We start from the raw sequence: 134,586 nt of genomic DNA on the forward strand, positions 1-134,586 counted from the left end.
CAGGCTGGGGCTTTGGAAGGGCTGGCTGGGTTCTTCCAGCTTTGGAATCCAATAAAGGAGGGGTGGAGATGGATTCATTGTGTGCCAGTGTCCCCTCTCAGTTCAGCTCAGTGTCCCAGCACTCAGCTCTGAGCCTCCCCCAAAGGCAGAGTGAGGGATTCCACGTTTAATCCATTTAATTTGCTGCCTGGTTTTTAACATAGATTATTCTTTTTCTTTCTAAAATTTCATTTAAATGCTCAGCCCAGACAATAAAATATAAAAAAAAAAAAAAACACCTGGGCTGTGTGTCTGCTGCTTCCAACCATCACAGATTTGGGGCTCAGTGCTACAGAAGAATCTTTGAAGTCCATGTGACACAGAATTCGGAACTTCCAAACAAATAACTCTGCAAAAACCCTCTCTTCTCTCAGTTTGATGTGATCATCAAGGCCAAAAAAAAAAAAAAAAAAGCCTCTTTCTGGTGATGATAAATTGCACATTTAGTTGGAGGATCCACCAGCAACAAACAGACGTGGCATAGGAAACAATGGTGGTAATTTTTATTTTACAGCTTTATACAGAAAACTTCCAACTCTCTGCACCCCACCGAGTGTTAATAGCACACCTAAAAATGAATGTCAGGTAGTCAACATTCCCAAAAGGTCGAGAACTGAGTAAAATGTACAGATTACTGAAAGCTACGACGTCACTACGAGGCAGGCATGGATTTTTTGTTGACTTGAATAGCACCGTCAAGAACAGGTTCTTTATTTGAGAACTACAGTGAAGAATAAAAAAGTAGTCAATGGTAAAATATCATCCAACCCAAAAAAATCTCTAAACAACCAAAAAATAAAGTTAAACTACCCTCTCTTCTCGCCCATGATTTATAATGTTATAAGTACTGTACAATTCTCTTTGTTTCTGTAATAATAATATTATTATTATTATTATTAAAATGCCTGATATTTAGTGGCACGAGTAAAAAAATTAAAATAAATTAAGAAGCAGAGGCCAATCACCGGACAGAAAGCTTCGGACATGGTCAATGAGCAACACTGGAATTCTGGAATTCCCTGGACACGGACAGAGGCAGGAGGAGGGCGCTCCGGGGCTCACTTGGCTGGCATCTTCTCTGCCATGTGCTTCTGCTGGCTCTCGGCGTGTCTGGGGACAGGGAGGGGCTGTTATTCCCTGTGCCAAGGAAAAGATGGAAAACCCAACCCATCTGCTCCGGCACTGAGCTGGGAATTGTGTTTTCCCAAGGGAAACATGAAGTTTTCTGGATCTCTGCCGGGGCTCCTTCCTGGCAGGAGGGTGGGTGAAGGGCCAGGGAAGCCCCTTTGGGTTTCTCCAAACTCCAAAATGGTTTGGGGCAGCTGGGATTTTTCCCTCCCTTCCCACAGGGATGGCAAACACCTCTACCCCAAATAACAGAGGGATGGGGACAGCCAGTGCCCCACCATTCCCAAAAAAATGCCATTTATGAATTGCAGGGAGGAAGCAAAGCACTTCCCAAAACACAGGAGGAGATCCCAGGATATGAGGTGGCCCTGACACAGCTCCAGCTCCCATCCCAGACTTCCCCCTCACCACTTGCTCTTCATTTTTTTTCCAAGCTTTAATGCTTCAGTCTGGAATCACAGTCCTGGTGTGCTGATGCTACCCAGGGCCTCTTCTTTTCCAGCTCCTTTCATCCCACATCTTTACACTTCTGAATAAAATACTCAGAATGTTTTGGAACACTTTCTATTTCAGAAGCCCATCCCCAATCATCCCAAAGGAAAATGCTTCCTGAGCCTTGCTGCCAGCAGATGGAGTCCTTTAGGGAACCTGCCCATATCCTGCAAGGCTTTTTGTTTTAGCAGTTATTAAATATTAATATTTAAGTGATTCCAAAGTTCTCCCCCTTGTCCAGCCCTCCTGATGGCAAAGACAGATCTCTGTCCAGCCTGGCCTTGGACACTGCCAGGGATCCAGGGGCAGCCACAGCTTCTCTGGGAAATCCCTTCCAGGGCCTCCCCACCCTCTCAGGGAACAATTCCTTCCCAATATCCTGGATGGCAAAAGCTTTAGTCCCAGAATTCTGCTGGAAGAAAAGCCCCACACGCTGCTGATGGTAAATGGGGAGCTGTGAGGGGAGAGAAATTCCTGCTTCACCTGGTGAGATCCTCGATGTCCACCAGCATGGCATCCTGCTCCGTGTGCAGCTCATCCCGGATCAGCAGCAGCTGCACCAGCTCCTCGTTCAAGCCTGCTCCAGGGAGAAATGGGGTGAGTTTGGGATGTCCTGGGGGACCCCAGGTTGGGATTTTCCCCACCAAGTGCCACATCCACAGGGCTTTTAAACCTCTGCAGGGTTGGGGACTCCATCACTGCCCAGGGCTGCACAGCCCTTTCCACTGAGAATATTTACATTTATCCCAGAGAACTGCTCTTAATTAAAGGAGACTGACCCCAGAATAATTAAGCAATTACCACTTACTTTCTATCTGTGAGTGAAGGTCATTGACTATCACCTGTAGCTGCCCGATGGTCATGTCCCTTAGGTCAGTGGGTTTTAAACTTCTCTTCATCAGGCATTCACTGATATGAGGCATATGTGGCAGCTGGAAAGAAATGTTCACTATTTTACTGCTTCCTTCCAATATTTTACTGTTTCCTTCCAATATTTTACTGTTTCCTTCCAATTATTTCTATTTCTGAGCAGTTTGTCCCCTCAGTTTTGCATCCCCCCCTCACAAACAGGCAGCAACGACTCCACCAAATGGAGGCCAAGCATCAACACAACACTGGGCCCAAGGCTCCCAGTCGACCAGGATCAGGAATGTTTGATGGAATAGGGGGTGAGGGTGATGGTGACAGCCCTGGACAAAGGCAGGAGTGCTCTGGGATGGCATGGGATGGGATGGGATGGGATGGGATGGGATGGGATGGGATGGGATGGGATGGGATGGGATGGGATGGGATGGGATGGGATGGGATGGGATGGGATGGGATGGGATGAACAGACTCCAGCTCAGAGGATGAGCAGCCTCAAGGCAGCACCAACCTCCAGCATCCCATTCCCTGCACCCATCCTGCTCCCCTAACTCCTTCCAGCTCCTGAGGCCAATCCCTTCTCCACCTCTCCTCCCCATGTCTCTCATCCCTGTGAGCCAGAGCCACCAGTGGTGTGGATGTCCCAGGGCTGGAGTCCCCCCTGGGGTCACCCCCGGCCCCACTCACAAGATCCGCTACGGGCGACTTCTTCCTGTTCTGCTTTTCCACCTCCACCTGCATCTTGGCCATGGGCTTTGCCATAGCCAAGGCCATCTTGGCCTCAGCCTGGAGCTTCTTTTGCCTGGTGAGGAAGTCCATGTCATCCAGGGACTCCGACTCCTCCTCCGTCGTGTCTCTGTCGGAGTAGGATGAGCTCTGCTTGCTCTGGGGAAGCAAAGAAGCCACAGCAAAGTTTGACCTATTTTTGTGCTCTTTTCTACGGAACTGTGAAGAGCATGGGTTTATTTTTTTATCTTAATCTGCAAGATTATCTTTGAAAATCAGAGTGACTCCCAGATAGGGCTTCTGGGCTTTGAAGGGAAAGAGGAGCCAGCAGATCAGTAGGTGCTGAAAGGCCACACGGGTTGAGCTGGAGGGAAACACCTGGGGCTGTGGTGGTGTATCCACTAAGGAATGTCATATCCAAGCAGGAAAAGAGAGGGAAGCTGCCGGGAGCTGATACCACTTCCTATCCATTCCCTGATTGTTCTCAGGGCCAAAAAGAAAGGCAGGAAGGCAGGAAGGCAGGAAGGCAGGAAGGCAGGAAGGCAGGAAGGCAGGAAGGAAGGAAGGAAGGAAGGAAGGAAGGAAGGAAGGAAGGAAGGAAGGAAGGAAGAAGGAACCTTCATGTGAAGGTCCACAGCAGCCAGGGGCGTTTCTTATCTGTCCCTCGGCATCTCACACTTTACTGAGGGCTGAAAATGCTGCTCTGGGGTTTAGAGTTGCTATTTTAACAGGATCAGCTTCCTCATGGACTCCCTGTGGCTTTCCTGCTCCAGGCTGAGTTCCCAGACCCACCATGGGTGACAACGGCGTGTCCAGGCTGGTCTCTGTCTTGCTGTCATCTCCATCGCTGTCCTTGTCACTGCCACTGTCGTTCACAAAGCAGATCTGCAGGTTCATCCCACTCTGTAACCTGGGGGAGGACAGGGGGAGGTGGCACCGCCGTCCCCTGGGGCTGGGACTGCCACCAACCCCGTGCTGGGTCACCAGTTCATCAGGTGACCAGTTCAGCGTGGCACTGGGAACTCACTGCCAGGGCTGCTACCACCATCTGCTGATAAACTGCAGAATTACCCCCACGCTGCAGAGGGTTTTGATTCCTTTTTATGATCATTATTTTGGAATATCATTACTCTTTTTGATTATTCAGCTCTGATTACATTAAATAAACTGCATAAAACACAACAGAAGATATGGAACGTGTTGCTATAAAAATGCATAAATTACTGGCAAATAAAGAGTAAAAAAATTAAAGAGAAATGTATAAAGATAGAATTAACATACATAGTAATATATGTCATAAAGTATTTTGTCAGTGGTGGAAATTATTTATTCACTGTTTGTATCCCAGACACTCCTGTAACACAAGAGTTTATTCCGGTGTTTTCCAGACCCCCCTGCTCCATTGCTGGATTGGGACTGATTAACCCCACCCAGATCCCCCTCCCCAGGAATGATTTTCTCTTGATGCAGTGGATCAGGGAAGGGCATCCCAGTGCAGGCTGAGAGAAGGGAAAAGCACTTCTCCAGGTGAGAGATCCCAATCCATCACCACCTGCTGGAGATGGGGAATCCTCCACATCCTGCTGCCTGTTATTCCTCATTCCCAGTGTGGTGGGAGCTTGTACTGGTCCTTAGGAACAGCAAACTCCCATTTTCCATCTATTTCTGTGGAGTTTATTAGCTACTACTACCCTAAAATAAATAAGATAAATAATTGTTTGTGGTGAAGGAGATGAGGCCCTGGCAGAGCAGCTGTGGCTGCCCCTGGATCCCTGGAATTGTTCCAGGCTGGGCTGGATGGGGCTGGGAGCAGCCTGGGATAGTGGGAAGTGTCCCTGCCCATGGATAGGGAATTGGATGAGCTTTAAGGTCCCTTCCAACCCAAGCATTCCACGATCCTGCTCTATAATTCCATACGAAAACATGGGAGCCACGTCCTGCAAAGGTTCCTGCAGGTCCTGGAACAGGGAATACTTCTCCTGGATTATAAATATTAACAAACACCAAAGCCTTCAGGCACAGCTGGCAGTTTCTGGGAGCACAGCTGCCAGACCATGATGAGCTGCGTTAATTAGAGCCGTGCTCTAATTATCAGACAGCAGCTCCTGGTTCAGCTGTAACTACACACAGCAAAGCTGTTTTCCCTTTCACACGATCTGCAGCTCAAATTAATTCCACGACTGTACCTGTCCCCTGGAACAGCAGGATTCCTCCTGGATTCCTGCCTCCCTAAGACTCCTTTCTTCTCCCACTCCATGGCAACAGGCAGAGCTTCGCTCCCAGCATGGGAGGTGTTGGATGCTTCACCCAGCTGAACACAAACAGGACTTTCTGGAGTGTATTTGATGCAAAAATCTTAAAAATCCAAGTGAGGAACCCGTGAGCAGCTCCAGGGATGGAGCCATGTCTGAAGCAGAGCTTGGGGATGTGGCGGGGAGGCAGGAGGCCATGTTAGAGCTTATTTTGTCCATTCTCTGGTGCTTTCTGAGCATGAATCACAGAATTCCAGAATCATGGAGGCTGGAATTCCCAAATGGTTTGGGTTGGAAGGGACCCTAAAGTCCATTTTATTCCACTCCCTGCCATGGGCAGGGACACCTTCCATTATCCCAGGCTGCTCCAAGCCCTGTCCAACCTGGTCTTGGATGCTTCCAGGGATCCAGGGGCAGCCACAGCTCCCCTGGGACACCTGTTCCAAATCCTGAATGAAAACCTGAAGGAAACCTCATCCAAAAAACTTCACTTCATTTCCTTTATCCCCTAAACATCCAAATACCTTTCTACCCACTTTTAAAGGAGGATTTTCCCACATCATTTACGAGTATTCACATAGCACACAAGTGCTGCAAAGAAAACAAGGAAAACTCAGGAATATGGCTGAAAGCAAAGAGTGAGAGATGATCCTGGGATGTCCCACCGGAGAGATCTCCCACTTCCCAGGCTGCCCTGAGGTTTTGGGCTCTGGCTTACCGGGAGGACAGGCTGGGCTTGCCGCTCTTGCTGCAGCTCGTGTAGAGCCCGGGGCCATCGTCGAAAAAACTGCCCAGAGCCAACTTCTGCCGGATGGACTCGCGCTCATTCTTCTGGGCCTGCAGGGGAGGGACAGCGAGGGATGAGCTCGGGGAGGGACAGGGAGGGATGAGCTCGGGAAGGGACAGCGAGGGATGAGCTCGGGGAGGGACAGCGAGGGATGAGCTCTGGGAAGGGACAGCGAGGGATGAGTTTGGGAAGGGACAGCGAGGGATGAGCTCGGGGAGGGACAGCGAGGGATGAGCTCGGGGAGGGACAGCGAGGGATGAGCTCTGGGAAGGGATAGGGAGAGATGAGCTCAGGGAAGGGACGGCGAAGGATGAGCTCAGGAAGGGAGAGTGAGGGATGAGCTCGGGAAGGGAGAGTGAGGGATGAGCTCGGGAAGGGACAGCAAGGGACGAGCTCTGGGAGGGACAACGAGGGATGAGCTCGGGAAGGGACAGCGAGGGATGAGCTCGGGAAGGGACAGCGAGGGATGAGCTCGGGAAGGGACAGGGAGGGATGAGCTCGGGAAGGGACAGGGAGGGATGAGTTTGGGAAGGGACAGGGAGGGATGAGTTTAGGAAGGGACAGGGAGGGATGAGCTCGGGAAGGGACAGCGAGGGATGAGCTCGGGGAGGGACAGGGAGGGATGAGTTTGGGAAGGGACAGGGAGGGATGAGTTTGGGAAGGGACAGGGAGGGATGAGTTTGGGAAGGGACAGGGAGGGATGAGTTTGGGAAGGGACAGGGAGGGATGAGCTCTGGGAAGGGATGGGGAGAGATGAGCTCAGGGAAGGGACAGCGAGGGATGAGCTCTGGGAAGGGACAGGGAGGGATGAGCTCTGGGAAGGGACAGGGAGGGATGAGCTCGGGAAGGGACAGCGAGGGATGAGCTCGGGAAGGGACAGCGAGGGATGAGCTCGGGAAGGGACAGGGAGGGATGAGCTCGGGAAGGGACAGGGAGGGATGAGTTTGGGAAGGGACAGGGAGGGATGAGCTCGGGAAGGGACAGGGAGGGATGAGCTCTGGCCAGGCCAGGGCACGGGAAGGGGACGTGTCCCACCAGCCCCACCACCACGCTCAGATGTTCAGAGTCTCCCAAGCATTCCACGCTTGGGTGAACCACAGAGCCCATCCCAGCCAGAATCTCCAATTGCATCTCTCTCCACATGGAATCAAAGAATGGTTTGGGTTCGGAAGGACCTTAAAGATCATCTGATTCCAACCCAAACTTGCTGACAGATACATCCCTATATATTCGCCAATATCTGTACCTATATCCACACACAGCCACCCCCATCAGCATCTTCCACCTCCCTGAGCAGCTTCCCAACCCACACAAATCCCTCTCCTGCCAGCATGCCCAGGGATGGATTTTGATGGTGGTCATCAAATTACCCCTGGGTTTAAAGATGGATTTTAATATAGAAATAGAAAGAAGAAATAGAAATAGAAATAGAAATAGAAATAGAAATAGAAATAGAAATAGAAATAGAAATAGAAATAGAAATAGAAATAGAAATAGAATGTGTGGGGGGTTTAAAATAGCAATCAACAAAATGATTTGAAATTTAATCCCTGACCAGTAATTCTGTAATCAATGTGCAGTCAATGCAAATCTCAGATCTAGATTCAAAATCCTCCCCGGAGTCTGTCACTAATGGATCACGTGCCACCCCTGACAACAAATTCAGGAAGTTATTGATAGAAGGAACACTTGGAAGGCCTCAAACATTTAATTACAAAATAACACTTAATCCCCAATCCAGAAAACACAGCAAAAAGAAACATTGCAGGCAGGGCTGGGCTGCTTCCATGGGGTTAATTCATGGAGTTGTGCTTCCCATATCCCACCTCAGGAAAAATAAAGCACCTTTTTGTACAAAGAAGTGTGACAAAATGCAAATTATTAACCTAAAATAATTAATGATTTAATTCCAGCTCCAGTGCTGATTGCACACATTACTACCCTGCCCATTAAATTGTCAATCCCTTCCCTAAATACTTCATTTACAACCTAACTCCTTTTATTTCAAATCCTTAAAATAATAAAAGAAACCCCACAACACCAAGTGGTACCGAGTTTTTGGGTTGAGCTCCAGGTCTCCGAAATTCTACCAGACCATTGTGTTTTTAGGTTTCAATAATCAATACCTCAAATACCTACATGGAGATGGATTTAGGATTAAAAATAACCAGCCCTGCTGGGCACAGCAGAACAGAGGAAAAAAAAATAAGGAAAAATGAGGGAAAATAATTTTTAATGGATTGGAAGCAGAACGAGGGAGGTTGGTGCCAGCTCCTCATGCTGCCCATCTCAGGATGCCCACGGCTGTGCCACTGCACCAATATTCCACCAAGCCCTGGAAATTTCCCCTTTCCCAGCTCAGATGATCCTCTCCCACATCCTCCCGTCTAAATTTGATTTTCCTTGTGCTCCAAGCGAAATCCAGCGCCCACAGCCCATCCCCACCTCCTCCTGCCCAGCCTCCACTCCAGCTGGGACCTCTCCCTCCTCTGGCATCCCCACCTCCTCCGTGGGCACCAAAAGCTGCTCTTTTCCCATTAAAATACAGGCAGAACTGGACATTTTCCCTCCTTCCCGACGGATCTGCCTCTCCAGATCTGTTTTAATTCTGCTGTTTCCCACCAGGCCCCGCTGCTCCCAGGCTGACATCTGTACATTTAATCAATGTGCAATTTGTTTTCTCCACCAGGTCATTACTGAGGATTCTAAATAACTCCGCTCCCAGGACTGAGCTGGGAAGATCCCATTTTCCAAGGCAGGCCCAGGGTAACGACCATAAAGAAATCAAGAGTCCTATTTGTTATTATAAAATGGGGAGCAGTTACTGAGGAATAAAATACACCTGAGGGAACTGGGCTTTAGGCTTTGGATAAATTACCTAACAGCTGAAATCCAGAGCTGGGGATGGAAAAATATAAATGGAGAAGGGAAACAGCAAGGGGGGGGGTTGACTATCAAATATTCTGGCTTGGTATAGAAGGAATAATGGACAAATCCTCAAAATGCAAAGGTAATTCCAAGGAAAGCATAACCCCATGGTACTTAAATGTGTATTTTGGCACTGACTCAAAAAATAAAAGCATTTCTGCTCTGTGCAGAGTGAGGACAATTCCGTTCTCACAGGGATTTTGAACAAAAAAGCTGCTTTTGATTTTTAAGGGAAAACAGAACAATCCAGGGCGGATGTTTTCCTTCTTCCCCCTGACCTTCCCACTCGGAAGGGCAGCAGCCACCTGTGCCGGAGCCAGGAATGAGAACACAATGTCAGGTCTGGCTGTGGCTGCTCCAGGGAAAAGGCCAACATATCCCAGAATCCTGGAATGGGTTGGGCTGGAAGGGATCCCAAAGCTCATCCCATTTCCTGTTCACGGGCAGGGACACCTTCCACTGTCCCAGGCTGCTCCAAGCCCCAATGTCCATCCTGGCCTTGGGCACTGCCAGGGATCCAGGGGCAGCCCCAGCTGCTCTGGGAATTCCATCCCAGCCCCTCACAGGGAACAATTCCTTCCCAATCTCCCATCCAGCCCTGCCCTCTGGCACTGGGAAGCCATTCCCTGAGTCCTGTCCCTCCATCCCTTGTCCCCAGTCCCTCTGCAGCTCTCCTGGAGCCCCTTTAGGCCCTGCAAGGGGCTCTGAGCTCTCCCTGGAGTTTTCCCTTCTCCAGGTGAACATTCCCAGCTCTCCCAGCCTGGCTCCAGAGGGGCTCCAGCCTTGGAACAGCTCCATGCTCCCTCTGGACTCCCTCTAGCACCTCCACATCCTCCTGCTGGGCCTCCAGCTCTGGTGCAGCTCTGCAGGAGGGGTCTCAGGAGAGGGGACCAGAGAGGGAGAATCCCTCCCCACACATCCTCCGGCACCAAACACTGCAGGAGCACTGGGACACCCAGCAGGAGCACTGGGACACCCAACCAGGAGCACTGGGACACCCGGCAGGAGCACTGGGACACCTGGCCAGAAGCACTGGGACACCCGACCAGGAGCACTGGGACACCCGGCAGGAGCACTGGGACACCTGGCCAGGAGCACTGGGACACCTGACCAGGAGCACTGGGACACCCAGCAGGAGCACTGGGACACCCGGCCAGGCCACCAGGGCTATTTTTGCCCGGCTCTGTCATTCCCAGCCCTGGACCAGGACTATATTTAAAGTCCCAGAGCCACAGGCAGTGCCTCGTTTTATCTCTGCCCAGCACAGGGACTATTCTGGGATTTACACACAAATGAGAACCACAGAAAATGTGGTTTTATCTCCTTTTTTTTTTTTTTTTCCCACGGGGTAAAAGCAACCCCAAGTCAAACTCGTGTGTTTTGAGCCACGTCACGAATTGCTTTAAAATCCCGGGGGTTTCCAGGTAGAACAATGCCTTTGGAAACTTCTCCCGGTATTTTGTTCATCACCAGGAGATAGGGAAACAAGGAGGGAGTTAGCTTTGCTGCCCTGTGCCAGCACTTCGAAAACCACGGAGTTTCCCTTGCTGCAGCCCCCGAATCCCACCGGCCTGGGCGGGATTTGGGCAGCATTCCCGCAGCATTCCCGCGGGTCCCGCCTGGTGGCACACAAAGGCCCCTTTCTGTCCCTTTTTGTCCCTTACCTTTTTATAGCTCCCCTCCCCGGGCGGCGGGGCTGCTTTCCTGATGACGTCACCCATTCCATCATCCCCCTCCCGGCTCATCTCCCTCGCTCCCGGCTCCTCAGGCGGCCGCTGGATCGCTCCCGATCCCGAAGGGACATCTCAGTCCTCGCCAGCCGCCACCATGGGATGAAGGGCTCGCTCCACAGGCGCTTCCCAGGCCAGGATGCTTTTCCAGCACCTCTCTGCTCCCGGCCGTCCAAGGAGCACCTTGGTTTTCCCAAATAAAGTCAGGGAGCCCCAGGCGGCGGAGGCTCGGCGGGGCTGGGAAGCCGCGTCCTTCTGCAGCCACTGCCAGCGCCGGATAAAAATAACCCCGAGCCTGCACAAGGGCAGGAAAAATCCCGGTGTCTGGTGTCAAAATCCCGGCCTGGCAGCGCTGCCCGCCCGGAGCAAGGGGCTTTCTCCTGGGGCTTTTCCCCAGGGAAGGTATCCCGGTGAATTCCCAGCCACGGCTGGGGGTCCCGGTCCATCCATCACAGGAGGGGCAGCGATGGGAACCGCGGGATGGAATTTTCGCTCCACGCAAACCCCACCAGCAAGGACCCCACGGAGCTCTTTTCTGGCTAAATCGGCTTTTGCAGGTGCAAAAAAAATCCTCAATTTCTTGGAATTAAATAGCAGAGGCACCCAGTCCCACATCCTGTGGGTGTGCAGAGCCTGGGGATCCCCAAAAACTCCAGCTCTGGCTCCTGGGGGGACTGGCAGCCCCCAAACCTGGAGCTTCCAGCTCCTGCCTCCAGCATTCCTGCCTGGAGATCCGGCCTTCCCAACGCCGCCACCGACCTCCTCCCGCACAAATCCCGCTCTGTCCTTGCCGAGACCCCATCCCAGTGGGAAAGGTTTGTCGGGATCAGCTGCAGGGAGAGGCAGAGCACAGCTCAGGGCAGGCATTCCCAAAAGGAATCCTTAGGAAAATGGAATTATGCCACAGTTTCTCCTCACAACCTGGCACAGCAGCAAGAAAAATCCTGATTTTTGGTGGAACACTACAGATAAATAATTTTAATTGCCCTACAACGTTTAATGAGATATCCAAGCCATGCTGACATCATTCCACCCCAAATGCAAATCCCAGTTAAATTCCCAGCTCTAACAACACCCAAATGATGCATCCCAGCACAAATCTACTCCGAATTTTCAGGGAAAAAACAGCAATAATTAATGTTCAATTCCACTCTTGTCCCTGGATCGTGCTTTGCAACTGTAATTCCCAAATGAAACAAAGTCATTCTCTGGATATTTCCTTATTTTCAGTTCCCCTCCGCCGCTGACTCATTGTGTCTTTTCCTGCTGTTGCTAAATCCACTTCCTCTCCCGGATGGGGATGGATCCTGACACAATAAATCCCAAATAAATAAATCATGGCACAGCCCCAGGGGAGCATGTGGTGGCCAGGAGCCCCGGGCCGGGGCTGAGCCTGGGATTTGTCGCACGAGTCCCCTCCCGGTTTGTGACAATCCTGCATCACCCTGTCCTCATCCATTGGGGATGTCCCCACATCCCCTCCCTGGCTGGGCTGCGGTGCCCACCCCTGCAAAGTGACACCAGAGCCACCCCCAAGGGGAGGAAGTGACACAGCCCTGAAGCCAGAAATAGAAATAAATATATTCAACCCTTGTCACCCGCAGTTTTCAGGATGTTTTGTCGGCCATCCCAGCTCTCGGGCCAGCTCACCTCTGCCCTGCCCTCCTGGGAAGCGCCAGGACTCTGCAGAGGGGCATTCCCAGATCTGATCCCAGTCTCCAGGCAAAACCCTGCATCCAGGAGCTATTCCAGGCCAAGGGAGAAACCCCAGACCTGGCTGAGAAGCACCCCTGGAACCACGGCTGGGGGCACATTTGGGGCCCCCCTCAGTGCCAGGACCTGCTCCCTTGGGATGGGCACCTCCGTGCTGGAAAAGGCCGATTTAAATGTGGGATATCCAAAGGGAAAGGGATTTGGGGATTCTCTCAGCGCAGGGACCAAACCCTCTGGTGTTCAGCTGCTTCCCCAGGGGCTGCCTGACCCACAGCCACCATTGCCCTCTGCCTGGAACATCCCCAAAAAGGGCTCCATGCTGGCATCAGTGCCCAAGGAATGCAGATCCCACTCCCCTCTCCACGGGCACAGCTCCTGCAGCAGCCGCCGGCAATGCCGGAGAGGGAAGAGCCTGATTTCCTTTTTCCAGCACGAAGGGAAAGCTCAGAGCAGCAAAATCTGGAGCAGGTCAGCTGGGGGGTCCCTGGGATGGGAGCACATGGAACTAGGAGCACTGCCAGGAACGCCGGGATGGGCATGGAAGTGCTTAAATCATCCCTAAGTGAGGCGACGAAATAGGGCACAGCCAGTTTGGGGTGCTCGGAGCACGCCCCAATGGCTCAAGGACAAGAAAGCAGCAAAATTCTCCTTTCCTGAGTGTAAAAGCATTGCTGGGGTCAGTGAAATCCCCCCAGGGCTGGGGTGTGCTCCAGAGGGAAGGAATCCCCCCTTCCTGCTGGGATCAGCTCCCAAACACCACTGGATCCCAAGGGAGGAGAGGAAGCCCCTGAGTTCCCAGCAGAGATCAAGGAAAGCCCTCCAAGCTGCCCAAATCGTGTTCGTACCCAGGACAGAGGGTGGACGTAAATTCCAGGATTATGGAATCTCAGGTTGCCACAACTACCAGGAGAGACTCTTTACAAGAGCACGGGGTGACAGGACAGGGACAAATGGTTTTAAACTGAAAGAGAGCAGGAATAGATGGGATATTGGGAATAAATTCCTCCCTGGGAGGGCGGTGGGGCCCTGGAATGGAATTCCCAGAGCAGCTGTGGCTGCCCCTGGATCCGTGGAAGCATCCAAGGCCAGGCTGGATGGGGCTCGGAGCAGCCTGGGACAGTGGGAAGTGTCCCTGCCAGTGGGGATGGGCTTTAAGGCCCCTTTCAATCCAAACTATTCTGGGATTCTGCAATTCCATTCCACAAAACCTTGAACTTATTGCCAATCTTGGAATAAACCTCTCCCACCCATCCCTTCTCAACACAAAGCACCTGTAAGTCTATAAAATTTCGGGATGAGCTGGCCCAAGGCCTCCCTCTGGTGATGCTTCCCTGAGCTTTAGCACACTCCAAGTGCTTTTCCACCACTTGGCAGAGCCTTTTTTTGGGATCTGTGTCCAAACAAGGCCCCAGAGCTCCCTGACAAAGGCTCTGTTCTATTGTCACTGCCGTGGATGTGGGGCAGTGGCACGGAGCTGTACCAGGCTGCAGCCTCTCTCCATGGGCAAGGGGCCAGGCCAGCAGCTCTCCAGCTTTTGCACACTGGATTTTCATGGAATCTGGGGCTTTCCCCAAGGCCTGTCCCTTGGGGTTATATTTTGCCACCAGAAGTTGCACTCACTTTAAAGAAAAGGATGATGACAGCTGATTTCTGGACCCTCCAAACCCCTCCTGAGATCAAACCAAAGAAACCTCATAAAGTCTCCAATTCTTTTAAGTTGTTTTTTTTTTTTAAATGAGCACTCTGCATTTTAAGCCTGTGAATTTTATGGATTAATTCCGTGCTTCAGTGGGATCCTGGGAGGGGTGAGGGGCACCCAGCCTTGCCTGGTCCATCCCTGGGGCTTCCAGCCTGATCCAAAGTGTCACCAGCACCTTCCCACGCCACAGGAACACCAGCACCTCCCTGCCACAGGGTTATCCAACAGATCCCTCTCAAAAACAGACAGACAAAGTCAATCCCAATAGCTGGACACATCTCACATCCCAGGAAAACCCACAGATCCAAGCAGGATCAGCCCCACCCCCTGCCCCACCTCAGAGACAATTTCTGAGCCAATAAAATCTCTTTTCTCCTCAGATCTCTTTTCCTTCTTAATTTTCCTCGCACGTGTGGAGCCTGGAACCATCTCCAGAGCGACCCTGCTGCCAGCAGATAGCTCAGCTCGTGCCTGGTGCCAAAACACGGAGCCAAATCCCGTTCCCAGGGGCAACTGGGAGGCTCCTGCCTCAGGCACGGGCACTGGGTGCCCCTGCCTTCTCTGCTTTCAGTCGGGAATTTAAAAATCCATGATTTAGACACGTCACCCACTTTGCCACAGTGATGGCAAAAAACCATGGATAGAGCCAGGAGGAGGCTGAGGAGCCCAGCTCTGCTCCATGGACCTGCTGAAAATGCGGATTTACAAAGCAAACTGGAGGCCCGGCTGAGGCTGAGGGCCAGTAAAGCCCAGCTGAACCACGCAGCAGAGTAAAACCTTTATTTCTGGGCTAAAGCCTGGATTTGCACGCTGGGTTTTTATTCCATGTGGGCTCAGGAGCTCACGAAACATCGCTCAGTGGGCACCAGCCAAGGTTCTCTGGGTCAGACCGCAGGAGGAATTACAGAGCCCTGCATGAAATGTTCGATATAGGAAAATAAACTGGAATAAATAGGAAAAGAAACAAAACGAAGGGAAAAATCCATGGCATGGATCAGCATCCAGCCGGATTCCAGGATGCATCTGTGGAAAAGACGACAGATGCTGGGACCTCCAGACCATGGAGGGTCCGGCCTAAATTCAAGGAATTCACCTGACTCAGCCACATCTGAACCCCAGCAGAGCCCAGGGCCACCTGCATTTCCCAGCCCATTTCTGGGGGAATCAGGGATTTGAGGCAAGGAATGGCACACGACAGGAATTTCCTCCTCTTCCTCAGCACCTGCCCCATTCCCAGCTCCCTCCCTGCCACGGATTTGGTGACCCAGCCATGACCTGGGCACGTCAGAGTTTTCCTGCCAGAATCCTTCAAAACAAACCCCTTTTCAAGTTTTCCCAGGCGCTGGCTTGTTCCTCTCTTTGATTTATTTTTAGTTCCTTTAACAGCTCCAAAAAAGGGGTGTGAGGAGGGAGCAGAGCAGATTAAACACTGCCACCCCCTCCCGCGGGCAGCCACCAAAATCCCATCATTGCTGCCTTCCAGTGTGATCCCAAACCCCGGGACTGCCATCCACAAAAGGATTAAAGCTCGGCCTTCGGGTTAATGGGGTTGCGAGGGGGCTGGGGTTGCTCTTAATCTCTGCAGCACCCTAGGAAGGTTTGGGAACAGATTTAAATTGAAAAGATGTTTCCCTGCATGTTTTCTTCTTAAGATTTGCCTGCTTTCTGGCTGGTTTCCTTCTAATATTTATGGGTTTGGAGGGCACCGATCCATAAACAAGCAGGGGATGGAAGCAGGGAAAGGCGGCAGCACTGTCGCAGTAACACCCAGGGATTTTAGGCCAGGCCTGTGCCGCAGCTCGGCATCATCATCACCATCACCATCATCATCATCACCATCATCATCCCACCCCCCGGAGCCGCTTCCAGCCGGGAGACAATGCCCAACCTTTAACCCGTGCGTTCCTGAGTATGCTGGGAAAACATCCGCTGCTCCCAAACAATGGCACCATTTATCCCGGCTGTCCAGAGCAACAGGCTCGGAGCTGCCGGGAAATCAAAAGGCTGGGGAAAAAAAGGAAAAAATCCCCAGGATATTTTTTCCCGAAAATGGAAATTCCCTTCCAGAATTGCTGGACTGAAAACATTCTGTGAAAAATCCTTTCAACTCTTCTGTCTGATTCATATCTTTTCCCTTCATGAGGTATTTTGCATCTGAAATATTCTGTTGGAAAACACGGCCTGAAGTTGGAATTAAACACGGGAATGGAGGAAAAACAAGGATGGGGAGCTGGTCCGGGCAAGGCCCTGCTTGCTGAGGGTCCAGCTCTGGGAATGTTTGGGAATGGGGGTTTTCCAAAACACCCTCACTGCACGTAGGCAAAGGCATTTCTCAGCATCGCCGTGCCAGAGGGACAGATGTTGGTGCATTTAATAATCCGCCTGTGCCATCGAGCCCCCAAATGAGCCATCGAGCCCCCAAATGAGCCATCGAACCCCTAAAAGCGCCACTGAGCCCCTAAAAGCGCCACTGAGCCCCCAGTGAGATGCTTCCCGTGCAGGTGCACCCACAGCACCCATCCTCTCTTCAGAGGAAAATGAAGCCACAACCCCAGCCCAGCCCAGCTCTCATTTTGGCCACTAAAATAATCGCGATGTTCCCCAAACACGGGGACCCCCGGGGGACGGGGGCGGCCGTGACGGATGCTCACAAACACCCCCATCCCCAGCTCCTGCGGAGCCACGAGCAGACCGCAGCCTGTGAATCACCATCCTGCGGGGCAGCTCTCGCACTCGTGAAATGTGGGAAGCGCAGGAAATGCTCTAAACCAGACATCCCTGTGCTGCGGCAGCTCCGGGAGCGCGATCCCGCGGCTCTCTCGCTTCCAGGGAGCGGCTTTATCCCGGCAGGAGAGCAGCGGGATGCAGGCAGAGGGATGCGGGCAGCGCGGCCCGGGCAGGCAGCGGGATGTGGGCAGCGCATCCCCGGCCCCGCTGCGCCTCCGAGCATCACATGGCGAGCACAAAAGCCCCGGGGCTGCTCTGCCTGCCCAGCCCCGGGGTGCTCGGTGCGAGCCCGAAGCGGCGGCCCCGCGCTGCCGCATCCCCCGGGGGTGCCACACACCGGGGCTGGCTCCGGCCGGGGGTGGCCCGGGGCTGCCCGGGGCTGCCCGGGGCTGGGCGCCAGGCCGCTCTGGCCCCTTACCTGGTAGGAGCAGTTTTCCTGGTGAACCATCTCGGTGCATCATCCGCCGCCGCCGCCCCGCCGGCAGCGCCCGCAGCCGCCGCGGCCCCGGCGGGGTAGAAGGAGGAGGATGGGGAGGAGGAGGATGGGGAGAAGGCAGGAGGAGGAGGCAGCCCGGGAAGATGGATGCGGCCGCGCTGCTCCGCCTGCGCAGCGGCGGCCCCGGGAGCTCGGGGGGGCCGGGCCGGGGCCGCCTCCGCCCGCTCCGCGCGGGGCTCCGGGCGGGGCCGCTGCGGCCGCGCTCCGCTCCAGGAGGGGGGAAAAAATCCCTCAAACCCCCACTGGGCACGGGGAGGCTCCCCCGGCCCCGGCGATGCTGCGGCAGCCGCAGTTCCAGCCCCCCCGAGCCCCCCGGGACCGGCCCGGAGGAGGATGGAGCGCGGCCCCGAGGCACCCAAAACCAGCCAGCCCTGAGATAACAGCTCCGGACACCTTCCTTGTGCCTGCTGCCTCGGAAATCCCGCGCGGGAACTGCTGGGAGAGGCTCTGCCCTACATTCCCGGTTATTTTTACCTCGTGCAGCCGGCAGGGAGGGAGCGGAGCTCTGCCCCAGCGCCCACCTGGCCCCGGCCCCACCCGGCCCGGCTTGGGGCAGGGAGAGCCAGAGGACACGGGGGAAAGGCCGAAAGTTGCGCCAGGGGAGGGAGGCTCAGGTTGGATTTCAGGCGAAATTCCTGCACTGAAGGATGGGTTAGGCATTGGAAGAGGCTGTGGTGGAGTCACATCCCTGGAAGGGTTCAAAAAACGAGTGGACGGGGCACTTGGGAATGTGGTTTAGCAGGCATTGGGGTTGGACTGGGTGATCTCGGAGGTCTTTTCCAACCACAACATGAACCCAAACATCCCCTCATTTACAAGAGTCTGGCCCTAGCCATGGCTGGAGGGCGAGGACACACAAAATGTCATTTTCAATCCCTGTTTTGTCCGGAAAGAAGCTCATCCAAGGGGCACGGTGGGGTCACAGCTCGGGCTCACACCATGCCCTGGGCACCCCCAGCCAGGCAGGGAACAGTAGAAATTCCATGCCTCCCCTCCTTTCCTTCAGCAAACGGGGATTTATCCTGCTCCTAGGCCCAGCTGTTCAAGGATTCACATGACTGAAATCCAGGAACACTTGCTCAGGGCAGCTTGGATTTGATTCCCCACACCAGATGTGCCTCTAGAAAAAAAAAAGGCCTTTGTGGGATCATCTCCCTGCCCCAGCTTTCCCAGCTTCCCACCAGCACAGACAGGCTGGAGCAGCTGTGGGAGGATGGATGGAGAATCCCTGGAGTCGCTGTGCAGCTGGGGCATGGGTGGAGAGAGCCCCCAGACCCTCCTCCCCAGTGCTCTCTCTCCCCTGCAGCAGCACAGCTTGAAAAAAAATAAAGATACTTCATTTAAAAAGAAAAAATTAATATATTCTGCATAAATTTTTAAGAGAGGGTGAAGTCATCCTTGGTTTTTCCTGGCTCTGCAGAGAATCCCATTCAAGCAGACATCAAAATAAAAATTCATCAAAATAAACCAGCCCCGCTCCGCAATTTACTGCGTAACCTTGGCTTTGTTTGGAGGAGGATCTGTGGCAGGCTAAAAGCAGCTCCCTGCATTACACAAACTCAAATTCCATTTACTCTCAGGAAAACTCCCCAAATTCCCTCCCTCTTCCCACAGGCTGCGAAGCCACCATTCCAGTGGTGCCTCAGAGCTTGGTGCCAGCCTCCCCACTCCCAGGGCTGGGCTGGCACAGGGGGATCCCCCCTCAGGAATCAACAGCTTTTCCCTTTGGAAAAATGATCCCAGAGAGAGCCACAGTCACCTGCTGCAGGAGAGCCACCTGTTCCCAGCCAGGCTCTTTTCCCCCCAGGACATGGAGCCAGCCGTGGAGGTGGAAAAGGCTGGGAATTATCCTCGACCTCTGGATTTGCTCCTCTGCTCCGGCTCCATTTGCATTCCCCGGCAGGAGCGAGATGGGCAGGCAGGTAATGATTAAAGCAGAGAGGGATTAAACCGAGGGAAAGGCTCCTGGCAGTTTTCCAGGTGGGTCAACAGGAAACGATGCTCCAGGGTGAAGGATGAGCACAGGCTGCTGCTTTCCATGGAGCCACAACCCAGTGGGAAGCTCCAGGAAAACCTCTGGGACCCCTAACAGCCCCTTCTCAGCTGGGAAAAGAAACCCAGGGAATACCTGCCCTGCCTGCTTTGCATTTCTTAGCGAGGCACCCCCTAACTGAGGGTGTCTGGTACCACCTGGGAGATGATCCAGACAAGTTTTCCCTAAGTTTTCCCCAAGACCAGCTCTGGACTAGGAATGTGTAGCTCAGAAGTCCCTGGAGAACATCTCCAGAGGGTCTGACACAACACTGGAGTGAAACCCTTCCCTTCAAACCCCTCCAGGGCTCGTCCAGAGGGATTGGGAAGGTGCTGTTCCAGGCAGGGGCTGTCCTGGAGGTGGGGTGGGCACCAGGAATGAGCCAGACCTGATTCCTGGATGTCCCCAGGGCCTCAGGACACCGGGAATTCCATCCCACGGCACAGGCAGCACATCACTGCCCACGGACACGCAGAGACAGAAAGCTCAGCTTTACCAGGCACTCAAATTCTTCCAGTGAAACAATGGAATTTCCTTAATTATCCCTCTACAGAAGGAGGAAACACCTGGTGTCCCCAGTTCTGGGGGGAAACATAGAATTTCTGCTTCTGTGCTCACATTTTTAGGTACTTTTTTTCCCTTTCTTAAGCTCACAGGAGGCCCCTGGCACATCCCAAACCTTGTCCCTCTCCAACAGCCTGAGGTGGCAAAGGCAGGCAGGAAATTCCCAGGCTTTCTGCTCTCCCTGGCTGCCGCAGCTCCAAGGAAATCATTAACAGGGCGGAGGGAGGAGCACCGGGAGGTTATCGGCTCTCCCATCCTCATTCCCGCTGGGGAAAACGCTCCTTCAAAGGAATAACGCTGGGCAGGGAAGCCGATCCCTCCCATTGCCAGCGCCTGGAACCGAGGGCAGCCGTGGGAGGAAGGGAAGGGAAGGATACCGGGTTATTACTCACGTCCAGCCCTTTTCCCGACGCGTTTGGCATTTCCCTCTGTCCCACACATTTCTTTTTCCACACCCGTGTCGTGCTCTGCGCCTGATCCCCCCCAGCTGCAAGGGCATCATCCCAAAGCTTGGGAACGGGGAGGGGGAAAAGCAGGAGCAGCAGCAGCAGCAAGGCAGCCCAGACGTGGAATTCCTGCTGGAAACACCAGGAATGCTTTCCTGCCCACAGGCATTCCCAGAGGGGCCTTATCAGGTGGGAAGGTTTATTTTCCAGGCTGGTGTCGGCCAACCCACTCGGCTGATACAAAAGCCAGGCTCAATTAATGTTTGGGGTTTGTTTTTTTTAATCCCAAAATAAATACGCAGCTGGATCTTGGAGCAGGTGAAAATCAGGGAGGAGCTGAGGACCTGGGAATGTGTTTTGTCCCAATTTTCAGAGAATTGCAGGATCGTGGAATGGGTCGGGTTGGAAGGAATTTAAAGCTCACCCAGTTCCACCCCCTGCCATGGGCAGGGACACCTTCCACTGTCCCTGGCTGCTCCAAACCCTGTCCAAGATGGCCTTGGGCACTGCCAGGGATCCAAGGGCATCCTCGGGGAAATCCATTCCAGGGCCTCAGCACCCTCCCAGCCAGGAATTCCTTCCCAATCTCCCATCCAGCCCTGCCCTCTGGCACTGGGAAGCCATTCCCTGGGTCCTGTCCCTCCGTGTCTTGTCCCCAGTCCCTCTCCAGCTCTCCTGGAGCCCCTTTAGGCCCTGCAAGGGGCTCGGAGCTCTCCCTGGAGCCTTCTCCTCTCCAGGTGAGCACCTCCAGCTCTCCCAGCCTGGCTCCAGCTCTGGAGCAGCTCCATGGAATTCTCTGGGATGATGATCCTCAGGGAGAACACCCATCAGAGGCAGAGACAGGGAACAAGCCCCAGTCCAGCCCCCCCAGCACGCCAGGAGGGTCCTGCTGGGCTCCCAAAGGCTTCCCAAGCACAGCAAGCTTGTTTGGAAGCAGGAATTATATCCAGCATCCCGGGATTTCAGCTCGATTTGCTGATGATTTCCTGGGAGTGAGGGATTTAGCTCCTCTTTAAGCCCAGCTAAAGCTTTCCCTAGCTTTAAATCCAGCAAGAAAAATAAAGAAAAAAGCGATTATTTTTAATCAGTTAATACTCGACATCTGCTTGGAAAGGGGAGTATTTGTTTGGATTACATCCATGGATAATGCTCTGCACTATTCCTTCTTTATTTAAGGAAGAGGACGCCGAGGGGTTTTCCATCCTTTTGGATGTGTTACTGTGCTCCAGGAGGGGATAAACCTCCAATGGGTTAAGGATCCAACGTCCTTCCCTTTTCTATGCCCTTTTCCCTGGAATTTTCTGGAGTCCTTTCCAAGCAGCACCTTTACACCCCCCCCCCCCCCCCCCCAAAGCATCAGAGATTGATTTGGGATAAAAACACACAACCAAACCAGGATTTTCCCTTCCCTAAAAACCCAGAACAGAAGGATACAGCAATTTCCCATCCCAATTCCTCCCATGTCAAACGCTTCCCAGGGAATTGCAGGCACTCACTGAAGCCGCCCAAGTATTTATAACTCTCCAGTGATATAAAAGCCACCAAACATATGGAAAACAAGCAGATTTTTCCATGGAAGCCATCCAGGGAGGCTCAGTGGTACCACACAGGCTTCGTTTCAGTTGGACAATTTATGAGCTGGATCAGAAGTGCTTAAAAGGGAATTTCGAGGAGCTCTGATGGTGAGGGCTGAACCTACCAAGGATTCACTGCTGGGAATGGAGAAGGGAAGGATCCCAGGAAACCTCAGAGCCCCTTCCAGTGCCTAAAGGGGCTCCAGGAGAGCTGGAGAGGGACTGGGGACAAGGGATGGAGGGACAGGACACAGGGAATGGCTTCCCAGTGCCAGGGTTAGGTGGGATACTGGAAGGAATTCTTCCCTGTGAGGATGGTGAGGCCCTGGAATGGATTTCCCTGAGGATGCCCCATCCCTGGAAGTGTCCAAGGAGAGATTGGACAGGGCTGGGAGCACCCTGGGATAGTGGAAGGTGTCCCTATGGTGGAGGGTGGGACTGGATAACCTTTAAATTCCTTCCCACCCAAACCATTCCCTGTGTCCATCACTTTATCTCCAGCACTTCAGGAGTGTGGGGAGACAGCACCAGAGAGGCTCCAGCTGCCTCCTTGCAATTTGATTTATTTCTATTGTTAGGAATCAGCGGTTCTTTTGGAATTGCAGCATTCCCAGCCTGCAGAATCTATGGAGAACATGGGCTTTTTAGCAGAGAAATCAGGTTTTGTCTGAGCATCCACAAATCCAAATATTCCTCGCTCTGCAGCACAATCTGGGAGAGGATTTGTAGCAAATCTCATCAGCTACAAACAATTTTCCCCAGTTTTGGCTGGCACACACAGACAGTGCAGACCTGACGTTCCCGGAAAACAGAGGGATCGGGCTGGGTGGGATCTGCCTGAGCTGAACCCAAATCAAACCTCCCCCAGCCCAGAGCAGGGACAGCTGTTCCCTCAGAATTCCCAGTCCCCGAGGATCCCAGTGTGCCCCTGCCTGGAGCAGCTGTGCCCGAGCTCATCCCTGTGCCTTTGCCAGGAGCATCCTGGCACTGCCAGCCGGGACATCCACACCCAGCATGGCCCCGCTGCCATTAGGGGAAACAACTCTGCCTCCAAATCCCATTGTCTGCTCCAAGCTGGGCTGGGTGAGGGATGCTGGCACCAGAAGGATGCACCCATCCACCCCCAAACCCATCTGGAAAAGATTCCCAAAGTTTCAGCTGTATCCATATTGATCCAGAATAGCCCCAAAGCATTAAAAGCGACCCATAAGTGACCCCCTCATCTGATTTCTGATAACAAATTTAGGAGAAGTTTTTATCAGCCCTGCTCCAATCCATGGGCAGCACATCCAGGCTTGTCCTGCAGCTCCCAGGCAGATTTCCCTATCCCTTCTCTCCCATTTATTTGGTTTGTTTTCCTTTTTCCAATATAAATTTGCTATATTTGAAAAGATATTTGAAAAGTATGGAATTGTTCCCAGCCCCACTAAAACAGCAGCAGGGAGAGGAATTAATGGAGTTTTTCCAAGAGGGCAAAAATGGCCCAACAAGGGATTTTCCCTGAGAATGAAGGCCAGGGTGGGACAGCAGGAATTGTGTGGAAACCTTGCTGGATTGGAAGCACAAGCAGAAATTTCATGTTCCCTACTCAACCCTTCAGTTCTTGGTCTGGGGAATATTTCTGGATGGAATACAAAGCTCTTTGAATTGTGGCAAAATCCCTGGAATTGCAGGCTGGCCATGCAGTCAGAGGGAACTGAACTGATTTAAATCCAGGGGACTAATTAATTAATTAATCCTGAGTGTGAGGTGTCCAATGGGCTGCACCTGCATTTATCCAACCACAAAATTCCAGTTATTAATTACAACCAAGCACTGAGCCAGAGGGCAAAATCTGGGAATGGGGATGAGGATGGGATTATCCCACTGCTATCACCCCCAGCCCATCCATCCTTTCCTCTTCCCTTTGTGCTTCCTGGAGGCAGCAGCTGAGAGGCCTCATTTCTTTCTGGCTTTATTTTGTAATTTTAATTGCAAAAGGGGTGGGAAAAGCCCAGCACTGGGGCTTGCAGGCTGAAAAAACAAACACAGCACACTACAAATTCGGTGAGGAATGAAAACTTGTCTTTTTAAACACCAAAAATAGGAATGTCCTGAGCCCAACAGGTGATGGCAGCAGCCTGTAAATGCCTCCTCAAAAAAGGAGTGACTTTGCAGGGACAAATCTTCCTCTGAGTCATGGTCAGGACAGAAATAGAAGGGGATTTTTCCCTCATCTCCAAAGGCTGATGTCCATAACTCCAAGGTTTTGGCAGAAATCCACTCTTTTTGAGGGGCCTCCTTAAAATATGCACCCAAATCCGAGAGGTTCCAGCCCTGCCACTGCTGGGATCAGGGAATTTGGGAAGGATGGAGCAAGCACAGCTTGGTTTGTGTGGCTGGATAAATGAGGTGCAGCCCATTGGACACCCCACACTCGGGATTAATTAATTAATTAATTAATCCCCTGGATTTAAATCAGCTCAGCCTGCAGTTCCAGGGATTTTGCCACAATTCAAAGGGCTTCATGTTCCATCCAGAAATGGCTTTTGGCTCCAGACCAGGAACTGAAGGGTTGCTAAGTGGAGGATGTGGGATTTCTGTACCTGCTCCCACCCCAGTGACATTTCCATATAATCCCTGCTGTCCTGGGCTGAATAAAGCCCTGCTCTTGCTTCAGGTTTATTTTCAATTTCCAGCCTTTAAAAAGTGGATGCAAAGATGAGTTTTTGGAGTTTGCCTCCCAACCCCAGGGTCACTGAAAAAAGGGAAAAAAAAATGAATCCTCTTGTCTGGAGCTGCCGGGGTCACAAAGGTGACTCCTCTTCAATGGGTGTCGCTGCCGACTCCAAAAATAATTCCCTCAGGGATAAGAAATCCCATTTCTGGCCCCCGAGGGAGGCTGCCGGGTTGCAAACTCAGTATTTCAAATAAGACAGGGCAGGCACGGCGAGCAGGAGGCTGGAGAAAGCTAAAAATAACAGGATAAGCAAGGGTGGATCCCAGCTGAGCCTCATTAGTCATGGAGCGAGGGAGCTGCTGGTGGCACAGCAGCACCATATAAGAGCAAGAAAACAACTCTGCTCTCTTCAATCTCCTTTTTTTCCCCTCTCGTGTTCTACCTCAGGCATTCTTTCATTCCTGCTCCGACAGCCTGCAGCTTTTCCTGCTCCTTCAGCGCCTGGTTTTCCTGGAGTCTTTCCACAGGGTGGAGATCCCGGGTGGTTCATTCTAAGGTGTCTGCTGGAACCGGGCCAGTTTTTCCAGACAGACACGCGAGGGGGTTATTGGAGGTTGGATTTGGGATTTTTTTTTTTTTCCATTTACACCACCAGATCGAGCCTTTGAGTTGAGCCGTGGAGTTTCTGGTGGCAGGAATGCCCAGGAAAGGCAGAGCTCGCTCCTGGAGGATGCATTGGGATGAGCACTAAGGATAAGGTGTAAGTTTTATCCTGGGATGAAGTCACAGGACAACAGAGGGATTAGGAAGGAGGAAATTCCTCCCTGTGAGGCCTTGGCACAGGGTGCCCAGAGAAGCTGTGGTTGCCCCTGGACCCCTGGATCCAGGGATGGATGGGGCTTGGAGCAGGGATGGATAGGGGAGGGTGTCCCTGCCCATGGAATGGGATGGGATTTAAGGTCCCTTCCATCCCAAACCATTCCCTGCTTGTATCATATAAACACAAAGGAACACCACAGCCTGACCTGCAGCTTCAAACGTGAAAATTCCTGGGAGTGCTGAAAACACCTGGAAGCATGAGCACCCCAGGAGCATCCCATCACCCCAGGCTGCACTTGCACACGGTAACTCCTTGTTCCCGAGGGCAAAAGGCAGAGAATTCCCGATTGTTCCCATGCCAGAGGCTGTCTGCTGAGCTTCCCTGAGCATTACATTCCTGCAGGGCAGAGATCCTTGCTCCAAGCCCTTTTCCAGCAGAACCAACATTGTGTCCCAGCCCCGTGCACTACTCCAGGATCATTTTCAAGTTCAAATAATGGGAATTAAGCAGTGAAAAAAGGCTTGGAACACTCGTGAAGACAACTGAAAAGTCAAATATAGGGCAAAAAGAGGGACTGCTGCACATAAACCCCTCCCTGGCCCCACTGCAGCCCCTGCAGGTGCTCCATCCCTCTGCGTTTCATGTCATGTTGGACTTCTCCATTTCATTCCAGGGAATTAAATCCCCCATTCGACCCCTCCGTCAAAGAAAAAGCCCCATTCCTGCAAACAAGCCCAGGGATGTTTTTCCACAGCCTCAGGATCTCCTCAGCAATCAGGTGTTGGCACCAGCTCTGGCCATGCCATTAAGCAGAGGCTGTTTCTGGCCTCAGACGACTCCTCCAGAGGAATTAGGGCTCGGATTTCTGGACTCTCCCAAATTGTCAGCACAAAAGGAGCTGAGGAGAAGCTGCCCATGCAAAGAAAAGCCTCGGAGCAGGGGTTGTGTCTCTGCTCACAGCTTCTCTCTCCATCACTTCTACCGGGAGCTGCCAGCCCGGAGCAGAGGGATAATAAATGGAATTTTAACAGGAAACGGGAGCAGCAGCTAGGCAGGAGCCCTGGTTTGGAAACTTCAAAATTGTGGTTGTTTGCTCACAGCCATCGACCATGGAATTGTTTGGGTTAGAAAAGCCCTCTCAGACCATAGAGTCCAACCATTCCCAGCTCTGCCAAGGCCACCGCTGCCCCACGTCCCAAGTGCCACATCCACAGGGCTGTTAAATCTGCCCAAGGATGGGGACTCCTGGGCAGCTGTGCCAGGGCTGGACAATGCTTCCCAGGAAGGAATTTTCCCAATATCCAACTTCTCTGGTGCAACTTGAGGCCGTTCCCTCTCCTCCTGTCCCTGTTCCCTGGCAGCAGAGCCCGACCCCCCCGGCTGCCCCCTCCTGTCAGGGACTTGTGCAGAGCCACAAGGTCCCCCCTGAGCCTCCTTTGCTCCAGGCTCAGCCCCTTTCCAGCTCCCTCAGCCCCTCCTGGGGCTCCAGCCCCTTCCCAACCCCATCCCCTTCCCTGGACACACTCCAGCCCCACTGTTTCTCCATGTTCCCCTGGGATGTAGGACATTGTCTGGTGTGGCTCAGGCTGTGCTGGAGCTGAGGCTGGCTCTGCCTGAAACCACTGGCACAGCTGGATTTCCAGGAGAAAATGGAGAAAGGGAACAGGGGACACCCAATCCCTGAGGCATGGGAGGAAAGGGAGATGGCAGTGGGAAGACTGGGTGCTACAGCAGGGAATTCCAGCTCTAAGGGACAAAATAAACCTCCCTGCTGTGTTGGGGAGCACAGGAGCGCTCTGCTTCTCCAAGGAATTTTCATCTCCATGCCGGAAACAGCAGCAGCATGTCCAAGGCATTGGATACTGCTGGTGGCTTTCCCTGGGGAAAGTTTATTTTCCAGTGAACTGTTATTTCCCCACATGTTTACAGATTTCCCTCCATATCCTATTCCTGTAACCAGCAAAAATTCTCTTCCTAAAGCTGCAGCTGCTGCCTCACTGACACCTCATCCCTGGGATTCTCTTGGGAATCAAGGCATGAAAAGCTTCGAGGTTGGATCCAGGCCTCAACCTACTCCGGTTTGTTTTGGGTTTTGTTTGGTCCAACACAAACCCCAGAGTAATTAAAAGCCATTAACAGGGCCTTAAGTAGAGTGTGGGATCCTCCAGGCAGCGCTGGCTCTAAGCTCCAGCATTCCCAAAGGCCTCCAGCGTTCCCAAAGGCCTCCAGCATTCCCAAAGGCCTCCAGCGTTCCCAAAGGCCTCCAGAACTCCCAAAGGCCTCCAGCATTCCCAAAGGCCTCCAGCGTTCCCCTGCCCGGCTGTGGAAGCCCCTGGAATTGTTTTTGGATGCTGCAGGATCTCTCCTTAGTAGCAGCAATTCCAATTCTGCATCCCAGTCTTTCCAGGAGTATGAAATGTGTGGATAACAAGGAAGGAGGGATTGGAAATGGAGCACCAGAATTATCCTGAAACAGCAGCACAGTTTCCTGGGAATAACACACATTCCTGCTCCATGCCAGAGGGATGGGATGGGGAACAGCACTGCCAAAACTCACCTTGCATCTTATATCAAGCAAAACATATTTATTTATATGGAATATGGCACACAGGGGCAGGTGTAAAATGTGGGAAACCCTCATCCATGTCATTTATGGACAGTCTGGATTGGGATTTCCCGGGAATAGGCATAATTCCTGCAGCCTTTGAGCAGGGAGAAGGGCTGGCTGAGCTCTGAGCACCTATTTTGAGCTGTTTAAATATTATTAATATATCGGAAATATTGGCCAATTTGGTCACTGGAGGATGGATTTAAAGGAATCCCAGGAGAAGAGGGGGTCAAGGCTGTATCCAAGGTTTTCAGGAGCACATCCTGCTTTTCACCTACTCTACCCTTCCCAGCAACAGACACTTGGAAAAGGTCCTGGAGGTGTTTCCCAGCAGGATGTTTCCCTGCTGCTCCCAAGAGCTCCCAGGTCAGCCTAGGGAAGTCACAAGCTGGGATTCCTTTTCCCAGGAAAAGGCTTCTTGGATCTTTGCAAGGCACAGCTGAAAGTTGCCTTTGTGCTTTTAAACTAAGAAATAATAGATGAGAAAGCAGCAGAAGAAAGGAAAGGCCAGCTGCAATGTGCCAGGAAAAATGCAAAGAGCCTCGATATTATGCATTAATGCAAATGCAAAACAGAGGGAATTCCAGATGGAAAAATGATTCCCAGAATTATTTTTTTTCTTAACTACTAAGAACAGTTGATCATCAAACACCTCCCAGGCCAAGGAGCCAGAGAAGAACATGACCCTGGTTCAGAATGCTGCTATTTCCCCAAATCCCTCTTTAATAAATCCAATCTAGGAATTACACGGAATAAAAAGTTTGGATTCAATTTTTAATAACTCACTAAAAGCATTTGGATTCCCCACGGGCCACACGCGCCAGCAGCTTTTGTGTGCATAAAGAATTCAGCGCTTCAGCAGAGTTCTCTTTTCTTTTTGAACGTTGCCTCTACCAGGGAGAGGATTAAATCTCAGCCTGGCACTTCTCTTTCTCTTTCCTTGGAAATCCTATTTCCTCTCGGATTTCCAGAGGAAGCAGCAGGAATAAATGGCCCTGGGTGTGATTTTCTCGTTAAAGGAGATCTATAGATCACGGAGCTGCACTCCCAGATGGGGGCTATAAATAAGATCTCCCACTGCCGTGACGCAAACGACTCCACAGGGAAAGATGAGGTGCCCCAAAATGATCCGAGGGCTTGGAAAAGCTGGAAAACCTCCAGGGACAGAGGGATTATGGAGCACCTCATGTGAAAGGATAATTGGAAGAGGGAAAATCGTTTTCCACTGAATCCATGGGTGCTCTGCTGGAGCAGGATTGATTTCAGAGCGAGAGCTGGAAGAGAGATTTTTAAATCTTCTTAGTTCTGACTAAAGAAAAGCTCACACAAAAGCTGAATTATTTGGGATCGAAGAGCCTAAATACACCAAACTCTGCTTCTCCTCAGCCCCCTCAGCAGTGTCACTGTGCCCAGCATTCCACAGGAATTCCGGGATCACGGTGTCCAGCCTTGGAAAACACCGAACTGAGCAGAGGACGGGATTATTTTAAACAGCTTCACTTTTATAAAGTAAAATTAACACCTACAGTGAGGCACTGGGAAATCCCATTTCCTCCCAGTGGGGATTACAGCCAACTCTGGGGAATTAACACTGGGATTTTATGTATCCTTACAAAAGGTTTTCCCCTCAAAAAAGCCCATTTTTCCCACTAAAACTGAGCTCCCTTGAAGCTCCCTTGGGCTGAGCCACATCCTGAGGAGACGGGGACACAAACTGATGTCACCAGTATTCATCTTCCTGATTTTTTGCTGTTAGGAGTAGGAAAAATGATGCTTTGAGCAACTTCTTCCCAGTTTTTCCCCAAACTTTATAAAATAATCAAGTGCTGCACCTGATTTTCCAACCAGTTAAATCCAAACCACCTTAAATCCAGGCAGAGAGGAAGAAGGAAATAAATCACAATTCCTGCTGCTCTTATCACTGCTAAGGCAATCCTGTTGCTCACAGAAACACACTCTGAAGGGTTTGGGGGCATTTGGAGCATTATTTAGAATATTTAAACAAATCTTTGAATATTTAAGAAATATTTAAATCATTTAGAATATTTAGAACCTCTCAGAGGTCCCTGGAATTTTGGAGTCAGGACAATCCTGGCTTTCCAGTGCTCCTCAGCAGATCTTCAACATGGTTTGGGTTGAAAAACCCCTTTTCCTCTGGTTTTTAAATATCTTCTGCCTGCAATTTCTCCCTCCACGTGCATCTGAATTTTCCACAGCTCCAGGTGTTCCAGACACCCCATCCCACAGGCAGAGCATCCATAGGAAAAATCACAGGTTTTGCACAGCACAGGGCTGTTGTGAGAATTAGACCCCCCCTGCCTTGCATTTATCCCACTTAATAAGCGAGGAATATTTGCCTAAGTACATAATTATTATCCCAGGAAATCAAAATTCCTGCTGCCTGCTGCTATTCCAACCTGAGACACTTTGGTTCAAGTGGGAATTTGAAGGATTAGGGGAGGGGTGCAGGGCTCCAGAATCTCCCTCTTTTAAAAAACAATGTGATGAGATATTCCAAACTTTGCCTGGCATAAAGGCTCGCTCCTCTCCTTGGAAATCTTTTGGATTTCCTACTTGTGATTCCCAAACACCAAAAATACTCATTTATAACAAACTTACTGGTTTTACAGAGCCGGATCATGGATATGATCCCTCAGCGTCACATTAAAGGGAGATTTACTGCTGCCTGCTCCACCATTAGTGCTAGAAAAGTCCAACTTTTCCAGCTTTTCCACATCCCACAGGAAGCATTCACTCACCAGCCGACTGGGATCCATCACCTGGAGGAATTCACATTATAGCAGCACTGGGATAAAGGAGAATCATCCATCCCCACAGAACCCACAGGCTGTTCTCCCTTGTGTTTGGCACTTCCTTCATGGAAAGCAGTGGGAATCAAGTTTTCCCTCAGGATTATGAATCCTTGCAGTTTTGCCTGGCCCGGGTTTGGAAGCAGCAAGGCCACATCCCTCCAATCTATGGAATTACCACCAGTTTGGTAATTCCTACGGATGTTTTCCCAAGGGAATGGCACTGCTCACTGGGGCAGGACCAGGAATCTCCCAGCCAACCTTTGAGCTGGGTGGGAAGCGGCCAAAGTCCAGGGCTCTCCTGCTCCACCAGCAGCAGGGATGGATCATTCCATCCCTGGAACAAAGCCGTGTTTTGACTGGAATTAAAGCTTTTTCCACACTTTTCCATGTCAACACCTCACAACAAATTAGGTGCCCTGGAGAACCTCCCTGATCCTGACTTTCCCTTTTCCAGGTGAGGAGTTCAGTGCTCAGGTGCAGCAGGGACAGGAGGTGCCGGGTGGACAGGGAAGGTCTGCCTGAGCAATGACAGAAATGAAATTTCCTGCAAGCCCCAAGGCGGATTCTGGAAAGCAGAAATTCCCACACTGACAGCTCCTGGCTGGAAAAATTCCTTCCAGGTGTTAATCCCTGGCTGTTCCCTGCTCCCAACACTCCCATCCCAGACAACACCACATCCCTGGGGAGGAGGGATCCTGCACTTTGGGCCGGCTCGATCGAGCAATTATTGCTTAGCTGAAGTGAGAACCAACCCACAGACAACCTCCAAGCCAATATTTGCTCCTGAATGTTTGGGACAGAGCTCCAAGGTGGATCAAGGCTTTACACCAAAGGTCTGGGCTTGATCCCAGCCCACATTCCTGAAAATCCTGCTGCACCAACACTTCCATATGGCTCAAACAAGCACCTGCTGGCTCCACTCCTCTCCTCCCTCTTGCCAAGCTGCTCCATACATTTCTCCTTCCATTCTGGCTGCTCTGATCCATGAAAGTCAGATCCCTGCCCGTGGCCAATTATTAACTTATTTCAAGATTTTAGCCCCTGCTTTGAATAAAGTTTCAAATTTTCCGAGAGACACAGGCAGAAGAAAGAGGTATTCACATGGTCCATGCTAAATTCCATCCTACAGCTTCTGGAATATCCTGGGTTGAAGTCTTTTCATGGAATCATTAAGGTTGGGAAAGCCCTCTAAGACCATCAAATCCAAACATTAATCCACCACCATCGTGTTCACGGTTAAACCACATCCCCAAGTGCCACTTCCACGCTTTTTGAACACTCCCAGGAGGTTTCCAGCTGCTCTCAAACACAGAGCTGAAACTTTTCCAGCCTCCCCAAGGTGAATTCAGGCCTCTGGATGCTCTTTGTTGCCCTTCAGGGTCGTTCCCAAGGTGCTCTGTGGGCAGCCGGACACCGATGGAACAGCTCTGATGGAAGCAGGAGCACCGTGCCCACCTCCAGAGGCTCAGGGCAGCCTGGAGGACCAAAGCAGTCAGAAGGACACAAATTTAACTTCCTGACACACTGGGAATGCAGGAGTCCAAGCACCTGGGCAGATGTGTGATCCCTTGGATTCACCGCCACAGGGACGGGATAGGCGGCATCGATCTGTCTGACAGCACAGGCAGGAACATTCCAGGGATGAAAAGGTAAAACAGAGACTCCAGCACATCCTTCTCTACCTGAAAGGCTCCTGCAGAAGTCCTGGAAGCTGCAGGGATGAGCTTTTAGCAGCACTAAGCCTTGTGGGCAGCAAAATTCCTTCAGCAATTCCCTCCCTCCCTCCCTGCCCAGCCTGTCACAGCCAAGTCTCTGCCCAAGCCACTTCCCCTCCTGCGAGTGTTGCTTTAATTGACTCCAGGATTTGCAGATATTCCTCCCAGCCAATCCATCCCATTGATTGCAATTCCCATCCTCAGAGAGGCGATGGGAGGAATATTAAAGCCATTAAGTCTGATTTGGATTTGATTCGAGCCATTAGAGGCACGGCAAGCGGAGCCTCGCCGCTTCCCCGGCACCTCCATGGCTCCTAAGGGCCATAAATCATCCCATGGCACATTTGGTGCCACTCTGGATGCAACCAGGGGTTGAGGAAAGGAGGAAAAATTAAAAACTGGGAGGGGGTGGCTTCCTGCAGCTGGGGGAGGAGATTGAGCCAAGCATCTCCGTAGGAACCTTCCGAGCACCAGGTGCCTCCAGGAAAGATGTCTCTCCTCTTAGGTGGAGTCCAGAAAACTCAGGAGTCATCTGATACAGCCCACCAGGCTTGGTGGGACCTCGTCCACTGAAAGCAGCTCCAAACCCACCCTTATTTGGGGGAAAGAAGGGAATATTCTCCATTTCTAGACATCCTCTGCCCACCTGGCCCACGGGACCCTCCCAGAGGGCATCACAGAGCTGGGGGCATTCCAGCCACCCCACACAACCTGCCCACGGACATGGAATATCCAGGATGGACACATCCATGGCCATCCCACCCCACTGGGCCTGGGGTTCTCTCAGTGCCAAGCAGAAGCTGCCAAATCCTTCCCAAATTTCCTGGTAGGAGTTTCTCAGGCACCTTCACCCTGAGGGAGCAGCCCTGGCCCTCACTTCCCGTCTGTGCCATGTAATCCCACCTGGAAGCTGAACAACAGCCCTTCCCGTGGCATTAATATTCTCTTTTCCAGCCTTCCCAGGAACTCGGGGCACATCTCTGCACCTATGGATGGGACCAAAGGTCCCTCATCACTTACACTTTTTATTTAGTCCAGCTGCAGCATTCCCTCCTTGCATTCCAGCCCAGACCTTCCTGGCTGGGAAAACCTCCTAAAACCATGATAGAGCTTCCTTAGGAGTGGGAATTTCCTTCTCCTGTGACTCCAGCACGATCCATGTCCCTCAGCAAGGCCTCAGCACAGTCAGTGTGGGCTTGCAAGGGCATGGGATCAGCAGAAATTCCTGAATCCAGGTCGGGATGCTCAGCCAGGGCCAGGGAAGAGGGATGGAGCAGGGAGGGATCTGATGGAAAGGAGCACAGCCCCAGGGAGCCGCAAAGCTGAGCCCAGACCGACCCCTGATGGGTCACTCCTGTCCCCGTGGTGACCCCTGCCCCACCTTGCCTTGGGGCAAGGTAAACCCCAATAGAACACAGGTCCTGCCAGCAGAAAGTACTCGATTTTAATCATCCTCATCAATCATCTGCATAAAACCATCTCAATGGAACACCTCTCTGGATTCCCGGGAACAGCAACCAGCCTAGAAAACACCTCCACTCCAAGCTGCTTTCACATCCCACCCTGATTCCCTGCCCCAGCCAAGGCCTATCCTACTGGAAATTCCCTTTTCCTGAGATATCCTGCTAGCAGTTGGAGCAATCCAGTCCATCTTCCCTGTATTTGCTTCCTGGCTGCCTTCTCTCCATGATTCCCATGTTTACAAACACTTGGGCTCCCAGCAGGGCAAGGCAGGGCTTTGTTATAAACACTGAACCGCGGGGGAATGTCAAGGGCAGGGAAAACAAAAATCAAAAGAGGGATTTTCACTTCATTCTGGTTCAGCCTTGAAGGCTTTGGGTCCACGCAGCTCGTGGGACATGCTGGGTGCCGCAGACACCGTCAGGGAGGGACAGGAGGTGACATGGGGACATCAAACCCTGCTTCCCAGCCAGCCAGGAGGGGAAATGTCCCTGCCCAGCAGGGGCTGGGCTGCTGCCAGCAGCCCTTTTCCTTTGATCCAGGTGGGAAGTGGAAGGAGCAGAGCTGGAACACCTCCTCCTCCTCCCTGGGAGCCAAGGGAAGGGGAATCCTGGAGCAAAGGTGCCTCCAGGACAGCTGGGGAGTTGAGGAAAGTCTCTCCAGGGCCACAAACACTGGAAAAGTCACATCTGCAGAGGAGAAAACTCCAGCTGTGGGAAGCAAAGAGACCTGGAGCTCAGCCCCAGCCACGGGAGATGCTCTCCATGTCCTGGCTCATCCATGCCCACACTGGAGCATCCATACAGGCTCATTCCAGCCCGGGATCTGCACAGCACGAGACTCTCCACAGGACTAGTCAGGGCATGAGGCAGCCCGAATTCCTCTGTGCTTGTAGGAGGGAATGGGAGCATGGAGGAGGAAAATCCTGACAGGGGTAGAATTCCTTCGGTGACAGCTCACCTGGTTAAGCTCATGCCTGGAGGCAAAGAGTTTCCAGCAGTGCCAGCAGAGTTGAGCAGATAATGCTGGGGAAATCAGCTCCCAAACCACAAAAATGAGGTGTGTGGGGGGGTTTGGTGGTTTTTTTTTTTTCCCTTTTTCCAGGCTGAGTTCCTGCACAAATGACTGTAATTAAAGCTGTTACCTGTCAGTTCCTCAAGGCACTGAGGCTCCAGCGTTCAGGCTTTGGAAAAAAGCATCCCTGCATGGCAGCAGTCCCACTCATTCCTCAGCTTACTCATCCTGCCCAGCACCCACCCAGATTTGTCACCAATTAGTTGTAATTCAAGGATTCAGGGGGAAATCCCCACCTCCCTGAGCGAGGTGACTTCACAGGAAGTTAGGGCATGGAATGCCTTTTAAATACCAAAAAAAAATCATGGAAAAAAAATCCTGTGTGCCAGAGGCAAGGCCACGGGGTAGGGCTGGTGAGGCACACAGCATTTATCAGCCTTCCAAAGGCTCCTGCAGAGCTTCCAGGAGAGATTTGGTGGATTCCTTTGGAATTCATACATTATGGAAGAGCCTCAGCCCTGCCGTGTCACCGGCGTGTCTGCAGTGCTTGTTCCTCTCACATCACTGCGGCTCAGAAGTTCTGTGCAATTCCCAAACCACCCGAAATAATGGGATCACGCCACAGTTTCCAGGGGTTTCTGTAAAACAGCGCTGGGGGGTTCATTCTGGCTGACACCGGCTCCTTGGGAGAGATTCTTTCCCTCAGGAAAGGGCAGCACAGCGCCAGCCTGGCACCGCTCCCAGCCTGGGAAAAGCTGATATTCCTTGGCCTCGCTAAAGGGACCCGGCTCTGACACAGCCTGGTGGTGGCACCTCGCTCCTGCTGGGAACAGGCACCAGCCCCTGCCACATCCCTGGAGCAGCAGGGAACCAGACCCACTAGTGCCCGAGGATGCTCCGGGAAAGTTGAGAATCAAGGAATGGTTTGGGGTAGAAGGGACATTAAAGCTCATCTCATTCCCTGCCACGGGCAGGGACACCTTCCACTGTCCCAGGTTGCTCCCAGCCCCGTCCAACCTGGCCTTGGGCACTGCCAGGGATCCAGGGGCAGCCACAGCTGCTCTGGGCACCCTGTGCCAGGGCCTGCCCACCCTCACAGGGAAGGATTCATTCCCGATATCCAATCTACGTCTACCATCCTGCAGCTTAAAGCCATTCCCTGTGTCCTGTCCCTCCATGCCTTGTCCCCAGTCCCTTTGCAGCTCTCCTGGAGCCCCTTTAGGCCCTGGAGGGACTCTGAGCTTCTCCCCGGATCCTTCCCTTCTCCAGGTGAACACCCCCAGCTCTCCCAGAGCAGAGGGGCTCCAGCCCTCGGAGCATCTCCGTGGCCTCCTCTGGCCTCTCTCCAGCACCTCCACATCCCCCTGCTGGAGCCGCCAGCCCTGGCAGCATCCCTCCAGGTGGGATCCCAGCAGCCCAAACCCAATCCCCCGCTCCACCCTCCATCCGCGCCCCCCCCCCCCAGCCGCCCCCCGCCTTCCCCACTCACCGAGGCGGGGCTGGCCCGCGGGTTGCGCTCCTGCTCCCGGCACTGCAGCCCGGCCAGGTGCCGCTCCAGGGCTGCCCAGTCCATGGCCGGGGGCTGCGGGTCCCGGGGGGGCCGCGCCCCTGCGCTCCGCCGCCCGCCCGGGCCCGCGGCCGCTCCGCGCCGCCGCTGCGCGGGGTCCGTGCGGGGCGGGGGCCGCGGGCGGGGGCAGCGCCGGGCAACGGCCGCGGGGCCGCTCCGGCCATGGGCGGCGGGGCAGCGCGGCGGGGACGGCGGGGAGCCCCCGTCCTCCTCCTCCTCCTCCTCTTCCTCCTCCTCCTCCGAGTCCTCCAGCGCCGCCAGGTCCAGGCTGCTGGGGGACGGCGAGGACTTGCCCTCCGAGCACGGCGTGGCTTTGCTGGAGTTGGATTCCGAGCTGGAGCGGCTGCTGCCGGCGTCGCTGCCTAAATCCATGCCATCCTCCCGGGAATCCTGCCGGAGAGAAGCGGAGGGCAGCCGTGTCAGAGATGCCCGGAGCGCTGCTGCCCGCCGGGCACGGGAAACGCCGGCCCGGGGCCGCCCCCGCGCTCCGGAGCTGCCGCCGGCGCGGGGCGGCCCCGGGCGGAGCGGGCGGGGGCGGAGCGGGGCCGGGCTCCGGCTCCGCCGCTCGGGAGCTGCGGGAAACGCCGGCTGGCTGCGAGAAACCACCGCTCCGACGGGCACAAAATCCCATATTCTTGGTATTTTTTAAAAATTATTCTTGGTTTTTTTTTTTTTATTTAATTATAACTATGCTATTAGCTGATGTTGTTGCTGTAGCTATTGTAACTGGGGGTTTTTGTTATATAAAAAATGGTTATTCTTTATTTCCATAGTTGTTGGGTCGGGACAATCCCAAGTGATCCCAAGCATAAATGCAGGCTGCTTAGAGAATGGATCCAAAGCAGCCCCGAGGAAAAGGATTTGGGGGTGTTGGTGAAAGAGAAGCTCAGCCTGACCTGGTCACAAGCACTGACAGCCCCAAAATCCCCGTGTGCTGGGCTGATCCCACAGTGTGGGCAGCAGGAGAGGGGGGATTCTGCCCCTTTGACCCGCTCAGAGCTGGCTCCAGCCCTGGGATCCAACACCAAGAGGGCGGGGAGCTGCTGGAGAGAGGCCAGAGGAGGCCCCGGAGCTGCTCCGAGGGCCAGAGCCCCTCTGGAGCCAGGCTGGGGGAGCTGGGGGTGCTCAGCTGGAGAGAAGGCTCCAGGGAGAGCTCAGAGCCTCTTGCAGGGCCTAAAGGGGCTCCAGAAGAACTGGAGAGGGACTGGGGACAAGGGATGGAGGGACAGGACACAGGGAATGGCTTCCCAGTGCCAGAGGGCAGGGATGGATGGGATATTGGGAAGGAATTCCTGGCTGGGAGGGTGGTGAGGGGTTGGGGTGGAATTCCCAGAGCAGCTGTGGCTGCCCCTGGAATGTCCCAGGCGAGGTTGGATGGGGCTTGGAGCAGCCTGGGACAGTGGAAGGTGTCCCTGCCCATGGCAGGGGTAGCACTGGATGGGATTTAAAGTCCCTTCCAACCCAAACCATTCCATGATTTTATGACTGGGTTTGACAAGGGGGTGGCATCGTCTCTGCGTGGGGCTGTGGGTGTCTGCAGGGAGTCACAGCGAGTGACATCCTCCCTCCCACGCCCCCAGGGACCACAGGGCACCCGCCACAAATCCCCACTTCCACCCTCTCCCTTTCTTTCCTTCTTTAAAAGTAATTTAAAGTAACTCGTTAAGAGTCGCCTATAAATACCTCTGCTAAAAAAAACCAATCTAGTTTCGGTATTCTGGGTCACTGGAGCCAAGTTTAACACGCAAATGTTCCCATTCCCAAATCCACAGCAAGGAGACCTTTTAAGGTGGTGTGGCTGAAATGGGGAGCATCAATCACAGGGATCAGGAGCTTCCACATAGGCTTTGGGAGATGTGGCAGCTGCCCTCTGATCCTTGCAATCCCAACCCTCTGGATACGGAGGGGGAAAGTTCAGGGGGAGAACCAGCAACTCTTAATTAGAATGAAGTTGAAGCACTGAATTGGGTTAGGAGCTGATCTTGTGGCAGGATTTTGTGTGAGGAACATCCCTGGGGCTGCCCAGCGAGAATCAAAACATCTGTGTGTCATCAGCTCTGTTTCCAGCACAAATCCGAAACGTAATTCCAGCCTGTCCCAGCCACTGGGAGAGAATTAACCCTGCCCCAAAAGCAGCACGGGGGGGTTAAAAATGTCCTGTTGTTGTGTAGGGTGGGGAGGCAATGCCCAGGGCCAAGGTGGGCACGGCACAGACACCCAGGGAGTGGGCACAGCTCGGGGGGAATCGCCCCTTCGTGGCTGCCCACAGCCCAGCCTGGCTTTGCCTGCAATTCCAGAGGGATGAGGGGGAGAAGGGAAACACCTGCAGCCAGGTAACTTCTGGGGCTTCTGAACCCATCTGTGCAGCTCATCCCGAGGAGACCTGGCCGGGGAGAGGGGAGGAGGCGGCTCCGGTGCCCCGTCTGACCCCACATCCCCCTCCTGGGCAGGGAGGGGCATCCTGGCAGTCCTGGGAACCCAGTGCCAAAACCCACCACCATCAGATGGGAAAAACATCAGGAACGGGGCATGGACTGGGACTGAAAGGTTTTAGTATCCTGGAGAATCCCCTCTTCTCCCTGTGGGGTGGGAATCACAGAGTCATGGAAAGGTTTGGGCTGGAAGGGATCCCAAAGGTCACCCAGTGTCACCCCTGCCCTGGGCAGGGACACCTTCCACTGTCCCGGGGTGCTCTCAGCCCTGTCCAGCCTGGCCTTGGGCATTCCAGGGATCCAATTCCCAGCTGCTCTGGGAATTCCTTCCCAACATCCCTCTGGCAGTGGGAAGGCGTTCCCCCTTGCTCCAGCCCTACATGCCCTGGTTAAAAAACCCTCTCCAGCTTTTCTGTAGGAGACTGACCCCCAGGCACGGCTCCAGAGGGATAAAGGGGTTGGGATCCACAGGGAATATCACACAGCTTATTTGGGATTAACCTTTCCCCTGAGGTGTCTCCTCCAGGTGCTCAGCCCAGATTATCCCAATTTACCCTCCTGACCCCCAGGAGCAGCTGCATCCCTCCCTCTTCCCAGCTGATCCCTGCTTCTCTCCCAGGCTGCCTGGTGGTTGAAACTATAAAATCAGGAACTGCAAAGTGCAGTTTTAAAAATAATCCCAGCAAATGGCAGGAAGGAGCAAAATCCTGGAGATGAATTCCATCGGGAAAAGGTTTCACCGCGAGGTTAGGAGGGGGTGGCATCGGACGCACTGTGTGGGGTGTCATTCTTTATTTGGGGCTGGTTTGATGTCACCACCAGCCCCAGAAGGGATTTCCTGCTGAGCAAAAGAGGAGCTGCCTCGCTGCTCCCAGTCTGGGAGCCACAGGCTGTGGGAAGTTGGATTTACAGGATCTTTATCAGGGAATTTTCTTCCCTTCAACGCCATGAGTGCACTGATAACATTTTGTGGAATGCAAGAGCGCTTCCCTCTCCCTGAATTTCCCAGTGTGGGCACCTGGAATGGCATGGAATGAGTGGCAGGCACTTCCCGTTCCAGATTTTCCAGTTTTAGTGGGATAAAGCTGTTTCAGCCTTCATTCAATTAATGCTTTACGGTGCCAACCCCTGAGAATCCCTCCCTGCTGCCCTGTCCCCAAACAAAGTTGTTTTCCCGTGAGGTTTAACACATCATGCACGGGATTTTTCCAAGTTTCCCTATTTTTTTCCCCCACTGCAGACAGATCCAATCCTTTTTGACCTCGTAGTAAACCCTCCCCACTTCTAATTATACCTGGGGAACAGATTTCTGCTCGACCCTGCACAGGAAGGATTTGCTATTCCAAACACAAATTTCATTTATCTGTTTCACAAGCCCACATCAAACAGGTCCCTTCTCCAACGCCACAGAAAACTCGGGATTTGTAGGAATTTTCAAGGGCGAGAACACAAACCCTGGCAGATGAAAGAATCTGCTTCGACAGCTCTTTCATTCAGTGCAAAGGAGGTTCTGTACAGACCTTGTGGGGTGGATTCTGAGGCAGGAATCCACCACAAACATCAGGTTCTTACTCTTTTCCCGGTGCTGATTTAAAGGCAGTTTGCTGATCATCATGAGCCACTAAATTGATTTGATTTTTCTATTTTGGCACTGCTGTAACCCCATTCTAAAATGGGTTTTGCGCGCTGCCTCCTGCTAGATTGAAGGAGTTTTTGGGTCAGAGAAGGAAGGAAAGCAGGGAAGCCACAACCTCCCTTAGAACCCCATAAATCCCTAAACACGGGAACATTTCTGCCAGCTGGGTCTTTGTCCCACCACCCTCATGTCCAACCAGAGCTCTCAAATTGTGTTTTTACCTTAAAAACGGCACTTTGGGGTTTTTTTCTTGAACTGGTTCCCACCCAGAGCTGAGCATTGTCCCTACCCCAGTGGGATTTGCCAGGGAAATGATGCTGGGATAAAGATATCCCTGGGATAAAGCAGGAAAGGGAAGTTTCCTCTGAACACAACAAATTCCTATCTCCTGACAGGAAAAGGACTGCACTGAGATCAGGGCACATTTCCTTTTCCTGCTGCAACCCCTCTGAGAATATTCCTGGGTCTTTTCATCCCATGGGCAGGAAAAAAGCTGTAAGAGTTCACCTGGAATCTGCACCAGACCCCAACACCCAAAAATTACCTCAGACCTCCAAAAATCAGATTCCCTCTACACCAGATTCCCTCTCTACCAGACTCTCTCCACATCCCCTGGGCATTTTTATTCAGGAATTGGGGTTTTTTTTCCCCCCATTTCTCTTCTTCTGTAAAGGTTTTCTGCCACACATCCCATGGAGGGATGTGGATCCTTCATCCCAAATAATCCATCCCCAGCCTTGCAGGGGGCACAAGCCGAGTGCAAGAGCTGTGGTTTCTTCTTGCGCAGCCTCCAGAGCCAGAAGATTCCCTGGATTCTCTCAGATCTCTGAAATATTCCCCATCCCAGGACCCAGCATCCTGTGGATCAGCCCTGGGAATGAGGAAGAGGAGGAGGGGGAAGAGCCCACGGCTGTCTCCATCCCTTGGCAGCACCATCCCATTCCCACTCCCAGTTCTCCCCACAGCTCAGAGCGGGCACCCCACCTTTTCCAAGGGAAAAATAAATGGCTTCTTCTGGCTGTGGGGACAAGCCTGGGTCTGTCCTGCAGGTGCCATGGTGACAGACACATTCCAGGATCAGGAAAGCAAACAGGGACTCGGGAATTTGCATTTTAAGGGAAATTATATTTGGAACAACACAGGCTTGACATCTGTCACTGTTTGCCTCCCCTCATCCAGCCCAGTTCCTGCTGGGAATGCTGCTCCCACTTTCCAGGCTCTCCTGGAGGGATTTAACACATTCCTGCTGCCTTCCCAGGCCAGGCCAGCCTCCCACACCTTGCAGCCCGTGGGAGAAGCTGGACAAGCCCTGAGGTCCCACCAGCAGCTCCCAGGGATGAGTGCAGGAGGATGGATCCGTGACCTGTGGAGCAGAGCATTCCCTGCAGCTGCTGTTTTCCCTGTTTTCCCAGCTGATGCCAAGCCCCAGATTCACTGAGCTGGCAGATTGGTGCCTCTCAAATGATTTCTGCAGGGGAGGGAAAAAAGGTCCCATTTCAGCTGGAATGGTGCTGGGAATAGGAATGTGTCACGCACACAGGAGTGACAACTGTGATAAATATAAATATTGGGAATAAATCCCTCCCTGGGAATGTGGGGAGGCCCTGGCACAGGGTGCCCAGAGCAGCTGGGGCTGCCCCTGGATCCCTGGCAGTGTCCAAGGCCAGGCTGGACACTGGGGCTTGGAGCAGCCTGGGACAGTGGGAGGTGTCCCTGACATGGCAGGGGTGGAATGGGATGAGCTTTAAGGTCCTTCCAATCCAAACCATTCTGGGATTCTGGGATTTGATGATTCTGGGATAAGTATTCTGGCAGAGTGGAATATTCTACAGTTTATTCATTCAGAAAAGTTGTCTCCTCTTTAAAAATCCCAATAACATCCTGCAGTCCCTGCACACTCTGATTACCCCAATCCCTGCCTTTGGGATTAGGAGCACTGGGATGCTGCATTGCTTCAGGTTTCCCAGCCGTGCATCCCTGAGACTCCAGCAACAAACCAAACCACCCCCAAAATGCACAAAAAAAGGCCATTTCCCTTAAAAATAGACACGGTGGGGGCTCACCTGCAGCTCTGTGGGGTGCAGGGACAGGATCCATCCAGCTGCATCCCCCTCTGGAATGCTGCATCCTCCCTCGGGGAGCTGGAGGGCCCAGGGCTGCCATGGCACAGCATTCCTGGCCGAGGGCAAAACCCCTGTGGGCATTGTTCTTGTACCGTTTGGATTTGCAGCTTTAACTCTTTAAATTTAGCCAATTAAATTTAGCAAATTAATCCTTTGCTTAATTTAGAGGGGGGAGGAAGGGGAGGGAAATCCCAGCAGGACTCTGAGCGATGGCACTGCCACCAAAGCTCCTCTGGTGGCACAGGAGGGCACAGGTGCAGCAGGGGGACAAGGGCAGCATCCCAAAATTAATCCCTCTTAGGCCACGCACAGCATTTTGGGCTCTGGCAGCTCCCAGTTCTCCAGACTGGGATTTGATGTTTGCTGGGATGGTTCCACTTCTGCCAGGGCTTCCCTCACTCCCAGAAGTCGCCCCATGTCCTAAAGCACCCAGAAAAGTCCCCGTTGTCTCCCTTCCTTTGTAAAACCTGGCTGATGAAAGAGCTGCTCCTGCCCAGACTGGTTTTCCTCTAAATTATTTGCTCCGGGATGAATCACAGAACCATGGAATTATTTGGGTTGGAAGGGACATTAAAGTTCATCCAGTTCCAATCCCCAGGGCAGGGACACCTTCCCCCACCCCACGTTGCTCCCAGCCCCTTCCAACCCAGCCTGGAACCATTCCAGGGATGGAGCTGCTTTCCCTGTGCCTGTCCCAGTCTGGAAGCACAGGAAGGGTAGTAAAATCCTTGGAATAAACAAAAGGAGTCTCTTTTATCTGTCCAGCAGCCTCTGGAATTCCGTGTAATCATCAAGGCCAGGGGGGAAAAAAAATGTCCTTTAATAAAGTGCTTAGGAAGGCACGTGGGTAAGGAATGCGAGCAGGGAAATAGCTGGAATATTTCAAATGCAGGAATCCACAGAGCCCGGCCGAATCTTGCTATTTATGTTGCTTCCTCTCAGTGCATCAACTCCCGAATTCCAGCGTGTGCAGAGAAGCTTTCGCAGCGTTTCTCCCCCCAAATTCCTCCTGATCCTTCGGGCAGAGAGGAACCAGCCCCTCAAGGAAGCTTCAGGTTAATTAAGGAGTGTGTTAATCACCTCGGGGGCCTCTGGTTATCTCTGGGAGGGGCTGAAGTCCAACAGAAGCGGGGAGGAGTGTGCTCAACTCCAGCGGAATCCAGGAAGATTCATCCACCTGCCCGAGCTGCAGCCGGGAATGTTTGGAGCGAAAATCAACCCTCAGCGATTTCTCCCAAGTTTTTGTTGCCTCCTGGATGATCCAGCTCACTGCCTGATTTAGGGCTGAGCATTGTAAACTTCCTGCAGGTATCTTACAGCCCATCATTTCTTGTCCGAATCAGTTAAAGGAGAGGCACAGAAAACGGTTTGGAAAAATGAAGTTTGGATATTCCTCCCGCAATCCGCAATCTCACGTTCCCCAAGATTCCCCTCCCTGGCAGCACCGCCTGAGCTCGGCTCAGGGGTTGAGTCAGGTTACAGATGATTAATCCCAGCCTAAAGCAGCCAAAGCCGGGCACACGGAGCGAACCGGGAGAGGGGAAGGTACAATTCCGGCTGGAAAAGAAATTCCTGCAGGCGCCCTTCAAAGGGTGGGATCCAATCCCAGCAATCTGCTCCGTTACCGGTGCATTCTGAGCCGACAGCTGTTGCTGGTTCCCGGTTCCCGTCAAGGACAATTCTCATTGCTGTTTCTGGACCTTCGGGTCCCGTTCCCCCCGGGGTGCGGTTCAGCTCTGCACGAGGCTTTGCTTTTCCCGCACGATTTATGGGATCCTCAATCCAGCCCTTCCCAGGAGCCGCCTGACCGGCACGGCTCAATAATCAGGCTCAGAGCAAAGTGCTCTGCGTTTAACTTTTGTTTTTCACTCTAAACCTCAGGGCCAGGCCCAAACTCCCTGCGCTGCCTTCTCCTCCCCAGCTTTTCCTCTCATTCCTCTGCCAGAGGCGGAGCTGCGTGTGTGGGGTGGGCCCTGGGATGCCCACAGCGTTCCCTGGATGTGTGTGGGGCGGGATTCCTTGGCTCCTCTCAGGCTTTGGGCCGTGAAAAGGTTGGATTCCATGGGCTGGGAGGGCTTTTCCAACCCTGCTGATTCTGGGATTCCAGGAGCTGCTTTTGGGAAGGTGTCTCTGAGACCCCTGGCCCATTTCTGGTGGCCTCCTCAAGCATCTCCCCTCAGTTATCCCCCAAATCTGGCTTGCGGTGTTGCGCCCACGGAACAGCCCCAAAGTCATGGAATTCCAGGATCACTGAGGTTGGAAAAGATCTCCAAGATCATCGAGTCCAGCCTGTGACCCACCCCCACCTTGTCACCAGCCCAGGGCACTGAGTGCCACCTCCAGGGATGGGCGCTCCAAACCTCCCTGGGCAGCCCCTGCCAAGGCCTGAGCACCCTTTCCAGGAAGGAATTTTTCCAATATCCAACCTAAACTTTCTCTGCTGCAACTTGAGGCCGTTCCCTCTCTCCTGTCCCTGTTCCCTGGGAGCAGAGCCCGACCCCCCCGGCTGCCCCCTCCTGTCAGGGACTTGTGCAGAGCCACAAGGTCCCCCCTGAGCCTCCTTTGCTCCAGCCTGAGCCCCTTTCCCAGCTGCTCCTCCCAGGATTTGCTCCCTGAGAAGCCGGAGGAGCAGCACAGGAGCCCCAGGAGCAGCAGAGGGTGCAGCAGCTGCACGGGCACAGATCCCTCTCAGGCACCCCTAATCACTCTCCAAAATGAACGAGTGTGGAAGAGCCACAGGGAGGGGGGAATTGCTGTGGGAAAGCTTCCCTCCCCCATCCCTTGGGATGCAGACTGCACACAGGGAAAGGGCAGGAAAGCCATCCCTGTTATCCCCCAAACACCTCTGCATTATCCAAAGGCTCTTTCCCGGCTTTTCCCTGCTTGGTTTTGCCAAACACATCGAGGAGCTGATGGATGGAGGTTTAGAAGCGTGGTCACCCAGCCCAGGGAAGTATTTTTATACTCATTTATATTCCAAGACAGAAATGCAACTTCAAAAAAACCCCAAACTCCTTCATGACACGCAAATCCAGGGAAAATAAAATCTGTGGCTGCAGCAAATGGAGCAGTGAGGAAGGAGCTCTGCTCCCTGATGAGGAATTGTACTAAGCCTGCAACAGATGCAGCTCTTGATGTTTGTTTTCTGCATAAATCTACATTTTCGGCTGGAAGCAACTGCTCAGCCTTTGTCTCACTCTGTTCCCTCCCTCTCTGCTCTTTTCAGCTCCGTGCCTCACGCAGACAGCTCTGGTTTGGGCTTTTCCAGCCCCAAAATCCCAACCAGGGAGACTCTGGCCACGGAATAACTTTGCTGCAGGCCTGGTAGAGCGGGGGATGTTCCTTTTTCTGTGGTTAACAATTCCTGCCAGCAGGGATAAGGCCTGGGAGCAGCTTTCCAGGGAATAAAACCTAGTTTTATAAATGATCCCACCTCATATGGAAGGAAAGACCTAAGGCCAACTCCCCAGACCAACACAGATAAATTATATATATATAAATAATATCAGATCTAAAGTCACTTCCAACCCCAGCCATTCCATGAGTCCTCCCATGACTCCATGGTCTACAGCTCATGTTGCAGCCAGGGCTTTGGGAATGGCCTCATGCTGCCGGATTTCCCCCTGGAATGGGAAGCCAGGGAGACAGAAAGTGGATAATCCTCTTAGCGGGGCTGGCACGGCCGTGCCAGGCTCCAATTAACACCGAGGGTTTGGTATTAGTTATGGGAATGAGGGAAAATTGAGGCTGTTAGTGCTGGGAGAAAGGAGACGGCACAAAATAACTCCCAGGGAGGGAAAAGGGAGTGCCTGGAAAGCACCCCTGGATCAGGGATGGAGGACGGAGCCCTGCGGCCACCCCAGTGGTGACAACACATTCCCAGACACCTCCCAGACCTGGGGCACCCCTGAAATCCCAAAGCTGCCTGGGAATATCCAAGGTGTTGCCTTTTCCCCGAGGGGGTGCTGGAGTTTAACTTTCGCTCTGCCCCCAAACCAAATCCCAAATCCCAAATCCCTCCCCATCCACTATGTCCAACCCTCCGCAGAAGCTGGCCCAAGCAGAATTTTAAATCCAGCCAAGATGAGTCTGAAATCCAGGGAATTTCAGGGGAACGAGCCAAACACACGTTATCCAAACGTGTGGGAAACAGATCCCAAACAGATCCAGGGGACTGGGGGTTCCTGGCGTGGACACGCCTTTCCCAGGCCCTGTGCTCCCCAGCTCCCATCCCTGCGGATGGGTCGTGTCCGTGGGGGGCAGCACATCCATGGGGCAGCTCCTTCCCTGCCTCCCAGGGATGGGAAACAGCGGCTGGAGCAGCCCCTGGAACCAGGGACCATCCCAAGAGACCCAGGGAGGGATCCTGGGTCCGGGGGTGCTGCACATCCCAGCGGATCCCAGAATTCCTGGACACCACGTCCTGCCTGCCTCTCCCTGCTCCCAGCACATCCATCCCTGGCCTGAGGATGCTGAGTCACAATCCCAGCCCAGCATCCCGAATTCCCGTGTTATCCACAGCTCTGCCTGCAGGGTCTCACACCCCCAGCTTAAAATCCCTCCTGGAATAATTCCCTATAAAATCCCCAGCCCTACAAACTCCCGGCAGGTCACTCCAAGGAATTTGCTCCCTGCCCTCGACGGCCTCTGTGAGAAACCAACAGGGAAAATTCATCAAATGAATCCAATTCAGTTTAAAAATAATGACCTACGATCCACTAGGATCCCTCCCAAGGATCCAAGATTTGCTGGTGAAGCTGTTGCTGCTGCAGAGGAATAAAATCCATGGATATTTTGGGCTGCTGAGCTCAGACCGGAGCCTCGGATGCATTTGGGGGTGTGGAGACCGAGCCAAGATATTTATTATTATTATTAATATTAATATTATTCTGGAATGCTGTGTATCCCTTAGTAACAAAAAATGTCCTAATAAATGAATAAATGTCTTAGTAAATAAATAAATATCTTAATAAAGAAATAAGTAAAAGTCTTAAACAATAAATATCTTAATAAAAGAATAAATGTCTTAATAAATAAATGAATAAATCTCTTAATAAATAAATGTCCTAATGAATATATATATATCTTAACAAATAAATACGTATCTTAATAAATAAATGTCTTAAGCAATAAACATCTTAATAACTAAATAAATGTCTTAATAAATAAATACATCTCTTAATAAAGAAATAAATGTCTCAATAAATAAATAAATAAATAAATAAATCTCTCAATAAATAAATTAAAAATACATTAAATAAATGTCTTAATAAATGAATGAATGAATAAAGAAATAAATCTCTTAATAAAGAAATAAATGTCTTAATAATCCCTGTCTTTGTGAGCTGCTGAGGTGGCTCCAGGCTGAGCTGGGCTCCGGAATCAGAATCCCTGGAGTTCTTCCCTATCCTTCAGCTCCTTCCCCAGTGCCTATAAAGTCCTGCTCATTCCAACGAGGTGCAGCAGAGGTTTTTTGGGAATTATTGAAAGGATCTGTCCCCAGGCTGAGGTAACACCGAGCAGAGCTCAGCCTGAGCGGATCCGATTTTCGGGTACTCACATTCATCTTCCACTCCCGGCTCCTCTTTCAGGCCATTTTGGGAGAAATCCCAGGGATTGGCATGTCGGGATCCCGAGCCCCGCTCCGGCCGCTTAGGGCTCCGCTCCCTCCTCGCCCTTCCCGCTGCCCATTCCTCCGGGATTCGCCCGTGGAGCTGAAAAATCCACTCGGAATTCCTTTGGCATCCGAGATTCCAGCCGAGCCCTGCGTCCCGCCGGCGGAGCGGCTTCCAAAACAATCTCCCAAAATCCAGACGGTCCCTGAAGTCTCCTGACCCCTCGGGATGGATGGAGCTCTCTTCCCAAAGAAAGCAGGTTGCTGCTCTCTCCCAAAAATCCTCCCCTTCACACGCCTCGACCTTGCCAGGGAAATCCTGTCTGCCTTGAATTATTCATCCCTCTTCCCGTGCTGCTCCAGCGGACAATTCCAAGCATTAATGTGCCATGACTTTTTATCCTTTTGGGGTTTTTATCGCCTCTTTCCAAACTCACGCCATCCTGGAGGTGTTCCTCAGCATTCCTGGGATTTCCCGAATCAAATCCGCGTCTCCAGCCTCTCGCACGCCCTTCCTGGTGGGAAGCACCACAGGAACAGCTCCGGGAACAGGGAGAGCAGGGCTGGATCCGGCTGGAGCTCCTGCTTTTGGCAGCACTTCCCAGCCTGCCTGGGCATGGAATGCAGGGAAAGCTTTCAGCTCCGAAAGGAAAAGCCCGGAGCGAGGTAGCGGTGCTGGGAATTCCAGGAAAAACCTCGGGATTATCCTGTGTAAGGAACGCTGGTGGCAAATCCTGGCGGTGTTGAGGTGGAGGCCAGGCCAGGCTCTGCTCCCCGTGGTGCTGCCTGCTGGGTGCATCCCTGTGCCTCCCACCGGGATCTGCCCCTGGAATGCCGCTGTTTGGGGCAATCCCAGACCTGCTCCGGAGTCTGGAAATGGATTAAAGTATCCAGAGGATCCTCTCTCCTTCCCCAGGGAGATCGGTTGGAATGTGGGGTGCCTGAAGCTGCTCCACAGTGGCCAAACCCCAAATCCCCTCAGGTCCGCTCTTTCCCATGGAAAACCCTTTCTGTTGGAAGCGGGATGAGCAATCAGCTCAGCACTAACGCTTCCCTCGGCTCCCGCTGCTCAGATCGGGGCTGGAAAAGCTGGAATTCCTGCCCTGTTATCTGAGCCAAATGACATTCCAGCAGCAGGGAACTCCAGCCAATGAATTCCCGGCCTCGATTCCTGGCGTTTCTTATCCTTTGGATTCTTTTCCATGTTTAAGGTGGGCTTGTTGCTGCTCTGGGCTGTGTCTGAGGAGAAGGGTGAAGGGTATCCCGAGCCATCCAGGCATTCCAGCATGGAATTCCCAGGCTCCTGCAGCCCCAGTTTATCCTAAATAGGAATTTCAACAAAATCTCCTCATTCATGGATTTTGGGAAGATGGGAACTTTGGGAGTATTTTCCCTCCGGCTGAGAAGGTGAAGCTGCGCCTTGGGATGGGCTGTCCTTGGCTGCAGCAGGAGCCAGCTCTGGGACTGGGAACTCTGGGAACCTCAGAGTTTAGTGGGATTGGAAAATCCCTGATTTCACCTGGGAAAAGATCCCTAATCCAGCGTTGCTGGGAGCTGCATCCTGACTCACCCAGAGGGGACTGGAGGGGGTTGTGGGAGCAGGACCTTGTGCTTTGTCCCTAGAATCTGTTTCTCTTCCCTCAGACCTTCCCCCCTTTAGCCAGGACCAGTTTGTCCCTGGCTCCCTCGGCGCTAATTAATGAATGAGTTAATTAATGAAATGTCCATGATGTGCTGCAACCCCAGGCAGGGACAATTCCTTGGATCCCTTAATCCCCCTGTTCCAATACAGGATCAGGATTTTCTCTGATGGGTTCCTGCTAATTCCTCATGGGATTGGAGCACAAACAAACACATCCCTGATCCCACCATCCTCCTCCCATCCCCATCCTTTGAACACATCCCTTGGAGAAGGGAGTGGCAGGAAAAGGGGGAATGGCTTCACAAGGACAGAGGGACGGATGGGATTTTGGGAAGGAGTTGTTCCCTGGGAGGGGCTGGGATGGAATTCCCAGAGCAGCTGGGGCTGCCCCTGGATCCCTGGCAGTGCCCAAGGCCAGGCTGGACATTGGGGCTTGGAGCAGCCTGGGACAGTGGGAGGTGTCATAGAAATGTAGAGATCATCCAAGAAAAAACTGGGAATATTTCTAGCAGCCAGCAAATTGCAGGAAGCTCAAAAATGGGGATTCATTTCCAAGCACCGATCCTGGACATCTCTCCAACCTCTCCTCATTTCCACAGGCTCTGTGGCTGGTGGAAAAAGGCAGGAAATTTCCCCCCTTTTCCCAAGTCAAACCACAAATAAAGCAATCCCAGATGAATATTCCAACCCTAATTCCATCCTGCCTGGCGCCTTTGCAATTCTAACTTGTCATAATTCGCTTTTCCACAATAAAGCTTGGAAATCTCACCTCCACCGGGGGTGACTCCCTTCAATAACCTGTCCTGGCTTTTCAAATTCTCTTTCTTAATGGATTAAAAAGGAGCTGTGAAAGTTCCAGCAGCAGCTGTGGGGATGTTCTGCATCCTGACAGGAAATCCAGGCTGACTCTTGGAGCGGGAGAATCCCGGGAGAGGCGTCCTCAGCGCCCTCCTCGAGTCTTTCTTTAGGTAAATTTGAAATTTTTTCCTGGATCAGCAGATGAAAAATGGACACAAAGCACTCCCTGCAAGTCTCCTCTGGGAAAAAAATAATTATTAAAATAAAAATATATTTATTTTCCATCGTTTTTTCCCATTGCAGTTCCTCAGGGATGTGTTAATCCTCAGGGGATTCCTCCCAGGAAGAGCCAAAAGGCAAAAAAACTCCTTCAAGGTTTAAAGAAAAAAAGGTGGGGAATGTTCAAGAAGGAATTTTTCATTTTCAAGGATTAAATTATGCCCGACTCAAACAAAACCAAGGAAAATAAATCCCAGAATTTGGCATTCTAGGTCCATCTGCTGTTGGAAATATGGAAAGATCGTTGGGATATTTTGGCTGTGGAGTCCCTCCAGCAGGGGCAGAGAGTGGGGAACCCTCCTGAGCAGAGCTGGAGTGAAAATCACACGGAGAGAACGGAGAAAACTGAAAAAAATGGGGTGAGAAATATTCAAAAAGGAAAAAAAAAACCCGAAAACTCTGCGGGGGTGGTGGCACAGGAAGCAAAAATTGGAGGGAAAAGCCCCAGAAAAATGAGATTAAAGGGAAGAGATTGAGCAGAGAGAAAAAAAGGACTGGGAAAGGTCCACGGAGGAGCAGAGTGACAGGAAAAAACCCACCAGAAAGTGGAAAAAATACACCAAAAAGATGGAAAAATACATCCAAAAGGTGAAAAAATGCACCAAAAAGTTGAAAAAATGCAACATTCAGTTAAAAACCTGAAGCTATTTCCCCGCTGGGCAGTGGTGGAGCCTGAGCAGGAGCAGGATCAGCCTCGCTCCCTGTCCCTGAATCCCTGCTTGGAAAAAAACAGATTCCAGAGCCAGTGAGGCCATTAATTATTAATTAGCGGGGGGCATTAAAATGGAAGGAAACCTTGGCTAATTTAAATCAAACCTAAAGCAGAGCTGAGCGGCTCTGAGAGGGGGAGGGAGGGCTCTGGAAAAGCTGGGAAGAGCCGCTCCAGAGGGATAAATAATTCACAGGGCTTTTCATTTATTCAGCTTTCTTTACTTTCCTAATGTTCCAGCGAGGGAGGGAGGGTGGGAAGGATGGGGATGAGGGGCTCAGGCGGGAGGAGAGGGAATGTGGTGAGCCCAGCAATCCCTCTCCTGCAATTCCAACATTTCAGGACACGTCTCAATCCCAAATTTACATTAAAAGTGGGATTTGAGCTCTGTTTATATCCATTCATTAAGTTATTCCTGGAGCCACAGGGCTGTGCCTTTCCTGGTGGCCCTGGAATGAGCACTGGGTGTTCCCAACCCTCTGCTCCAGGCTGCTGGGTCAGGAATATCATGGAATGATGGAATAGGGAGAGCTCCAGGCTCTCCCTGTTCTGGAGGGAATGTGGAGAGCCCTGCAGAGCTGCTGCTTTCCCTCTCCTGCAATTCCAATGGCACAGAACACATTGCAATCCCTATTTTACACTGAAATTGGGATTTTTGGATCAATTTATATCCATGAGGTGGCTGAAATCAGCCCTCATTCATTAAGTTATTCCTGGAGCTGCAGGGCTGTGCCTTTCCTGGTGCCTCTGGAATAAATCTGGGATATTCCCAACCTCCTGCTCCTCATTTATTCCCCACCCCGTCCCGTATTTGTTTCTTAGGCTCCCTAATCAGGAGGAAACAAGTTATTAGAGCTGATGGGAGGCTAATCAAGCGATTATCAGCGAGGACAATCAAATCAGCACCGGGAGACAAAAGAAATCCCTCCTGGAAATGCAAATTCCGGCTGGGACAACAACCTGCTTTTAGGATCTGGCAAAGGGATGCGTTTGGGATGGGGGGACCCAGGTGAGCTCAGCCCGGGCCGGAAAAGCAGAGTCAGCTTTAATGCCGTGAGTTAATTTGCATTTCGAAGGTGGCATCGCTCGGCAGCAGTGACACGGCAAAATTAGGGATTTATTCATGGATTTGGGAGAACTCTTCGCTGGCTGTAGTGTGGTTTTATGGACAAGAGTGGGATGGCAATGATGTAGCTGAGCCCTGGAGCGAAGGGAAGGCTTGGAATCCACCCCAGCTGGGATTTTCCCAGCGGTAGGAAGAAAACCAGCCCCAGGAGTTGCTCAGGTACCAGAGGTGCCTTCCATTTTCCTTAGGAAAATCTGCTTTCCTTCCACTTCTCCAACCAGCAGCTCTCCAAAAATACCCCGAGTCTGGAGTAAACCTCCTGGGAAGCTCCTTAAACTTCAGATCACCTTTAAGCAAAGCTGTCCCAAGCAGGAAGTGATCCAAGCTTCACAAATTCCTTGTCTGAGAGCTCCTGCTGCCAGGCAGGAGGGAAAACCAGCTTGGAAATGGGATTACACTCAGGGAATTGTCTGGGAGCACAGCAATGAGCATTCCCTAAATTGCTGGGTCCCCAGAGGCTCACGGATTGGGGGCAGTTTCCCTTGGAATCTGCTCCCTCAGGGTGGGAATATTCTCCTTGATTTTATTAAATATTATTAAAGTCTTGCTGGCTGATACAGCACCACATCCTTCACGTGCTCTGAGTGATTAAAAGACTTCAAAATTTCCCTGAAAACCGGAATAAAAGGAATTCCTGAGGAGATTCCCCCATCCCAGGTGGCTCCAACCTGGCCTTGGACACTGCCAGGGATCCAGGGGCAGCCACAGCTTCTCTGGGCACCCTGTGCCAGGGCTGTGGAGTTTTGGAGAGACATTTCCCAGGTATTCCTATCTTTAAGGAAATTTTTAATATTCCAACCTAAATTCTCCCAATCCTTTAGAAGTGAAGCAGAGCTGAGTGTTACAGGCAATAATTAACATTTCTATTTTAGCTTTTATTGTTAATTACGGACAAAAGCCACTGCAGGAAATCGTTGTGTCCCCACCTCTGTTTTCTGGCTGTCTCTTTGGGATTCCTGTTGGCTGGCAAGGAGCAGGGAATCAAGGAATTGAAAAGGAATCCAGGAATCTGGATCCATGCGGGGCCTGTTTATGAACTCGTTTATTGAGTGAATCTGTGATAAGAGATAAGAACATCACCCAGCAATCACAGCAAATAAATACCCACCCACAAAGGTTAAACTTCAGGCTGCCTCGTTTGGAGAAAATCATTGTTTTCCTAAAATAAGCAACCCATTAAAGTGGGAAAGAGCAGGAATAATTCCTGGGAGAGCCTCCACAGCTCTCCCGAGACTGATTTTATTGGCAGCCAGGGGAGCATGGCCCCCCTAATGGGACAATTTAAATGCATAACAGCTCCAAGAAACCCCTTAAAGGCTGTCCCCACATTCCTTATGTTGACGTGGCTCTCCCAGAAAATCCTGGATGACTCCCAGGCCTTTAAAGCAGGAAAAACCATTGTCCTGCCTGCCTCGGGCTGGGCCATCGCCACCAGCTCTGCTCCTCAGGGTGTGACGGGCGCTGTGGAAGGCAGAACTCAAATCCAGCTTTCCTTTAAACAAACCTGAAAAAAAACCCCAAACTATTTCTGTGACCAACAGCAACCTGCAGCCATGGGGCAAATGCAAAGTTTGGGAGAGCATCTGTGAGAGGAAAAGGTATGGATTTCGTTTTTTTGGGAGAAAATTCCTTGGGAGCAGCTCCTATTTGTCTGGTTGTTTGAAGGCCGCCCAGAATCCTGAACAATTTGGGTGTCTGGGCTCTCCTGAACCAGGATTTCAATTTCCCCTGATCAGATTGTCCAAAACCAGTCCAGTTTTTCCTGATCCTATTGTCCAAATTTCCCTGGGGGTGTAATTAATCAGTCAGGTAAATTAGGCACTTTGGGGCCCTGTTGTAATTTCTTTAATTTTTTCCCAGTTTTTGTGTTGAGGTAACAATTATCTGAGATTTAACAGCACCTCCAAGTATTTGATCACTCCCAATCTTTCCCCACTGGGATTTTTCTCCTCACAAACGTTGGCTCTCGGAAAGCCACGGCTGAAATGCCCAATTTTCTCCCTGAAAATTAAAAAGTAGGCCCTGGCTTTGCTCAGCAGCAAGACTTGAGGTAAATTAACTTTCACTTTGGGTTTTGATGGATGTAAAGTGAACCCAGCATTGTTCAGCTGGAAATCTTGGAGCAATTTCTCATCCCAAACCTCTCCTGAGCAGCGCCTTTGACAGGTTATTAAGATTTTACTGTCACTGTGGAAACATTTTTCCAGGCGTCTTGGCTGTGATCAGGAGAGGTTCATGGCTCCTTCTCCAGCTGCTGAGCTCCCAAACCAGCTAAATTTAAAAATCCAGCTTTTTTTTTTTTTTCAGGAGTGCCCAGGAAATATTTAATAAGTAATCATTTCCAATCCTGGATTTTTCATCCTAATGGCCAAGCAAGGCTTTCCCAACGTTTAATTGAGGTGCTGAAGGGGAGGAAGTTGAGTTATCAGTCCCTGGGGAAGGTCAGGCTGCTCAGATAAATCCCCAGCTCATGGGGGCAGGGAGAGGCTCGTTCAGGGACTGATCCCACAGCATCCCTCTGCCAAGGGATGCAGGAGTTGGGATGCAGATGGATGCTGGATATTTGTGTTTTGCACATGTCCATCCAGGTTTTATGGAACAGGAAAACACCTGCATCATGCAATTGTAAGTTACTTCACCCATGGAAATGTTTATAGTAGGATACAGCTACATTTCCCCATCATTTACATCACGGTGAATTCCCAAAAACTGGGGCGATTTCTGTGTTTTAAGTGAAATTCCACAGGAATTAAATTTATCTCCGGCACTGATTTAACCAAGGAAATAAACAACACACTGGGACAACTTCCCCATCCCTGGGAGTGTCCCAGGCAGGGCTGGACGAGGCTTGGAGCAGCCTGGGATAGTGGAAGATGTCCCTGCCCATGGAATGAGATGGGATTTAAGGTCCCTTTCCACCCAAACCCTCCTGGAATTCTAGGAAAACCCAGGAGGAGCAGAAGATCTGATGCACTGAGGGTTCACTTTTAGACATCCAAGTTTCTGACAAGGGTCAATCCAGAATATCCAGCCCTGCAGCCAAACCAGCTCTGGAGTTACAAACACAGCTCATTCCCACTGGTTGGGCTGCTCTGGGACTGGAGGAGACACTAAAACAAACCTTTCCCAGGGAAAACCCCCAATTATAAAAACCCTACACTCAAGTTCCTGTTTAGCCCTATTCAAGCGGAAAAAAGAACAGCAGGTGATGCTAAAATTGAATTTTAATTCAACTTTAACAAAAATTTGATTTAATTGGAGTTTAGACTTGCACAAGGCTAAACTTTGACTTGAACATTTTAATAAAAATCCCTCTTGGAAGACCCGAACTTTGAGAGTTTGGGATTAAACCCCGATTCACCTGAATTAAACCTGTCCCGACCTGATTTGTTCTGTCACACTCTAAGCAAGACCCTTCTCCAACCATGCCTCTCTTTCTGCTCCTGTTGCTGTAATAAAACCTTATTTACTGAGGCTCATGTATCCCAAAAGAAATTCCATGAGTTTTTAGGACCTTTTCCACCGCTGGCATCAACCCTTCCAGCACACAAAGTTCCACTGTGTGGCCAAGGCTGGGAACAAAGGACAGTGGTGCTGGAAGAACCCAAATAAAGCCCTTCAGTGCTGCTGGAAAAGGCATCCATTGAGAGCCAGGAGCTCTGACATTCCTTTCTCATGGAGAGAGGAGTCAGTGACAGCCTCTCATTCCTCCTCCATGATTATCTCATGGTGGGCACGGCCCCTAATAAATGAAATAATACTTTCTTGTGTGTCAAAGAGCTGGGTTTAAAATAAAAGCATGGAAAAATCCCAAAGACAAGGACAGCTGAAAGGACATTGCCACAGAAGGTCTGAGTTTATGCTCCGAGGGAAATTAAGTAGGAATGTTTGGAATTAAAATATCTCCTTGCTGGAAAAAAATGTGAATATTCTTAATTTTCTGGCTCATTAAACTCCTCCTGGAGAGCGAGTTAAGAACTCTGGGATGTTTTTATGCATCGAGTTGGGTTTGGGGCTTTCTGATGATGTGATGAGTCAGGCTCAGATTTGCAGGGAATCAGTGCCTTCCCAAAGATTTCTCCAAGAGGGAGCACAAATCCTTAGGGAAAGGTCACAATCCATGCACAAAGTTGTCAAATTCCCTTTCTTCTGGGATAAGGATCTGTTTCATCAGAAGGGAATGAAGGAGTTGCTGCAGATGGGCTTAACAAAGGAGTGTGTGAGGATTAAAGGCAGGGAATGGGAATTGGGACATGGAAAAGCCAGACTGGGATTTGTACGTGCAAATTCCAAGCTCCTCTGAGCCTCGCTGCTGCCCTGGAGGAGATTCAGGGCTCAATCAAAGGTTTGGGGTTTTTATTTCCCTCAAATGGGAAGGAACAGACAAATGTCCAGCCCTGCCCTACAGCCACCCATGGAACTCCACCCCACAAAGCAAATTTAGAATTATTTTGGAAGAAAATCCAGGAAATATTTGACTGTCAGGAAGAGAAACATCAAAATGGGCCCCAAGTGGGCAGGAAGCCACAGCAGCATTCCCAGTGTTGGGAAGAGACACCAAGGCCTCATTTCATGGAATCACAGAGTCCTTAAGGTTGGAAAAGACCTCCAAGACCAAGTCCAACCATCAACCCACGTTCACCACTAAATAATGTCCTCAAGTGCCACATCCACACATTTTTGGAACACTTCCAGGGACGGTGAATCCAGCAATCCACCTGGGCAGCCTGTTTTAATTGTTGTATATCCCAAAAAATACAGCTCTGGACAAAAAATACTGAATTCCCCACGGCAGCTCCATGTTCCCTTTCCGTTTCCTTCGAGGTAGGAAATCTGTCCCTGAAATTTGGCTTCAAGATTTCATATTTAAGTTTGCATCCCAATTTTGCATAATTAAACACAGGAGACAAAATAAATCCCCAGCATTCTGGGAGGCGCAGCAGGTTTTTCCGGGAGAGGGGGAAACAGCACTGCAGTGTTCATAAATACCACGAATTCAGCACGGGAAATATTATGACATCTTCATCTAATTTACATAATTTACATAAAAATAAAATTACAGGGGAATATTCTATTCCTGCATGCAAAACCTTCTCTCCCTTTCCCTCCCTGAATGAGATTCTCCTTTTGCTTCTCAGCGGATTTTATCCAATATCTGGGATTTCTGGACACTGCCATAATCAAATCTAACAATAATTTGATTTTCTTCCGAGCTCCTCAGAGCACTGAAGCGATTTTATTATTCTGAAGATGGTTTGAAAGCATCTTTATTGAAGGCCCATAAATGCCTTTAAAGCTATCTCGGTGCCAATGGATCAAGAATACTCCTGAAATTCCTTGTTATGCCTTGTACCTGAAAAATCCATTTGGAACAGCTTTTCCTGTATTGAATTCCTGTCTGGAGCAGCTGATTTAAGCAGCTGATAGAGGATGGCAGGTGGCCCATTCATTGCGTTATCATTTTATACACTCTGTCCATAAAACCCCCAGGAGAAGGATGGACTGTCTGTCCATGAAAAATAATCCACTGGCTGAGGTTTATTGGAACAGCAATGGAATTTTAAATGCCTTGGAAAAGCCAAAGCGTGGCCACTGACGCGAGGGGAGCGGCGTTTTCTGAGCTCCACAGCCACGCTCAGGCTCGGAATGAGAGCAGTTAATGCAATTAAAGCAGTGCCTTAATTAGGAACCGGAAACAAGGGTTTAGTTGGGAAAACAAAAGCTCCCAAGTTTTCAAATAATGAAGGACTGGTGCACACACGATGTGGGGAAGGTGTTATCGGAAGGGCAGGAAAATGTCAAATGTAATAAACCACAGGAATATTCCAGAGTTCACCTCTGGCTCTGGTGTTCCCAGGTGGGAACTGCTCAGCTCCCAGCATTTCCCTGCCCTGTCCAATGGGAGGAGAAATCTTGAATTCAGTGTGGGCAAAGAAGGGCAAAATAAGGTCAGAATTTCAGGAGTCACCAGCGAAGGGGAGTTTAAAGCACAGTCCGAGGGACAAGGACACAACTGGGGTGTGAGGTGATCCTGGCACTGGTAACAAAATCTTACTGGAGAGAAGAGCCTGAGCAATGGGAAACCCCTTCAAAATTCACTGTCACATGGGTAGAACAAAGGAATTTGGGGGAATCTGGGGGAATTTGGGGGAATTTGGGGGAATTTGGGGGAATTTGGGAGAATTTGGGGGAATTTGGGGGAATCTGGGGGTTCATAGAGGTTGATATTTCAGAGGAAAGGGAGAAAGAACTCAGAAGCTAAATAAAAAGGACAACCAAGTGATGCAATCAAACAAATCATGGAAGCAATGAATAATCTGGGATAAACCCCAGAGTTACCTGCTGGATTTGGATCTCCTAAAGGCCTTTGCAAAAGGGTGGCTTTGCCAAAAATTATTGGTGTGAGAGACGGGGTTTGGAGAAAATCTGAAGACCTGAATAACTCCAACATTGGAATCTCCATTAACACAGGATTTAATCAGGTTTTGTTGAGGACCAGAATAACTCCAACGTGGGAATCTCCATTAAATGGGATTTAAGGAGATGTTCTTGAGGAGCAAAGCTGCCCAACCTTCCTCCCAAAAGCTTCACCCGTGGTGGGACTCAGCTCCAGGATGGGCAGAGCAGGTGGGACATGAACCACCACCACCAGGGCGCTTCCGTGCTGCTCGCTTTGGGATCTTTGCTGAAGTTAAATGGCTTTTTTTACCCCCAGCATGAAATCTTCAATCCATTGAAGAAATTCCCTAAGAAAACATGGCTTTTTCCTTAAATGCATCCCATTGGCAGAATTGTTCAGCACATTTTCCCCCTTAAAATGTCATTTACGTCTCCCTAATGAACTTTATCTGACCCTAAGAAGTCATTTCACAGGTAGAAAATTGCCTCCAAAAATGGAGTGACTGAAATAGAGTCAGAATCTCCCACAAACCAGAATAATTATTATTATTATTTGCTTAAATTCCAAGCGGTGAAATAGCCCAAATCGTATTTATTCCCACCAAAATGCACTTTCCCGGTGTGTTTACTCTGAAAATTCCTTTTACGAGCAGGAATCAATACTCTGTCCTTTGGGAGATGATCTGGATATATTTGGGAAGATCCACTGCTCTGTAATAGACCCCATTAAAGTGCTGCTGCTGCCACGTTTCTGTGGTGATAGAGCCACTAAAATAATTTAATGGCTCAGGATGGGGCAATTTCCATCAGATTTTCCCTCCATCCCAGGAAGTTTCTATTAAATATATTTTATACATCTAATTCCTCCTGGTCCAATCGTGACTTTATCGTCCATTACTTAAATTTCTTACATTTTCCCCTCTTTTTTGGTCACACCAAAATATAATTCATTCCAGCCAGTGAAGATAATTCCTTGTGGGAAACCTGTGGCTGGAAATCTCCCAGTCTCAAATAATTCCATGTTTGAGGCACACCACCAGTCCCACTCTTTCCATTCCAAACCCACTCCCATTTCCTGCACTGCTCCAGTATTTGACTCTGGATTGACCTCTTGGATCTCTGTCATCAGCAGTGCTGGGGAAGGGTGACAACAAAAGGTCTTGGAGTTCTGGATTAAAGATGGGATCTTTTCCAGCCTAAAGAGATCAGGTCATTGTCATCATTCCCAAAGATTGCAAATGCCATCAGCAAAGCTCACTGGACACAGGGTGCAGAATCATGGAATGTCTGGGTTGGAAGGGACCTCAAAGATCATCCCAGTCCACCGCCTGTCACATCCAGTGACACCTCCCACTGTCCCAGGCTGCTCCCAGCCCCAATGTCCAGCCTGGCCTTGGGCACTGCCAGGGATCCAGGGGCAGCCCCAGCTGCTCTGGGCACCCTGTGCCAGGGCCTGCCCACCCTCCCAGGGAACAATTCCTTCCCAAAATCCCATCCATCCCTGCCCTCTGGCAGTTCCTTGGACAAAGAAAATTCTGGATTTTCAGTGTGTTGTCACAGGGCTGGAGAGAAACCCCCCAAGAACTTTCTGCGATGGTGCAAATCTGCTCTGCACCCCCTGCTTAATTAAGCATTAAATCCTCCATTGAAATGATTTTCATTTTGGGGCCTGGCTTTGTAAAAGGAAGGTGATGCCGTGGGAATAAATGAGATATTGGAGATCAAATTAGCTTAGAAAGGGTTTATGAAGGATTTAGCCAAATTTCCTGAAGTGGGACTTAAAACAAACCTATTTTTGAGATCTCTCATTGGTACCCACCAGGGCCATCCTCTTGTGAACCTTCACAGAGCTAAACCCACCCCAGGGCTCGACAAAACTGTTCTGGAGTGTCTCAAGCAGCCAAATATTCCCACAGAAACGCCACCAGAAATGTCTTATCAGACATTTTATCGTCAACCAAGATCATTCCTGGATTGATTTTGCTGCTGCTAAACCACAACAACTCAAATCGACATCAATGGTCCCATCAATACTCAACCTTCAATACACACAACATAAGAAAGAAGGAATTATTGGTGTTCTGCTCCCACCAGCAGAAAGGCTCAAGAGGGTCCTTTTGTATCCCAGCAGTTAAAATCCCATGGGATAATATTTGCAAGAGAGTTAAACTTGGATAATCATTCCAGGTGATTATGTTCACAAATATTTCTCCATAAAAATCCCTTTAAGAGATAAATTCCATGTTGGGCCACAGTGCTGTGAATCCCCTGCTCACATTTAGAGCTGAGATTATCCAAAGCCAATGGGAGGGGTTGAAAACAACATTTTTTTCCATGTTCCCTTCATTCCAAGTGTTATCTGACAGCCACATCAGCGTTAATGTTTCTCCCCAAACCATCAAATATTTGATTTCTAATTAGGGCCTTTTCATCTCAGCCCTGGATTTGTCTCCCTCATCTTTAATTATGTTTCCATCCCCGCTGCTCAAGGGCAAGATTTGCATTTTTACATTCTATAGAAATCACACTGTAAATATTTATCAGATGGTTCCCTCTCGGCTGCTGATTTGGGAATCCAGGCTCGCAGGAAAGAGGGAATGTTCTCTGTATTAATGCCCCGCTGATCATTAGGATTTCACTGCCTCCCATACGTTGATATTCCCTGCCCCTCAGCTTCCCATCGCCCCTGCAGGTGCAAAACAGCCCTGGGAATGTCACAGACACCAGTGGAAAAACAGGATTCTCCTGCAGGTGGGAGACCTAGGAACACCCAAAGGCTGCGGAGAGAATTAAGGTTTTAGAACCAAACCCTAATAAATCACTGGGAAAAGCCCCAGCTGTGAAGGCACCACATGGGGCAGGAATGATAAACAAACGGGGGTTTAGGGGCAGAGGAGCTCAGTCCTGGCTCTTTTCCCCACTGGATAGTTCTGTGGCATCAACCGATGGAGAAAGGGTGGGAAAAGAACCATTCCCGTTTGGAAAAGCAGGTTTTGTGTGGTTACACCTCTAAAAAGAGCATTTCTTGGTAGAAAGTCCCCTGTTGGAGCGACTTAGCTCCAGCAAAAACTGGGAATTTTACGGAATCGGTTCGTGCCATTCTCATGGGCATCGCAATGATTTTTAGGAGAGGAAAAGAGGCGCTTTGCCAGGATGGGAGATCGGGAGTGACAGGGTTGGGGAAAGATCCTCATCCAAGGGCAGCGAGCCCCCAGCCCCGGCCGAGGAGCGAGAGGACCGCGCCTCTGTCCGCGGTGCTGAGCGGCCCCGGCCCCGCCGCTGCCCGCGGTGCTGAACGCCCGAGCGCCGCCACCGCATCCCGGGGCGCTCCCGCTCCTCTCCCGGGCAGCCCAGCGGGGTGGGAGCTGGGACAGCGCATCCTCCTGGACGCTCAGTGCTGCCCGAGACCCCGCCTGGAACGCTGCACCCCGTTCTGGTGTTCCCAGCGTAAGAAGGACACAGAACTGTTGGAGCGAGTCCAGGGTGGGCCACGAAGTTGATAAGGAGACTGGAGCACCTCTCCTGAGGAGACTGGGTGGGAAAGGTGGGGCTGTCCAGCCTGGAGAGAGGAAATTTATGTGGAGAGCCCAGAGCACCTTCCAGGATCTGAGTGGGGCAATGAGGGAGACAAAGAGAGACTCTTCGTTGGGAACTGGAGTGACCGGACAAGGGAATGGCTTCAAACTGAAGGAGTTGGAATTTAGATGGGATATTGGGAAGGAATTCCTGTCTGTGAGGGTGGAGAGGGGCTGGGATGGAATTCCCAGAGCAGCTGTGGCTGCCCCTGGATCCCTGGAAGTGTCGAAAGCCAGGTTGGGTTGGAGCAGCCTGGGACAGTGGGAGGTGTCCCTGCCCATGGCAGGGGTGGGACTGGGTGACCTTTGAGGTCCCTCCCTACCTGGACCACTCTGGGATTCTGGAGGAAAAAAGCAGAAACCCATCCAGGAAGGGAGGTTTTGGCACCCTTCTACACAGTAACAAAATTGAAAACATTTACAAGGAAGAACATCAGTTCAAACCTATTATTTGTCTGTCTTCTAATTTTTTCTTTAGCAGAAATTAACATGCAAAAGAAAAATGAAAGCAAGTGACAACAGCACAGCTACAGCCTGGGAGCTCCTCATGCCATACTCTGATCAGTGATCGATAACAGATCTTCTCCAACAGTTAAAACCACTTTGTACTCCACACACAAAAACCTTTCTGCGCTACAGAGCAGCAGCCCAACAAGGATTCTCCATTCCCCATCTCATCCCTCAAGCTCTGACATCCCACCCGTTCCGTCAGTCCTCTCCAGGGGGAAGGCCCAGGGGAACCCCGGTTCTATCCCACAAACACTCGGAGATGGAGCCATGGCTCTCTCCCCGTGTCAGGGATGATTTATCTGCTGGTAAAGGGACAGCAGGATCCATTCCCTGATAAGCTGATCTGCCTGGAGGTTCTTGGATTTGGAGGGTAGGAAACATCCAGGAGCCTTGGGAACAACAACTGAGCACAAATCCATGTCTTAAAACAGAGCTGGGAGAGTCCCTCTAGGACTGGACAAAGAAAGCCGAGTGGCAAGAAAAGGGGACCTATTTTTGTGTCAGATGGGATGCTCCTAACATGGGAATTCTGGGTGACATCAGGAGACTCCAATCCATGCAGCTCAGACAGTTTGGCCTCCCTTTTCCAGAGAAAATCAATTTATTGCAAAAAGAGATGAAACCTCTGTGTGAGTGTTCACAGATCTTCCCAAATTCACCTTCAAAATACTGACCAGAGAATTTCTGGATTTTATCAACTCATGAAATATTTTGGGGTTCACTTCATCCTCTCTGGGTGTGAAGTTCCAATGGTTTAACACTGCTTTATTCCTTCTCTGCCTCTGACAGGGGACTTCCAGCGCTTTGCTTTGTGCCCTGTTTTATTTTGTGCCTGTTTTATGTCTCAGCCACCAGAAAAATTCCCTGTTTTTCCGAGGGTTATTAACAGGCTAAGCACCAGGAAGTGTAAGGAAATATTCCCCTTTTCCTTTGCACGTGGAAGTGGGATGAGTGGGCGCCGCATTAACACAAATTAAATCCCCACCCCAGTATCCAAACTTCATTTTCCCGCAAACACAGAACTCCCAGCTGCCCTTACTGAACTCCCAAACACTCCAAAAGTGTCATTTTCCAACCGAGATTAGTGCTGGGAAGCTCTGGAGCACCCGGGAGTGTCCCTGCGCAGGGCACGAGGGACCTCTGGTGGAAGCTGATTCCAGTGGCAGATAAACATTTCCATCCCATTTATTCCTCTCGTTAAAGGCACCAAACCCCTTTGATCCGTGAAACTTCAGTGTCCAACCCGATATTCCAGCCCACTTTATCCTCCTGCTCTCCAGCTCCCAACTGAAAACAAACCACTGCCCTCAGGGATATTTTATTAAACTCTGTCAGGCATCGCATCCCACGATAAACCTGTGGGAACAGCTTCTCTTTGGGCCTGGATCAACACTGGAAAAGAGTCAAATGATCCCCAGAACCCCAAGATCAGAGCTTTTAGCATGGAAAAGCTCTGTTGGATCAGTGCCCTGGGCTTTACATGATGAAAATCGCTCCAACTTTGCAACTCAAGGCGGAATTAAATTAATCCAGCTCGGAGAACACCACTAACAATGACTCCCGAATTTTTGTAGGGATTCAGAAGCCACCAAATGCTGTCCTGTGAGTGGCAACAGCCACTGACAGTGAGGAGCCAACCAACCTGTTCCCTCCTCAGGAGCAGGGAGACACCTCCTGCACCAGGCAGCACGGCAGTTCCTGCTCCTGGAATTCCTGAGTTATTCCATGCACTCCGGTCTGTAATTCCCTCAAATCTCATCCTCTGTGACAAAGTTGAAAACAACGTTTCCAGGCTCTGTATTTGCTTATTGACCTAATAATCCCAATTCAGAGGCAGTCACAGAATTGTCTGTATTCCAAAAATGGCATCTGCATTTGGGGTTTGTTTGGGGTCACTTTAAAAAGACAAATGCAGCTTCCAGCCACTGGTCACGGAGGAATATTTATTCCAAAATCAAATGTAATTTTGGACCTCTAAATCAGCTTCCAGCAAATATAAAAACCAACCAACAAAACCCCCGACAAAATAAAACCAAAAACCAACCAAGAAACCACCTTTCTTTGCTGGAAAAGCACAACAATTTGGGGGGTTTTGGGAACACAATATTCTAAACACACAGGAGAACACAAGACCACCTGGAAGTACCTTTTTCCAGCAAGAACACCTCCAAAATCTGCTGAAATCCAGGTCTGATACCCACAGTGGCACATCCTGGTGAGGCTACAAGAGGCACCTCTGCCTGAAGGTCATTTGAAACACCTAAAAATCCTTTTTTAACCCATTATCAACCCACTGAACCCACAACTGAGCTTGCACTTGTCCCAGATCCCAGAAAGGCAGCCAGGAAAGGAACAAGGGAGGGATTGCAGCGGGACTCACGGGGGTGCTGCTGTCGGAGAAGGTGTTCATGCTGACGGACCTGCTCATCTTGCCCGAGGCCGGCGACGTGGAGGACGTTGGGGACTCTGGGGATGGGCTGCGCTTGTCCCGCGGCTCCGGGGGTGGGGACAGGTCCTGGCGCTGCAGGTGCTCACGCCATGCTCGCTGGATGCTGAGGGAACAAAGGATTTCAGTCCAGATCCCTGGCTGAAAGCGCTGGGGTTGGGGGGGTTCCCATTTCAGGTTTCCTCTCTGCATAGGGAGCACACGGAAGCACCTCTGTAGGGTTTGTGTGAGGCACTACTGGGGTAATCTGTAAAGGAGGGTCAGGGAATCCTGGAGTGGTTTGGGTTGAAAAGGACCTTAAAGATCATCTGGTTCCAAACTCCTTCCACATTACTCAGAGTCCAACCCAATCCCAAAAGAGACGGAAGTGATTTTGGTTTGAGAACGATTTGGCACCTTGCAATCCAAATAAAAATACACATTGGTGCATTTAAAGGAATTCACAACCTTCAGTGTTCTGTACTTGTAGCCCACTTCGGATTAAGATCAGGTGCAGCTGGAAGTGAAGCACCAGAGCAGTGTCATGGAATTATGGAATCCCAGAATGGTTTGGGTTGGAAAGGACTTGGAAGATCATCTGCTTCCATGGGCAGGGGCAGCTCCACTGAAACACCTTACTCAGAGTCCAAACCTATCCCAAAACCGACAGAAGTGGTTGTGGTTTGAGACCGATTTGACACCCTGCAATCAAAATAAAAACACACATCTGTGCATTTAAAGGAATTCACAACCCTCGATGCTTTATATTCATAGCATGTTCCAGATTATCATTCACACACAATTGGAATTTGAGAGCCAGACCAGTGTTGTGGAGTTATGGAATCCCAGAATGGTTTAGGTTGGAAAATATCATCTTGTTCCACCCCCTGCCATGGGCAGGGACGTTCCACTATCCCAGGTTACTCCAACCCCCATCCAACCTGGCCTGGAACAACTCCAGCATCCACAGCTTCTCTGTAGGAAGAGTTCCTTGGAGGATTTTTAAGCTATTGAGGGTTTATTCACTGGGATGAGCGGTATTTACAGATTTGCATTTATGTATTTATATTCACAGATTTATATTTACGTTTATTTCTATTTTAAAGCTGCAGAATAGACTGAGCTTCAGTCGTAATTACCCTCCTAGCAAGCTCCCCGAAAATGGATTCTTTCATCTGGCTTTTCTTTGCGTGACTAAAAGCTGAAAAGACCCTGGGTTTTAATTGGAAACTTCGTGTCCTTTAAATATTTTAATATGCATTAATATTTTAATGGCCTGGAAGTGAGGGAGTGCTTGCTGGATGGAGGCGATTCCTGCTCCAGGGCTGGAGGATCCACGATGGGAAAGGCTGCAAAAGGAATCCTGGACTCTGATAAATACGAGGGGAAGTTTTAATTATCCCAAGTCAAGACTTTTAGAATAACTGACCCCAGGGGGAACTCCATGTCGTGTAATGTGCAGCAAAAATTAAAATTATTCTGTAATTCCAAAAGAGACTCGACTTAGGATAGGAGGAAGGATTTTTTTCCATGAGGGTGGCGAGGTGGGAGACGCCCCATCCCTAAAACCACCCCAAACCAGGCTGCCAAGCTGCCCTAATTGAGGCTATCCCTGCTCAGGGCTGCACTGAAAGGTCTCTAAAGGTCCCTTCCAAGCCGAACCGTTCCATGATTCCGTGATTCGGTGGCATTTGGAAGTTCGGGAGCTGATTCCCGGAGCCCCGGGATGCGCATCGCTCCCTTCCCGTCGGTGCAGCCAGGTGTCAGCGTGGGCCTTGCTGAGTGCCGGCAGCTGCCCGGCTTCCCGAGGAAATCCCGCTTTTCCCGTGCCGCGGGGCTGGGCTGCACCCCCAGAGCAGGAATTCTGCTCCCCTCTCCAGCCCCTGCACCCCCAGGGCTGCTCCATCCACGGGGTCCCTGGGAAACTGATGCTGGGTGGGAAAAGCACCGGGGAAAAGGCTCTGTGCTGCCCTTCCCTCCCCTGGCTTCTCTGCACACACGGGAAATCCAGCAGATTCCCAAATATTCCTTTAGTTACACACAAGAGATGACAAAACTGGTGCAAAACTGATGTTTACCATTGGAAACTTGGTTCAAAGGGAATGTTCATCCCGGGAAGGGAAGGGAAGGGAAGGGAAGGGAAGGGAAGGGAAGGGAAGGGAAGGGAAGGGAAGGGAAGGGAAGGGAAGGGAACTTAAAACCCATCCAGCCCCACCCCTGCCATGGGCAGGGACACCTCCCACTGTCCCAGGCTGCTCCAAGCCCCAATGTCCAGCCTGGCCTTGGGCACTGCCAGGGATCCAGGGGCAGCCACAGCTCCTCTGGGAATTCCATCCCAGCCCCTTCCCGCTCTCCCAGGGAACAATTCCTTCCCAATCTCCCATCCATCCCTGCCCTCTGGCACTGGGAAGCCATTCCCTGTGTCCTGTCCCTCCATCCCTTGTCCCCAGTCCCTCTCCAGCTCTCCTGCAGCCCCTTTAGGCCCTGCAAGGCCACAATTTGGTGACTTTGGAGCCTTCTCCTTTTCCAGGCTGAACAATCCCCGTTTTCTCAGCTCCACGTGCTTAAACATAGAGAACTCAGTCAATTTGCTAATTGAAGCTCTTTCATCCAGTTACACAGAAATCCAGGATGGATCCAGGGTGGATCCTGCAGCTCAGGAATTGGACACCCTCAGCTGCATTCCAAGGCAGAGCCAGCACTTTTCCTTACTCACATTTTCACTTTGGATTCCAGGGGCTGGAGGTTGAGAGGATATTCCTGGATATTATTTTCTTCATCCATGGTGAGCTGGTGGCTATGGGAGAGGAAAGGAAATGAGTTTGTCATGTCCCAGCCTGACATTCCTGCAGTCCTGGGAATTAATTCCGGAATCGGGACAAGAACAAACGAAGAGCTGCTGATCAGAAGGTGTTGCTGTCTTTGGAGGAAGTTGTCTGGACCACTGTGTCCAGCATCCATCAAAAAATGGGAATTTGGATCCAGTTTTCCAGTGGGAAGCTGCCTGAATCCCTGTTTTAACCTCCCAGCTGCTGTGGCTCCAGGGACAGGCACAGCCAGCGAAGGAGCTGCTGTAAATAAAATAAAACCCCACTGGCAAATTGAACAGATATTGCTGCTGAATTAACTTCCATCCCTGCACCACGCTGGGAAAGCTGGAGAGGGAAACAGAAAGAAACAATGGGAATGCTGGCAGCAAATGAGGTACAGCAGCAAAAGCCACGTGGGGGCTGAAGAATGAATTCTTTGTAATAAATGATGGCCCAGGAGCTGCTGCTGGGAACTGATCGCTTGGAGAAAGCAAAGTGAAAATGCTGGAATATCCAAATCCAGCACCTGGGAGCACTGCCTGGGATGGGAGCAGCAGCAGGGGTTGCATGGCAGCTTGTGGCAGGGAAATTCGGGAGACCAGACCCCAACCTGTGGAGTGATTTTGAGACTTCACTGGGCACTCAATGCCATCACTGTCAGAAATCACCCTCCTGTAACTACAGCTGGGAATTGTTTATGGGAGACAGGCAAAACTGGGAATATTGTCCGTGACAAAGAGGATCCCTCAGCAAAGGTTTCACTCCTTAAAAAACCCATTTCACTTTATCATGGGTGAGACACTTTGGGAAAGGCACATTTACCTTTGGAGTGAGCCTTTGCCACCATTGACCTGTTCCAGGGTGTGCTGGAGCCTCCTGAGCTCTTCCTGCAAGGAGAGAGAGAAAAAAATTCATTATTTTTATGGGAAAACCCTTGGATAACATTGGAGATCCCCTCTCAACCTCCAAACAAAGCAAGTTTTGAGTCAACCCTGAAACAAAACAATCCACCAAGTGCCACCTATGAGATCTTAAACTTAGAAATCCAAAATAGTGACAGAGAAACCAATATTTTATTGATAATCCAGCACGAGCTTGAAAGGAAATATCAGAGCATCATTTTCCATGAGCCCCGGGGTGAGGGCTGAGCAAAGAACAAAAAAGCAAAAGCCAAAATCAGCTTTGACATTTTTGACCATTCCGAATGAAAATCACTGGGCAGCACCTCTGAAAGCCGGGATAAAAGGGACAAGAGGCAGCTCTGGAAGGGGCCCGGCAAAGTTTGCATCCCTGGGAAGAGGAGGAGACAGGAAATCGATCCTAATTTCAGCTGGGCATCATTAACCGTGGAACACTGGCCGGTGCTCCTCGCCACGGGATTGATGGAGCTGCCCGTGGTGCTGTGCCCGTGGAAAAGGGGTTGGGTGCTGCAGGGGCACTGCGGGGGCACTGCGGGCACAGGGACAGCCAGGATGCTGCTGGGCCACCCCCAGCTCCACATCCTGCCCACAGCGACCCAGCTGCAGCTCCAGGGAATTAAGCTGGAAGGGCTCCGTGCAGCTGCTGGAATGCAGGATGAGTTACAGCACCTCTCTGGGCCCGGATATAGCACAAACACAGTGGAAAACTTCCTGAGCTTTTCTCTTCCCTCATCCAGTGGGATACAGACACGGACAGGGATTGGGCAGCTCCAGACACGGAGACACTGAGGGAAAAAAAGCCAGGAAAGCCTGAGGAGCACACTCAGAGCAACCCAAACTTCATGCTCGTTCCGTTTATCCGTTAATTATTTTTCAGCCTGAGGGTACCCAGCATCCTGGGCTTTGTTAATTTTGTATTTCCTCATTTTTTTATTGCTTTAATTGCACGACACTCTGGAGTCTGGATTACTTTGGAGAGGAACACGAGGAGATGGTAATTCAGGCAGGGTGAATTCCAGCACGGCAGGGAGGGGAAATCTCACGTGACAGATCCATTTCTGAATTCCCAGGGGAGGGGTTTTCCCCAGAAAAAGCAGGAAGCTCCTCTTATAGCTCCTGAGCCTGTTAATTCTAGTGACAACAACAGAGGAGTGTTTGAAAACTGAGAGGAAATCCATTAATCCAATTTTCAGCTTTCCAGCACGGGGGACCATCTGTAATTTTCACAAAAGAGGGATGAACTAGTTTGGGAATCAGAAGGTTCCTGTAAAAAATAACCTCCCTGTCTATGAGGAAATATGATTTCTCTATTATTTTCTACACTCTTCGAAGCCCCGTTTAGGCCAAGCACTGTGGGTTTGGAATATAAGCAAAGGAATTGCTTTTGGGAAAGGGTATGGGAGTATTTGCCACACTGCTCTGTCCCCACAGCCACCAACATCACAGCAAGGGCCTTTCCTCAGGTAAACCTCCAGGGTTTAATGCCAGGATCCTCCAACACTCCTGGGATTGCCCATCCCTGGGCAGGACGGGCATTCCTGTGCCAGGGAGGGGAAGCAGAGGCATCCATCAGCTCCAGGTGATGGGTGAGGATGGGAATGTGTGGATTGGGCTGCCAGGGAGGATGGGCCCAGCCTGGCCTGGCCTTTCCACATGGGTTTATCCTCGGCCACAGCACCAGGCCAGGCTGGACGGGGCTTGGAGCAGCCTGGGATAGTGGGAGGTGTCCATGCCCATGGAACTGGATGGGCTTTAAGCTCCTTTCAAGCCAAATTCCTGCATGTGTCCCTCAGTGCCAAGGTGGGGATCGGTCACTGGTGGGATTTGGTGATCCTGGAGGGCTTTTCCAGCCTCAGTGATCCCGGGAATCTGGGCGTGTGCACAAATCAGAGCACCGGAGAGAGAAAAATCCCTGCCAAGCTTTCCAGGTGAAGCGAGCACAGATGGAGAGGAGGAGGCTCCGGAGCTCCCGAGGAGTGAAATCTCCTCTCCCAGGCGCTGCGATGGCTCCGAAGATGTTTTTAATCGAGGGCGTTGCTTGGCAACCGCATCCCATGTGGGCAGCGCCGCTTCCACCTGGAGCAGGGAAACACCGGGATGGCTCCTCACAAACAAACACCGGGATGGCTCCTCAAAAACAAACACCGGGATGGCTCCTCACAAACACCGGGATGGCTCCTCACAAACAAACACCGGGATGGCTCCTCACAAACAAACACCGGGATGGCTCCTCACAAACAAACACCAGGATGGCTCCTCACAAACAAACACCGGGATGGCTCCTCACAAACACCGGGATGGCTCCTCACAGACAAACACCGGGATGGCTCCTGCTTCAGCTGCCACTCAAAACCTGCTTGGGTTTAGTTGTGTTAAATAGGATTGGGAAAATAGATCCAGGACTGGGAAAACAGATCCAGGATTGGGATGAGCTTCAGTGTGTGCCCCAAGGCCTCCTTGGTGTTCCTTGCCCCACCAGCCTCCAACGTGAGCAGCATCTCCACATCCCATGGACACTGGGAGCAGTGTCATGCCATGGAATTCCAGACTGGTTTGGTGGGAAGGACCTTAAATCCCATCTCATTCCATCCCCTGCCAAGGACAGGGACACTTCCCCAGACTGGGATGCTCCTGTTAATCTGACACAGGCACTGGGATGCACAAGACTTTTAAAATCAACAGAGCTAAAAAAACCAACACTTTTCCCTTGGAGGTGGCATTCCAAAGTCGAAGCAGAGCCACGGCACCATTCCCAAGGTTTCCCAGCTCCTCAGTTATCCCATTCTCATTCCCACAGCTGCCTCATGTGCTGTGGGAAGCGCTGGGCATTGGGCACAGGGCGGGTTCTGGGTGTTTGACTGACAGAATCCCCCAGCACCCAGCAGAGCCTTGGGATAAAGGTGACACCTTGGGTTTTAACTTTCATATTTTTCAAATTCTGTACTGCCCAGTGTGTAACCCTGAAGTTTCTTGTAGCCTGTTAATTTCTGCTCTCTCCTGCTGGGCAGACATGACAAAGCCTCTCTGGTCCTGCCCTCCAAGGACACCCAGACCATCCTAGGCCCAAAAAGCATAAACCAAAAGCCCCTAAAGGGGGGCCAAGCTTGGGGAAATTACATCCTTAACTGAAGCTTTAATTGGAGAATTCACCCCGCTATGCAAATGAACCAAACCTATAAAAGGGTGAGGAACTCGTGACCTGTTGTCCATCTTGGGGTCCATCCTGGCAAAAGCCTCTGGCCCCCCAGGGGTACCTTTGAAGGCCTTTCAAATAAATACCTCCCTTTATTCCCTTACTCCTGCCTAGTCTCTGTTTTTAGGTGGCCTCCTGAGGCATCAAAAGGCGTCCCAGGAAAACCCGAAATGCAAACAGAAGAAGCAGCACGGGAAAGCCTGAGATGGAACCTGGTCACATTCAGTCTGGGAAAGCACAGAGCTACACTTGGTATGAATAATTCAAAACCAGCCTCAGACAAATGATCTCGGGTCTAGGAGGAAATGGGAAAGCCTCTGGAGGCTGCAGTTCTTTTTATTCCTGCCTGGTTGCTGCTGAATGCTGTTTTCTCTGGGGTTATTTTTTACCCTTTAAAAAAAATATATATATGTGGATATCCAAACAGTCAGCTCGGATGTTCAGAGAACACAGCAGACCCCAGAGAAATCCTTTCATTTCATATTCATCTCTGCCTGGTAAATTATTCATTAACAGGGATCGCTCAATGGGGGAAAAATTAAAAACTGGCAAATTAGTTTTCATTTGTTGACGTTAATTATTTAGTGTTCTTCCCTTTTGTTAGGGAAAACACAGAGGGGGACTGGTCTTGTTCTGACACTGCGAGTTTGCTCCCCAGACAACTCCTGGATAAGCATTGCTGGGGCTACTTCTATGGAAAATCCATGGAATTGTGGCTCCAGCGCAGGGATGTTGGGGCAGAGCTGGATTTCTGAATTCCAGATAAACTCCTGGATATTTTTCAACAGCACTTTGGAAAAAAATAGGTTGGTGGGGCTTTATTTCCAGAGACCACCCCAGGCATGGCACTAATGGGGATCCCATTAATTAATCTCCCTGAGCTCAGCCACAAACCCCCCACATTCCCATCAGCCTCGTTAGTGTTCAGCTAGTAAAGAAATATCCCCATGTTTAAGGGGCAGTGGAAATGGAATTGTTTCTGGAGCACTTTGGTTTGGAATTTGCAGTCGCTGCTCTGAAGAACGAGAGGCAGGAGGAGTTAATCAGACTAAAATCTCCAGCTCTCCCTAATCCTGCTCCTCAGCTCACAGGAGATGCCAGGAGAACTTGTTCCACACCTCATTCAGTTTTTCTTCCTTCTGATTTCAGTGGCTGCTCCATCCTGAAAAGCTGGAAAAGCTTCGATTCCTCCCAGCTTTTCTACCCAGGCAGCCACACAGCTCCCAGCCTCAACTCCTCTTTTTCTGGAATACTCTCAAGTGAAACCTGCCACAGGGCCATTCATTTATGTAAATACGGATAAAATAATAATAAAATGATGATTGAAACCCTCCTGGCTCTGTGGAAGTCCCCATTCTGACCAAAATAAACTCATTTCAAGTTTTTTAACAAGTTCCTGAGAGAGAAAACTGCTCTTGCTGCTGCTCAGCTGGGAGCCTGAGAGCAAATAATCCCAGCTGAGCCTTCCCAGGGAAGTTGGGTTCTTCAATCACGGAGCCAAAATCCTGGTTTTCTGCAGCAGCTGGTCCTGCTGCACTGAATTTCCTTGCTGGGAAATGTGCAGGTGACCCCAGGACCTACAGCATCCTCAGTTAACTCAGTCAGATGGGGTCAGCTCACAATGAACTGAATTAAGAGGTATTGGCTTGGCTGGGTTGCTCATTCTGCCCTGCCTGGTTTTTGGTGCCTCTTTCCAGGGGCCTTTTCTCAGTCCTGGTTTCCTGCAGACACATCCCCGGGAGCGTTGCCAAGGCACATCCACCAGGACAGGAAATTAAAGGTCTCAACTCCCAGACATCACAAGATCAGACAAAAAACCAAATCAAATCCCAGCGTTCAAAAAAAAACCTGGGATAATGAAAGGAGGCGCTGGCCATGGCAGGGGGGTGGAACTGCATCAGGTTCAAGGGTAGGATCAGCAGGGCTGGGCCTCACTTAGGTCCAGTAAAAAATAATGGCCCAACCTTGCTCTGGAGCTCCATATCCATCTTTTATAGTCACAGAATAGAATCCCAGGATCGCTGAGGTTGGGAGAGACCTCCGGGACCATCGAGTCCAGCCTGTGACTGATCCCCACCTTGTCCCCAGCCCAGAGCCCTGAGTGCCACCTCCAGATGTTCCTTTGACTCCAAACCTCCCTGGGCAGCCCCTGCCAAGGCCTGAGCACCCTTTCCATGGGGAAATTCCTGCTGCTGTCCACCCTGAGCCTCCCCTGGCCCAGCCTGAGGCCGTTCCCTCTCCTCCTGTCCCTGTTCCCTGGGAGCAGAGCCCGACCCCCCCGGCTGCCCCCTCCTGTCAGGGACTTGTGCAGAGCCACAAGGTCCCCCCTGAGCCTCCTTTGCTCCAGGCTCAGCCCCTTTCCCAGCTGCTCCTTCAAGGATTTACTCTCCAGACCCTTCCCCAGCTTTGTTGCCCCTCCAGGACCTGTCTCCAAACGAAACCAAAATGCTGCATAATTATTCAGAGTCAAAGGGCCCCCAGATGTGATGAGAATCCCCCTTCCCTCACTGCTCTCCTGCAGTCTCTGCTGTGAAGGAGCCTCTGCTTTGGGTTTCCAAGACCAAAACTGAATTCAAGCATCAGAAAGAGCAACAGCAAAACCCTTCCTTTGGAATGCCTGGGTGCTCCCTCCATCCAAGAGGCAGAAAGGACAGAAACTCCATTCACCAGGGCTTTGAACTTTCCTGTCATCCAAAAGCAAGGCAGAGCCCTTGGGCTCCCCCCCGGCAGAGTCTCGCTGATTAAATCTCTTCTTTCCCAGCTGCTTTTAGAACACCTTTTCATTTTCAAAGTTCACCGTGACACCAAAGAACTTTCACGGCCGAGCCCGGGAGTGAAACACCCCATTTTTGCCAGGTTTGATGCTACAGGAATGTCAGGAACACCACTGAAACAACACACAACCACTGCCGAGCTGCGCCGAGGCCACGGGAGCGAACTTTATCCACTGAAAAGCTGCAGAAAAGGTCAAACGGGCACAAGGAGTCACATCCCTGTGGATTCTGTGTGTGTGGAGGGGCGAGGGAGAGCTGGAAGGAAATGTTCTGGAAATGTTCTGTTGGAGATGCCGCTTTAACGCTGGGCTTGGACCTCTGGCAGCTGCAGCATTCACGGGAGGGACCTGTCACAGTGTGGAGCTCAGGCTTAAAGAAATACAAATGTTGGTGCTGGGTGTTCTCCTGCTCCCGCTGTCAGGGACTGCTGGAGCTGGTAAAGGTCACATCATGGCTCCCACAGGAAAGGCTTTCCAGGGAATTCAGCTTTGGCCGTGGGAAGGAGAGGTCGGGGGGTGATGCTTTGTGATCTCTGCGAGCCAGGCAGCGCTCAGTGCTGCAAGTGGTGCAGAGGTGCTTTGGCTGCTGGGTGCTCTGGGCATGTTCCTGCCATGGGGAGGAATTCCACCCCTTCCATCCCTGTGCCAGGCTCTCCAGTGGGAGATAGAGCTGTGGGATGGGGGAATTTGAAGCACATGGTTCCCCACCCCAGGTAAAGCATTAAAACCCCCACAAAACACCAGCCCTAAATTTAGGGATTAAGCCCAGAGAAACCAAGTGGGTCCTTGGTTCAGTGAGCACTTCCTTGTCGGAAAATCCATTTCTATGGACAGAGGAAGCCAAGAAAAATCTCCAAGGCACCAGGACTGCAAAGCTGTGCCATGCCAATCCAAGGAACTCCTGAGAGCCAAGCTCTCCTGCTGGAGAATCCCAGGATTTTTTGGGTTGGAAGGGATCCTAAGGCCCATCCAATTCCACCCAGGATACCTCCCACTGTCCCAGGCTGCTCCAAGCCCTGTCCAGCCTGGCCTGGGACACTTCCAGGGATCCAGGGGCAGCCACAGCTGCTCTGGGAATTCCATCCCAACTCCTCCCCACCCTCCCAGGGAAGAATTCCTTCCCAATATCCCATCTACCAGAACACCTCACTGGAAAGAAGCAAAGCACTCCCAGCGTAGCGATGAGGATGGTGAGCAAAAATAAACCAGCCCTGAAGCATTTCTCCCTTCATCACACAAATAATTAGGAACACTCGAGGTCGTGTGGTGCTTTTTAAACAGGGCCTCGTGCTGCTTGGGGGAATACAATTCCACGGCAGTAGTTTATCCTGGGAAGTCAGCTCAGCGGGGTTACAGCGTGCCAAGTTTAAATGGGAACCATTTGTTTCCCGTCTGCACTGCAGCAGGCGCTGGCAGGGTTTTTACGGAGCATCCCCGGCAGCCTCCGACTGTTGTTTTTCCAAATTAGCGCCGTGCCTGTGGAGTTAACGGGAGTGCAGGCAGCGAGGGGCCTCTGCACAGCCCCGTCACCGTGCTCAGGATCCTCTGCAGGAGCAGAGGACAAGCTCTGGCCGAGCTTTCTGTAATCACTGCTCTGCTTCCCGGGACGGCAGCACAGCCCCGCCGTGCTGCTCTGCTGGCGAGGACACGGCGCCGCTGCTGCCCCCGAACCGAGGGGCGCAGAAAGGGCTGGGCGGGCACGGGAAAGCCAAGAGGCTTTCTATTTGTGAGGGTGTCAAGAAGCAACCTCTGCCTTTCCAAGGAGTTCCACAAGTCCTTGACCCCCACCAGCGCTGATTTCTGGAGAGGGCTCTGCGGAGTTTTACCTGGGGACATCCTGGGGACACAAGGGAAGGCAATTCCTGCTCATAAAGGGAGGGATTGCCCAGAAAACTCACCCCAGGAGGTGATGCAACTCCAAGGTGTCCATTCCTCCTGCCACAGAAGCTCTGGTTCTGGGAGAGAAGGAGTCACACAAGTCTGCTCCGACAGATCATAAAGAATCCTGGGATCTCCTGAGCCCCAAGGATCATCCAGTCCAGCCCCTCGCCCTGCACAGACACCCCAAATCCCACCCTGGGCATCCCTGGCAGCACTTTCCCAACGCTCCTGAAGCTCTGGCAGCCTTGGGGCCGTGCCCATCCCCTGGGGAGCCTGGGCAGTGCCCAGCACCCTCTGGGGGAAGAACCTTTCCCTGAGATCCATCACTAGAGAGGCAGCAGATCCTGCATCCTTCAACCTCTCAAATTCCCATTTATTACAGGAATATTTCACATTGGATGGCTCCAGGATTATCCTGTGCCCCAAAATTTCCAGGCCACATCTCCTCTGTCAGCTCCTCCCTTTCATTGCTGACCCCTGCCCACCTCCAGCTCTGGAAGTGCCACCCTTCCCTTGGGCTCCTCCTTTCCCGCCTAACCTGCATTTTATCTCTCCTGGATAACAAGGAATTCTTCCAGCTGCAAAGCAGCTTTAAACAATTATTTCATCCCTGCTATGTTGATCTGGCTCCTGTGGAACTGCAGCTTTGCCACTGGACTGGAGCACGGGAATCAATTTTCCAGCAGCAGCTTGTTTTTATTCCATCAGCTCTCCTCCCTTCCCAATGATCCCTCGTCCCTCGCCTTGCCCCGACAGATTTTTGCACGCAGAACTTTTTCCAGATGGCAGATCCAGTGCAGACAGCAATTTGCATAATTTAAATCTGCTTCCTGGCATAAATTACAGCACAGCACACCGCGGGCTTTGATTTCCAGCTCCTCACAGCCAGGGCCGGGCAGTGCCCGGGAGTTGCAGGTGTCTCTGGAAAACCCAGGCTCAGCCACGGCACAGGGCAGGGGGAAGGGCTGAAATCAGAAATATTTCCTCATGGAAATAATAATTCCCAGTGGAATGTGCCCCAAACAGCACCATTCCAGGGAACTCCAGCAGCTCAGTGGCTGCTCCAGAGTGAGAAGGAGAGCTCCTGGTGACACAGTGGGGTTTTCCCACAAGGACAAATATAACTTTGGGGGTGTTCCAAGAAGGTTGAAACAAATCCATGGTCAAAGTGAATCTCTTTTTTCCTGACCTCCCCATCCCAGAAGCCGGGCTGAGAGCAGGAATCACCTCTTTGGGATCCACAGCACACACTGATCTGAGACCTGTGTCCATGCAACCCCTCCAAACAGGAGCTTCCTGTCAAACATGGATTATTCCCCTTCCAGAGGCTCCAGTTTAGACCAAACACGAATTTCTGCCCCAAAATACGCCTGGGAACAGCTGAGAGGTGAAAGACTCAGAGCAGAAATGTGCTGGCAAACACAGAGTGCAAACGGATCCCTCTGACAGAGAGCCCCAGAACAGGAGCCTGAATCCCAAAATAATCCAACTAAAACACACACATTCCCCACATCTTGCCTTGCTTCCAGCACTTTGGTGGCACAGAGGAGCCGTTCCCACCCTTGGCACGTGCACTGCACTGGGGCTGGCCAAGACTGAGCATTCCTTTGTTCATTTGGCACCGGGAGAGGCACAATGGACCCAAACCCTACAGTCTGCAGCCAGCTGGGAGGCTGAAAACAGCAATAAACTCCAAAAGTGCTGGTTTTGTCTGTCAGCACTCCGAGCAAGCCGATGTCTTCAAACATTTCTGCCTCGTACATGTCAATTAATGCCTTCTAATTTCTGCACCAAGCGTTTGCAGCCCTCTCTCCCCGTCAGAGGAGGGTTCATGCTGTCGCTGCTTTGGGCTCCCTGAGCCCCATTTCCGCTGTCAGAACTCGTGTTTAGGAATGTCACCTGCTGAGTTCCTTAATTCTGTTATTTGTGGGGTTGTGACAGGCCCCACAAGCCTGAGGCCACTTCATCCCCAGGGAGGGAGCACATCCATCCCCTCATGAAGTGACTGTGAAATTCCCACAATTAAGGCCTTATTTTCAATGAAAATTTGCACTGGAATATTCACAGGCTGCTCCCAGTGCAACTCCCTCCCCCAGCCCTGTGTGGATGTGTTTGCTCTGTCCCGATGGTGAATTCCCATTGACTTTCTGCCAGGGGAAAACCCCAGAAAAATCATCCCATCCATCACCCTCAGGGTTCTGCTCCACTTTTAATTACAATGCTCAGGATCCTTCCTTCAAATCCTAAACCTGAGGAGAAAGGAGCTTTTAGTTTGCACAGCACCATGAAATTCCCAGCTCCAGTGACATCCATTTGCTGCTGTTTCCTGTGCTAAGGGAGAGATTCCCTCGCTTTCCCTTCTTCCATGGAAGATGAGTTTGCCCAAACTCACAATCCCTTTACCATGACTTGTGCTTTGTTCCCACTCTGAATTATAAGGATCATTTTCCATGGGCAGCTGTAAATGGATAATTCAGGCTCCTTTTGCTGGGATGTATCACAGTTTGAACACTCTGGTTTAATTTTAATTTCACCCAGTTTGGGTCTTTATTTTTAGGTCAATCCCAGTTTTGGGAGAACTTTGGGATGAGGAGTCTGACACAAAGCAGCTGCTGAAATGCTGACCTAAAATAGACCTGAGAGGGGCTTACACAGACACCTTCCCGCCTTTAGGCTGAACTTAAACCCCACCAGCATTCCCAGATTCCTTCAGCACCTCCCCCTTTGCAAGTGGACATTTTCCATCAGGATTCCAATCGATGACCACCACAACAATGTCACCGTCCGATGGAAAACTCCCATCAGGCACCACTGGCCTCATCGGATTCCTCATGGAAGGAGGGAAAGGGATGGGATAAAAGCTCGGGATGTTTTGTGGAGAGGGAGAACAAGATGGGAGAGGATTTAAAATCGGCCTGAAATTCAGTCACCTGGAGAAACGCCCCATGCCTCTCATTCATTCAGTTATCAGCACATAAAAACCACTTTAAATACTTGATAATTGAAGGAATTCAGAGGATTACCAGGAAATTAATTATTAATAAAAGACCCTCGTCTGTGCCTTTCCGAAAGCAGCTGCTCCGCGTTGCTTTCAGAGGCACCAAGCTGAGCGTTCTCCAACTGCTTTTTAATACATGGAAATAATATTCCAAAGCAGGGACAAAATGCCAGTGGCTGAGGGGTGGCTGAGCCATCCACGGCGTGCAAACGAATTCCCTGCCTGGATATCGGGATGTGGATGTGCAGCCTTTGGGAACCAAGCGAGCCAAACCCGCCCAGGATGGCAGAAGGAAGATCAAGGCCAGCTGCCCCCGGTGCCACAGGAATGGATGGGAAAATCCGTGCCAGGAAATGTGAGGAGCGGCTGCAGGAGATGGGGGCAGGCCCTGATGGGCTTCATGCTTATCAAGGATAAACAGGGTGTTCTTAATTAACACGCCCGAGCCAGGACTCGTTATCACCGATCGATGTAGGGTAGGATTTGTGGGAACGGAGGGGAAATGGTCACTCCAAAAGGATTTCCCTCACTCCTGATCATTCTCAGAGTGAGAGCAGAGCTGTAAAATGCAGGAGATTCCATCTTTTTTGTATTCCAGCATTGTACAAAGGTGTTTCTATTCCTTCAACAAAGCTAGTACAGAAAAAACCCTACAAAAGGGTCTGGTTTTATTCCTTAGAAAATTCAAGGTGTCTTTCAGTTTCTTGCAGATTGATCCACCTTTCCCTAAGGAGCTCCTCAAAACATTCTTATGGCATAGCTGTCCTGCCTATGGGAATGCCTTGTAATTCCCACAACCAAAAATTGGCCACCCGGCATCTCTGATGCTGGAATTGCATCAACAGTCCCATTAAACACCCACATTTTATGGGTGTTTGAAACACTTCCCGTTTAACAGCCCCACTTAAACACCTCGTTGGAGTCTGGAAAGAACTCCGAGGTTCACCAGGGATTTCTCTTGCCACAGAAAAAGGAATAGAGATTTTTTTTCAATAAAAGAAGAAGGAAGCCAGTCCCTAGTCCAAGATGTGCCAGAGACATTTGGGCACAGAGCTTGGCACAGCTTTTTTTCAGGGCTCAAGGAGTAAAACTTCCTTTGGCTCCCTGGAGGGGTTATTTTGTGTCAAAATAACCATAAAAAACCATTTCCCATGGCAAAAAAAGCCCCTCCAACAGGAAAAATTCCCTATATTCAGCATAACCACCTTCAGCACCTCATTCATCAGATCTCTGTCTACCCCAAGAAATAATTCCAGGTAATTCCCATCTTTGAAAGCTGGAGTTTCACATGGGAGAGTGGTTTATATTCCTGATCCTTTCCCATTTATGGAATGACAGATGTTTCACTTTCAGCACCAGGGACTGGCTCCTCTGAGCCCTCCTGACCAGGGGGGACTGACTGCGATGAGGTCAAACCCCGTCTCCACCTGCACTTTGAAGCCTCTCCCTTCCAGGTGTTCCTAAATCCATCAGAACTGCCTGGGAAATCATCACCCATTCCCAAGGGATGGGAGCTCCTCTCTGCTTTGTTCCCAGCAGCTCAGCCTGGATCATCCAGTCAGGTTCACTGGCCCAGTTCAGTGTCAGGTTGGTTCTCAAATTCCCATTTTCCCACAGTTTTCCTGTTTCCAGTCTGGGACCAGCTCTGTTTCCACCCCCTTGACATCCCCTTAAATGTGGGATTGTCCCAGCTCAGTCTCCAGATCTCACAGAGGAGAAGAGCTGAGCATTTCTTTTCCTCATGGATGTTCTCCCAGCACCATTTTTTCCTCAAAACCACTTTTTAGACCCTTCAAAGGCTCTGACCTTGCTAAATGGAAATGTCCCCATATCAAGACTCTGCTGAAAACTCGGGATGAGCAGAGCTGCCCAAACTCCAGTTAAACCCCAGACAAGATCCTTGTTCCAGGAGACATTTCCATGTTTCCTCTGGCTGATTTTACTGTATTTACTGTATTTACTCTCCAGCCTGTTGTAAACAAGTGAGTTTGAACTCAGGTCCCGGGCCCTGTGGTCAGGGGACAGCACAGAAATCTGGGACAACACCTGGAGGTGTCCCACTTCTCCTGCCCACCTGCATCCCGCTGCTCCAGGATGCTGCAATCAGGTTTCCCAGCTGTAGGAAATGTGGAATATTGGCTTTGCTGAGTTTTCCCAGCTGGAATCGGGGCACTGAGAGCCAGGGCTCCCCTGAAACAGGAAACCTTTCCCTTCAGAGGGCTCATCCCAACCAGTTTGTCATTTCTTCTCATGTTTTCTTGGGCATCCAGGGAAATTGCTGGAAGTACCAACGTTCCCTGGCATTTGATCTCCCTGTATTTCAGGTCTGAGCAGGCTTTTGCACACAAAGCCAGGCCTTAGCCTTTGGGCACAGAAAGAGTCTCCCTGGTTCTATTGGGATTCCAGGAATCCCCAAATGGCCAGAGCAGGAACCTGCAGGAGCCTCAAGTGACAGAAAATCCGAGTTTTAAGAGATTTAAAGCAGGTAAAGGACTCCAGTTCTGTCTGTGCTTTGGAATGCTCAGGGAAAGCATAACTGGACACAATTCCAGAGGTTTGACAGTGCTGCACTGGGAGCATGAGGTGAATCCCAGCACCTCCAGCTCAGAGAAATTCTTCTGGATTTATTTTATTCCTAAGACTCCTGTAGAGCTTCTCCAGCCTTTTGGGAAGCTGTAAACCTCGAGCCAGCAAAGGCAATCCAAATTTATTCAGCTCCAGGTAAGTGCGATATTCCCAATGCAGCCTTTTTTCCCCTGTGCAATTTAACCAGTGAGTTTCCATTGTCTGACAAGTTGTCCTGGAAAACAGAGAAGCTGGGATTGATCCCAGCGTGGGAGAAACGGGAATCCAGTATTTGCTGATTTCCAGCCACCCACTCTGGAACTCGGAGCCGTGCAGGATCCATCAATCCCAACGTGTTCAGCCTCCTCCTCCAGTGAGGAATGGGATGTGCAGGATGGATCCTCGCCTGAGGGTCGGCTCCCTGCCCTTGGAATGCCTGAGGAACCATTCCCACTTCCCTGTGTTGCCTCCGAGTGTCTCCCTCTGTTTTATTTCCACCCTCTGGTGTCTGTACACGGTCACTCCCATCCATCACATCCTGGCGGATAGCCTTGGAATGAGCTTTGGAAAAGCCCCGTGGGCTGTCTGTGCACGGGGGATGGAGTTTGGGATGGAAGGAACCACCCTGTGGAATCTCCTCCCGAGGGAAGCACAGCTCCAGCGTGCTGGGAGAGAGCCTGGATGCCCAATCCAGCCGGCCTTGCTACAGCGGCTCCGGCAGGAGCGCCGAAAATAAACAATCAGTCCCGCACGGAGGAATCATCTGAGCCCTCTGCCCGCCGCCAGAGCCCGCACTGGTCCCGCAGCATTCCCGGGATGACTTCATCGGGATCCAGCGCTGAGCCGGCAGCGCCGGGAGCTTTCCCGTGCTGACAAACAGCTGAACTCTCGGCTCCAGCAGCCCTGCATCGATCCGCCGGCTATTCCAGGGCTCGGATCGCCAGGAGCTGAGATCCCTGCGGAATCCCGAGGCTCAGAGCCGCGGGCCGTTCCCCCCAGGACGCACAGCCACGTTTCCCCCACCCCCAGGAATTGCACAGCCCAAAGAAAAAAGGCTGTGAAATCCAGGGAAATTCTGCCACGGAGCCCGGCCACCGCTCGGCAGAGCCCTGGGAATCCTCAGGCATCTTTTCCAAGCACTGTTTGGAATTGTTATCCCCCGGAGCTGTTCCCCCCCTTCCCGAGCCGACAACAGAACCCAGCCTTAAATTCCCTTAATAAACTTCCAGCACGGCAGGAACAGCATCGCGTTTGCTCCAGGCTCCTTCTCCCGAGGCAAAAGTGCTGCTGGATCCCAGATTCCCTAAGGAAATCTGCCCGCGCCTCCCCGGCTGGCGAGTCACACACAGCATCATCCACGTCCCGGCGGGCAGCCCACAGCCCCGGCATCCCTTCCCTTCACCATTCCCGAGGGAGCTGCTCCATCCCAGAGCTGCCCGAGAGGGAGGTCGGGGCATTCTTTAGGGAATGCAATCCCTTACCAGCCGCATGGCGAAGTTTCCCAGGAAAAAGAGGCAGGAACGCGGCTCCTGCCGGCGCTGGCTCCCCTGGAACAGCAGGAGCCGGGGAAGCTGCAACCCTCGGAGTTGAGCTCACTCTGTCGGCACCAGGAAAACCTCAGAGAGAGGGGGAAAAATGGGAAGAGCCAGAGCGGGAGCGAGCAGCCCACAGACAGCGAGATGGGAAACTTCTGGCACGGCTCCAGCGCGGGGATGGATCCGCTGTCATCCCGAGCCGCGCAGCCACGGGAATGAGGGAAACTTGGATTTACGGGCGGGTTCGGAGCCGGCAATGAGCGTTTTATAGGGAATCCAGGGAGGAACGGCGCTGGGTCCGAGAGGGAATGGCGGGGTGGGTGTGTGCAGCACACACAGAAACGCATCAGCCAGAGAGTCCCTGTTAGAGATTCTGTTTTATGGATTCTGTACTGTATAGATTCTATTTTAGATATTCTATATTTTACAGATTCTAATTTATAGATTCTATATTTTGGATATTCTCTTTTATAGATCTCTATTTTATATATTCCGTATTCTATATATTCTGTATTTTATATATTCTATATTTTATAGATTCTATATTTTATAGATTCTGTATTTTAGATATTCTATTTTATAGATCTCTATTTTATAGATCCTGTATTTTAGATATTCTATATTTTATAGAATCTATATTTTACAGATTCTATTTTAGATATTCTATATTTTACAGAATCTGTATTTTACACATTCCGTTTTAGATATTCTATATTTTATCTATTCTATTTTCTAGATTTTATTTCCTATCTTTATTTTAATTTCTCTTTATTTTATTTCCTATTTTCTATGAACAGACAGAGGTGTCAGCACAAACCCCAGCCAGGCCATTCCATCAGCTCCTCGGTGGGAATTTTATTATGCACAACTCCAATCCCAAATCTGCATCCAAGAGGCTTCTCTGGGGTTTATGATGCTCTTCAGGCACACCAACAAAACCCTTAAGGGGTTTTTCCCAGCATTGCCAAAAATCCATTTTCCAGAGTTGATTCCGATGATTTCAAGCACGTGGTGAAAGTGCTCTGAGCCTGGACTTGTGCAAAGATTTCTGCTTTGGCAGGCAATAAAAGGAAAATGAATAATAATCCCAAATAGTAATAATTGCCAACTTTTCATAGGCCAAAAGGCTCTGTAAGGCTCAGAAAAACAACCAGGATCACTTGGAAAGGGTTTAAATCTGAATTTATAGCAAATGCAAAAATTTGGGGGTTTTAAATGCTGGTAGGGAATATATATTTAATATTTTAAAATAGATTTAGTTTTAAAATATAAAATAAAATAGTTTAAAGACATGTAACAATGTAATTTAATAAGATAAATAATTTAAATATATTGAATTTGGGGGCTTCCTCCTGAACCCCAGCTCCAGCAGGGCTCAGGGATGTGTTTGGATATTTTCCAGCCCTCTATGCAAAGGGAATGTCAGCTCAGGGAAAATTTGTAAATCAACACTTTTTTGGCATGAAAAGGGATAAAAAAATCCCAAAAAACTCCACAGAGCGTGGCTTAAACTGGCAGCGAATGAGTGAATTCAGCCTCTTTTACTCCATCATTATTTGCTTATATTGTGTAATTATTTATTGAAAATGAGGTTACGAGTTCAGTCCCTGTAAACAGAGCTCCAAATAATTCCAGCTTTCCAAACTGGGAAGGGGATTCCTGCAAATCTGGGCTGGATTTCCTTCAGCCCACGAGGAAAACGAGGAGTCAGGCAAAGCTGAATCACCAGAGGGGGTTTCAGTGCTGGTTCCCCTCCCGTGGCTAAATCAGCCCTCAGTGGGAAGGGAATCACACAGGAGCAGGAAACAGGAATTCATCGGTGCCACAGCAATCCCGGGAAGGCCAAGGAGCTCCTGACAAAAGCAAAATATTTGGGATATTTGGAAGCAGAGCCGTCCTTAACACCAGCGATGCTCCCACAGGTGGTTCCTCGCCAGGCTCAGCTCCAGCCCCGCCGGAGAAGCAGCCAGGAGGTGCCAGCTGTGCCCAGATGTGCCCAGCTGTGCCCATGGAAGTTCAGCAGGGCTCCAGAGCTGCACAATCCCAGCTATCCCAGCCCTGGGAATGTGGCTGGGTTTGGTGAGCACCATGGGTCCTGCTCAGGATTTCAGATTTCTTCCCCATGGACAGAATTCCAGGATCAGCAAGGCTGGAAAAGCCCCCCAGGGTCAGCGAGTCCAACCTGTGCCCCATCCCCACCTTGTCACCGAGTGCCATGTCCTTGGGCACCTCCAGGGATGGGCACTCCAAAGCTCCCTGGGAGCCCCTTCCAAGGCTTGCCTGCCCTTTCCATGGGGAAATTCCTGCTGGCACTCGGCTGCAGCCGAGTCCATGCCCCAGGAAGGAGGAGGGTTCCTGCTGGTGGTTGAGGAGCCAACCCACCACATCCCAGCTCCAAAAGAGAAGCTGGAAATTGGCCCAAAATTCCTCCCTGGCTGGCACTGCCCACCTGCATTTCCCATCAGGGAATGTGGGCATTTATCAAGGAATCATGGACTGGTTTGGGTTGGAGGGACCTTAAAGCTCATCTCCTTCCACCCCCTGCCATGGATTCCACACCTTCCCCTGGAATCCTGTCCCTGGGAAGCTCAGGGAATGTCTCACCCACGCCCCCCTCCCCTTCCTTTGCTCCAGGGGCAGCCTGGCAGTGCCCAAGGCCAGGCTGGGGCTTGGAGCAGCCTGGGACAGTGGAAGGTGTCCCTGCAGGGTGTCACCTGGCAGGGGTGGCACTGGATGGGCTGTAAGGTCCCTCCCAACCCAAACCAGTCTGGGATTCCACGGTTTCCCAGTTCAGCCTTTGGCTCCCCTTCTGCTTTCCAGGTTTTGTACCAACGCTGAATCATGTCCATGAAAATCTGTGTGTCCAGCCTGGACAACACTGGGGACACACGAGTTTAATTTTCCCCTCAAATTAGATCACTGCAGAGCTGCTCCTTGAGCCAAGTGTCTTACCAAGATCTCAAATACCATCTTTATCGTTTTCTTGTGGAGAAAAAGACAGGAAAAAAGGTCTTTGGGAGAGCTGCAACCCCCCCTGTGTCCCCTCCCCACCGGTTTTACACCCTCTGGGAGAAGGATTTGGGGTTAACCAGGCTTTATTCCCAACCCCTTTTTCCCAGGATGAAACAAAAACAATTTAGAAGGAGAAAGAAATAGCAAAGCAGACAGCAACCCTGCACCATCTGCTTCCCAGGGAGGAGCCATCTCTGGCAGGAATCCGTGTGCAGGGAGGGAAGAGGGCTTTCCCTTGGCTTTGCCATGGAAAAACCGTGTGGGTCCTTAGGGAAGTGAGCTTTTACCTGGACATCAGCCCCAAATTTTGTGATGATTTTTGTTCCTCCAGACCTGGAGTGGGTGAACTAAACTGCCCAAAGCTGGGACCTGGGAGCTGCTGGATCCTTCCTGTCCCCAGGATGGGCTGGTGGGATCCCAAAATCCAAATCCTCCCAGTATCCTATGGACAAAAGCTGCTGCCCGCTCCCAAAAATGGGATCCCAAATGGGTTTGGCACCAAAAGAAAACTCCACAAGACCTCAGGTGGCAGCTTCAGCCTGTGCTGGGTGAGATCACAGAAGAGATGTGGATTTTCCTGGTTAGGAAAGGGGGCACTGGATATCTGGGAACAACGGATGATCCGAGTCACTCTGTCTGTGAGATGATAGTGCAGCACCAGGAAAAGATCCCATTTTTATGATCCACTTTTTATCAGAAATTAAAATTAACTGCGGGACAGTGGAAGTCAGAAGCAGCTAATTATAGCTCTGGGAAGGAGGAGCTAATTCCTGGGAACAGCTCAGCTCCATGGGATGCAGAACGAAGCCTCTGCCACCCTCTGCTCTCCCTCCACCCCTCCCTGGGCTCCTGGGTGGTTTTTGCACATTCCAAACCCCTCAGGGACCAGGACAATGATTGTCCTTTCTACTTCCAACAAAACCAGTTTCTTGGAGTCTTTTTGATTCCATGACTGTGTCATCCAGGGAATAAACATCCACCTATTCCAGCATAGGAAGCCTGAGAGCTGCTCTTTGTCAGAAATGAAGATGCTGATTTCTTCGAACACCCGGTTTGTTTGAAGGGAGACAAAACAGAATTCCTGGGAAACCTGGATTTTCCAAAGGCTCCACACTGCCTCACTCTGCCCTGGAGGCCCCACAGATTCTGCAGAGTTAAGTTGCCACATTATCTCCAAGGGAAAAAAAGGGAAAAATCCATCTCCTGTACCACATCTCCAAGCCTTTTCCAAAGGAGTTTGGAGTCCCACAGTGCCACACCAAAGCCACATGTGTGTGCCAAAATTCCTGATTTTTGAGCCCAAAATAAAGCTGGAAAGATTGATGGCTCCAGTACTGGGCAGCACATTCTCCTGCTCGTTCCCAAATCTGATGCCTGGAGGAAAAAAACAACTCTTGGTGCTCCCTCACACCTCCAAACCCCAGTTTTCCAGGGAATTATTTGGTCTCCTGAGCTCCAGCTCCTCTCCCTGATTTCTCCATGTGGGAAAACCCTCTCTGCCCTTCCCAGGAGCCTGGGTTGTCCTTCCCTGTGCTCCCAGGAGTTGATCCCATGGCAAGGACTTGGTGGATGGCCTTGGGCCAGCAGATGGAGAGGGAGAGGAGCTGTTCCTGCTCCTCAGGAGAGCAGGAAGGACATGAAGAGCTCTGGCTGGGAAAGCAGGATCTGGGCATGTTCCTGTATCCAAGCTGTTAATTCCCACTGGATTCTTGAATAATGAGCACTCCCTGCCCAGCCAGCAGATTTTAAGGCAGCAAAAACCCAGGAGCTCCTGCATTCCCAGAATTGCCTGTGAACCCTCCTGGAAACAGCCTTAAACCCAGGAATTAAATCAGGAATTAAATCAACAAAGCTATCGGGGTAATTTTTCTCACCCTACTAATTAGTGGGATCTGGGATTGCAGTGTGATCTCGGAGCTGCACCCATTACCCAGCCAGCCCCACACATCCCAGCGTGGAATTTCAGCAGGGCCCGGGTGGTTTACCCAGATTTTTCCAGAGGAGCAATTCCCATCTGCTGGATTTAACCATGGATTTGCTGTGTGTTAGGAGCTGTGGTGATTCAGCCCTCAGGGTCTGGTCAGGGGTGGGGTGGTCCAGACAAAGCAGGGAGGTCCCTTTGGGACAGGATGGTCCCTCTGGGGCAGGATGGTCCCTCTGGAGCGAGGGGATCCCTCTGGGGCAGGATGGTCCCTCTGGAACAGGGTGGTCCCTCTGGGACAGGATGGTCCCTCTGGAGCGAGGGGATCCATCTGGAACAGGGTGGTCCCTCTGGGGCAGGATGGTCCCTCTGGAATGCAGTGCTCCAGCCAGACCATGATGCTCCTCAACATTCCCAACTCCTGGTCCCATCCTGCCCCTGTTCTCCAGAGCACACCTGCAGCTCCCCCTGAGCCACGCCCAGGGCACATCTGTCCCCTATCAAAGGGGTTTTAAACCAGTCTTTGTGTGTCCTTAGGCCAGGCCTAAGCTCCTTGTGTTCCATCAGGACGTGCTGTGGGTGTTGCACCATGACACCGTCACCAAACCAAGCCCAGGTGCTGGGCTATTCAAGGCTTTGGACTAAAACTGGGCCTAGTGAGGAGTCTGGCACTAAAACCTGATTTTCTGAGCCCTGCAAGGCTGACCAGACCCACGGGAAAACCGGCCCCTATAAACAGCAGGTTAATCATTTATGGAGATCAGCTCTGGCTCGGGATCTGGAGCTCTGCACTCCCGGAATGCCAATGGGAAGGAAGAGCCGAGCTGGCTCCCTCTGCTCCAGCCCACCCTCCCTGGGGAGCTCATTAGCGTGGAAACTCTTGCTGGAGAATTCCATCAATCTTTCAGAGCTGCCTCTGTTTGGGATTCCCACTCCTGGATGCTCCAGCTGAACAAAAGCTCCCAGATGGCTCCCCCAGCCTCCCTCGGATTTCAAGGAACAGACTCCCAGATGTTTAAGAATGCAGTTATTGATCTGCCTCGCTCAAATATGGGACTAAGCTGGAGTTGTCTCATCCTGCCCGCACTCAGCTGCTTCCAGATGGATTTATCCAAGAGAAAATGGAATCCTGGGTGTGGCTCCTTGTGGGGCATCTGTAGGAACCTCGGATTCTTTGCAATTTGAAGCCTAAAATGGAGTTTTCCAGAAGTCATGAAGATGGGAAAACATCATTCCTGCTCTTAAAAGGGGAAGAAAGGAAAACCCAGGGAACTGCAGGCCAGGGAGCCTCACCTGTGTGTGGAGGTGGGATTTACATGGGATAAGGGGAAGGAATCGTTCCCTGGGAGGGTGGGCAGGCCCTGGCTCAGGGTGCCCAGAGCAGCTGTGGCTGCCCCTGGATCCCTGGCAGTGTCCAAGGCCAGGCTGGACATTGGGGCTTGGAGCAGCCTGGGACAGTGGAAGGTGTCCCCAACAGCAGGGGATGGAATGGGATGGGATTTAAGATTCCTTCTACCCCAAACCATTCCATGACTCTAGGATAAGACGGAGACCCCATCTCCAGGTTTTCCATGGGACTGAGGGGTCAGGGGCTCCATAGGAACCTCACCTTCCCTGATAGGACACGATGGGCCCAGGCAGCAGAGACCCCATCCCAGCTTTCCCAGCATTCACCACTTCCAGGCCTTGGATTCCCAGTCTGGATGAAAACGGAGAATTCCCCATTTCAGCACCAGATAAAAGCACCTGTGCATTGGAATGGAATTTTATTAATTGTTATTTTAATAATTTAAATTGTTATTTTAGTAATTTACCAGTTTACTTTCAAACGGTACCATTTCAAGAGTTCTAAATGATTCAATTATTTTAAAGTAAAACCACGTGGAAACACTTGGAAAATGCTGGATTTAGGCATGGAAACACCTGGAGATGGCTTTGGATGCAGCTGTACATCCTGGCAACCTCATTTTGCTGCTGGGAAATTCCCCCTTCAGTCCTACCTGGTTAATTCATAAAGCCCAACGTCCCCAAAAGAATTTGCTCTGCTATAAATCCCCTGGAATTCACGGGAAGTGGCTTTGGCCGTGGCCTGCTCCATGTGGGAGCTGGGCCCGAGGGATGTGCATGGAAAGATTTCCAGTGCAAGGTGAGGAATAACTGATTCCAGTGGGATCTGCAGTATTTGGGGCCCTTAATGAGCTGCTGGAGAAAATGAATTCCTGTGGTTAATATATTCAGGGACTACGAGGGAATCTGGGAATTTAATGAATCTCAGCATAAAAAAAAAGATGTTTGGATCTAACTGCAAGTAAATATTGCTTAATTATTCTTCTCATTCCATGGCTGATTTAGAGGCATTTCCCTGGATACTGTTCCTGGTCCAGGCTGCGAAATATTTATTGGTCCAGCTGTAAACTCCACGTTTTTTGACACACTGATGCATTTCCAATGCCTGTGTTCTAAACCCCAAAAATTTAAGGCACCAACCCCCCCTCCCAATCCCGAGCACATCTTTCCTAGGAAAAGCAGCAGGAATTGTGCAGATTCCCATTAATTTCTCCCTAAACTGGCTGCTGTCATTCCCTCCCCTTTATTATCCCTAATCAGCCACGCTGCCCAACTCCTCTCGAGTTGTTCTTCCCCTTCCCGATTTTATTGGGGATTTTGCTCCATTTAAAGCTTCCCAGTGCTTTTTCTTCCATTCCAGAGGCTTCCCAGAGCACGAACCAACAGCCCTTGCAGTGAATTATGGATGTCAGCTCCTCGTTTCTCTCCAAAATTTATTTTGAGCGTCCTTGTGCTGTGCAAGACGAGTGGAACCCTTGGAAAATCCGTTTTTCTTTCCAGGGAGCTGCCCTTGCTCCTTAAAAACCCAGTCCCAACTCCCACAGAGCTTAAATCAAATCCAGGCATTGCATCCATCAACCTGAAGGAGGAACGAATGGGAAAACTCCCAAATCCCATCCTGCTTCCTACAGACACGACTTAAGTTGTTTAAATGGCCTTTCCAGCCTTTTTCTGCAGGAGCACCGGGATTACAGGAGCTGAAACTCCAAAGCTTTGTGAGGGAGTGTGATGGATTATCCAGAGGGGAATGGTAATGGGTGGTTCATAAAAGATTTGGGGGTTTTCAGTGCTGTTGGGAGAAAAATCCCTGGAATAATTGAGTGTGTCCAGCACTGGGTAGGGCAGGCCTGGTGCTTTCGGAAAACCAGCGGAACTTTGAGCCAGAATTCATCTAGAGAAAAATTAATCATCATATTTAAATATGAAGTCTTTATGGTGGAGAGAAAAGGGTGAAAAAATAGCATTTTTTATCGTCCCCTGCTCAGCCCTCAGGTTGCAAATCCAGTGGGAAATGCTCTTCCCATTGTCCAGGAACGGCGTTCCCGCTGCCTTGCAGCTCCTCATGGGCTTGCTCTAGTTAATTGCGGGCTTTAATTAGTCCTGAGTGGTGCCTGGGGAATAAGATAACTGCTCTCTCCTGATTGATAACATTTCAGAGATTGCATCAGTCCAAACAAAGGAAAATTGGGAATCATCGCTGATTGATGAGCCTGGGCGGGATCGAGGGGAATTCCTGCACAAAAATCCCCGGGACAGAGCTCTGCTGCCAGCACGGGATTCAGGACGTGGAAACCCCCAAAAATAAGGAGCAGGGGGGATTTTCCTGCACTCCTGGAGCCCTTCCAATGCCAGAGCTGGGATCCTGCCAGTGCAGACCTGGATCTGGGGTGATCCTTGTGGATCCCTTCCAGCTCAGGATGTTCCATGATCCTGGGATATTCCGTAGCAGTTTGACCCCCCAAAGGCTCGTTAAAGCCACAGCCCCCACGTTTACTCCTAAATGCTGAGTTTTGGCTTCCCAGTCTCCATGAAAATGAATTTCTGATTTTTCTGGATGAGCAATTCCCATCTGCTGGATTTAACCATGGATTTGCAGTGTTTTAGGAGCTGTGGTGATTTAGGAGCTCCAGACAGGAGCCTCCAGGGCTGCCCAGCTTGGCCCTTGGAGCTGCTCCCAGCTCTGCTCCTCCAGCATCCTCACACCTGGGCCCAGCCCAACCAGCCCAGAGCGCCCAGCACTTAAACCCTGCTTAAAATGAACAGTTGGCACTTTATCCACTAAACTCCAGACTTTTTACCAGCTCCACTATTCCCAGTGAGGAATCCACCCTTCCTCAGTGCAAACGCTCCTCCTTTGCGGAGTCCTGGCTGGTTTTTGATGATTATTGTTATTACTGTCGATGATTATTGTTGTTATTTTCATTCTGAGCACTGTGTTATCCTTTTCCCATCAGCCTGGCCTGCTGGGCCTGGATTACTGAGGCCAAATTAGAGATGGAATCAGCACTCGTAGGGGCTTGGTAAAATCCAAAAATGGCACCACAAAATCTCTCCAAAGCCAAGTAAAGAAGATGAAAATCCTGTGGCAGCCAGGGCAGGAATGATTTGGGTTTGGAATTCACAGAGCACAGACACCGAAGCAGAGGTGACCCGTGGCTGTGGCAAACATGGAGGGGGTTTAAAGGGAAGTTTATTTCCAGACTCTTCATTCTGCTCAGGGGCAGCCGGGGATGGGGCTGCGTTCGAGTGGGGCTGGGCCCGAGCAGGCACTGCCAGGGCTGGTACGAAAGTGATGTTAAATTGCAAATTAATCCCTGTTCCAAAGGCCATCTGGATGGCTTCCTCGGAGCTTTGTCTCTTAACTCAGATGGGTTTGCTGCCACCGTTTTGGTGCTGCCATGTCCTCAGTGCCAAAGGCAGTGGGATCCCACCTGTGCCAATCCCCAGCTCGTTAGGGACAGACAGGTGTGGAAGGTTAGGTTTTATCCTTCTTTTGCTGTTGTTGTTTCTTTCTCCCAGGGAATTTTTCTCCCGTTTGCTACCTAAAAGATGGGAACGACGGTGCTTAAGGGACCAAAGCTGCGGCCGGGATGGGGAGGAGGGGGTGCAGCTGCTGCAGAGCTGGGGGTGAGTTTGGTGGCTGGGGGGTTTCTCTGGGGAAATGCACAGATCTGGGGGGCTGGGCTGGGGTCAGGGGCGGGGCTCGGCTCTCATGGGGACCGGAGAGGGGACAGGTGTGGGTTTGGTGTGGGATTGCTGCTGCCACCGCGGAGTCCTGTCCTTCACTGCTTCTCCCACCGTGGGTGAGCCTCTGCTCCCAAGAGCGACCCTTGAACTGGCACATTCCAACCCCCGACCCCACTGGGAGGGAGCCTCTCCCGGCTGCCGCTGCCCCCCCAGGACACGGCACGGGGCAGGTGAGAGCCGCGGAAACCCCAAACAATCCCCGCTCTCCTCCTCCTCCTCCCTCCTCCCGGAGCTGCCCGCACCCCGTTGTTTTCTGCCGCTTTTTCGGGGTTTTTTTTCTCCTCTTTAACCCAAAACCCCACACCCACGCGGTCATCCCGCTGCTCCCACGGCCGCGCCGAAGGGGGAATTGCCCGGCTGGGAAAAGGCGGCTGTTGGGATTCTGTTTGCCTTTGCCGGTGTTGTTTTTCTCGTTACGTATTCTCTTACTCCTTTTCCCAAACCATTCCCTGGAAGCGCCGTAATTCCAAAGTTACAACGACACGGAGGGAAGGGGGGGGGTGGGGGTATTTGCCACGGCAGGAAGGTTCCCAGGAGGGCGGACAGGCGTCCTTCAAAGCAGGACACCAGGGAAGACCCGTGGCGAGGCTCGGGTGGGAAATGGGGCGGGATGAAAGCTGCAGGAACCCCACCGCGGCAGAGCATCGCTCCTGGGCAGAGGGGTGATCCCATTCCTTCAAATCCCCGCCCTGTGGAAGGCGGTGGGGAGCCTCAAAAGGGAGTTTGTGTCCACCCCGCTCCAGCCTGTCTCGGCATTCCCGAACTTTTCGGGACCAGGACCTGCCCCCACCTCGTGATTCCTTTCTCAGGGCCGCTCAGCACTTCCCAGGAAATGCGCTGCTCTCTAGACACGTCTCTCCCATTTTTTTCCATTTCCCCCCCCCCCGCTTTTTTCCCCATTTCCCCCTCTTTTGTCCATTTCCCTCCCATTTATCCCCCTTGTTCCCCATTTTCACCTTTTTCTTTTTTCTCCCTTCCCCCCCCTTTTTATGCCCCTCGTTCTTCTCCCCCTTTCCGCCCCCATTTTCCCCCCCAATTTTTTCCCCATTTGCCCCCAATTTTTCCCCCTTTTTTTCCCATTTTGAAGATGCAAAGAGGGCGAAGCCAAATGTGCTCCTGCTGCCAGCCCAGGATGCTGAGACCACGAATGCCAGGGAGGGCTCCCGGGCCTGCTGGAGTCACTGGAACACGGGATAGGAAACCCATTCCCATCCCAAAAACTGACCTCAGTTCCCTGGCATGGATCTCTCCACGGGAATTTTCTTCCCCTCGATTTTAAAGGCTTCTCAGGCAGCCCCGACCCAGCGCTTCTGATAGAAGATGGAACCAGGGAAATGAACACCCCAATTCCAGCTCTGCTCTGGAACCCCACCATCGTTCCCAAATCTGCTGCTCTGCCTTTGTCTCCCAAACATCAATTCCATCGTGGGGAAACAAAAGGCTGATAATAATATAATATAATATAATATAATATAATATAATATAATATAATATAATATAATTGCTATATATTACATATTAATATATTAATAATATAAAATAATAATATGAGTTATATATTATGAATATTATCATATATAATAGTATATATACATAGAATACATTATAATATAATATATCATAATATAATTAATATTTTAATATATTAATATAAAAATTATATATACTATCATCTATATATTATTATAATAATATATTAATATAATTAATCTATAATATAATGAATATAATTAATATAGTAATAACATATAATAATATATAATATTAATATATGATGCATAATAATGTAATATTATTTGTATACAATATATTAATAATATATAATGATATTGTTTATATATTATTATTGTATCTTAATATGTAATATTTATAAAACATAATATAATAGTAATATAATAAAATGTAATATAGTATAATATAATACTATAATACAATATAATATTATATAATGTTTATATATAATCATTATATATATAAAAATCATTATGTATGCTATATATTATATAAATATTATATGTATATAAATTATAATATACTGTAATATACTGTAATATAATGTAATATAATGTAATATAATATAATGTAATATAATATTATATTATATTATATTATATTATATTATATAGTATAATACAATATAATATTATATAATGATTATATATAATCATATATATATATAAAAATCATGATACATGTTATATATATTATATATATTATATGTATATAAATCATAATATAATATAATGTTATACAATGTAATATAATGTAATATAATGTAGTACTATAATACAATAATATATAATGATTATATATAATCATATATACATAAAAATCACTATATATATTATATATATTATATGTATATATAATACAATACAATACAATTCAATATAATATATTACAATATAATACAATATAATACACTATAATACAATACAATATAATACAATATAATATGATATAATATAATACAATATAATACAATAATTTTCCCCTCCAGAAGGAGCCCCACACTTCCCTCCCCGCGCTCCCACCCAGCCCAAAGCTCAGCCCACGCCCCCAGTGGTTCCTGGTGCTGCTGGGGCAGAGAACAGGGCCGGGGCCGGGCAGGAGCCCCGGGAATGTTGATCCCTGAGATCCGGGCTGGTTACAAGGGGAATTCCTGCAGATCTCACTGGTGCCCTTGTCTGACCCCTTGACCAACTCTCAGGGCCCCAAATGGCCCCAAGTGACCCCTGGATCGAATAAAAATCACTCCAATGACCTCAAGTAACCCCAAATGACTTCAAGTAACCCCAATCAGGGACTCAAAAAACCTCGAGTAACCCCATATGACCTCGAATAACCCCTGTGACCTCAAGTAACCCCAATCAGGGCCTCAAATGACCTCAAGTAACCCCTGGATCAATTAAAAAGTACTCCAATGACCTCAAGTAACCCCTATGACCTCAAGTAACCCCAGTCAGGGCCTCAAATGACCTCAAGTAACCCCAAATGACCTCAAGTAACCCCAAATGACCTCAAGTAACCCCAGTCAGGGCCCCAAATGACCTCAAGTAACCCCTGGATCAAATAAAAAATACTCCAATGACCTCAAGTAACCCCTGTGACCTCAAGTAACCCCTATGACCTCAAGTAACCCCATTCAGGGCCTCAAATGACCTCAAGTGACCCCAATGACCTCAAGTAACCCCAGTCAGGGCCTCAAATGACCTCAAGTAACCCCTATGACCTCAAGTAACCCCAGTCAGGGCCCCAAATGACCTCAAGTAACCCCTGGATCAAATAAAAAATACTCCAATGACCTCAAGTAACCCCTGTGACCTCAAGTAACCCCATTCAGGGCCTCAAATGACCTCAAGTAACCCCATGATCAATTAAAAAATACTCCAATGACCTCAAGTAACCCCTGTGACCTCAGGTAACCCCGGTGAGGGCCTCAAATGACCTCGAGTGACCCCAAATGACCTCGAGTGACCCCTGTATCCTCATTAATCCCCGTTTCCCTCCTGTGACCCCCCAGTGGCTCCTCTGAGGGGTTTCATTCCCCCTCAGTTGCTCCCCGTGTCCCCAGTGCCCCCCACCGGGACCCTTTGGGGGTTCCCCCTTTCCCCCCCTGCCCTGGGCATCCCTTTCTGTCCCCCAGGGGTATCCCTGCCCCCCCCCCCCAAAGCCCTGGGGGCTCCGCTGGGCCGGGGTGTCCCTGCTGGAGTCTGTTCCCTTTGCCGGCCCCTCCAGGCTCTGGAATGTTGGAGGTGGCAGCTCCTGGAGCCCCCGGTGCCACCAGGGACAATTCCAGGTGGCAGAGCCTGGCAGGGCCCCGGGGGTCTCCCTCTGCCACAGCCCCCCAGAGCCCAGCAGGGTGTGCTGGATGTGCCCCAGTGGGAGGGAGGGACGTTGTCCGGGTGGAAAGAATCCGGGCATTTATTGATGGGTGCGGGGGCAGAGGCACGGATGGACCCGGACTTTGCAGTCAGTTCCTTCTCTCCGTTACCAACACCCAACGAGCTCCCCAAATCCTACCCCAGAACTGTGAGGGAGATACACACAATGGCATTCCAGAGTTGTGCCATGATGTGTTCAACTTTATTTCTTTTAAAGTTTTTATTTATTTATCTTTATTTCTGTAAGTGCTGCGCAAGAGCTCTCAGATCCTGCAGAACATTCTCGTGGATCCCCTCGGATTCTCCTCCCGGGTGGCAGCTCCGTGCCCTTCTCACTGCTGGTGCAACAGAGCCTTTATTCCCTGATTCTCTTGGAATGGGGCTCGTCATTAGAAACTTGGTGGAAATCCTTCCCCGTCGGCTCCCGCGCTGTGAACAGGAATTCACCAGAAAATTGCCAAAAGCGTTCCGAAATAGCCCCAAAGTCAGCCTGCAAAGGACCCAGGAGCTGGGCCAGTGATCCCAGAGGTCTTTTCCAACCTTCCCAATTCCATGGTCCTGTGATTAAAGCTCAGGACTTTTTCCTGGGACACAGAGGGCTCTGACGTCCCCCTGTAACTCCCAGGTGGGGTTTTTTGGGGAATTATCGCATTTTCCTGCAGTGGATGCTGCAAAGCTCAGCCCGGAGCCAAAATCTGGGAAAGCTCCGCTCCCACAGCGACTGCAGCTCCCTGTAAATGTCATTTTTCATATTTAATCACCCTGGCTGGCCCCAATATTTACAGCAGGAGCCGTTTGATCGGGGAGTTCAATGTATTTATGGTTAAACATCCGAGCCAGCCCGGATATTGGAGGAGACGGAGCCAGAGGCACGGACAGGGAATTGTGCCCAGCGTGAGCTGGGAATGGAACTGCACGGGGAGGTTGGGGCTCTGCTTTTCCCTGCAGGATGTCTGAATTTCATTTTTAATCCTTGGTGGGAAAGGAGCTCCTGGCAGGGGTGCCTGGGTAGATTTTATTCATCCGAGCTGGGGGAGAAACACAAAACCCAAAGGAAAAAGCAAGAGAGGAACAAAAAATCCCCAAACTACAGAAACCCCCCAAAAAAACCCAAACAAACAAACAAAAAACCCACCCAAAAAACCAACAACAACAACAAAAAAAACCACAAAAAAACCAACACAAACAAACCCCCAAAAAACCAACACAAAGAAACCCCCAAAACCCCACCAAAAAAAACCCCAAAAAACAACAAAAAAAAACCCCTAAAACCCAAAACCAAAACAAATTAAAAAAAACCAAACAACCAAAAAACAACCAGAGGAAGGAACAAAAAAACCCCCAAACCCCCCAAAAAATCAAGAAAGGAAGAAAAAAAATTCAAAAATAAAATAAGAACCAGTGAAAAGGTTTTACTTTGCTATTTATATACTTTCCCCGTGTTATTTTATATTAATAAAATATATAGAATATATATTATATAGAATATATATATTATATATTCTTTCTTCCATATATTCTATTCTTCTATATATTATATACTATATATATAATATTAAAAATTTTTATATTTTATATACAATATATAAAAATAAATAATTTTGTAAAAAATAAAATATATAATTAATTACATCTATTACATCACATCTATTATTAATTATGATGATAATTTAGGCAGTGATTCTATATCTATCCACCCCCTATATAGAATTATTCCCATACTTTACCATGCTACAAACACACCGGGAGTGGAGCTGTGTAAATCAACACCTGGTTGCTGAAGCAGCCTTTGGAAAATGCAATTCCCAGAAAATTAAAAATGCATTTCCCCCCTGCCCCCCCCAAAAAAAACCCTTTCCCATAAAGGCACTAAGAATCCCCATCCCAGACTGGTTTGGACTGGGAGGGACCTCAAAGCTCATCCGGACCATGGGCAGGGACACCTTTCCCCATCCCAGCCCCAATGTCCAGCCTGGCCTTGGGCACTGCCAGGGATCCAGGGGCAGCCACAGCTGCTCTGGGAATTCCATCCCAGCCCCTCCCCACCCTCCCAGGGAACAATTCCTTCCCAATCTCCCACCCAGCCCTACTCTGACCCACTGCACAACCCCCTGGAATAACTTCACTCCTCAGTTTCTCCATTTGTGGGCAGAAATCGGGGTTTGCACCATTAATCACCGGTGCTCTGGAGCAAGGACTCTCTTCCTGCTTGCAAACAAGGGATCAGCGTGCCCGGGATATTCCCAGAGCATCCCAGGCTCCTCCTGCCCATCCCAGCTGGATCCACACCCCCAGGAGAAGGGGCAGTGCCCTGGAAGCCAAAGGCACAAGCTCCTAATGCTCCAGAGGAGCAGTGGGCAGAAATACAGACAAATATCGGCCAGCCCTGGTGTTTCCAGCCAGGATAAAAATCCGAGGCACAACATCCCCCTGCTCCGTTACTATGGAGATCCCACAGAGGACAGAACAGCACGGCAGAGCCCTGGGGATGAACCAAAGCTCCCAGACAAGATCCTGATCTGCCCATCCAACAATTCCAGGCGCAGGGAATGCTGATCCAAAGGCAAGAACACAACGGAGGGAGCAGCAGGGCTCACCCCGAGCGTGCCAAGGTCAAACACATCCCGTTAATTAACCAGGGGCTGCTGGCTGCAAACTGCCCCAAATCAGCCCTTCTGGAACTGCTGTTGTTCCGTGAGCCTGTGGAATTCCAGGCTCAGGCCACGCTTCCCACTTTTCACCCAGGAAACAGCCCAAGAACTCAGCCCATGGCACTTAAAATTTTAAGTAGAATTCCTTCTCTGCTTATTCCAGGGGGTCTCAATTGTCCATTTCAAATCCATTTCTGGTGCAAAGGATCCCTGCAAATCTCCAAGCATTCAGGAAAGACGCCCAACCACAAATGGATGAAATATCCCTGGGTTTTGTCCATCCACCTCACATCCCAGCAGCGGGGAAAGCTGCTGGATAACCCTGCTCCAGGGTTGCTGCAATCAGGGAAGACATTTCTCTGGGATTGGAGCTGTGGGATAAGGCAGGACACACAGCTGCTGATTGCTCTTTTCCTGGGAAATGGGAACTGTTGGGATTTGGGGGCTGATGGGGTTTTGATTAACTCCAAACTTTTCCCACACGCAGGAGACAGGGACGACCTTTCTACTTAGGGAAGTGACAGCACAGGAAAAGATTCCTGGGAGTCCTGGGCAATTCCCAGCCCACAGGTTTCTATCCTGCACAGGAACACACTCCCACGTCATGGAAAACTCATGGACAAACCCCAGGGAGACAAGCAACAACCATCCCTTCCCTGTCCACAGCCCCACCTTGTCCCAGATCCCATTCCATGAGCAGCCCCTCAACACCCACCTGAGCCAGGCTCAGGAGGCCACAGGGATGTGCTCCCCCCTCCTCCTCCCTTTCCCACTTTTCTTAAAGCTCCAGGGATTCCAGCAGCCTCCAAACCCTGCTGGGAGCAGGATCTGCCGCTCTCAGGTGTGGCACCACAGCAGGGAATTGCTTTCCTGGGAGAAGATCGAGGTGGCTTCCCATGGAATCCCTCTGTGGGCTTTTCCTGGGCTGCAGTTTCCTTCCCGGTACACCTTACCCCGTCCCTGGCACCTTTCCCAGGTGTCCTCCATGAATCCTGCCACCTTTACAATTTCAACCAGGATGCAAAACCCCTGCGAATACTCAGGTGCCCAGCCCCAGCTGCACCCAGTAATTCCCACAGGGAAATTTCCCTCCTGCCATGCCGAGCTTCCCACCTCATTCCCAGCAGGACATTCCACCTCCAAGCGTCCCAAATTCCCCTTCCCAGCTCCTTTCACCCTCTGGCACGGCCTCACCCATCCACGCCCCTGCAGTGTGCACCGGCAAAATATCTTTGCCCAGGCCCTGCATGGAAAAAGGGAGCAGGGAAAATTCCATGCGGGAGCCTCTGGTGCTGCTTCCTGCCGATCCAAGCATTTTGCTGGAGAAAGCCTTGGGAGCACGGCAGGAAAGGCAGGGAATGATGGATCTCACCCAACCACCGGCACCACAGCGAGGGGAGAGATGGAGGGAGCGCTCCAGAGCAGCAGATGCGCAGGGGCTCCCTCGCATCCATCTTCCACACGTTCCTGCTCCAGCCGAAATTCCTGCTCCAGCTGAAATCCTCGCCCCGGGCACGCACAGAGGGCAACAGGCACGGCTCACCCTCCCCACCCCCACGGCTCCAGGGGCTGTTTTTCCAGGTGAGGAAGTTTTCCTCTGGGATTTATCCCTGCATTTGTCAGGAGGAGACTGCTGGGTCTCAGCTCCGTGGATTTGCTCTCCAGCAGGATGTGGATGAGCCCAGCTCCACCTGTGGCTCCATCCTTTTCCATGGAGACGCTGGCGAATCCCTGCCCCAACCCTGCCAGCAGCATCCAGCCCGCCGGGAAATGAGGGATACAAAATCCAACCTGAGCCCCAGGAGCCCAGCCCCCATTCCAAAGCCTGCTTCCCACCGCAGGCACACCCAGCCACGGGGGCAGCACATTCCCGATGCTGGGAATTCCCCTCTGGCTCTGCCCAGCTCCCTGTGGTTAATGCCTTGTGCCTTCTCCTCGCGGGTGGATGCTGTTTAGGAGCAGTAAGGGGTATCCGGGCGGGGTGGAGGAGAGCAGCGCTCCCGCTGCACGGAGATGTTTGTTGTTTATTCCTCTTCAAGGCTCGTTAGATTAATCTGTTCTAAATTACCACATGCTGCCAGGCACAATTATCGGGATTTATTGGGATCATTCCGGTGCTTTATTTCCCTCGGATGGGAGGTGGGGGTTGCTTCTCCAGTGCTCCCAGGAAGCTGCTGCTGCTGCTGGAGCAGCATTCCCTTCTCCAGAGGGAACAACCTCCAGCTCAGGCTTCTGTCCACACGAATTCCCTTTTTTTTGCCAGCAGAGAGGAATCACAGAATCATGGAATGGTTTGGAATGTTAAAGCCCATCCCATTCCATCCCCTGTGCAGGGACACCTTCCCCTATCCCAGGCTGCTCCAAGCACCCTCCAGCCTGACCTTGGACGCTGCCAGGGATTTGGCAGCCACAGCTGCTCTGGGCAAGGACAGAACTCCTGCCCCCCGAGCATCTTCCTGCCTCTGTTTCCTGGGTGGAAATGGCTCCTCCTCAGACGTTCCCTCAGGCTTTCCAGGAGTGACACTTACACGGAAACACGGAAATAAAGCCTCCCGCTCCGTGCTGTGTAAAAAGACTTCACCTCATTCCTTTAGGAAAACCCCACATTTTTGTTCGAAGCTGCAGTTCCCGTTATTACATTTAATTGGTGCCCTCAGGGGCTCAAACCGAGCCCGGCTGGGCTGACATTTAATTATTTTCCACCAGGGCTCGTGAGGGAAAGGTGCAATTAGAGCAGGAGGGGCTGGTGCTGACTCCCACCAAACAGACCTGGAGGGGCTGGGGCAGGGAAGGGAACGGAGCTGGGAAGGGGCTGGATCCCCAGGAGCGGCTGAGGGAGCTGGGAAAGGGGCTCAGCCTGGAGCAAAGGAGGCTCAGGGGGGACCTTGTGGCTCTGCACAAGTCCCTGACAGGAGGGGGCAGCCGGGGGGGTCGGGCTCTGCTCCCAGGGAACAGGGACAGGAGGAGAGGGAACGGCCTCAAGTTGCAGCAGAGGAAGTTTAGGTTGGATATTGGGAATAATCTGACCATGGAAAGGGTTGTCCAGCCCTGGCACTGCTGCCCAGAGGGGTTTAACAGCCCTGTGGATGTGACACTTGGGGGCAGTGGCCTTGGCAGAGCTGGGGGTGGTTGGACTCCGTGACCTTGGAGGGTTTTTCCAACCTGAACCATTCCATGATCCTGTTATCCAGCAATGCCAAAGCCAGGGGCAGAATTGGGGTTCTCCTTATCCTCAGGGGGGCTCTGGGCACCTCCTTCCCACCCCAATAAAATGAGGGCAACAACACCTGCACGAGGGGCTGGGAACCCATCAGCTGCTGCTTTAAACAACACCTCTGTAACCAACATCACCTCAAACAACATCACCTCAAACAACATCACTCTAAATAACATCACTCTAAATAACAGTTTCTCCCCTTTGAAAGGCCCCCTCCCTCCTCCCAGGGAAGAGCATCCAAGGTGCTGATGTGGGAGGAAGGAGGCAGAGCCTGTTTGAAGCCCCAGCACCCCCAGCATCCCCATGGATCCTCCCTCCCCAAACGCCTGCACTGTGCAAAGGCTTTTGAACTGAAGTGTTTAATCAGGATCTCCCGAGAGGAAATGCAGCCACGAGGAAAGAAAGAGCAACTTTTTCATAGAGGAAGAAAAAAGGGGCTCTTTGGAGTAAAACAAATGATTCTCTACCAAAGAACAGCCCGGGGACAGGGAGCCAATGGGGAGCTTTTGATGCCACAATCCTGCACTGAGATTAATTCAGAGCTCAGTTTTTACCCCAATTATAAATCTCCCTCAGCAAGTAAGGAAATAGAATTTATTCTCCTCTGAGAGCAGACTGAATTCCAGCCTTTCTCTGTGAGTTTTCAGCTATGGAGCTTAGGGACAATCTAACAAAATTATCTCAGCGCCGCTTTCATCAAATCTCTATTATGTGAGTATTATGCTTTTGATTTTTAGGCCGTGCCCTACCAGCTGTAAGCAAATTACCTCAGGATATTCCCACTTTTCTGCCATTTAGACAAATCTCCATTTCCTCTCCTTTCAGGGACAGAGGGGAAATGCTGGAGTCACCAGGGGCACTCTCCCAGCAGGGACAAAACATCCATTAAACTTTAACCCAAGCAGTTCCACACGGCCCCACGATCTTTCCCAAGATCTGATTGTTCTGCTGAGGTCTCTCCATGACCTCTGGGAGTGGGAACATTTCATTTCCACGGATAACCAGGTTATCCAGCATAACCCAGCATTGCAGGGACACCCCACAAACATGTGCTGCACACTGAGCCCCTGTGTTTGTGATAAAATGACCCAAAACCAGGAGAAACCAAAATTCCAGTGGTGCAGAACCATGGGATGGAATCCCTTGTGCTCCTCAAGCCCTCAGACTTCCTTGGAAATCCAAATCTCTGCTTCCAACTCCTGCTGTTTCCCTCTGGGGTATTTGACAAACACAAACACAAACCCATATCCAATATTTCTCACACCCAGCACGCTGAGGCCTCATGTTTACAGTGAAATGACCAAAAACCAGAAGGAAACAAAATTCCACCAGTGTAGAGCCAGGGGATGGAATCCCTCATGCTCTTCAAGCCCTCAGACTTCCTTGGAAATCCAAACCTCTGCTTTTAACTCCTGCTGTTTCCCTCTGGAATATTTGACCCCAGCCCATATCCAATATTTCTGACACCTGGCACGCTGAGGCCTCATGTTTACAGTGAAATAACCAAAAACTAGGAGAAACAAAAATTCCGTCAGTGTAGAGCCAAGAGACAGAACTCCTTGTGCTCCTCAAACCCTCAGACTTCCCTTGGAAATCCAAATCTCTGCTTTCAGCTCCCGCTTTTCCCTCTGGGCCATTTGACCCAGCCCACACAAGCCTATCCCGTATTTCTGGCACTCGGCATGCTGTTATTTTAAACACAGTTTCAATAAACTCCCGGGGCTGATGCAGTTGGAGGCCTGCAAACAAACGAGCTCATTAAACACCACGGGCACTCAGCAACATCTCCGGTGGCCAATCCCAGCTCGGGCAGGGCTGTCATTTATAACTTCGATCCCCCCAGCTAAAGTGTTTAATCTGCTCATAAACATCAATCTCTGATCTTTATTGCCCCATTCTGCAGCCTGAGCACAAAACCTGCTCCAATTAAGCCCCCCCAAAGTGACTCTCGCAAATAAATACTGACTTTAATACTCCACAACAGAATTCCCTGTCTTTTATTGAAGCATCCCTGGAGCTCGGGAAGAGGTTTGGAATGACAAGAGCATCCCCAAAGGGCTGGGGAACAGCAGCTGGGGAGCTGGAGCTGCTCTGGGACAACGCAGATGTCACCAGGAGGTTACGGAGTGTGGCCCAACATTCCGTGTGACATTCCATAACTCACCCTTAAAAATGATGGGAGATCCCATTAAGCTCCAGTTGGCTCCAGGCCCTCGTTCTCCACTCGCCAGGGAAATGGAATGGTTGGGAATGATGCATGGAGCAGGGGAGGACTGCCAGGAAAAATAAATCAGAGGGAGCCCGTTAACACCTAATGGTGCCAGGCTGCCATTAATTCATTCCCAATCCAAGGAGCTGTTAAAGAAGCCACTGGAATAATGATTTTCCTCTGGATATCAGCACGGCTCGGAGCTGGAATCTGCACCCGCTGGAGCATCAGATCTCTTTCTGCAAGATTCTCCTGGGAAAGAACATTTTCCAGTGGAGATGGATGGTAATTAAGGGCAATTATCCCAGTCCAAGGCAGAGAACTTGAAGAGTGCCCCACATTCTCCCCACATTCCTGCAGGAGCCCAGGGAGGGGCAGCAGCCGGCACATGGAAATCTGCTGGTGCCAGTTTTTAACAGGATTTGCTGGGTTTCTGCTGCACAGAAGGAAATGTAAACCCACAGTTTATTGTCCAAGAATTCCCTTAATAGGAAGATAATCTGTGGGGGGAAAAAAAAGGTCATTTTGGCTTCACTCACCACTTCTGTTTCCCTGAGAAAACAAGACAAATGAATCATGGAATATCCTGAGCTGGAAGGGACACCCACAGGGATCATCCAGTCCAACTCCTGGCCCTGCACAGACACCCCAACAATCCCACCCTGTGCCTGAGGGCTTTGTCCAAACACTCCTGGAGCTCTGGCAGAATCAGGGCCAGGATGATTCCCTGGGGAGCCTGGGAAAGCAAGGAATGCTTCCCTATCAGGAAAGGCTGAAATGAGTTTTTCTGTTGTGTTTTTACACCAACATTCACATGAATTCCAGAGATGTCTGAGCAAATGGAAAGTTTAGCAGAGTCCCCATCCCTGGAATTGTTCAAAAACCCATGGATGTGACACTTGAGGGTGTGGTTCAGCGGGGAACGTGGAGCTGCTGGGTTGAGAGTTGGACTTGATGACTTTAAAGATCTTTTCAACCTTAGGGATTCTGTGATTCCATGATTCTATGAGACTATTCCAAGCCCTGGGATCCTGGGAGGTGCCTGAGCCAGCCCAGGGACTGATCCTGGAGCCCAAGGCTTGGCCATCCCTGTTTGTGCCCAAAGCTCCATCCATCCCTCCCCATGGATCCATGTTAACAATCCTGGAGCACACGCAACCCCGGGGAGCTTTGCTTCCCTGAAAAATGCACCAGCTTTGTTCTGAGCCAGGAAAATACATGGAGGCACTTAAATTCCTGCCTTTTAGCCCTGCAGCTCTGGGAATGCATTTGACTTCCTGATTCCAGCTGCTGCAGCTCCTCCAAGGGAGCTTCTCCGGTGAAGTGTCCGGCGTGTCCATGAAGCAGCTGGGACAGGGATCACATCAGCAATTCGGGAAGTGCTGCTTTCAGTCCAGACACTGCTTTCCACCTCAAGGCAGAAAAACGTGGATGAATCCCCAGCAAAGCCATGTCCTGAGAATGTGAAACGTTGCTGGCAGTGCTGGGCAATCCGGAACGTGCTCCTCGCTGGAATGAGCTCCTGAGCGCTTTGGTTCATCGGGAGGCCAATTGCTAACCCTGTCAGGCAATATTCCAGTGATGGATACCAAAAGGATGTCCAGGGTAATCAGGCTCTGTTCCTGAGGGCTGTAATTGGGTTAAGCTCCTGAACAAACCCTTCGGAGCAGCAGCCTGGGCAAAGGGAGAGCAGGAAATGCAGGAGGAAAGGAGGAGGAAAAAAATTATTCCATGCAAAGGGATAAATTTGAGTCTGTGGGTTGTGCTCTTCATGTGACACCTTAAAAATGATTAATGGGAATAGAAATGTCACAGAAATGTATGGATATGGCCTTATGGAAGTGACCATGATGCCAGCATCATGGAAGTGTGGAATGCTTTGGATGGCAAGGGACCTTAAAGCCCACCCAGCACCACCCCTGCCATGGGCAGGGACACCTTCCACTGTCCCAGGCTGCTCCAAACCCTGTCCAGCCTGGCCTTGGGCACTGCCAGGGATGGGGCATCCTTGGAAAAATCCACTCCAGCACCTCCCCACCCTCCCAGGGAAGAATTCCTCCCCAACATCCCATCTAACCCTGCCCTCTGGGGGCCATTCCCCAACCCAAGGGCTGCAAGTTCCGGATACTCCAAAACGCAGGATGTGCTCCCTCTTCAGCCTCCTACTGCCCTGAAAATCCCCAAACCAATTCCAGGACATGCAATGCCCTGAGCCAGCTCACCTCTGCTCTCAGTCCCTCATTTTCATTTAACTCCCCCATTACAAAAGGAAAGGGCGTTGGATCTGCTTTCCCCTCCAGCAGAAGAAAGCCTGGAATTCCCAATTCCAGCACTACCAGTGAGAGATTTTTCCTGGAGTCAGCTCTAAACTAATATTGACATTATAGCCAATCCATTACATGTCCCTGTGTTTACATCAGGACCCACTGGCAGGACAACCAATCCATCTAAATGTGGAGCTGTTGGATTTCTGTGGAGCCTGGGAACGCCACCTCTCCCCTCCCATTTTCCCTCAGCTTTCCCTGTGTGTATCCATCACTCCTCACACGTTTCATAAGCTGGGACATCGCCTCCAGTCTCCCTACAAACTGCTTGGAGTGGTTGTTTCGATCTAAAAGCCTGGGAAATTTGCTTTAGGGAGCTCTTCTAAGCAATGTGTGCTCTGATGGATGAGAAAGTCAAGGGTTGCTCTGAATTTCGTCTTCACGGGGGGTCTGAGATGCAGGATGGGCAACGAGGGACACCCCAAAAACCTCCTCCGGTCCAACAAATTAAAGCTGATTTCCTCCTGCTGCTACGCTGTAAAACAAACCCCCAAAGACCTATCTAAAAATATCAAATAACATTGGAAATCCACATAAACTCACCCGCAGACATTCTGGGAACACAGCAGGATTTTTAACGAAGTGCTGAAGTCTGGAGCTGAAGGGAATTCCCATCAGGATTTAAGGGACACCCGAGATGTCCCTCTGGGTTTGCCCCAGCCCTAAAGGAGCATTTCCCCCCAGCTGCCACGGGGCCGCTCCGTGCCCCCCATTCGCTCCTGCCCCGTCCCCGTTCCGGCTGCCAGCAGAAATGGGGATGGTGCCAGCGCCACCGGGCTCAACCCCTGCCATTCCCAGCTGCTCTGTGCCCACGCACAGAGCTTTGTAAACACGGAAACAACTCAATTAATTCAGGGCTAACGTTGATTGCGATCATTTGAGGAGCAGCCCCGTGTTTACAGATCCACAGCTGTGAAATCCGAATCCCAGGCAGAGCAGCTTGGTCAGGGGAAGCAGAGCAGGAATTATTTCCTTCCTTCTGTTTCCTGGGAGGCCCCAGCTTTGGCTTGAAGAACAAAGGGATCCCAGCCCCAAATCCCAAAGGGACAAGGAGGTTTTCCTCCAAAGGTCAGGTCCAGCTGGATCAGACAAAGCTGATCCACAATAAACTCCCCAAACCCACTCAGTAAGACATGGAAGAGCCACAGAATCCCAGAATCCCTGAGGCTGGAAAAGAGCTCCAAGACTGAGTCCAAGCTGTGCCTGATCCCCACCTTATCCCCAGCCCAGAGCACTGGGGACACGTCCGGGAATTCCTTGGACACCTCCAGGGATGGGCACTCCAAACCTCCCTGGGCAGCCCCTGCCAAGGCCTGAGCACCCTTTCCATGGGGAAATTCCTGCTGCTGCCCACCCTGAGCCTCCCCTGGTAATGGAGAACACCAAGACTTTACCCACCCTGAAAATAAATTCAGTCGAAGAGAAGTGAGGGGTTGAGGTGCTTTTCCCAAAGCTTGGACTCTATTCCATGGAATCACAGATTGGGTTGGGTTGGAAGGACCTTAAAGCTCACCCAGTGCCACCCCTGCCATGGGCAGGGACACCTCCCACTGTCCCAGGGCGCTCCAGGGACAGTGCCAGGGACGGACTCCCTGTGCCAGGACCAAGCCGGGTAAATCAGGCACCGAACCGCCCTCAGCAGCTGCAGCCTTGGAGCTTTCGATCCCAATTTCCCAACGCTCCCGAGGCAGCAGCGGGGCAGGGCTGACCTCTAGTGAGGGATGCCTGAAAAAGAGAGGATTTCCTGGGATAAAGCTCCCTCCGCACCAGTTCCCTGAGCTCACCCACGGCCCCTCCTCCCGCAGGGCTCCGCAGCCGCTGCGGGCAGTGGCACAAAGCCGATTCTGAGGAAGTTGGTCCAGTAAATTCCTGATTTTGAGACATTTTCAATAAATGTTTCCATCACTACCCAGTGAGGGTTAATCCCCTTTCCCACACTCAGATCCTGCCTGGAGGGGGTTGCAGCTGCCAGGGGAAGTTGCTCTGTTTGCAGAAGTACCCCCCAGGACTGGAGCAGGAGCCTGAAGGGTACAGAGAATTCAGGAACTGAAAACGAAGGAAAACAGGAACTTCAGGGTTGGATCATGCATGAAATGCCAACCTCGAGGGAACAGCAGAGGAGCTTCTCCAACCAAAATATGTCAGAGTTCAAGAGAAGCAGAAGATGAAGAGCAAAATTCAATTTATTTCTCTCCCCCCCCCAAGAAAAACTCATTATCCATAACGGGGGCAGATTTGCCTTCGGATCCTCAAAGAGAAAATTCCCCCAAACCCTCCACCCCTTTGGGGAAACAAAACTTTGCTTAAAAATTGCCCCAACAACTCCCAAAGGCAACCCCAGAACCCTCAACAGCCAAAAACCACAGGTGCCAGTGTCCATTTTTATTTAAAAACACCTAAAATTCACAGTCTGCAAGGAAACCAACCAACCAACCACCCCCTCAGTGCCGAGGAGCCCAGAAAGGACCAGTAAAAACCAGCACAGCTCAGGGGGGCAGGAAGCTCCCAGGCTGCTGCTTTGTTTTGCCAATTGTCCTTCAGAATCCAGAACTTCCACCCAAAACAGCCCTTCAGGAAGATGAGAGTTTTCCAGGAACATCAAAGAAATCTCCACTGCAAAGTCTCTTTTAAAACCAGCTTTAAGACCATGAGTTCTGCTTAAATTACTGTAGGCAAAAATAAAACATTCTACGTAAAATGTAATATTTGTATCCCAACAAACTCCTCTCTCCACAGCCAAACATTTCCAAAGGCTCTGGAGCGTTTTGTGGCACACGAGGATTCCCTGGAGTCATCCCAGGAACATCGCCCCTGTTCCTGGGGTTCCACAAACCCCCTGCCCCTGCCCTTTAAAGCAAGATCAGCTCACTTTGGATAAATTATCCCTCATTACCTTGAGGAGTAATTAAACCAAAGCAAAATGCACTCTGCAGGAGCTCTGGGAACTCCCGGTTCAGCAAGGAGCCTTCCATTGAAAACGATGGGAAAACGCTGAGTTTCACCAGGGAATTGAAGGCTTTTCCCTCTGCAAGCAAAATTCAGTTATTGCTTTAACTCTTTTTGCAGTTTTTAGTCACAAACTCTTAAAAATGTATCAGTTTTCACATGATTCAGGGCTTGCAGAGGTTATTGCTGCTCCTGAGCTGGGACGAATTCCAGGGTTAGCACTTTTGGTACTTCTGGAAGCGGAGTTTCCTCTGAAATACTCACTTGGGAGTTTCTCCTTACCTTTTCCTCCCAGAAACGTGGAACAGAGCAACCAAGGTGTCCAAGAGGAGAGGCTGGAAAAGCCCCACTTCCATCCAGGCTCATCCCAGCAATTTAATTAGGGAATTTTCCCATTTCACACCCGGAGATCCAATCCTGGCCACTGACTCAGCTACTCACGGAGTATTTGAGACAGGAGGCTGGAGCAGGTACTCAGAGGTTCCACCAGAGCCAGAATTTCCCATCAGGATCTCTGAATTGCCCAGGAAGGAGGAGATTTAGCCAATATTTGAAATCTAGGATCTAGGCTTGCAGCAAAGCACGGAGCATCTGCTTGTGCTGGGCTCTGTGTCCCAGGAAATTCAGTGCATTCCTGCTTTTCCAGAGGCCAAGGTGCTATTTCAACACACTCCTGTGGGCCAGGGTTGATAAACAGGAGGAGTAATGAGCTGGGAGCTGCAAAAAAATAAAATTAAGACATTCCTCAACTTCTGGGGTGGGCCAGCCATTGATTCCTTTCCTTCGTTAGATTTTTAATTACTGGGAGATTTATTTCTGAGAACAAGCCCCAGGAGCTTCACTCACAGCTGGAGCTGCTGGCTGTTAGGAACAGCCAAATTTCTAAAATAAACCCCTGATTACTCCAGTTTTTCATTGTCCTATGACCCCCTGTTAGTGATACCTGAGCTCCAAGTCTGGACAGGTATTTATTCCTTAAACTAAAGGCATCAGCTTTTGGCAGCAATTTTGCCAAATCATCTTCGTTCTGCCGTCTGAGCCTCTCCTGCTCTTCTGCTCTGCAAAAGAAAAGTGCCTTCAGATGTTTGCCCTGAGCAGTGTGGAGCCAAGCAGGGAATTCTGGTTATTCCAATGTTTTGGGGTATCAGATTAATGACCCTGAGACATGCAGGGGTCAGTAATTCAGTGTAAAGAAACAGAGAGGCTGTTTTCTGCAGGTTCCTTTTATTTCATTCCAAGATTTCAGCAGAAAGAGAAATCTTTTGGTTTTTCACACATTACAACGTGCTCAGGGAGCTCCTGTAACAACTTTTGTATCTGTTAAACAAACTTGCATCCCTTAAAGTAAACATTGCAATACAAAGAGAATCAAGAAGGCAATAAAAGACTGCTCAGCAGTCTCAGAATTCAGAAATCTCCTACAAAAAAAAAAAGTCCATTTGAGCATTTGTGGCTCTTTTTCCATCAAAGTGTCGAAAGGAAACAAACCCAGAGCTGGAAATACATTTAAAAAGTGGATTTTGCATTAAGACAGTGACAAGAGCAGCAGTGAGCTGTTGAGAGCTCGGGGTGAGCTCTACCAGAGAACAAAAAATGCCTTTGGATCAGAAACCTCCAGCCAGGTGTGGGCACAGGAGGGCTCCGAGCTCAGGCTTTACCCCAGGGCACCCTGCCCAGCTGTGCCCCCAGGACAGGTGAGAACAAAGCAGGGACCAGGCAAAGCCCAGCTGTTAATGAATCTTCCAGACAACTACAGTGCACCCTAAACTCTCCTTCTTCAGTGGTGGTGGTGCTGATCAAGTGTTCCCACTTCGGGATGGGGTTTGCTACTCAACTTTCCTTTCTGAAAGAAACAGTGGGACAACAATTACTGCAAACACTGGCCTGGGGCATCCTAAACCCCACAGATCCACAGGAATCACTGGAATCGTTACACATGGGGGAGAAGCAGCTCTGTTTGGACACAGAATTCTGAGGTTTGGGAAGGGTTTGGTGTGTTTGTATTAAAAAAATTGGATTAAAAATCCCTTTGGCTCAAGGAAACCCATCACAATTAAGTCAGGTTTTAATTTCCTTGAGCTTTCCTCAAGATTAATGTGTGGGAAAAAAAGGAAAAAACCATATCAAACCTCACCAATTCCCTTTGCTCACAGGTGCCGTGGGTTTTTGGGGATTAATTTAAGTACCACCATATGGGCACAGTCCAGTGTTGGACAAGCCCATAAATCCATTTGTAAGAAACACGTTATTAGCAAAGTATCTGGATCAAACAGGTATGATATTATAAAATATATATACAACTGTGTGATGTACAACATCTGCAGGTGAGATGTAATTACCTATTAAAAACTAAAGAATTCCAACAGAACTACAGGAAATGAGCTCCAGGATGTGAGGGAGCTGCTGAGCTGAATCAGGTCAGAACAGAGAGCATTCCAAAGGGAAAATTCCATGTTCTTCACACAGCAGCATCTGGGACTCTACAGGTGTGGTTTTGCAAGCTGTGATTTGCCACACATTGATTTATTCTCTCACATAAAAAATGTGAAATTAAGAATAATGAACATATTTTAATAGGATGAACCATCTATGGGAGTGTCCCCACCCATGGCAGGGCTGGGAACTGGATGGGCTTTAAGGTCTCTCCCAACCCAAATTATTCCATGAACTGCCAAAATTTCCTTATTCCAACCCTTTCTGCCACCTAAAGTGCTCCATTTCCTTTTAAAGGAAGTGAATCCCATTTTACTGAAAAGTCCTGCCCTATTTTCTTCCTAAAAATTAAAACTTCTCACTGTAAGAGGAGCACTTGTGACAGATCTGACCCCAAGCTGAGTTTCACATCAGTGCTGTGATTTAAACTCAACATTTTCCACCACATTTCAGTTGGAAGGGCACTGAAATAGAAGAAAATAGAGAGGAAAAGTGGCAGGAAAGGACACCTGGATAACTGCTCCTTCAAATATTGATCCACAGGGGCAGGAATACGAAATCCTGATACAGACTGGTGAGAAAATCAATCCAGCCCAAAACAGACTCGAGACAATGATCTACTGAATCCCTCCAGGACAAACATTTCCCAAGGCCACTGATATTCACTGGCTCTGTACTCACTCAGAAGCAGCAGCTTTTTGCAGTTTTGCCCTTTTCTTTGCAGACCAGTTGAGATCACCACCTGTAACAGCAGCAACGGGCACACTGAGACCTTGAAAACTGGGATTTCTGTGCCTTTGGTATCAAAACTCACCACAGAGGTTCTCAGAGCACTGAGAAGTCTGTGGAATGGTTTTACAGAAGTAAAGACTGAGGTGAAGAGAAAGAGAAGCTGCAAACACTCACCTGCGAGGTGATTCACAAAGTACAGCATGACCACGGCTATCAGTGACACTGGGAAAGGAAAGGGACAGGTTTAGCTGGCAATAAATGAACAGGTTCAACCCACAACCAAGATTTTTCATGGCAGTTGTAACTCAGAGGAGTTTTCTGCTTTTGTAAATCCCCCATGCTCACAGCACGTGGTAATTCAGAAAAGGATTCTTATTTTAAACTTGCACTCTAAAAGACTATTATTTGTCTATCTTTTACTCCATTTTTTTAAACACTGAAACACTTCACCCTTCAAGAAAACCCCAAACCACTTCACTGGCTGTGAGTTCATCTCAGCACTGCCCCAGCTGACACCTCTAGAAGAGGAGTCATTTCTGTTTTCCAGGAAATATGAAGCAAAAAAGCCCAACAAAGCTTCCTGAAGCCACTCCCAGCGTGTCCCACACTCACAGCAAACACAGGCACTGAAGAAGACTTCCAGGAACAGGTATCCCCTGGTGTCCAGGATCATGCCAGCTGCTATGGCAATCACTGCCAGGCCCAGGTTCTGGATGGACTGCATGCTAGGACAGAGCAGGACCACCACATGGATGTGGATTCCTTAGGGAAAGCTCCTCAGTGGCACTGAGCTAACAGGAGATGAGCTTTCCCTGTTTGCTGGGACATGTGGAAGGCAGGGCTCCAGCTTTGCAGAAGCTCCTGTGCCTCCCCCCAGCCTCGTGCTGTGTCCCAAAGCCACATCCCCAGAGCAGCCAGGGCTTCCTGCTCCAAACCTGGAGGAGCTGGGAACCAGGAATGGGTTGGAACTGCTCAGATCCAATGGTTCAGGAGTGTCAGGAATCAGGGAATGGTTTGGGATGGAAGGGACCTTAAAGCCCATCCAGTGCCACCCCTGCCATGGCAGGGACACCTCCCACTGTCCCAGGCTGCTCCAAGCCCCAGTGTCCGGCCTGGCCTTGGGCACTGCCAGGGATCCAGGGGCAGCCCCAGCTGCTCTGGGAATTCCATCCCAGCCCCTGCCCACCCTCCCAGGGAAGAAGTCCCCCCCAATCTCCCATCCAGCCCTGCCCTCTGGCAGTGGGAAGCCATTCCCTGGGTCCTGTCCCTCCATCCTTTGTCCCAAGTCCCTCTCCAGGTCACCCCAAAGCTTCTCCTCTCCAGGCTGGACAATCCCAACTCTCCCAGCCTTTGCTCCAGCAGAGCTGCTCCATCTCCTGCTCCTGCTGGTGCTCTGGATTTGCACAAATCCATGGAAGTACTTACAAGCCATAGGCAGTTCCCAGCTGATGTTCTGGGACGACAAAGGCCACCATGGGCCACAGGGCACAGGCCAGCAAGGAATAGGCCACTCCCAGCAGGCACTGGGGACACAGGGACAGGCAGACAGGGTTAGAGGAGAGGCACTTCTGATGTCGAACTCTAACAAATGAACATCTTGCCCTTCCCTTTCTCCCAAAAGTGACAAAAAGCGAGCTCAAGTAACACCTCGTGCAACAGAATTCCAAATAAATATCCACTTTTAGAACTTCTTCCAGGAATGACCCCCAAAATAAATTCTATTAATTAAAATTGAAGAGCCTGACTGAACACCCAGAGCTGCACCTCGCTAGAAAAATGCCTGAAAACCAAAGTTTTTAATCCCTGCCCCACTGGTGAGCACCATAATCCTCAGCTCCAAACAAATATTTCAGGGCATCTGCTGTCAGTAATGCAGATTTTTACTGAGGTTCAATCCAGCACATCAGAGGCACATTGAGCAATAGTTATAAACTTCAGAAATAAACTAAAAGAACCATTTTTAGGAGAAAAGTGAGCACCTGGCACAGGAATTTAGTAATGGAGTGAGGCATCTTTTCCACCTCACAACTCGCAGAACAATTCAGCATTAACTCCATTGCTTCTTTTGTATTTATAAAAGAAATACTTGATACTGATTTTATTTAGATTTAGCTCTAAATCCCAGAAAAGCAGGTTACCATGGCTATCCAGGGGTTCCAGAAGGTAAAGGCCAGCATGATGTGCGAGGCCAGCGTGGTGATGACAGCACACAGAACCCAGATGATGTTCTTGCCAACTTTATCCACCAGAAGGCCGAAGACTGGGGACATGGGGGCTGAGATGATGTACACAATGCTGCAGGAGAGGAAGAATTCAAGACTGAACACTCCCAGAGTCATTTGTTAACTGTGAAGCCAGGAGAAAAAAAGCACCTCCAAAAAAATCCCAATCATTTAGAATTCCCAAAAGGTTTCAGGCATCCAAGGAAATAGTGACAGAGCTCTGGGAATCACAGCCCAGTGTTTCCTTGTTGGGTTTTACCACTTTGGGGTTTTGCCACATCACAAATTCATCCTCAAACGACCAACACTGAGTTCTTTTAGTGTTGTTATTACACTGCTTTTATCACTCAGAAAAGAATCACCAAATACTAAAATAAAACCCCTCAGAGCTTTTTCTTTGCAGTGTGAACACCCATTTTCAATAAAAAACACATCCACAACTTCCAGTTATTCCTTGGGTCATGTGAAATTATTTCTCCATTTAAATCCAAGTCACAGGAGATCCCAAATCTCTTCCCACCTGCCCAGAGCCCAAAAATACATCCTAAAATTTGGCAGCATTCCTAATTAATCAATTCCAATATACCTGTTAATTGCACTGGCTTCCTGGGGGGAAAATCTGAATTTTTCAATAAAGAAAACCCTGAAGGAAGAAAAAAAAAACTGTTTAGGAAAATGCAGACTTGAAGGACATAAAATCAAAATTAAGTTAGACAAAGAGACAAGAATCTCATTTACAAGAAAATTAAACAGAGCTTTGACATAAATATCCCAGATTCTCATTTATAATTAATTTAGGAGCTTGTTATCAGACTCCACAGCTTTTAATTTAAGGATCATTCAAATTATACTTTGGGGAAAACATAAAATGTCCACAGCCAACATTTAACCCAAATAATGAGATATTGGGTTGTAAACATGGAAGGAATCCTACAGGACAGCAAATTCCACCCCATGTTGTAAATCTGTATCCAGTTTTAATCAGGAAATCAAACATTTCCTCATGCTCCTGAGTTCTGACAACTCAGAGTGGTAACTCCCACAAAGCTCAGCAGGTCATCGTGAAGCTTTTAAGCATTTGGTTAAAAGCCTGGCCAAATTCCAGAGGAACAGCTGGAAAAGTGAGCAGCACTTACTTCCCAAGGCCGATGAAAGGGAAAATTGCTGCGTAGTAACAGACACAGATGACAAAGATGAGCCACAAGGACAGGGAGAAATCCTTCACATCTGTGAGCTTGATCACTTCTCCTGCAGTGGGGCAGACACAGCATGGGTTCAGTCAGGATAAACAAACCTGGCATTCATCCCCCCTGGGTAACCCCCAGGTGATCCCAAATGCCCCCTGAAGCACATCCCTGCCCCTGCCTGGTTGGAGTTTACCCCGTGGGACTCACTGCAGGACATCCAGTGTTAAATGCACGCTGCCAAAGCCAAACAAATGTGCCTCCCACAGGAAGGGATGGACAAGAGCTCTACAGCCCCTGCAAGCCCTGAGCAGCAGAGTTCAACACACCTGGCCAGGGAAATCTTCCACCAGCTGGAAATTCCTGCCTAGAGCCAGGCTGGATGGGGCTTGGAGCAGCCTGGGACAGTGGAAGGTGTCCCTGCCCATGGCAGGGGATGGCACTGGGTGAGATTTAAGGTCCCTCCCAACCCAAACCAGTCTGGGATTCCACTGGATCTCAAATTTAATTTACTTTTAATTGGGTTAAGTTCTCCCACATGGAAAACTCAAGCCACCACACGCTGACAGGGAAGAGCTCCCTGGTTCTGCACCCCTAATGAAGGGAATCAGATCAACTCCAACAAAACACAGAACTGGTGGCAAGGGCACAAACTGGTGTGAACTTTTATTTTTATAAATAAAGCAGGTGACAGTGCATCTGCCTCTTGAACTGGTGTTTAACACTAAAAATTCATGCAAAATGAGCTAAAAATGGTAACTGTGAAGATGTTCAGCAGCAGCCACTGAATTACCCCAAATGCAAACCTGCCCTGTGCAGAGGAGCTGGAAGGGTCTGTTCCAGCTCAGGCCCACCACTCACCTGTTTTCCCTTGCTCTTTACAAAGCAGTTTCTCTGCTCTCCTGTCCAGGTAAGCCAGGATTAAAGCACAGCTCAGTGAGAAGAGACAAGTGACACCACCTGAAGAAGGCAATACCATGTTTAGCTAACAACTCAAAGAGTAATTTGGTTTTTCAGCCCAATTAGTGCAGTTTTTGTTGGACATGTCAAGGTACATTGAGTTTAACACCAGCTTTAAGGCTCAAGAGCAGTGCAGCTCAAAGGTTAAGGTGTGAAACAGGTGTGCAGACACCTGCCTTGGAGCACAAACATGAACATACATTTATTTTATTTAAAACACGACCACCAATCCCCCTCAGCACAGCCAAGCTCCTCATCTGCACCTTGCAGGGACAGAAACAAAGCCTGGCCTTACTCCCAACACCAGGGTCTCCATGCCCATGGCTCTGAGGGAAGGGAACACACCCCAGAATTGTTCAAATTCCACTTTGACAACCAGACAACCACAGGCAATCTTTGACACCCCTCAGAAAATTTTGCAAGTCTTTCCTTTGCTCAAAGCATGTGAAATATTTCATCTCCACAAGACACAAACTTGAATTTGGCAACCCCAAAAATGCCACAGCATTTCAGCAGCCGCAGTGACCTGAGGGAATATGAGAACATGATACAAAAAGTGCTGGAATTGCTCCTCTGAGGCTCAAACAGATTTGTGCTGCTTTTAAGTGGTTAATAAGTGCTTTTAAGTGGTTAATAAATCATTAACACACATGCAGGTGGACAGCAACCCAAAACATCACTGACCTATCAGGAGAGCCAGGCCAAGGGTGCTGGGGCCAGCATAGCCCAGGAGATCCTGAACTCTGGAGTAGATCCATCCCATGATATTCATGTTCACCGTGCTCCCCTAGGCACAACAGAGCCATGTGAAGAACCCAGCATTTCCCAGCTCCAGGGATTCGACAGGAACATCAGGCAGAAGGGTTTACTGGAGACAAGCAGGGAAAATTCTACCCAGGGAACTTAAACCAGCAGGAAAAAGGATCCAAATGATTCCCTGCTGGCTTGGTAACAAATTAATCATTGCAACAACAATATAACATCACAAATTTAAATTTTATACAAATCTGGAAGGGTTTTCACCAAGACTTGAGAAGTGCATAAACCCCACAGGCACGAGCTCATAAACTGAGCTGAATTCCATGTATTGGAGCACACGGGATTCCCACCTGACAGGCACCAGGAAGAAGCACCTTTTCCCCTCCCTTTGCCCCCAGAAAGGATCCATGGCTGCAATCCCAAGACTACCCCCAGTTGAGAGCAGTTCAGCTGAGAGGAGGCAGCTGCTCATGAGCACCAGGCTGAGCATCCCCCAGCCCCAGCAGAGAGCAGCTCACTGCCCCACCAGGGAAACACCTGCAGAGCTTAAAAATACCCCAGGCTGCCCCAAAGGAGCCCTAAAAGAAGGGGCACAACTCCTCTCTTCGTTCTCAGCTGTGCACTGGTGCAAGCTTACAATTCTGGCCATGCTGAGCTGCAATCCAAACACCAGGTTTAACTCCTTGCCCTTGAACCAGCTCACTGCATACGTGTTCTGGGCCACTGCCAGGGACTCACCACCTATCCTGAAAAGCAAAAGAAAACATTTAAAATGCAGCAGGCAAAGCAGCGAGGTCCTTGGCAAGAGAAGAATTTCAGAGAAATCTGGCTGTGTACAGGCAGAGGGAATGCAGATTTCTATACACAAGGCAACAGAAAACAAAGATTCAGAAACAGAATTGCAGTGATTTAAGAATCATCGGTGGTTCCACAGGTTTTGGTTCAGCAAGACCTGCAAAGTCCTATTTTTTGTTTTTAAGTTACACAGAGAAAGCAAGAGAAGATCTTGCACTCCTCAGCTTCAAAATCTCAAAATCCAACCATTTTGTCTCCAAGAGGCAGCACTTTTCGAGGAGCATTTTCTAGGGCTGGGTTTTGTAGTTTTCTAGATGGCCTTACCTCAGAGAGCACAAATCTGCTCTTCCAGACTCACCCAAATATGAATCTGCCCACTTCCATCAGCCAGAAAGTGTTAAACAGTGCTCCCAGAGCAAACACCACCTGCAAACAGCATTGAAGGGAAATGATAATTGTGCATTTCGGGTATGGAACAAACCAGAACCGTGCAAAAACAGGAACAGAAATGCTTTTCCCTTCCCAAAAATACTTCACATCCACTTCCTGCTCTGCTTTTTGGTCTTTGCTCCCTCTGCTATTCATCATATCCAAGCTGGCCCACCCAGTGCTGTCCTCAACCAATTCCACATCAAACGTGTGGCTCCCTCCCATGATTTCACTCACATTCCAAGATTCCCTTTTCCCAGATACTCCAGCACAACCCAGGGTTCTCCCATTCCAGTTCTCAGCTGTCTAATGTGGAACACAAATTCATCATCCTTCACCCCCTCCCCTGCACTCACCTGCCCAACACACACAAAGATGCTGAATATTATAGTGCCCAGCCTGGAAAGAAAACAAAATCAAATCACGTCATGCACAACCAGAATCTTTTTTTCCCCTACAAAACACTGTGTTAGACCTGCAGCAGGGAAACAAGGGGAGGTGCATGTGCAGTAAAAGGTCTCTGTAATAAACTGTGCAGCTCAACAGCTCCCATAGAAAACAGGCAGTGCAAGGTGGTGCTTTTTAAGCAAATTTATTTAAATTATAAAGGAAAGGAAGCTCAGCTATATTGTTAAAACATCCTAAATTGTGTGGGGAAAAAAATATTGAAAAGGTTTATTGCAATGTGGAAAAACTTTTTAATATAAAGCTTAAACCTCACCTGCACTTTTGGCTCATCATTCCTTGCACATGAGTGACACAAACATTGCACTCACCGAATTCCAAACACTCTGTCTATCAGGAAACCTCCAAAGAAGCACAGAACCACATTGGGCCAGGAGTACCAGGCATAGAGTGCCATGAACTGGGCTGTGTTCACCTTCATGTCCTACATAGCACCGGGGAATTATAAACGGGATTATTCCTGAGCTAATTGCAGGGACACAGAATAAATATCCAAGCAAACCGTGTAGAAACAAGTGCATTCCTGACCTGGCAACTGCTTGTCATTCACAGAATTCCAGACTGGTTTGGGTGGCAAGGGACTTAAAATTCGTTTTGTTCCAAGCCCAGGAACGCCTTCCACCAGCCCAGGCTGCTCCAGCCTGGCCTTGGGCACTGCCAGGGATCCAGGGGCAGCCACAGCTGCTCTGGGCACGCTGTGCCAGGGCCTGCCCACCCTCCCAGGGAAGAATTCCTGCCCGTATCCCACCTCCCCCTCTGCCAGCGGGAAGCCCTTTCCCCCCTGCCCCGTTACTCCACGCCCACGGCAAAGGTCACTCTCCCTGCTTTCCAAAGCCCCCTGGCAGCGACTCACCCGCTGAACCTGCGTCTGGAGAGCGGCCGGGTTGTCGTAGCAGAAGTAGCTGCCTGCAGGGAGAAGGCGACGGCTCAGAGCTCCGTCCGGGCGCCCCACACACCCGGAGCCCCCCCACACGCAGCCCCCCCGGCCCATCCCGCACCGAATCCCAGGAAGCACATGAGGGCCAGGACGAGCAGGCGGTGCGGGAGGCGGCGGGGGTCGCAGGCGGCGGGCAGGGCGCGGGGGGGCCCCGGGGAGCCGCCGCCGCCATCGCCGCCATCGCCGCCCAGCAGCGCCCGCTCCTCCTCCGCCATCGCGCCCGCCTCACGTGAGCGCCCGTCACGTGCGCCCCCCGCCCGCCGCGTGACCCGCGCAGGTCACGTGCGCCGTTGCCGTGGCAGCGCCGGGGCTGAGGCCTGGGGGCTGCGGGGGGGGGGGGGGAAATAGGAACTTCAAATAAAGCTGAATAATGAACTGTGAACGTGAATGTAAATGTGAATGTGAAGGTAAATGTAAACGGAGTTTGAGGGCCAGGCGGCAACCAGTCCGCAATAAACATCCAGGGAAATGCAGCAGCTTGCAAAATTGCTGTATTGTCCTCTTTTTGGGTGCTAAAGTCATGGGATCACGGAATCATAGCATAGTTTGGGTTAGAAGGGACCTTAAAGGTCATCCATGGGCAGGGACACCTCCCACTGTGCCAGGCTGCTCCCAGCCCCAGTGTCCAGCCTGGCCTTGGGCACTGCCAGGGATCCAGGGGCAGCCCCAGCTGCTCTGGGAATTCCATCCCAGCCCCTGCCCACCCTCCCAGAGAACAATTCCTCCCCAATCTCCCATCCAGCCCTGCCCTCTGGCACTGGGAAGCCATTCCCTGGGTCCTGGCCTTCCAGCTCCTGATGAACAGCTCCTCTCCACCTTCCCTGGAACTCCCTTCAGACACTGCAGGGCTTCTCTTCTCCAAACTCATTTCTCTTGAGCTGTTTGCTCCAAAAAGTTCTTCCCATATTAGACCAACCCTTGAAAAAGGTGGGGTTTTTACTTTAAGAAGCTCCAACCTTCCACCAAATTTCATCTTCTTGCACCAAAATGACCCGAATCCTGTGTGCACATCCTGTGCTTTTGGATCCAAAATATGCTCTTTTTCAATAAAATAAGCTCTTAATGAGGCACTTGTGATTTAGTTCAAAGGATTTATTTCTGTTTTCACAGTGTAGAAAGGAAAGGGCTGAGTTTTACCTGATGTGCTGAACCAAGACATTCACCGTCCAGCTACTCTGCCATGAATTTGATAAGGAACCATAGAAGAAAGTCAAAATAACTTCTCAAAACATGCAGGTATCACGTTGTGAATCAGCTGCCAGCTGCTCTTGGATGTGAAATGCTCCATTTCACTTGATACGTGTCTTTTCAGAGACCTGTCTAAACAGAACTGTGTTATTAAATGAATCCTTTTCAACTGCTCTCAACTGGCTTCGATTCCTTGAAATCCGAGCGTCTCCGTTTACCAGAGCAGCTGTGAAAAACATGGTCTTAAATTACAGGGCTTCACTGGAAAAGCACTTGTGCAACAAATTTGAGAGTTTCTGTGACCAACTCAAGGATTACGGTGACAAACTCGAGGGTAAGCGGCGGGCTGGGAGCTGTGGGGCGGAGAGCCAGGCTGGGCACAGGGACACCGAAAGCGGTGAAGAAGGGGCAGTCAATAACTGACTCATGTAAGCACAAGTTAACTATTGGGAGACAGCAAATGTTAGTTTAGACAGACGATGTTAATTACAAAGCCTGAGAAGCTGAATTCACCCTAATCTTGTCAAGATAGAGGGGACAAGGATCATCTCAGAGATTGCTGAATCATCCCTCAAAGGACTACGCATGCCCAGGGAGAAAAGTGAAAAAGTTCACTGCGAGGAAGACTACTGGCCTTCATCAGAAAGACCCCCGAGGAAGAGGAGAGGCCTTCCTCAGCGCGACCACCAGGACACACAGCGCATGCCGGGCCCATATGCTAATGATGCTAATGATGCTAATGATGCTAATGATACTAATGACTTCCGAGAAATAATTTGTGTAACCACACCTGTCCCAAGGAATGTGATGAATATTCATAATTTAACCCTTAATACTGTGTTGTAGAGAGCACCAGGTGTGTGTTGGGAGGAGCGATCCCCACACACCCGGCGCGCCGAATAAAGCAAATACCCGCTTCTCTGACTCTGTCTCTGAAGTGTCTCCTGGCCCGGTTGTGGCACGATTCAGCGGCGGGCTGGGAGCTGTGGGGCGGAGAGCCGGGATAGGAACGGGCACAGGGACACCGAAAGCGGCGGCTGGGAGCTGTGGGGCGGAGAGCCGGGATAGGAACGGGCACAGGGACACCAAAAGCACCGGCTGGGCTACCGCTGGGCCCGCAGGGGCTGGAGGGGGCGGCGGGAACACCGGGGCTCCCGGCGGAGCCGCCCCGCTGGGACAAGCGGTGGAGCCGCGGGCGGTGCCTGAGGGCCGGGACAGGCGGGACCTCGGGCTCAGGAGCGGCGCTGCAGCTGCGAGCGGCGCCACAGGAGCCTGGGCTTGGGGGGGGCAGGCGGCAATGGAGGGGGCGATGCTTCCAGGGGTCCCAGCCCTTCTCTTTCTTGTTTGCCCTTTGCTCCTTTCCTTGGGTCTCTGACAGCTTTAAAATTCTTATCCCCTCAGGCTCTATGTTTCCCACCCAGCATGAAGCGTACTCGCTTTCTTCTGCGTTAACGAGTTCTTTTGAATTTACAAATCCTTGTAAAGCCTGACAGACCCAGACTTCGAGAGCCATACCTGGGCCAGAAGATACGGTCGGAGCTTATTTCCTTCTCGGCCGAACCGAACATACAAAACTGGATCATTTGGACTTTGCTTATCTCCTTTTGTTATAAATGTACCGTGATGTTGGCTTTTCGCACGTTCCATCATTGTTATGAATGGACTGTGATGTTCTTTTTTTCCTGTTCCTTAACGTGAGAAAAGCTTTGCCTGGGCTCTGCAATGTAACGCTGTAGAATGGCCGCAGTTTGGGTGCTCAGTTTGGGAAGGATGGGGGGGGTCTTCACATTCCTGGAAAATCTTATTGGAAGAATAAAAAAAAAAACCCGAAACCAGAGGGAATGGAGCCAAGGAAAAAGATAAGACTGATAAGATGATACTCAGCAACTCCAAAGAATGAATGAATGCTGCATGCCGGTGATGAATAAAAATAAGCGCTGTACTTTTACAGCCGATCTTTTGGCTGTCGAGGTGCGCCTTTGGCTCTCTGCGAAGCACCGGCCGTAGCGCCCTTTGTGCTGCTGTCTCCTAATTTTATTAAACTTTTATTAAACTTTTATTAAACTGTCCCTTTTCTTCAAATTCTACGAAGTGCAGCGCGTTGTGGCAGCTGCGCGTGCGCAGATGGCTGCGGGGCGCGGTGCTCAGTGCGCATGCGCGGGCGCGGACGCATCACCGGCGATCCCTCCGCGGGCAGGGCCGCATCACAAATAGTCCCTCCTGTCGGATCACTCCGCCTGCGCATGCGCAGACCCGCTGAGCCCTCCGCGGGCCGGCCGCAGCACCGCTGGTCCCTCTGTTCTGAAAACCTGAGGGAAGAGAGAGAGGAGATACTTAAAGCTGAAATTCTGTTGTGAAGCTATGATTTATCAGAGTATCCCGTTGAAATTTCATGGAGATATGGGGAGTGGAGCGTTCAACTCGTGAGCAATAGGCAGATGCTGATGCAGCTGTAATTTCATGAGAAGTTTGGACAGGGAGAGATGAACCAGATGAGGACTTGGGCTCCAAATGGAAAGGAGAAAACCTCAGTTCCTAGAGATGCTCCCAGAGATAGTCCTAACAATGAAGATAAGAAAGACCCTTTGCTCCCAGGGAAGGAGAAGGGCCTCTGTTTCTTTGTTTCTGAACGGCTCAACCTTAAAATTGTACCCCAAAAAACTTCAAGAGTGGACCCCCGAAAGCAGTTGTGGGAAAAGCTGCAAGTCGGGGGAAGGGACTCACATCCCGAGCAGAGAGACTCCTCTTCCTAAATGGACTGAAGTGGGTAGCTGTCTCGGTGTGATACTGTTTTCATAGCACGAGCAAGAAGAGACTTCTCTTTCTAAATGGACTGAACAAGGTTATGATGGAAGTGGTAAACAGACTGAACATCTTAAGGGTTGTCTTTACATTGTCAGTGGGAGAAGGGAGGAAGGTGGGGGGAGGAGGAGAGTTCTGAAGGGGGTGTAATTTTTTTTTCCCCTTCTATTAGGTCTGTTAATAAACTTCTTTAAATTCTTTCAAGTTTGGTGCCTGCTTTGCATTTCTCCCAATTCTTATCTCACAGAAGATAAACAGTAATGAGTATTTTAGACCAAACCACTACAAGGGATTATCCCTTTGAACCGCAAATCTTCAAGGCTCCTTGCAATTGTGTTGACAAATTCTGTAACACTCATTGCCCTAATTCATAGGTAGCAGTTTCATGTTGGGTGTTCAAAAAGGGTAACCCAAGCTATAGGAAAAGGGTTCACAAAGGATGTCTGGACTTCAGGCAGCTCTCCTGAAAGCTGTTTATTGCATAGGCCAAGTCACAGCATTTCAGGGAGGGGGTATCCAGAGCCAGCCCCACAGCTGCCAGCCACAGCTCGGAGGCAGAACTGAACCTTTCTGTTCCAGAGAGCATTGTACACCTTTCTTTGCTGAGTATCCCGAGACATAACAACCAACAAGCACCGTACACAACACCTTTACATCTGCCTGTAACCTGTTTTAGCTCCTACCACACCATACCATACACATCCTATAGAACCCTGGAGTCACCACCATGCACTCACAAGAGCAAGCAAGCTACAATTCAAGCTCACAGTGGAACACTCTCAGGCCTCTCTGCTTCCTGCCACATCAACATTCCTTGTCTGCCTGCCATAGCTCTCTTCCTGGCAAAAACACGTTTTCTGTTTACTTCTGCTCTTCCTGAGACCCACCCACCCGGTGAAAAACATGTCCTTGTCTGCAGTCACAGACCTCTGTCCTGACACAAAAATCTCCTTCCAACCCATCTCCACCCTTTGTCCTCTCACCCATTCAGTGATCAAGGTTTCAGCAAACATCTCCCACTCTACATCAAAAGCTGCTTTCATTTCTATCCCATCCTCAGGCTCCCCACTCAGAGATCTCTCCGCCGAGCCCACACATCTGTGAAACTTTCTTACCAAACTTTCATCTCCAACACCAACCAGCATTTCCTAAGGTGACACTCTCAGGTCTGACCTGGTTGTGTCTGAACTCTCAGTAAAGCCAGAGGTTGGCATTTTACCCATGAGATTTGAGTTTCAATTATTAATTCAGTTAAGGTTCTCTTTAAAGTTTGTTTCATCCTCTCTACCCGACTTGAACTCCTTTTTAATAAAAACCAACAAAACAACTATTCAAACCTCACCACCTCTTTCCCCTTTCTTCTCCTAGAATACAAAAGTTCCCTCCTCTTAATAAAATGTGCCTCCTTCCAGAAAATAAAGTTCTATTTCAAGGTTTAGCATTTCTATCACATACATTCTCATTCATTCTCACTCACTCCTTTTTATTGTTCCAACTTCCCTTTCTCCAGCGCTATCAGTCACAACCACACAAGACTTAGGTACCTTTGAATTTCAAACTGTTGGCCAATGCTCACCCCTGGGCCCAAAATTCCAGCTTTCTTGGAGTAATCCTCACTTTGGCAAAATTAAGCCTGGATTTCTTGAAATTTTTTTTTTTTAAACTCTCAATCCAGCAGCCTCAAAACCCAAACATCTCGGATTTGTCCTCAGTTTGGCAGAATTAAGCCTGGATTTCTTGGCATTTTTTTAAACTCTCAATCCAGCAGGCTCAAAACCCAAATGTCTCGGAACCAACCCTCCACTTAGCAGAATTAAGCCCGGATGTCTCGAATTTCTGAACCCTCGACCCGGCACTCTTAAACCCTAAATTTCTCGGATCCAATACTAGGAAATTCTTGACTCCCCTCCTTCAAGGAGTCCAGTCCCTTCCCTGAAACCCCGTCCCAGTTAAACCGGGGCTTCTCTCACTCCTTTTATCCCTCACTTCGCCTCTTTCCTGCCTGCTTCCCTCGCGGCACAGCAGAGCCGCAGCCTCAGGGGCTCCGCACTCACTGCGCAGCTCTGGGGTCACCAGCCCGCGCCTCACGCACACTTCCATCCCCTTATCCCCCCAAAAAAGAGCAAAGAAAAAACACTCACCTTTCTCGGAGTCTTGGTGCACAAGGCTTTACGTGTTTAATGACCGCGGTAGCTCAGGGAGCCTTTTCTTCCCTTTCTTTCCGCTGTGTCTCCTCTCTCGCCCTCCGGGTGTTTGGCTGCGAACCCCCCGGACCCCGCTGGGATCACAAAGCGAGGCCGCCAAAAGCTCCCGGGGATCCCAGAGCTGAGGCTTTATCCCCGCACGGCCCCAATTGTGAAACGGGAGGGTCGCCGTTTGTAACATTTGAAGGAAAGTTTAATAAAAGGGACAATTAGGAGACAGCAGCACAAAAGGCGCTACGGCCGGTGCTTCGCAGAGAGCCAAAGGCGCACCTCGACAGCCAAAAGATCGGCTTTAAAAGTACAGCGCTTATTTTTATTCATCACCAGCATGCAGCATTCATTCATTCTTTGGCGTTGCTGAGTGTCATCTTATCAGTCTTATCTTTTTCCTTGGCTCCATTCCCTCTGGTTTCGGGTTCTTTTCTTCTGATAAGGTTTTCCAGGAATGTGAAGACCCCCCCCCATCCTTCCCAAACTGACCCCCCCACTGCAGCCATTCTACAGCGTTACGTTGCAGAGCCCGGGCAAAGCTTTTCTCACGTTAAGGAACATGAAAAAACCAACATCTCAATCCATTCATAACAATGATGGAACGTGCGAAAAGCCAACATCACGGTACCTTTCAGAACAGAGGGACCCGCGGTGCTGCGGCCGGCCCGCGGAGGGCTCAGCGGGTCTGCGCATGCGCAGGCGGAGTGATCCGCCAGCAGGGACTATTTGTGACGCGGTCCGGCCCGCGGAGGGATCACGGGTGATGCGTCCCGACGCGGAGTGACCCGCCAGCAGGGACTATTTGTGACGCGGTCCTGCCCGCGGAGGGATCATGGGTGATGCGTCCCGACGCGGAGTGACCCGCCAGCAGGGACTATTTGTGATGCGGCCCTGCCCGCGGAGGGATCACCGGTGATGCGTCCCCGCTCGCGCATGCGCACTGAGCACCGCGCCCCGCAGCCATCTGCGCACGCGCAAGGACCCGCGCACGCGCAGCTGCGAAAACGCGCTGCACTTTGTAGAATTTGAAGGAAAGTTGAAGAAAAGGGACAGTTTAATAAAAGTTTAATAAAAGTTTAATAAAAGTTTAATAAAAGTTTAATAAAATTAGGAGACAGCAGCACAAAGGGCGCTACGGCCGGTGCTTCGCAGAGAGCCAAAGGCGCACCTCGACAGCCAAAAGATCGGCTTTAAAAGTACAGCGCTTATTTTTATTCATCACCAGCATGCAGCATTCATTCATTCTTTGGCGTTGCTGAGTGTCATCTTATCAGTCTTATCTTTTTCCTTGGCTCCATTCCCTCTGGTTTCGGGTTCTTTTCTTCCAATAAGGTTTTCCAGGAATGTGAAGACCCCCCCGCATCCTTCCCAAACTGAGCACCCAAACTGCGGCCATTCTACAGCGTTACATTGCAGAGCCCAGGCAAAGCTTTTCTCACGTTAAGGAACAGGAAAAAACCAACACCTCAATCCATTCATAACAATGATGGAACGTGCGAAAAGCCAACATCACGGTACCTTTCAGAACAGAGGGACCCGCGGTGCTGCGGCCGGCCCGCGGATGGCTCAGCGGGTCTGCGCATGCGCAGGCGGAGTGATCCGCCAGCAGGGACTATTTGTGACGCGGTCCGGCCCGCGGAGGGATCACGGGTGATGCGTCCCGACGCGGAGTGACCCGCCAGCAGGGACTATTTGTGATGCGGCCCTGCCCGCGGAGGGATCACCGGTGATGCGTCCCCGCCCGCGCATGCGCACTGAGCACCGCGCCCCCGCAGCCATCTGCGCACGCGCAGCTGCCACAACGCGCTGCACTTTGTAGAATTTGAAGGAAAGTTGAAGAAAAGGGACAGTTTAATAAAAGTTTAATAAAAGTTTAATAAAAGTTTAATAAAATTAGGAGACAGCAGCACAAAGGGCGCTACGGCCGGTGCTTCGCAGAGAGCCAAAGGCGCACCTCGACAGCCAAAAGATCGGCTTTAAAAGTACAGCGCTTATTTTTATTCACCACCAGCATGCAGCATTCATTCATTCTTTGGCGTTGCTGAGTGTCATCTTATCAGTCTTATCTTTTTCCTTGGCTCCATTCCCTCTGGTTTCGGGTTCTTTTCTTTCGATAAGGTTTTCCAGGAATGTGAAGGCCCCTCCCAAACTGACCCCCCCCACTGCAGCCATTCTACAGCGTTACATTGCAGAGCCCGGGCAAGGCTTTCCTCACGTTAAGGAACAGGAAAAAACCAACCCCGGAATGCATCCATACCAGTTCTGGCACACGCCAAAAGCCAACATCCCGATGCCATCGAGAACAGAGGGATCCGCTGCAGGGACCCGCGGCCATGCGCTCCTGCCCGCGGAGGGATCCGCCCGAGGGACTATTTGTGATGCGATCCTGCCCGCGGAGGGATCAGCGCTGATGCCGCCCCAACCGCCCGCGCCGCTGGCAAAAACGAGCTTCTCTCTTTGTAAAATTAAACATTCTGCAGCGTTACATTGCCGGGCCCGGGCATAGCTTTCCTAACATTAAGGAACAGGAAAAAACCAACCCCGCAATCCATCCATAACAATTCTGGAACGCGCCAAAAGCCAGCACCGCAGTACATTTATAATGTCACAAACAGATATTGTAACCTTGGCTTCTCGCAAGCATTAAGGCAGCTATTACATAACGCCAGAAATGCTCTCTGCTGTGTGCGCGTAGTTTTCTGTCTTTCAGCAAGGACAGCAGCAAGTGTGAGCCGGTCAGAGAAGCTCCGGGCGAGCAGAGCCCGAGCCCCGGGGAGCTGCTCACCAGCGCTCGGTCTGAGAACAAAGCGGCCCCGAGGCTGCTGCCCCGGAGAACGGGGCCCAGCGGGGCCAGAGCCGCTCTCCCCGCTCCGCCCGGGGGCAAAGAGGCCAAAGCTGCCATCAGCCCCGACTGCCTGGGGAACGGAGAGATCCACCCTGCTGTCAACTCGCACCTGCCGAGCCCAAGGCCAAGAAGCAAAAGAAAGAAAACCGCAAGGCAGAAGAATAGGGCTGCTCTAAAAAGGCGGCACCAAGGAGGGGCCGTGCAGAACAGCTCCGGGAAAAGTTTGAATGTGCATCGAGAACAGACAGCAAAAATGGTCTGAAAAGGACTCACCTCGAGCAGCAGGGGTGCTCTTGGCAGAGCGCCAAAGCACCCGGCCCTTACCTCTTTCCTTTATTTTATGGGTCTCTTCTTGTCTTTATATTAAACCCTTTCAGTTCTCACGGGAGAGTGAACCTCGTTTTGCACAATAACAATTGTGCAACCAAACACCTCCCAAGTCATTGTGCTGCTGCAACCCTCATTTCACAGTGACAGGCACTGAATCTTTACAACATCAGTGTCAACAAGTCAGGGATTCAAAGGGATTTTTATTGCTGTCACGTCAGCAAATGTTAGCCTCAAACAAATTCAAGCTTTGTGGGGTGAGGGGTTGTGCCTCCACATCCGTGACCTGCCAGGAGCAATTTCATTCCAACAGTGCTTTCGAGGCTTCATTTCAGATCCCCAGCTTTTAGGGATCTGCCCACCCAGCTCTGGAGAGGCAGAACTGCTGCAAGAGCTGTCCAACAAGCAGACATCCCAGCTGAGCTCCCTTGGCACAGCCAGCAGTGGCACAAAGCACTCCAAAAGCAAATCTTCCCCTCAGCAGCTCAGCTCCAAAGGGCTGCTTTAATTGCTGTTTATTTTCCAACAGGCCTGAGCAGGATCCCACATCCCTTTGTTACAATTTTACGAGGCAGGACGGTGATTTCAGGTCATGGACAAGGATTGTTTGCTGCCCGTGTTTATTCCTGCCTCTGGGGGCTGGTATCTCACGGGGCATGCAAGGGATTTGTTGGCCTGCAAAGGTTTCTCTGTTCCACACCAGCTCCAGAGTCAAAAGGAAGTTATCCAAAAGAGCTTTGCAAAATGTTCTGTGTCTCCCTGCAGCGGCAGAGGAACAGTGCTAATCTGCAATCATTGACTCCCTGTTTGTAACCCGTGTCCTTTCACTTTCCTCGCCATTAGGGCACTGCAGATACATTCTCATTTTCTAGCAGAACAACATTTGGGGAAGTGCCAGAAAAGAGGAACCTGTCAATGCTCACGTGCTCGAGGCTTCCTGTGCTTCTCTGTTTCTCTGGGGTCACACAGGGGGGGTTTTCTGCCTGGAAATGTTTCACACGGCAAAAGTATTGATCTGATAACTCAAACCAGCACATGGAATGAAATGGGGCATTAAAGGTGGCTTTCCACCATCAAAGCATCGGCCTGGAGGAGCCTCCAAGCAACAGGAGCAGAAGTGCTGATGGATAATTCACTGGGAAAGTGGGAACAGCAGTTAAGAGAGCTCTGGAACTTCCTGGTGCCATTTCAGTTGGACAGGTGTTGACACACATTTGAAACCCAACATAAAAATAAACAGAAGAATGGAAACAGCATCAATGGACTTGCACTTTGTTTGACCACCAAGGGTTACCAGACCTTCCTGACTGACTTCAATATTGTCCCTTCAAAGTCAAGTGTTGGGGTGACCTAATTATGGCCTTCCAGTACCTGAAGGGAGCTACAAGAAAGATGGAGAGAGACAATTTGCAGGGGCCTGGAGGGACAGAACTGCTGCTGACACAAATGTTTCTTTAAAAGAAAAAAACAAAAAAAATCCCATGCTTGATTTAAAAATAATCAGAAGCCTCCAAACCCAAATTTTCCTGGAAAAAATGACCCACACGAAATCAGTACCCATCTTTTATTCCTGTAGGTAAGATCAGCCCAGCAATGCATTAAAAGGTGACCTATCCTTGATTTATCCAGCAAAGTATTTGGAGACTAATTAAAAACAAGTTCTTGGGATTAATTACTGAGAATAAATCTCAAATCAGTTAAAATCAAGTCAGAGAACTTGTTCCTAACTACAGCAAGATGGTCAAGTTAAAACTGGAAAGGTTGCACAACCAAATAAACTGAATTTTGTCCAAATTCACTGCATTAAATTACAGTCATCTGGTAATGATTGAGAGCCAGAGAGGTCTGGTGTATACAAGGGATACAGAAACAGCCTCCAAATATGAAACAAATTAGGAATAACTGGCCTCCAAATAAGCACTTGATGTATGAAAAAAGAAAATACAAACCTCAGAATGAGAGCCACAGCCTGAACCAACCCTTGCTTCCAGTTCCAAAGGCTCCAAGGCAGCTGTGACAAAAGTGTGATGCAAAACACCTTGGGAAGTTTCCCACAATGTCCTGGTTCCTAAAGGGGAACAGAGAAGGGGGAAGGAGAGAGGCTCTGTAAGAAGGAACTGACACCAGCACCATCCTCCTTGGGTCTGGAGCAAACTATGTGGGATGAGAGGGAAAAATACATGAGAGGGAAATACATGAGAGGGAAAATATAAAGGACAAAACCTCCATGAACCACATTCTAATTAACCAGAATATAC

At 50.4% G+C, this 134,586-nt stretch overlaps 2 protein-coding genes across 13 annotated transcripts; both read right to left on the minus strand.

Annotated features, from left to right (window-relative positions):
* Positions 1–520: 520 nt before the first annotated feature.
* Positions 521–66,101, minus strand: SCHIP1 (schwannomin interacting protein 1). Of its 5 annotated transcripts, XR_011152693.1 has the most exons (9): positions 48,606–49,163; positions 36,777–37,244; positions 6,220–6,338; positions 4,042–4,159; positions 3,211–3,408; positions 2,468–2,591; positions 2,143–2,236; positions 1,005–1,149; positions 521–760 (listed from the first exon to the last, which is right to left on the minus strand). XR_011152693.1 is itself a non-coding variant. In XM_069024289.1 (8 exons), the coding sequence occupies exons 2-8, from the start codon at positions 37,224–37,226 to the stop codon at positions 1,098–1,100; spliced, it is 1,155 nt and encodes a 384-aa protein (XP_068880390.1). In that variant the 5' UTR covers positions 37,227–37,244; positions 66,078–66,101; the 3' UTR covers positions 521–1,097. The 5 variants fall into 5 exon arrangements, 4 of the variants coding, with proteins under 4 accessions (XP_068880390.1, XP_068880389.1, XP_068880393.1 ...); XM_069024289.1 differs by lacking the exon at positions 48,606–49,163 and adding an exon at positions 66,078–66,101 and having other exon boundaries at positions 521–1,149; XM_069024288.1 differs by having other exon boundaries at positions 521–1,149.
* A 32,856-nt stretch (positions 66,102–98,957) lies between these two features.
* MFSD1 (major facilitator superfamily domain containing 1) lies at positions 98,958–126,107 on the minus strand. Of its 8 annotated transcripts, none has more exons than XR_011152900.1 (18): positions 123,033–123,203; positions 122,888–122,940; positions 122,346–122,458; positions 121,926–121,968; positions 121,499–121,566; positions 120,983–121,091; positions 120,271–120,373; positions 119,488–119,586; positions 118,579–118,690; positions 118,029–118,085; positions 117,359–117,515; positions 116,646–116,743; positions 115,833–115,945; positions 115,395–115,442; positions 115,170–115,230; positions 112,999–113,113; positions 112,338–112,772; positions 98,958–99,137 (listed from the first exon to the last, which is right to left on the minus strand). XR_011152900.1 is itself a non-coding variant. In XM_069025053.1 (18 exons), the coding sequence occupies exons 2-18, from the start codon at positions 124,128–124,130 to the stop codon at positions 112,713–112,715; spliced, it is 1,431 nt and encodes a 476-aa protein (XP_068881154.1). In that variant the 5' UTR covers positions 124,131–124,287; positions 125,675–126,107; the 3' UTR covers positions 111,477–112,712. The 8 variants fall into 8 exon arrangements, 6 of the variants coding, with proteins under 6 accessions (XP_068881154.1, XP_068881155.1, XP_068881152.1 ...); XR_011152899.1 differs by lacking the exon at positions 98,958–99,137 and adding an exon at positions 106,579–106,849; XM_069025053.1 differs by lacking the exons at positions 98,958–99,137; positions 123,033–123,203 and adding exons at positions 124,109–124,287; positions 125,675–126,107 and having other exon boundaries at positions 111,477–112,772.
* Positions 126,108–134,586: the final 8,479 nt, after the last annotated feature.

Source organism: Aphelocoma coerulescens, chromosome 9 (assembly GCF_041296385.1).
Source record: "Aphelocoma coerulescens isolate FSJ_1873_10779 chromosome 9, UR_Acoe_1.0, whole genome shotgun sequence".
NCBI lineage: Eukaryota > Metazoa > Chordata > Aves > Passeriformes > Corvidae > Aphelocoma > Aphelocoma coerulescens.

Excerpts from the sequence above, each read along its gene's own strand:
- SCHIP1 (XM_069024288.1), bottom strand. Across the intron at positions 4,160-6,219 it reads AAGCCCAGCCTGTCCTCCCG|GTTACAGAGTGGGATGAACC; the intron begins GTAAGCCAGAGC and ends GTCCTCCCCCAG. Across the intron at positions 3,409-4,041 it reads ACACGCCGTTGTCACCCATG|AGCAAGCAGAGCTCATCCTA; the intron begins GTGGGTCTGGGA and ends TTGCTTCCCCAG.
- MFSD1 (XM_069025051.1), bottom strand. The coding sequence starts at position 123,186 with ATGGCGGAGGAGGAGCGGGCGCTGCTGGGCGGCGATGGCGGCGATGGC. Across the intron at positions 121,092-121,498 it reads GTGGGCAGATTCATATTTGG|GATAGGTGGTGAGTCCCTGG; the intron begins GTGAGTCTGGAA and ends TTTGCTTTTCAG. Across the intron at positions 119,587-120,270 it reads TGGCCTGGCTCTCCTGATAG|GTGGTGTCACTTGTCTCTTC; the intron begins GTCAGTGATGTT and ends TGCCTTCTTCAG.